Consider the following 103,961-nt stretch of genomic DNA (forward strand, 5'->3'; position numbering starts at 1 on the left):
TTTCGGAACGGTGAACTTAAAGGAGAAATATATATATGAAGCAACCTGAAGAATATGAGAAAAATGGACAAGAACAGAATGTCTGTAAATTAAACAAAAGCATATACGGCTTGAAGCAATCTTCGAGATGCTGCTTTGATACCATTGATCAGTTCTTAAAAAATCCGGTTACGTTCAATCCAATTCTGATCCGTGCCTGTACATTAAAAGAAAGGGAGATAATATCATGCTTTTAGCGTTATACGTCGATGATTTGATTCATGCAAGTAATAAGAAATGCTAGAAGGGGAGAAAGGTATTTTAAAAAAATGCTTAGAAATGAAAGATCTAGGTGAAATTCATTTCTGTCTTGGCATTCAAATTCAACGAGAAAGGGAAAAGAAACAGATGCGACTTCATCAATCAAAGTATTTGACGAATTTATTGAAGAGATTTGGAATGCAAGACTGCAAACCTGTTGCAACTCCCGTTGAGCTAAGAACCAAGTTGTTCAATAATGAAGGAGAGCTAATGAACATAACCAAATATCAAGCATTAATTACTGCCATTTCTTGACATTTTACTAACAAAATCCCATGACAGCTGTACAACATCTACATATCACAGACCAACATACACAGGACTTCTGATGAAGTATTTTAGTTTTACACCACTTTCATAAAAAACCGGACTTATACGCACACTAATCGACAAAGCATATAAACTTAAAAATACGAACAATGGCTTTCAACGATACATAAAACGAGGCATAAAAAACATCACATCCACTCTTTTACGAAACTCTTTCCCACTTTTTGTCCAAAATACTAGAGATAATATAAACAACAAAACTAAAAAGCAGTTGGCTTGCATAGGGTTAAATTATGGCACATGCTGTTCAATCTTACAAAGCTTGGGGCAATTTGGCGAGACCGTACAAGAACGCTAGGCATCCAAATCGCAGGTTATTTTGTTGTTTTTCTGTTTTTAAACGCCATTATCTTACAATCCTCATCAATTGTGCATAATTGCGAGCTTAAATTAAGATTGATTGATAAAGGTTTTACCAAAGCACAAGATGCGAAAAACCAGTAATTTTTTGTGAAATACTACACCCGAACAGCTTGAGACTCGTTTAGAGCGACATATCTTTTGTCAGCACAGAGTTTATCAGTTTGATATGTTTATACTTGAATGAAAAACGATGGCATATTGTAAAGAGATCATTTCATTTCTTCTTCTCCAGTCCTTACTTATTAATTTCTCCTTGTGCAACATCATAAAACGAAAAGCACCAGAAGGAAAACTTTACGTATTTTCAAAAAGAGAAGGATGTGTGTCCGTACAAAGTGAAAGACCTTGTAAATTAAACTGGAAATTGAATCCATACATCGCCAAAGTTTACACACAAAAGAACAAGATCGTTTCACATGCACTCAATTACTACGCTCAACTTGGCATTTCATATTTGTGCAGAAATGCTGTTAAAAAAGCCTTATGTTCACAATGGACCCCAAGATGTTCAGAAAGCGATTACAGTCGAGATTATGGTGATGTTACAAGGCTGTGTAACAAAGCTTACTCTCGTTGTCCTTCAGATCTTGTAAATGATTTGAAGAACCGAAAATTCTGCAAGATTCTTAAAAAAGGCAGACATTCAAACGATCAGTGTGTTGCGAATACTGCACCCATCAGTGGTGCTTGTCCGCAGCCAAAGTATAAGGTACGTCAACATAATTATATATTAAAATAAATGATTTCTGATCAACCCTTAAATTTTTGATAGGATATTTTGATATAATAAAAAGTATTGTCATGAGTTATTTATATTAGAAGTCCCATATATGAAGTCTCATGTTGATTAATAAAGGCTCTGAAATACATTTGTCTTAAAAAAGAAAAATCCTCGATCATCTCAAATGTTGAATTAATCTTGTGCTCTTCTAATCGAATCGTAATTTTTGACTGTAAGTAAATTATCCGGACGCACGCTCAATTAGGTTGATGGAAACCGTATGTTCAGTGAATTATTATGATTTCTATTACGTTAACCTTCATATCATGTTCTATTATATGCAGTGAGTCAGTAACACGTCATCAATGCTAACTCCCTTTTCTCATGATTTGTTCGAAATTTACAGGGCACCGGAACGGTTATAAAAATGCACGGGGGTGCGTAAAAGGACAGTCAAAAATATAGAAAAAGGGCATTGAAATTTGTCTGGACAATAATTTTGTATTATATAATTCTTTCCTCCAAACAAACTTACATACACTTCACTTGTCCTTTACTTACGATTTTGGATGTAAATTTCTGCTGATAAAGCTCAAAACAATGCTGGCTTTCTTTTGAACATCAATGACTGAAATGTCGCTCGCGAGATCGTCATTGCCAAGCATTTACAATTTATCCATATATTTTTTACCCTCTTGAAAAAATTCACAGTTTCGACAGCAGCATTCATGTCAATGTATGAATTTGTAAAAGATTTCCATTTGAACCAGTCAAGCCAGCCCGCTTATCAGTCGGTTATTCCAGGTCAATTAAAATTCTACTGATCTGGTTACCAACGAGATATTCATTGGATTAGTCATTAGTTTTCAATAATAAATAAAGCTGGATTTTTATCACGAAGTAATAAAGCAGAATAAATAATGAATTTTTAATTAATATGAATAGGTAATTTTTGAATTTCAAACATCAGTCGCGCGACGGATTTGACATACTCTAGATCCGCCCCTTCCTTTCTTTATGGTTTGTACGAAATATACAGGGTGCCGGAACGGTTATAAAATTGCACGGGGGGTGCTTAAAAGGACAGTCAAAATTATAGGAAGAGGGCATTGAAATTTGTCTGGACAATTTTTTTGTATTATATAATTGTTTCCTCCAATTAAACTTACGTTACACTTTAATTACGAAGCAGGTAACTTTCTAAAAATTAAAAATTCAAAATTTCTATAGATCAGATCACAAATTTGAATGAAAGTAGCTGGTGTGATTTTACCTAGATTACAAAAGTTGTAAGCTCTTTATTGCCTTCACTAAAATCCGTCACATTCAGTTGTAGAAGTATAAACACGTCGATTGACACCACAAGAATTCCGAGCAAACACATGGTAGTTTCCAATTTCAGCGTAATAGATCCTTGAATACTTAGGGTTAGTTAAAGTAGGTTGGGTTTCAAGTTAACCATGCTGATTACTCGAGTTGAAGCGACTTAAATCTGCCGGAGTTTCTTTCGTGCAAGTCATAATCACCCACGCAGCCACTTTAACTTTTTGCCAATGAAAACAATTTGTGTTCACATCACTCGCATGTGATTCCTTTTAGATCATCACATTGGCGTTAAGTAGCTCATTCAATTTCCAGCTTTTTCGTACTAACGGCTCACTGATTTTTGTGCGTACTTTATCTCACATTGTGAATGTACGCTTTGTGAACGTACTTGGTCAGAACTAAACGATTGTGTACATTTTCTATAAGCTCGAACACAACGAATCCTCTGTACAGTGGCGGATCCAAAGTACCTCAAAATAAATCATATCTCCTCAATTTTAAATTCAAATTACATTCAGAAAAACACTATTGGTTTTTAATTTCTAAAGAATATAGTTTTGCCTATGAATTTACCTCTAAGGTGTTTAGAAACGTAAATATTCGCCAAAATGCGACTTAGTAGTTTATTTTGAGGTACTCTAAATCCCAGTCACTGCCTTTGTGCTCATAGTTTTTGTGCTTGATCTAACTCATGCAGTTCAAATTATTAACCACGAGCATGTATAAAACTATCAAAGGTAATACTATCAGAATTGAGAAATTCGAGATGCACTACGGAAGATGAAGTGAATCATGCAAATACGCTAAAAATGCATGACATTTTCTAATAAGGAAAGAAACAGTTGTTTTGTTTATATGTATCGAAAGTGCAAGGAGAACCATGTCTAAGTCTAGTTAAACAAATTTAAGGTCTTTGCGGAAAAAAGAAATTTTGAAATTGGGTCGTAATTTTGATGAAAAAAAACCGGCATATGCATAAAAGTAGAACAAATTAACCAACCATTAGCGTCAATCCTGTATTAACTTTTGAGGGGGGAAGCATATTCATACATTCTGCTATGCCTGGCTAATTTCTTTTTGAAACAATTTCTGGTCCCCGCACCAGAAATATTGCAGGATTGACTCCAATGAAACCAACAGTAAATCATGCATATTAAATTTTCTAAATGATGATTAAATCATGTAGTAAATTCGCGCAAGATTCAGATCTTTAGTCAGTTTAATGGATTGAAAAAAATTCCTTGTCTATCTAATGTAGTGGCTGTTTATATAAATTCAATTAAATTTTAAAGGTGTTTGATTTTCTTTCAAGGAATCCATTTGCCATTTGGCATGGCCAACAATGGTAAAAGTAGCTCAGTGTTAGAAATAAATTCAGTTGTAAGCCTTAATTGTAAAATATTCTGAAAATATATACAATCCTGCTGTTTCATTTGACCTAAGGGGCATTAAAATTTAGTGTGACATGTGTTCTGAAATGCACGCATTAAATTTAAGTTCAAAGTTGCAATTGATGACAAAATTCAGACAGCCAAAAAATGAAAAATTAGATATCAGATAACAAAATAGATTTTGAACAGCTTTCTCCAGTCTTGTGTTGTTACTCTGTATGGTTTTCTACTGTTGAAAAAAAGGTACATACTGGAAAAGTCAAACACTAAGTGCTTTTGCCGAAAATGCAACAGATATTTATGAGAAAGTTTAAAATGAGAGAAAAAGATTTACATGTTATTGTTACAAAATTATGAGAATATGCAGTAAAGGTCAATGGGGTGATTGATTTGCCGTACGACAATATATTACTAGATAACAATTCACATTCTTCAAAACGGATAAACTGTTTCAGGCCGCATTTCGTTCCCATGAGTAATCTAGTGCATTTAAATAATTCGTAATGTTTTGTTGCACGCTTGACTAGCGGAACCCGATTCCCATTTTAATGATCTTCTACCCACTGAAAGCATTCGCAAAAAACACTTCTTTAGCTAGAGTAAACGCTTGCCTAGGGTCTTGTTTTATTTCTAATTTCCGTCATTTTACTTAGAAATCACGGATAGCGTTAGTGAACAAAAAGAGTAAAACATTGATAATATTTCAACAAAAAATGACTATGTCTTTAGATAAAATTGGACAGTAGGTGAAGCAGCCATAGCCGACAATTTGCCTCTGTTTAGGTTGTTATGATACATCGGTCACGATCCCATCTCATAAATAGTTCAGTTGATGATAAAGACTTAGATGATATCTAAACTCAACATTTAAAATTTGTCTTCATTATTTACGAAGGATATCCATAATCATATTTTAAATTTACTTCCAGATGACGTCGTGGCTCCTTGAAGAATATCAAACAACTTCTGTAAGACTCCAGCCAGCTTTGAGACGTCTTCGTAATCAGCGATACCGTGATGGTAGAAGGATTTATTCAGATTCATGTGTGTCACAAATAACTGAAATTGATTGTTCAGCAATTTATTGCTCAGCAAATGAAACTGAGCTCTTGTAAAAATGGATAGAGATGATTGTCATCAGGTTATCAGTGACTGGTAAGTTATGAAAACTATTTTTGTACGTTTGTCATGCATTAACGAAATTTTCCATCCATTATCATTCGAAGTTCGATCTACTCAGTATACATATCATATAGCATTAATTGTTTCAGGAAATCTGGGACTTGTTGACTGGGAAACGTTACAAGATGTTAAATAAATTTTTATGCTGCTTACAACAACAATTTTTGATTATGATTAACGTAATTATGTTGTGCATAAAAAACTGTATTGCGTTATTCACGGCTCGTTGTACACGCATATTGCCATATAGTATTGCACACTTTATTTAAATGATATCTTTTGCAGTGTCGACGAACCATTCAGAAGATTGTCAAAATCGACTAGTGCTTGGAATGTTTTGAATACTTTGAGAAATCAACTTAAAACGAATTGTGACACTTTTGCTGCGCCCTCGTCCGACTTGAGACCTGAGCCTCCACGGAGTTACAAGAAATCACCTACAAAAAAAAGTGAAGATAAACCAAAACCAAGTGCTACAAGAAACACACCAACAAGTACTGGAAACAGAGAGCACAAAGCCATTGGAATCTTGCCCATCATCTTTTTTGCACTTATGAATATGCTTTTAATTGCTTGAGCTTGAGATGAATCAAACGTTTTTTATATTTATATATAATCCGAAAAACTTCACATATAGTTGATGCAGTATAGTAATACTTGGTGTTAGATTGAATTATATTTGCAAGATTTTATAATTTTTACAGTTATTAGCTATTTTGCAAGATTCTTCTTTTTGATGATTGGTTTTGTTGTTTTCACCTCTTAAATGCACTTATAATAACAAAAATAAGAGTAAGAATATTGATGTCTCTTTGTGCCGAGTGAAAATGTGTGTCCGTAAAAAGTATAAATCCTTGTACATTAAATTGGACATTGAATGAATACGTAGCAAAAGTTTATGAACAACAAGATGCGAATCACATCAATCTTTATGCTTAGTTATAAACATTTTTTCATACAGTTTAAAAGGTAAAGTACTTCAGTATTTATGAAGAAGTATATAAAACTGCTAAAAACAGCTTGAGAGCAGGGGCGGATCTAGGATTTTTCAAACATCAGTCATAAAACGTCGTAGGCGCTCCACACCTGGGGGGGTCTGAGGCATTCACCCCTGAGAAATTTTGAATTTCAGAGCCTTAAAAATGTCATTTTCAGCGTTTTAGAACAATCAAAAATGTATTTTGTGTAAAATCGTTTTTGCGTAAAAACAACACATTTTGCTTACGTTAACTAGCGCTACTTATACTAGGGCATAGACCCCCCTAGAGACCCCATTCAAACCTCTATGTAATGAGTTAAGTTAGAAATTTGGTACTACAAGTGACAGTTCATAGATATAGAAAAGCTCAGACTTCAAACCATGCAAGTTTATTGTAACCCTTTACCCATCTCCACATCAGTATTAGCAAATTCACCTTTTGAGGAAAAACTCAAAATTTTTTCTGCCAAAGATTAAGCAAAATTATCAGAGTGAAAATTTGCAGATAAGGACAGCTGAATGCCATAAATGTTTATTAGGCATTTCACTTGACTATTATCTTCTTCAAGGTGTGCTATATAGCAATCACTAGTAGCATTGTATTTGCAAATACAAACAGAATGTAACCAACATGTCTTTAATTATATAATTACATGAATGTTAAAATTGGTTCATGTGTCATGCTTACTGGTTATGATAAATATCTTTTCATATGATCAAAGCTCGTTTAAATGTAAATCTGAAATAATTTAGTTTAAAAATTATAATGATCATCAGAAAAATTACCTAGTGATCATGAAAAATACTTTGCTGTTTTGCCAAATTTCAAGGTTTATCTGCATACATAGGAAGACATTTTTACTTTATAGAAAATGCTTTTCATACATCAATAGCCCTTTGGAATTTATGGCAAACAATCTGGTATGAGCCGTAGATTAACACACCATTATATCTCTACATGAGTTGTTCAGTTAGAAAAGGGGACAATATGTGACATTGGACAACATTTCATGTATGTGAAATACTAAGGTTTAATACCATTCCAGTCAAATTGTCAAAATAAAAAGCTTCATGGATCAGAAGACTCAAAATCACAGGTTATAGTAAACAGCTTCTCATGTAATCAATTATAGTTTTCTCAAATCTTAAACAATATGTAGAATAACTGTCTAATGATTGAATGATCAATGATCATAAACTGAAAAGCCCCAAACATTTGTTTATGATAAAGTAAATAATAGTATGGCGCTTTATGGCTACAGATTTTTTGTCCATTGAAATATATTTGCAGGAATGTAGGATTTCGCTGCCATATAACGGTCACGATTCCCCAAGAACTAAAGAAATCATAGCTAAAAGTCCTTCGGCAACAACAATTTTAGAAGCATCAATCTGCTTACCATACGCCATATTAACATAAATCGCATCACACACTCGCATAAATTGACTTTGATATATTACATTCATGCATACACTACAGTTGTCCTTTACTTACGATTTTGGATGCAAATTTCTGCTGATAAAACTCAAAACAATGTTGGCTTCCTTTTGAACATCAATGACTGAAATGTCGCTCGCGAGATCGTCTTTGCCAAGCATTTACAATTCATCCACAAATTTTTCGTCGTCTTGAAAAAATTCCCAGTTTGGAAAGCAGCATTCATGTCAATATATGAATTTGTAAAAGATTTCCATAAATTCCATCTGATTGGAGTTTAGTTTCTATCATGCTTTAGAAAACTACTATGAAAAGATGAAACATTCAATTCAGACAGTGAGCTTGACTATGTTAGTTCAGTTGGCTATCAGTCAAAATCGGTCAAACCAATCACAGTAAGACAAAAATTCAAATGAACCAATTGTAAGATAGCAAGTGGACTCCCTTATAGGTCCGGCCACCCCGCTTATCGGTCGAGATTATTCCAGATAGTCCACTGATCTGGCTATTGACCAATGACTTAAGCGTTTTTAGCGTTCAAAGACTCCTTTATCCGTCGAACCAGTCAAGCCACCCCGCTTATCAGTCGGTTATTCCAGGTCAATTAAAATTCAACTGATCTGGTTACCAACGAGATATTCATTGGATTAGTCATTAGTTTTCAATAATAAATAAAGCTGGATTTTTATCACGAAGTAAATGCGATAATAAAGTAAGAATAATTAATGAATTTTTAATTAATATGAATAGGTAATTTTTGAATTTCAAACATCAGTCGCGCGACGGATTTGACATACTCTAGATCCGCCCCTGCTTGAGAGATATAGCAATAACTTTAGTCAAGGACACGTATAAGTGTTTGCATGCACTTCATTTACCGAAATAAATCTCAACTATTTTTGGGTAAAATGAACATGATAAACATCATGGTATATGTGCCAATTCTTCGATTCGGGACAAGAGTAACTTCAGAAAAAAACGAAATAACCTTTCTGAAGTGTTTAACATGTCTAAAAGGTTTACATTTAGGGATGGTCACAGAAGAGAAAATTTGCATAAAATCAATAATTACCAAGAAAACTACCATATATGCACAATCTCTAATCAAATGAAATTTTGTATGAATTGACAAATATTCTTAAATTTTAAGATTTTCAGGAAAAATAAAATGAGATTAAAGAGAAGACTGTCTATAAAATTAGGAGCCCCGGAGCCCTAGAACCTGCTCATAACCCTGGGCATTTGCCAAAAACACCCGGAACCTCGGTAAAAATTATGATGACGCAATAAAATATATGCAATTACTTTCCCGTCCAATGAGCAGAAAACAAGTAATTAGGGTTTTTAAAACCTTTCAGTTGGTGGGAAGTAGATTTTGATTAACTTGCCGATGCACCTTTACATATACTGTGAAACAAAGTAAGGCTGCTTCCAGTGTTCTTTTAGTGCATGATGTTTAACATTGAAAATAAACATTGTCATTGGGACAATACGATTATTTTTGTGACCTAAATATGGTTGAAATGAATTCTTAATTCATGATTAGCGTTAGCTAGTTAAGTGTTCTTTTTTGTCCTGTGTGGTTGTTCTTTGAAAATATGAAAATTTGATCTCTGCCAAGATTGTTTTTTAATTTATGTAACATCAACCTTTGACCAGACATAGTGCATGGTGATTTTTAAGATTATAAATTATATTTACTTGTTTCCATTGAGTTATGTAGCTTAACACTTGTGAAAGTTTGGCAGAAACAAGAAATTGCGTGCAAGCACAAACACGACGCAAAAGTGTTTCCGAGCAATTTCAAGTTTCTCCAATACATTTAAAAGTGTTTATAAAACAAGTAAATATGTTTTCTATTTTGCGTATAAAATAACCTTTTAAAAATAAAACACAAGTTTATTGATTTTAATCGTAGTATTGCTGCCCATCGAAACGACGATGGCTGTCTGCAAAAGTCCATTTAGTTCACTGACTTCCACAAGCGCGCTCGTGACTTAACATGCCAATGCGGCTTGCGCAGGTCCTGTTGCAGTGTTGGCAACGAAATTCTCCCGAGTCTGCGACAGTGGAGGCGTTCCTGGTAGCGTGACGTCTTGATCGTTTTACAGCGTTGCTCCGCCGCTGATTTTAATCAACATGTTGATTATATTCTCGCCATTAAGATTTCCAGGCAAACCATGTTAAAACATTATTTTAATGTCACTGTAGGCATTAGGTTAAGAAATACTTTTACGTTTTCCCATCATTAATTGATACAAAATTTCTATTATCTTACTATAAATATTGTATTGAATTTAAAACTTAAACATTGAGGTCAGGGTTAGTTTTGTTAATGTGGAGTGCTTCTTTGATTTTTAGGAGAATGAGTTGTCGGCAGTGTCGATGATTTTGAAGCAAGAGGGTGAATAGTTGGTTTTACATGAGTGATATTTAAGAAGGAGTCGGTAGATATGAGAGTTTTGTCTGATGTGGTATGTTCCCTTATTCTGGTGGATAAATAGCGCGAAGTTTTGCTAATGTATCCGGAATTACATCCCGCGCAATTGAATTCATATACAACCATTGATTTAATTGCATCAGGGATTGGGTTTTAGAATGAAAAAGGTTTTGATTTTGAATGATGTGAAAATCAGTTGAATGTCAATATCTGTACAGAAGCGTTTCATAATGTTTGTAGGTTTGCGCTGTGTGTGTCGTGAGTAATGTCCGATGTATGGTAGTTTAAAGTATAAAGTTGTTATTTTGGAATGGTCATTCAGTATGAGTGCCATTAGTAGAGAGCTAAGATACTTAGCTAAATTATAATTGTATGCGTTAATTGATGAAACTATCGGTCGTAATGGAGGCGATTGCTGGTTCTCGTTTCTTGTGGAGTTTCTGCAAGCCATAGAAACGTGAGGGTTGAGAACCTCTGGAGAAGATTTCATTGTAAACTTCTGTTGTTGATCGAGTCTTTCTTTAGAAGCTTCCTTAACAGTAGTTGCAGTTTGGCTTCACATGATAGTGTGACGTCTTCTTTGAGTGGGGTAAACTTTGCTGTATTGTTAATGATTTCAAGGCAGGAGTTACGATACATTTGACGATCCATGATAACAACGCCGTTGTCTTTGTCCGGTTTAAGAATGATAATGTTTGGAATAATGCGAATGTTTTTAAGGATGCGATGTTTTTCGAAGTCAGCTGGTGTCGGATGATAAGATGAGATGTACGAGTGAGCGATGTGTGCCAGCACTGTTTTAGATGCGTCTAGTCTTCTTGATTGCGAATACTGTGTTTTATAGTTTGGTGGTTTTTTCGTATGTTGCCAGAATGTCGGCTGAATTGAATTGTAGAAGTTTAATGCTGAACCCAAGGCCATTTTTCAGGGGTTCTAGTTCTTCGTCCTTTCATTGGTGTGATAATATATTGGTTATCGTTTCGTTGTGTGAGAATGGTAGAGTTCTGTGTTAAGATATGAACATCGAACGAAAAGTCAAACAGCATAGCATTGCATGCATAATTAAGTAGATATGACACATGTCAGATTAAGTGATATTCTGAACTTGTTATCATAATATCGTTATTCGCCGATATTTAACTTGTTATTTGTTTCACAATAAAATCATAAATATTTCACGTGCAATCCGAATGTTATTGCCAAATCACGAATAATTTAACATATTGTTCTTGTGAGATTACTTTTTCCGATGTGTGGTAATTGTCTTTTGTAGGTATTTGGCTTTGTTTTTTTTATATAGCATAATTAACAAAATACCTAGAAAAGACAATTACCACACATCGGAAAAAACTAAGTAATCTTACGAGGAACAGAACTTTACCATTCACACACAACGAGACGATAACCAATCTATCATCACACCAATTAAAAGACGAAGAACTAGAACTCGTGAAAAATGGACTTGAGTTCAGCGTTAAACCACCACGACTCGACTCAACCGACATTCTGGCAACATACGAAAAATCCAACAAAGTATAAAACACAACATTCGCAATCAAGAAGACTACACGCATCTAAAACAGAGCTAGCACACATCGCTCCCTCAAACATCTCATCTTATCACCCGACACAAGCTGACTTCAAAAAACATCCTTTCCTTAAAAACATTCGCAACAATCCAAACATTATCATTCTAGAATCGGACAAAGACAATGGCGTTGTTATCATGGATCGTCAAATGTATCGTAACTCTTGCCTTAAAATCATTAACAATACAACATAGTTTACCCCACTCAAAGAAGACGTCACACTATCATGTGAAGCCAAACTGCAACGACAGTTAAGGAAGCTTCTAAAGAAAGACTTGATCAACAACAAAGTTTACAATGAAATCTTCTCCAGAGGTTCTCAACCCTCATGCTTCTATGGCTTGCCGAAACTCCACAAGAAACTAGAAGCAGAACAATCGCCTACACTACCACCGATAGTTTCATCAATTAACGCATACAATTATAATTTAGCTAAGTATCTTAGTTCTCTACTAACACCACTCATACCAGATGACCACTCCATTAATGATTCTTTCACTTTCATCGACGACTTCTCATCTTTCAACTCATCAACTTCTTGTCACAAATTCTTCATCTCCTACGACGTTGGAAGCTTATTTACTGACATACCACTTACTGAAGCCATCAACCTAGCAATTGACGTAATATTCACTCACAATCCCAGGTTCAGTATAAACCGGACAGACCTCACACAACTGTTTTTAATAGTAACAGCACAGACAAATTTTCTATTTAATGGAAATTTTATGACCAGACGGACGGTGTTGCGATGGGCTCTCCCTTAGCACTCATACTTGCTAACATTTTCATAGGCTCACTTGAACGAAACTTGCTAATTATTTATAACGACACTAAACCACGTTTTTACCGCAGAAACGCTGACGATATTTTTTGTGTTTTTACTAACGAAACTGGGGCCATGAAGTTTTATAATTGCATTAACTCACAGCACGCAAACATTAGATTTTCATTTCAAACTGAACAACAAGATCAACTGTCATTTCTTGATATTTTACTAACAAAATCCCATGACAGCTGTACAACATCTACATATCACAGACCAACGTCACAGGACTTCTGACGAACTATTTTAGTTTCACACCAATTTCATACAAAACCGGACTTATAAGCATTCTAATCGACAGAGCATACAAACTTAACAATACGAACAATGGCTTTCAACGAAACAAAAAAAACATCACATCCACTTTTTACGAGACTCTTTCCCACTACACTTTATTAACAGAGCCTTTAAAGGAATATCTTGACAACAAACAAAGCAACAACCTTAAAATTAGACACCAAAACTCCTGACACGACGATCACGACCAACACAAATGAAATTTCCAAAATAACAACTCTATACTTCAAACTACTATACATCGGACATTACTCACGACACACACAGAGCAGATTTACAAAAATTATGAAACGCTTCTGTACAGATATTGACATTCGATTAATTTCACATCATTCGAAATCAAAAACCTTTTCTCATTCAAAAACCCAATCCCAGATGCAATTAAATCAATAATGGTATATGAATTCAATGGCGCGGGATGTAATTCTCGATACATTAGCAAAACGTCGCGCCATTTCTCCACCAGAATTACACATACCACAACAGACAAATACTCTCATATCGACCGACTCCTTCTTAATTCTCACTCATTTAAAACCAACTATTCGCTCTCTTGCTTCAAAATCATCGACACTGCCGACACCTGATTCTCCTTTGAAATCAAAGAAGCACTCCACATTAACAAAACTAACCTTGACCTCAATGTTCAAGTTTTCAAATTCAATACAATATTTAGTTTATAATACGCTCGGACGCTCCCCATTAATTTATCTTATTTCCTTTTTATTGTCGTAATTTATGCATCATATTACTTTTGTATAAACCTTGTATTATTTATTATTTCACTTATACTGAAGATGGCATCATGAGATGTCGAAACATGTCTATTTTAAACATGGCGTAACATGTCGTTCGCAAACGCTAGGCGTCCAAATCGCAGAGTATTTTGTTTTTTTCGTTTTTAAACGTCATTTTGTTACTTCCTCATCAATTGTGAGTACAAAAATAAGAATAATTGACGAAGGTTTTAACAAAGCACAAGATGTAAAAAACCATTAATTTTTTGTGAAATACTACACCCGACCAGCTTAAGACCCAATTAGAGCGACATGTCTTTTGTCAACATAGAGTTTATCAGTTTGATATGTTTATACTTAAATGAAAAACAATGGCAAACTGTAAAGAGATCATTTCATTTCTTCTTCTCCAGTCGTTACTTATTAATTCCTACTTGTGCAACATCGTGAAACGAAAAGCACCAGAAGGAAAACTTTACGTATTTTCAAAAAGAGAAGGATGTGTGTTTGTACAAAGTGAAAGTCCTTGTACATTAAACTGGAAATTGAATCCATACATCGCCAAACTTTACACACAGAAGAACAAGGTCGTTTCACATGCACTCAATCTCTATACTCAACTTGGCATTTCATCTTTGTGCAGAGATGCTGTTAAAGAAGCCTTATGTTCACAATGGACCCCAAGATGTTCCGAAATCAATTACAGTCGAGATTATGGTGATGTTACAAGGCTGTGTAACAACGTTTACTCTCGTTGTCCATCAAATCTTGTAAATGAGTTTAAGAACCAAAAATTCTGCAAGACTCTTAAAAAGGGCAGACATTCAAACGATCAGTGTGTTGCGAATACTGCACCCATCAGTGGTGCTTGTCCGCAGCCAAAGTATAAGGTACGTCAACACAAATATATATTAAAAATAAACGATTTGCTGATCAACCCTTAAATTTTGATAGGATATTTCGATATAATAAAAGTATTCTTATGAGTTATTTATATTATAAGTCCCATACATGAAGTCTCATGTTGATAAATAAAGCCTCTTAAATATATTTGATTTAAAACAGAAAAATCATCGATCATCTGAAGTATTGCATTAATCTTGTCGTAATTTTTTACTGTAAGTAAATTATCTGGACGCGCCCTCAATTAGGCTGATGGAAACCGTATGTTCAGTAAATTATTATGATTTCTATTACGTTAACCTTTTTTTACTTCATATCGTGTTCTGTTATATGCAGTGAGTCAGTAACACGTCATCAATGCCAACTCCCTTTCTTTATGGTTTGTATGAAAAATTCAGGGCGCCAGAACTATCTTAAAAGGGCACATGGGGTGCTTAAAAGGAAAGTCAAAAATATAGAAAAAGGGCGTTGAAATTTGTCTGGACAATTTCTTTGTATTATATAATTAATTCCTGTAAACAAACTTAGGTTACAATTTAATTATGAAGCAGACAACTTTCTAGAAATTAGAAATTCAAAATTTCTATTGATCAGATCACAAATTTGAATGAAAGTAACTGGTGTGATTTTACCTAGACTACAAGAGTTTTAAGCTTTTTATTGCCTTCAATAAAATCCGTCACATTCAGTTGTAGAAATATAAACGCGTTGATTGACACCACAAGAATTCCGAGCAAACACACGGTAGTTTCCAATTTCAGCGTAATAGATCCTTGAATACTTAGGGTTAGTTAAAGTAGGTTGGGTGTCAAGTTAACCATGTTGATTACTCGAGTTAAAGCGACTTAAGTTCTGTCGGAGTTTTTTTCGCGCAAGTCATAATCACACACGCAGCCACTTTAACTTTTTGCCAACGAAAACAATTCGTGCTCACATCACTCGCATGTTATTCCTTTTAGATCATCACATTGGCGTTAAGTAGCTCATTCAATTTCAAGCTTTTTCGTACTAACGGCTCACTGATTTTTTGTACGTACTTTATCTCCCATTGTGAATGAACGCTTTGTGAACGTACTTGGTCAGAACTAAACGATCGTGTACATTTTCCATGAGCTCGAATACAACGAATCCTCTGTACAGTAGCGGATCGAAGACACCTCAGAATAAATCATATCTCCTCAATTTTAAATTCAAATTACATTCAGAAAAACACTATTGGTTTTTAATTTCTAAAGAATATAGTTTTACCTGTGAATTTACCTCTACGGTGTTTAGAAATTTAAATATTCGCCAAAATGCGACTCAGTAATTTATTTTGAGGTACTCTAAATCCCAGTCACTGCCTCTGTACTCATAGTTTTTGTACTTGATCTAGCTCATGTATTTTAAAATATTAACCACGTGCAAGTATAAAACTATCAAAGGTAATACTATCAGAATTGAGCTATTCGTGATGCACTACGGAAGATGAAGTGAATCATGCATATAAGCTAAACATGCATGACATTTTCTAATAAGAAAAGAAACAGTTGTTTTGCTTATATGTATCAACAATGCAAGAAGAATCAAGTCTAAGTCTAGTTAAACTAATTTAATGTCTTCTCAGAAAAAAGAAATTTGGAAATTGGCTCGTAATTCATATGAAAAAAACCGGTATAAAAGTAGAACAAATTAACCAACCATTGGCGTCAATCCTGTATTAATTTTTTTTTGGGAGGGGGGGCATATTCATACATTCTGCTGTGCCAGGCTAATTTCTTCTTAAAACAATTTCTGGTCCCCGCACTTAATTATTGCAGGGTTGACGCCAATGAAACCAGCAGTAATTCATGCATATTAAATTTCCTAAATGATGATTAAATCATGTAGTAAATTGATGCAAGATTCAGATCTTTCGTCAGTTTAATGGATTGAAAAGAATTCCATGTTCATCTAATGCAGTTGCTGCGTATATAAATCCAATTAACTTTTAAAAGTGTTTGATTTTCTTTCAAGGCATCCATTTGTCATTTGGCATGGCCAATAATGGTAGAAGTAGCTCATTGTTAGAAATTAGTTCAGTTATAAGCCTTAATTGTAAGATATTCTGAAAATATATACAATCTTGCTATTTCATTTGACCTAAGGGGCATTAAAATTCAGGGTGACATGTGTTCTGAAATGTTCGCATTAAATTTAAGTTCAAATTTGAAAATTGATGACAAAATTCAGACAGCCAAAAATAAAAAATTAGGTATCAGATAACAAAATAGATTTTGAACAGCTTTCTCCAGTCTTGTGTTTTTTCTCTGTATGGTTTTCTACTGTTGAAAAAACGTACATACTGGAAAAGTCACACACTAAGTGCTTCCACCGAAAATGCAACAGATATTTATGAGAAAGTTTAAAATGAGAGAAAAATATTTACATGTTATTGTTGCGAAAATTATGAGAATATCTGCAGTAAAGGTCAATAGGGTATTTGATTTGGCGTACGACAATATATTACTGTAGATAAAATTGTAGATAAAATTGGACAGTAGGTGAAGCAGCCATAGCAGACCAGTCCCCCTATTTAGGCAGTTATGGTACATCGTCCACGATCCCATCTCATAAATAGAGCAGTTGATGATAAAGACTTAGATGATATCCAAACTCAAGATTTAAAAATTTGTCTACATTATTTACGAATAATCATATTTTAAATTTACTTTCAGATGACATCGTGGCTCCTTGAGGAATATCGAAAAACTTCTGTAAGAATCCAGCCAACTTTGAGACGTCTTCGTAATCTACGATACGGTGATGGTGGAAGGATTTTTTCAGATTCATGTGTGTCACAAATGACTGAAATCGATTGTGCAGCAATTTATTGCTCAGCAAATGAAACTGAGCTCTTGGTAAAAATGGATAGTAATGATTGTCATCAGGTTGTCAGTGACTGGTAAGTTATGAAAATTTTTTTTACACGTTTGTCATGTATGAACGAATTTTTCCATCCATTATCATTCGAAGTTCGATCTACTCAGTACACATATCATTAATTGTTTCACGAAATCTGGGACTTGCTGACCGGGAAATGTTACAAGATGTTAAATAAGTTTTTATGCTGCTTACAACACTAATTTTTGATTATGATTAACGTAATTATGTTGTGCATAAAAAACTGTATTGCATTATTCACGGCTCGTTATACACGCATAGTGCCATATAGTACTGCACACTTTATTTAATTGTTATCTTTTGCAGTATCGACGAACCATTCAGAAGATTGTCAAAATCGACTAGTGCTTGGAATGTTTTGAATACTTTGAGAAATCAACTTAAAACAAATTGTGACACTTTTGCTGCGCCCTCATCCGACTTGAGACCTGAGCCTCCACGGATTTACAAGAAATCACCTACAAAAAAAAGTGCTGGAAACAGAGAGCACAAAGCCATTGGAATCCTCCCTTCGTCTTTTTGCACTTATGAAAATGCTTTTAATTGCTTGAACTCGAGATGAACCAAACTTTTTTTATATTCGTATATAATCCAAAAAACTTCACATATAGTTGATGCAGTATAGTAATACTTGGTGTTAGGCTGAAGTATACTTGCATGATTTTTAATTTTACAGTTATTAGCTATTTTGCAAGGTTCTTCTTCATGATGATTGTATTTGTTGTTTTCACGTCTTAAATGAACTTATAATAACAAACATAAGAGTAAGAATATTGATGTCTTCTTCTGCCAAGTGAAAATATGTGTCTGTAAAAGGTACAAATCCTTGTACATTGAACTGGACATTGAATGAAAACGTAGCAAAAGTTTATGAACAACAAGATGCGAACCATCTCAATCTTTATGCTTAGTTATAAACAATTTTTCATACAGTTTAAAAGGTAAAGTACTTCAGTATTTATGAAGAAGTATATAAAACTGCTAAAAACAGCTTGAGAGATATAGCAATAACTTTAGTCAAGGACACGTATAAGTGTTTGCATGCACTTCATTTACTGAAATAAATCTCAACTATTTTTGGGTAAAATGAACATGATAAACATCATGGTATATGTGCCAATTCTTCGATTCGGGACAAGAATAACTTCAGAAAAAATAGAAATAATCTTTCTGAAGTGTTTAACATGTCTAAAAGGTTTACTTTTAGGAATGGTCATAGAAGAGAAAATTTGCATAAAATCAATAATTACCAAGAGAATTACCATATATGCACATTCTCTAATCAAATGAAATTTTGTATGAATTGACAAATATTCTTAAATTTTCAGATTTTCAGGAAAAATAATAAGAGATGAAAAAGAAGACTGTCTTCGAATAATAAGAAGAATACAAAATTTCTATTATCTTTCTAAAATATTGTATTGAATTTATAAACTTGAGATTGAGGTCAGAGTTAGTTTTGTTAATGCAGAGTGCTTCTTTGATTTTAAGGGAGAATGAGGTGTCGGCAGTGTCAATGATTTTGAAGCAGAAGGGTGAATAGTTGGTTTTACATGAGTGAGATTTAGGAAGGAGTCGGTAGATATGAGAGTTTTTGTCTGTTGTGGTATGTTCCCTAATTCTGCTGGATAAATGGCGCGATGTTTCGCAAATGTATCGGGCATTACATCCCGCGCAATATACCACCATTAATTTAATTGCATCAGGGATTGCGTTTTAGAATGAGAAAAGTTTTTTTATTTTGAATGATGTGAAAATTTGTCGAAGAATGGGCAACTCTCGAGAATGTGCAACCCTCGACCTTCGGTCTCGCGCTTGCACTGATCTGCTCTAGGTTCTCCAAAAGGTCTCCGAGGATTGCGAAAGCATGTGCAAAAACACAGTAAACATCTTTTATTTATTCCAAAAATTGACCTCCGTCCCAATGTCTTCGGAACACGAAAAATAATCACAATCACAACTTTGAGTTCTTAAACAATTTTTTGTTGTTACTCCTAAAAGTATCTCGCTTCTCTCGCTTGTCTCGCCCCCTCTCACTTCCGTTCTCTGCTCTCTCTTCTTCCGTTCCACCCATGTTTTCTACATTGTTCCTTATCGTCCCCAACGTACCTGAATGTAGAATTGAAACCCAACACAACTTTAACATAATTTGTAACACCCTCCCCCACATGTGACTACGAATGAGTCACATGTTATATCACTTTGTCTCGAAGTTTATTTCATTCCTGTTCCATTAGCGCCTGATTTAACGCGTCCGCAACCACAGCAGCTTGTCATCTTGGTCTGAATTCTTTGGCGTTCACTCGCAACTCCTTTTGATGGTTGCTGACGTCGCATTGTAATTCTAAAGGATAGATCAGTTGGATTGGTCTCTTAAGAAATATTTTTCCACACTGAAGTTTGAAACCTCTCACAACTCGACTTTATACTTAATCGGACCGGCGAAATCGACACCAATGACTTTACACGGTGTGGTTCCTTTTGTTCGAGTTTTCGGTAAAGGAGCAGGTACTGGAGCTTGATACGGTTTGGTCGTGAATCTCTTGCATCTGTAGCATCTCTTCTTTTGCCTTTTGACTAGTCGACGAAGCCGAGGAACCCAATACCTTTCAGGATCTTTGCCATTGTAAGTATAACTCCCCCATGGAGTGTTTCCAAGTGTGCATTTCCCACTAACTTCACTGTGAATAGAGCGTCATCAGGCAAGTAAATAGGGAACTCTCCTTGTATCCGACCGTGACATCTTAAAATCTTGTCATCGTCGGAATGTACATTTAACTGAATCAGATCAGTTTGAGACTTTGGGTTTTCTGCGACTCCAGCTTGTACCATTTTTATCCATGACATGTGTTGCTCTTCCACTTTTTCAGATGTCAGTGGCCCGTGCCTTATATTATCTCTGTTTTGTCGAGCATTATCAATAAATCGTTTCACCCACGCCCCAATACGAATCGCCTTTCGCAATGAATGTCTTCAAGAACATCACTTAGTATTGCAAAGTTTGACCGCTGGATAGCCGTGCTCAAAACTACTCTCGTTGCCTTTGCTTCACTTTGGGAGTCAATCGACGGTTTGATTGTAAAATCTGGTGGCCAGAGACTACGCTCTGATAGCCAGGCAGGACCTTTCATCCACATCTCGGTCAGTTTGCCACCTCTGCTTCCGAGGTCGGCCGAATTGTCGGTTGTTGGCTTATGGTGCCACACGATCTTATTAGCAGCTCGAATTTTTTGCCACTCTATGGGACACGAATTGTTTATAATCACCCTCTCCTTTAATCCAATATAAAGCTACAGTACTATCTGACCAGCATTGTTTCCTGTGTGGAATGTGCCTCAGTGCATTGCTAGCATTCGAGACCAAATTTGCGGCCATATCACTTGCAACCAGCTCTAACCTCGGGATAGTCTTCCTCTCTTGGCAAGTCTTGATTTCGCTGCCAGTAATTCCTGAGTAACTCTAGATGGTTTAGCGACCGTGTAGACGACTGCGCACAAACCTTCACCACTGGCATCCCCAAATCCATGAATCTCTAAGCTACAGGGTTCTTGGAATGAAAGAACAGATAAGGTGTTTTCCCACTTTTCCCAGCTCTGCTTCAATTTACCAATCAATTCCGCGTCCCAAGGTAATTTCAGATCACACACCTCTCGATAGATTTATTTGTTTTGCAAAAGCAGAGGGGATGCAATTCCCATTGGATCATAAATCTTCGCCAGTCGACTTAAAATGTTGCGCTTTGTTGGCAATTTCCCACAATGTTCTATTTGTACACTTAACGTATCTTTCTCTTTATTCCACGTTGTACCCAGGATCTTCGTCTCAGTTGGCTGCACCCCAAATTGTTGTTTGGCCTCTGTTTGCTCTTCATGATTTTTGTTAACACTGCCTTCATCCAACTCCTTTGCATTTGATGCCCACTTATGAAGGATAAAGGTTGCGTCACCCAGATTATCGATAGCTTTCAATTTCTTTTTTCGTGCTTCATCCACAGTGCATCCTCCTGAAATGATGTCATCAACGTACAGACACCTTCTTAGAGCCTTGAATGCGTCTGTATCTTTGCTTTTCTAGTGATCGAAATGGGTTTCGAGAACTCCCCCAAGTAGGATTGGAAGAGAAACCGATCCAAACAATACTCTCGTGAACCGTAGTACTTCTACATCAGCCTGTGGATTTGGCCGCCAGTGAAATCTTAAAGAATCCCGTTCACTTTCGCGTACACGAATTTGGAGAAATGCGTTTTGAATATCCCCAGTGATTGCAACAGGGAAACTTCGCGCTCTTACCAGCACTTCCCACAGCTTTCTATTTAGCGTAGTTCCCGCGTACAGGCATTCGTTTAAAGAAGGACTTTCTGGTGAAGCTTTTGCTGATGCATCGTACACCATTCTCAGTTTAGTGGACTGCACTGACTCGCGTACGACTTCTTTGTGAGGTATGTAGAATTCATTACCTTTTGCTACGTTAGTTGCTGGTTCAAGTATGCCATTGTGCTTTTGGTCATGGATTACTGCGTTGTAATCTTCAGTCAATTTCTTTCGCTGTAATCGTCGCTCTAAAGATTCCAACAATCTGATGCTTCCTGTTTTGTTCGATGGGAGAAGTGGATGATTTTCGCGCCATGGAAGACCGGTCTCATACCAGCTCTCCGGGATCGCGTTAATTGCTGTTTGAATTTGTTATACACCATTGATTGGTCGTGTTCAGCAGTGTCTGCTAGGCGCAGCACATCCAACCTGCAGAGATCTTCATAATCCTTCTGCGAAATTTAGGTAAGCGACATCCTTTTACTGTTTGGTTCCACGTCAGGGCTCAAGGCAAACTATCCGAGTTTTGTTTTTCTGCAATTGGTTGCCCCTCAGTTCCCACTAGTGGATTCGTGCGAGTTTTTTTCCGTGCATATTCCCCGCTTCCCAAACGATATGGACAGGTAATTGAGCTTTCTGATCATTATCAACAAATTTTGCATTCTTCAGGTGTTCAAACTCTCTTTGTAAGTTTTCATAGGTGGATTGTCCACTGTGAGTAGCTCTTCTTTCTCCATCTTGATCAACTTCACCTTCATTGAATAATCACTGTCTATTGCTTCAACTTCCCCTTCATAGATTTCCAGTCTTGTTGTTTTTGATGTTAAAAGCATGTGAACTTTAGTAGTTTGTGTCTCAATTGGTTTCATCCTCAGCATAGATGCAAGTCTACCAGATATGTATGACCTTCCAGCCCCTGAGTCGATCAATGCACGACATGTAATTCCATTTATATTGACAACAAGAACTGGGAAAATTCCTTCACCAGTAGATCCATCTGTAGTCAACACAGTCTGACCTGTTTTTAGTGGTTCTTCTTGATTGGTGACATCACATATGCTCGTATGGTGTCGTTTGAGGCAATTTCTGCATGATGACTTGCTGGGGCAAGCGTTAGCATGATGCTGTCCTGCTGTACAGTTGAAACAAAGTTTCTTCTTGACTAAAATTGCTCTTCTCTCCTTGACAGTACTGATACTTTACATTCCCCCGACTTATGATTTCCCTCACAGTAGACGCACACTCCCTTTTCTTTGGTATGAAAGACTTTCTAGATTTCCATCCAGGTGTGTCTGACTCTTTCTCACAGACTGGATTTCGCCTGGTCCACTGTCTGACTACTTCAGTAAGCTTGGAAAAGTCCCAACTTTCCCATTGTGGATCATATCTAACAAGGTGGGGACCTTACGGCTGGGAGTTTTTCTAGAGTCATGGAAACATTTCCTTGGACATCTTTCAGTTTACCCAGCGTTTCCAAAGCTGGACACTGTGATTTAACTTCTCACTAAATTCGGCAATCTTTCTCGGCTTTGCTCCGGAGATATGAGGAAAGCCCATGATCTCTTTTATAATATATTAATTCTAACACGGTTTTAATATGCACATGAAAAAACATGTGACTTTGACGAGATTTGAACTCGCATGACCTCTTTTATGTAAGCTTTTATAATTTCCGAATTCTTCCCATACTGATCTTTTAAAATTGACTTCGCTCTATTGTATCCTTCGGTGGTAAACGGTAATGATTCTACTCGTCGCTTAACCTTGGGCTCAAGGACACTACATAGATATGTGAATTTGTTGATGGCAGCTATATTTGACTTGTCCACCGTCTCCGTAAATTGCCCCCAAAATCTGGGCCAATCCATGTATTCCTCCTCAAATTTCGTAATATTTATTTTTGTTAATCTCACCGACATACCTTCATCACTTATTTTTGAGTCCCCGGACTTTTATTTTTGAATTTTTGCATTTACTTGAGCCTTTGTTTCTTGATGCTTTACTTCAAATTTAAGTTGCTCCTCGCGAGCGTGATTTTCCTCTTCTAATTTCCTATAGTTCAGCCAGTGATGTAGCTTGTTTATTTCGTCTTCGGCTTCGCTTATTTTTGTTTCGATTTCCACATTCCAATCGCTGATTTCTTCAAGGTCGTCTTCTTTTTCGATTTTCGCTGCTTCTACAGCTCTTTTAAAATTGTCAGCTTCGTTTATAGTTGTCTTGAGTGCGTTCAGTTGTCGTTCGATAGTTTCTCGCTTTCCCGAATCTAATATTTTAGCTGTTCTTTGAGCAGATAACTTTAGTTGAGTTAATTTTATATTGAGTTTTGCTTCGTCGTTTGTCATGTTTGTATGGCACGCGTAATATCTCGTACGAAATTTTCACAATTTATCACAATAACAATCCTTCGTCGGTAGATGCCACGTATTCCGAAAATTGACCTCCGTCCCAATGTCTTGGGAGCACGAAGAATATTCACAATCACAACTTTGGTTTCTTAAACAATTCTTTATTCTTACTACTAAAAGTATCTCGCTTCTCTCGCTTCTCTCGCTTCTCTCGCCCCCTCTCACTTCCGTTCTCTGCTCTCTCTACTTCCGTTCTACCCATGTTTTCTATATTGTTCCTTATCGTCCCCAACGTACCCGAATATACAATTGAAACCATTGAGCTCTATAAGACCTGGAGGGGAAAAGGGGCCTGGACCCCCTGGTCAAAAACATAGCGGTAATGGCGAATTTTGGTTCTTAAAACTTCCACTTTGAGAAAAATTTTAACATTCGCTCCCTCCCGAATCCGGATCTCTATTACTGCTTATATTAATGACAACCAGCGAAAACAACCACGATACCGTAAGCATAAAATATTGAAAATAATGCTTCAATATTTTAGACACACACATTTAAATGAGGTAAATCTACTGTAAAATAACGTATATTTTACGAGCCCGCGTCTTTCCGCTGACTTTGACAACCAAAATCCGCCATGTTTTTGACCACGCGGCCGCGCGCTAATAATTTATAGTAATTTTGTTGACGTTTCCCCCTCCAGGTCTTATAGAACTCAATAATTGAAACCCAACACAACATTAACATAATTTGCAACATATTTCTTAAATGAATAATGATCCAAATGTATTAATTACCGGCTGAAGCACTAGGCGGGACGTCAACCGGTTGTTGTCTTTCACTTATGATGAAAATAATGTAAATAATCGGTTTACAATAGTTTTATATTCGTGTTCCAAGTTGCATTATTTTCTCTGCAACAAATATTTTACGCCAGTCGTTACATGGTCGTTATATTTTATTTTCTGTTAATGCTGGAGCTACGTGCGATAAATTATCAAACAAAAATGGTGACTGCACATAAGACAATTTTTTATCGACGACCATTTTGTCAATGTTTATTGGTAAACATCAATTTCAATCTTGCCATTTCTCGCGTCTCATTGTCCAGAAGCGGTTTGTCGTGTCACGTTTTTCAGTCAGGACAATTGAACTAAAGTACATGGAAAACTATGTGAAGAAAACAATTGAAGCCAAATCTTAAACCCAGACATGCAAGATTACACCCAGACACGCGTGTTTAGTGTTTCGAGATTCTCTAGCGGAGTTCCACGTGTTTTAGTTCAATGGTCGAGACACAATAATCATTTATTCATGTAATTCGTATATTTACTAAAGTTGACATGTGTCAAAACGGTAATGAAAATGTGCAAAATATTGCAAGAAATGAGAAAGTATGTTGTGCCATTCTACATACTAAAAAACATTTTCCGAACTTCTCCAAACGCGACCTAGAAATCTGTTAAATTTTTTTATTTAATCGATTTATGTAAGTACTAAATCAGATTATATAGCAAACGTTACTTCCGGCTAAATGTCGCGCCTTTATTGGCTCAGAAACATTTTTGCCGGTCCATTACTTTCCCCTAATCAACCACGGTACAAAACGCGTAATTTTACAGTCAAATGTAAACAAACTTCGTAAAACAAACCGCAAAACGCAAAATAAGAAACAAAAAACCATTTACGAATGTTATTCGATGGTAAAACACTTGGAAAACAGTTTAACTATCCAGCCGATACAATTTAAAACGATTTATTTTCTTATGGACTAAGACTAGAAAAGTGAAATAGCAAGGACGAGAAAGAAAGCAAGTTTCATTCCATGTCAAATACTAAGCCCTTAATGTCCGAGAGCGAGGTCTTTACGGAAAAATGACGGACCGAGGTCTTTTTGTACAGACCGAGAACGTAGGGCGAGATTTGTACAAAAAGACCTCTGTCCTGCAAATAAATCATTTTAAATTGTATCGTCTGCATAGTTTAACTGTTTTCCAAGTGTTTTACCATCGAATCACATTCGTAAATGGTTTTTTGTTTCGTTTATTTTGCGTTTTGCTGTTGCATTGCCAAGTTTGTTTACATTTGACAGTAAAACTACGCGTTTTGGACGGTGGTCGATTACGGGAAATTAATGGACTGGCAAAAATGTTTCTGAACCAATCAAAGTGCGCCATTTAGCCGGAAGTGAAGCTTGCCATATAATAATCCATTTTTAACTTTTCATATTGTAAGATAGTTGTTCATATAATGATCGGAAATTGTCCTTCTAAAATGTGTTTCATCTTCGTTTGCTGGATATTCGTGGCATCTGTCTGTACCAACGCAATTAATTTCTTGGCCAACATGTACAAACACCATAAGAGGAGGCATGACTGTAATAGGGTCATTCTTATAGGTTATTCTAAGATTCAATCCGCTCAAAGCTCCGTTGACATGTTCTGCAATTTTATAGTTACCAACCCTAGGCGAGCCAAAGGTTATTAAATCGACACGATGTCCAGCATTGACCAAATCAACGGCTGCAAGAGTCGCCATTGCCCCACCAAGTGAATGACCGGTGACTAAAACTCTAGCGTCAGAATGTCCGTTAGATAAAGCGCTTACTTTCTCAAGCATTTGGCCTTTCAATGCGTTATAAGTCTGAAATAATCCAATGTGTACTTCGCAATCTTCGCAACCCGAGTATCTTTCTTTAAAGAGCTTGACATTTCTATACCAGTCAGTAAGGTCTTTAGAACCTTGAAAAGATACAACGATTTTATTTCCATCGTACTTGACAAAGCCTTTCACCCTCTCGCCGTCTTTCAACCTTATTTCAGTAGGATTTACTTCTTAGTAGGCCTCTTTTGCATATATTGCGGCGTTTCGAATCGCTGCCAGTTTCTCGGGTGGTAAAGGACGAGTGTTCGTCTTGTGTATGACAGGTCTAGTTGTGGAACAAAGTTTGCCAGTTGGGCACGTTCGACAAAATATATTTCCTCTTTTGTCTTGATACGATCCTTCATGACACTTTACGGGAGATTTACTCTTCCAAAGACAAGAATGACCAACTGGACAAACTTTGCATTTTGATTGTCCAGTTTGAAGATTGTATTCTCCAAACTTACACGATTTGCAAGATGTTTGACCTGTTAGGTATTGATATTTTCCTTTGCCACATTTTACAAAATGTGATGCATTATTTATCAAAGGACAGTAATGACCAACTGGTGCATTACAACCTGAAGACTGATAAGCTTGCACAAAAGAAGTTATACTTAGAAAAATTATGAAAATCGTCATCTTTTTATTTTTGAATCAAATCAGAGACGCATGCATATCAATTGGCATTTATATACTCAGCATAAAGCTAGAGTAATTGCTCTATTGACTGGAACGGAGTGAAACAGGTACCAGTTAGTTCCGGTCGCGGTCAATAATATCTAGGAAAAAGTTTTAGTCACGCTGTTTGTTTGATTGAGAGCCGTAGCAAATTTTTCCTGTATCTTTAATGTCATGATTTTAGATAAGTACATTCATAGTAGAATAAGAATGTTAAATAAGGAACATTGTTTATTAAAAATAAAAATAAAGATAAAATGATAAACTTATTAAGTTCATCAACTTAGTCAAGTTCATAAAATTAGTTTCATTTTTTCAAGCACAATGAACATTGTAAATATCATTCTATGAAAATAGAAAATGTTTGCGTTAATGCAATTAAGTGCTTTGAAAATCTCAGAAACCAACAACTGTACTTTGTTAACGACAAAACAATCACAAGCATCTGGAATACGTATATTTTATTTCTAAAAATTACAAAAGATTTCATTTTCATACAGTTTTCATGTTCATTATCCCATTCTAGTAAATCTTAAGTCAATATCTTAAGATATTTTGTAAATCATGAAACAAAGATGCAGTTTAATTATAAAAATCGACCTGTGACCAAAGCAATGTACAAGAAAGCGAAATTATATTGCTCTAGTAATTAAACTCGACTCAAAAGTTTGTCTATTAAGTTTCTATATATATTTGTCTCGCTGAGCATAGCCTTATCTAAGAAATTGGAAAATTTAAAGATGTCCAGAAAACTAACGTTTTATCGTACCTTCTCAAAAATGGGTTTACGTCTAAGTATTTTTGCATCGTTTGGCTTATCTAAAATTAAAATTACTCTTGAAAAGCTGAAGAACGATTTGTAAATGACTAAATTTTAACCGCTTGCGCAAAGAAAACAAGAGGTTAAATGTCCATTAAACTTAAAGATGTGAAAATTTAAGCTGTGTTATGCACGGTACCAAATTTACTAGTTTTGACTTAAATTCACCAAGCAAAGTGTCTAAATTGATGTTTTTTACAGTTTGTTCATTGTGGCAAATTTTTACTTAGAAGCACTGATTACGTACTTTAGTGATTATTTTAATGACGTAACCTACAAAAACCTAAGTTTGAAAGTAATCAGTCATGCATGTAATCCGTCATGTTTTAATGACGTAACCTACAAAAACCTAAGTTTGAATGTAATCAGTCATGCATGTAACCAGAAACATGAGAGAATCTCGAAACACTTCACACTTCACACGCGTTGTCTGGTATAAAATTTGCGTGTCTGGAATAAAATCTTGTCTTCTAAAAATTGTTAGACTTTTTTATAACAGGTAGCGTACTGTTATGCATGGTAGCGTCTCTTGCTATGATCAATAAGGCCTGTTTCAAACGTCACATTTTGGATGAGCCGAATGCATTTAAGACAAAAGATAATAAGGATTTTATCTCATTATCTCTTATTTTAAATGAATTCGGCGTACGTAAAATGCGACGTTTGAATTTGGCCTAAGAGGATAGACGCACGGAATTGATGGTTATGAAAATTTCTTGTTTTTTAATTACAAAATTTGTAGCTCAACCAGGCTGCAAATTTGTTCCCGTTATGTAAATTTTTATTACCAACATAATTGATTTCTATAAAAATCTATTGTTTTTACAGTATAACTAAACATTAAACAATTTACATAGCACACGACCAAACCTGCGGGCTGGCTACTCAACAGGCAAAAACAGTTAAATATTTTCCTGATCTGCCAACTCCTACACGGTTTTGCTTTCCATATAGTTTACCTGACATTTGATGACCGTTCTTTCCCCTTGACGCAGGTCCCAAAACCCCTGTAATGCTAAAGGATCTCCTGTAAAACTGAGTTAGGTGTTAAGTATGCTTGGGCTTCGTACTGCTTAATAAATGCAAATGTTTATGATTTTTTTTTAAAAAAATTATCTTGTTGTAAGTCAGATGTACAAGCATTTGATGCGTAACTAACTAAGGATGTGATCGATAAGTTTCCCTTCGATCTCAGCCGGATTAATTATAGGAATAGTATTTCTTCATGTTTGACAGTGTCACGGTGTTGAAGACTTTTCAGGTATTCTTTAACCTCATAAGTTTTGATTTCTTGCGATAGGCTTCACATACTCATTTGAACATTTTCAAATAGGTTTGGCGACCAATTAGATTCCGTTTTGCTTTAGCTATGTTTTCATGCTATACATGCACGTGTCTACAAGATCTTAGATATTGAAACTAGTCTTGAACTAAAAGTCTCGCAACAACTTTAAATATTAAAATATAAGATGGCCGACAAGCAACTTCAAGAGCGTTAAAATATAACTAAAAATTAATGTAGATTATACCTCTTACCGAATGAAATGCCACAACGTGGTTCACCAACACACTCTGAAGATACTCCAAAAACTCCTTCAACTATCTTTTTTTGTGTTCACCATACACAATTACGACTCACTGTCAACGACCAATATTTTTCAGCTCCTTCTATAACAATTTCCATCAGGCTTTATTTAAAAAGCGTGACTGCATTGAATTTTACACATTTATTTAATAATAACATGATAACATGTTGCCAGTTCAACCTAAAAACACTATCAAAAGCTCTTTGTCCGATGACTTGTTTATACTATATCATGTGCATAATACGTCACATAGACTAATAACTAACCCTTATGACGCAATTAAAATGTATCATAACACAATTTTCATACATCTACTACATTAATCTATTCTTCATTTTCTTATATTGTAAGATAATTTTTCATAAAATGGTCGGCAATATTTTGTCTGACATGTGTTACATCTTGGTTTGCGCGATATTCGTGGCATTTGTCTTATTTGTCTTTACCAACACAATAAATTTCTTGGCCGACATGTAGATAATTCATATTAGGGAGAATGACAGTAAGAATGTATCCTTATACGTCACTCTGAGATTGCATCCCTCGAAAAGATCGTTGACGTGTTTTTTAAATCCTTGGTCAACAACACTGGGTTATTAAGGCAGGACATTCTGTTGATTTAATAACTGGCCAAAGGTTATCAAATCAACAGAATATCTTGCCTTTTTCAAATCGACTGCTGCCAAATTCGCAATTGTTCCACCAAGTGAATGACTTGTCACCAAATTCTAGAGCGAGGATGTTCATCAGATAAAGCGCTTACTTTTTAAAGCGTTGCCCCTCTCAGTGCACTATGAGACTGAAAGAATCCAATGTGTATTTGGCAATTTTGACAACCAGAATAGCTTTGTTTCAAGAGCTTGAGATTTTTATACCAGTCATGTAGCAGCGTCATAAGAACCAACTCGGCAAAATGCTTTTTCTTTTTGTTCTTAAAGACCTTTACGACACTTTACAGTTAATTTATTCTTCCAAAAACAAGAGTGACAAACTGGACAGACATTGCATTTTGATTTTCCACTTTGAATATTATATTCTCTTTCCTTATACCACGTGCAAGATCTCTTGCCTCATTCGTCTTGATATTTTTATTTGCCACATTTTACAAAATATGTTGGATTATTTATCGAAGGACAAAAATGACCTTCACACGCAAAAGGTTGATTAGCCTGCACAAAAGACGATATGCTTCGAAAAGTTATAAAACCGTCATCTTTTTACTTTTGAATCAAGTCATGCAGATTCTCGTGCATGTCATTGGCATTATTTGCTCTACATAAAGCTATAGTAGCTAATTCATTGCTTTCTAGACTGAAACGAAATCAATCGGTACCAGTTCGTTCCGGTCATAATCAACATCATCAACGAAAATAATTGGTAACGCTGTAATTTTTCGAGCACAAGATTGTAATTGTCATTATATGAAAGTAAGAATTATTGTCTGAATTGTTGCAACTGAGTGCTTTGAAACTCTCAGAAATTAACAATTAGCTTATAAACAATCGAACAATCCTAAACAATCTCAAATAAATATAGTTATTTGTATCAAATCCAGAATTCATTTTTCCCCCTTTCATTCAAAGCAAAAACGAATTCAACTTTTCGTTTTCGCTTTTTGGTGTTTGACAAAACTTGAAAATTGAAATTAATTGTTGGTTTTTTGTTTCTCAAGTTGTCGTTCATAAACACACGCTGAAATACTACACCACACATGTCTTTACTTTTCACACAACGTTCATCCATGGGGAGTCAGCGTAAAATTAAGGTTTTGTGTATAGAAATAACAAATCAGCAGCAACACAAATTATTATTACGGAAAAGGATATTTCGTTAAGAAATTTCTGTGAAATGGAAACAACACAGTGCGTGACCTCTCAGATTTTCTGAAAGAACATCATTATCCTTTAGTGTTAAAGGATTTATTGCTTGCACTTCCGAACGTTTTTACCCACCGGATTTATATTTGTTAAAGATTATGTACATTTATTAAAGATTATCTACATTTATCAAAGATAAATGGTCTCGGTCGACAAAATGCTACGTATAAATAATAATTTGATTGGCTGCTGATTTGTTGTCTCTTTACACAAAACCTTAACTTTACGCTTACTCCCACCTGTGGTGTTATATCAAGTTTCGTCAAACAACAAAAAAAACAAAAAACAGATGTTGAATTCGATTTTTGATTTGAATAAAAAACGAAAAACTTTTTGGTTTGATTTCTTCAATATGATTATTTAATTTCAGCAAAAAACGTTTAGCGGTCCGGAATGGTACACGCATTAGAAACGATATTCAAAGTCATGATTTAAAAAAATTATCTACATTATTTACATTCGCAACACTCCAAACATTATCATTCTCAAACCGGACAAAGGCAATGGAGTTGTAATCATGGATCGTCAAATGTATCGTAAATCCTGTCTTAAAATCATTAACAATACAGCAAAATTTACCCCACTCAAAGAAGACGTCACACTATCACATGAAGCCAAACTGCAACGACTGTTAAGGAAACTTCTAAAGAAAGACTCGATCAACAACAAAGTTTACAATGAAATCTTCTCCAGAGGTTCTCAACCCTCACGCTTCTATGGCTTACCGAAACTTCACAAGAAACGAAAACCAGAACAATCGCTTCGACTACGACCGATAGCCTCAACTCCTTTTCACAAATTCTTCATCTCCTACGACGTTGGAAGCTTATTTACTAACATACCACTTACGGAAGCCATCAACCTGGCAATTGACCTAATATTCACTCACAACCCCAGGTTCAGTATAAACAGGACAGACCTCACACAGCTGTTTTTAATAGCAACAGCACTGACGCATTTTTTATTTAATAGAAAATTTTATGACCAGACGGACGGTGTTGCGATGGGCTCTCCCTTAGCACCCATATTTGCTAACATTTTCATGGGCTAACAGGAACGAAGCTTGCTAAACATTTACAGCGACACTAAACCACTTTTTTACCGCAGATACGTTGACGATATTTTTTGTGTTTTTACTAACGAAACTGGGGCCATGAAGTTTTATAATTACATTAACTCACAGCACGCAAACATTAGATTTTCACTTGAAACTGAACAACAAGATCAACTGCTATTTCTTGACATTTACTAACAAAATCCCATGACAGCTGTACAACATCTACATATCACAGTCCAACATACACAGGACTTCTGATGAAGTATTTTAGTTTCACACCACTTTCATAAGAAACCGGACTTATACGCACACCAATCGACAGAGCATATAAACTAAACAATTCGAACAATAGCTTTCAACGAGACATAAAAAACATCACATCCACTATTTACGAAACTCTTTCCCAATACAATTTATTAACAGAACCGTAAAACGATATCTCGACAACGAACAAAGCAACAACCTCAAACTAGACACCGAAACTCCTGACACGACAATCACGACCAACACAAATGAAAATTCCAAAATAACAACTCATCATACATAGGACATTACTCACGACACACACAGAGCAGACTTAAGAAAATTATGTATAAAACGCTTCCGTACAGATATTAACATTCGACTAATTTTCACATCATTCAAAATCAAAAACCTTTTCTCATTCAAAAACCCAATCCCTGATGTAATCAAATCAATGGTGGTATATGAATTCAATTGCGTGAGATGTAATTTCCGACACATTGGCGAAACTTCGCGCCATTTATCCACCAGAATCAGGGTACATACCACAACAGACAAAAACTCTCATATCTACCGCCGCCTTTATAAATCTCACTCATGTAAAACCAACTATTCAACCTCTTTCTTCAAAATCATCGACACTGCCGACACTTCATTCTCCCTTAAAATCAAAGAAGCACTCCACATTTACAAAACTAACCCTGACCATAGAACAGAGAATGTATAGAAGGGCAACTCGCAGGTGAAACGCGTGGCATATTTTCTGTGCGCATGCGTTAGGTCCGCCATTACTCTGGCCAGTAACTTGACGCTGGCGTACTATAAAATAATATTGGAAAAGTGCAATTTTGGGATAATAGTCGCCTAAAACGCAAACTGTTTTGGAAGATCATGGAATTTTGTGGCAAAACGTGAAAGAAATAAGGTGAGAGACCATTATTTAATTGCTGGCAAGTCCGTAAAGGTTTTTTATTGGTAAAAATTACATGTTTCAATGTAGGGTGTTTATTTTACTGCTGTAGAGTTGTCAGCATGTTAGGTGAATAGAAGTCCACAAGTAAAATCTCTTGCGTTTTCGTCCAATCTGAATTATAAATTTCAAACTTTTGAGGTGTTATTATAAATGTGCTATTTAAAACACAAACTTGTCAGAGTTTTACTTGTACCAACGCTGTAATATTTCAGGTTGCAACTTGCCAACTTGCTAAACTATAAATCAAGTTAATCAACCAGCTAACCAAGTAATCCAATAATGATTCATGATGCTTGTGTGAGAATTATAATTGATAATAATTTGCAACATTCAGTTTCAAACCATGGAGTGTTTGTTTATCATTTTAAGCATGAGTGAATATGTTAATATGTTAATAGTTGGGCATTTTTAATACCAAATGTAGTTTTAGTGAGGTATACACTCTGTTTGCCTTATTTATAAATTTTGCCTTGCTGTGATTTGTGCTCTATTAAATTTATTACCAATAGTTATGATTGATTTTCTGATATTTTTTTCTAGTTGTTATTTTGGCATTCAGTTCTCAAGTGAGGATTATGTTGCAAGTGTCTTGTGTTATGTAGTTTTAGTATGTTGGATTAGATTTTAGTGGCTACTTGTTGCAGTAGCATGTTAAACTTTGTTTATTTAATTATATTACGTTTTTATTATGATTGGGTGGTTTTTGTAAGGGTGCTCTATTAAACATGATCACAATTTCTTCAGCTTAATTGTTTAGTATACCAATATTTATAGATAAATTAGCATTTCTTCTGCACCCCCATCTAGCTTAAGCTAGGAGGGCTGTACACCCCTCTCTTATATCCATCTCTGAATAAAGTTGTCATTAAATTTTTTAAATGTAAATATGTGCACTGAATTGCTGTATTTTATTCTGTACAATCTATTGCATGAAATGCACACATTCTAAATTTAAATTGTTTTGTGTTAAAGATTTTAATGCACCTTGTAAATCGTTAATGACAAAGACATGTTTTTAGCCTTGTAACCATTAAGAAAATATAATATTTATTATATTGCCATTATTTTGTACATATGTTTCACTCAGAAATGTCTTTATCAAAATAAGTTTCCAATGTTATTCAATTCTCAAATCGCCCAAAGCATTGTATATTGGGTTTGCTGTGGATCTTTCTCAGGTGTGCGTCTCTACTGCAACTTTTTGATTCGAGATTATAAAGTTGTACATTTTCCATTTTTGGTACTATTCGTCGCCAGGGAGGCAATAGTGATAACCCCACTCCAACCCAATTTATGCAAGCATTTAGAAAGCTTTTCTTCAGTTCCCTTCTAACCTGTTTATCTGGAAATTGTGACAACGACCTTGATTCTATGCTGGTTGAGTATTTCAAAAATGTTGCAAAGAATAAAGTCAGCCAGAAGAAATCGGTTCAAGTCTTTCCACTTCCGCACCACAAATTTTAGCAATTGATCCTACTAACTACAAGGAGCCAAATGTTGTTACTAACATAATGAGGGAAAATGCCATTGCATATGTGTCTGGTTTTCTTCTAATGAAGAGTTTCAAACTCCACTCTTGTCTGAAATGCACCAATGCTCTTTCATCTACAGAACTGGAAGATAGCAGAAAGTTATTCTGCCACTTTAAAGCATTCGATGAAAAGAAATCTGATTTAGGAGGACTACAATCACCATCTTCTCCTTATCTGGAATACATCATCAAACTTGAAGACACATTTATTAAGACGTTTTTTGTCTACGCAAAGAGCGAAGGTGTTGGTCGAAGTATATTAGACACCGTCAAGTCCATACCAAAGGAATTTGATTGCTGTACGGAATTCCCATTTGAGTTCTTGCAGAAACTTTTTGTAAGAATACGCATTTATTACGCCATAAAATTTGCGAACCTCATATTCGCAACAACTAAAAAGAAAGACAGGAAGTATATTAAAGTCACACACCTTTGAGGGCTTTGTGCATATAATTTTTTGTCCTTTATAAAACTAAATTGAAAACAAAAGCTTTTTATATCACAATAATATATTTAACATGTAATACATCCAAGTTCATTTAAGTCTTCAGGACTTGTGAACCTCAGAACCTGTTCAAGCTTTCCGACTGAATTTCGCTATAAATATATTAAATAAATGCATTTGTTACATGATATATACAAAATACTTGCCTTTTATTTCAATTTCTTTCAAAAGATGCCAAAACAGCCAACAGCTCAAAAAATCTACATTTTAACCCACTTTACGGCTTCCACTCCATATATTTTCATAGTAAATGTTGTACACTTTACTGGCCAGAGTAATGGCGGCCGTCAAATTTCCGGTATGGGCGAAACAAACTGCGCGCCACACTTACATCAAAGGTTACCGACGAGAGTCGCCCTTCTATATATTCTCTAGTCTTTGCCCTGACCTCAATGTTCAAGTCTTCAAATTCAATACAATATTTAGTTTATAACGCTCTCGTACGCTCCCCATTAATTTATCTTATTTCCGTTTTATTGTTGTAATTTATAAATCATATTACTTTTATATAAATCTTGTATTATTTATTATTTCACTTATACTGAAGATGGCATCATGAGATGTCAAAACATGTCTATTTTAAACATGTCGTAACATGTCGCACGCGAACGCATGGCGTCCAAATCGCAGGTTATTTTGTTGTTTTTTTGTTTTTAAACGCCATTTTCTTACAATCCTCATCAATTGTGCATGATTGTGAGCTTTAAAAATAAGAATTGATGAAGGTTTTAACCAAGAACAAGATGCGAAAACCCATAAACTTCTAGTGAAATACGTCACCGCACAGCTTGAGTCCCACTAAGAGCGACATATCTTTTGTGTACATATAGTTTGTCAGTTCGATATGTTTATACTTGAATGAAAAATGATGGCATATTGTAAAGAGATCATTTCATTTCTTCTTCTCCAGTCGTTACTTATTAATTCCCACTTGTGCAACATCGTGAAACGAAAAGCACCAGAAGGAAAACTTTACGTATTTTCAAAAAGAGAAGGATGTGTGTTCGTACAAAGTGAAAGCCCTTGTACATTAAACTGGAAATTGAATCCATACATCGCCAAACTTTACACACAGAAGAACAAGGTCGTTTCACATGCACTCAATCTCTATACTCAACTTGGCATTTCATCTTTGTGCAGAAATGCTGTTAAAGAAGCCTTATGTTCACAATGGACCCCAAGATGTTCAGAAAGCGATTACAGTCGAGATTACGGTGATGTTGCAAGGCTGTGTAACAACGTTTACTCTCGCTGTCCATCGGATCTTGTAAATGAGTTTAAGAGGCAAAAATTCTGCAAGACTCTTAAAAAGGGCAGACATTCAAACGATCAGTGTGTTGCGAATACTGCACCCATCAGTGGTGCTTGTCCGCAGCCAAAGTATAAGGTACGTCAACACAAATATATATTAAAAATAAACGATTTGCTGATCAACCCTTACATTTTTGATAGGATATTTCGATATAATAAAAAGTATTCTTATGAGTTATTTATATTATAAGTCCCATACATGAAGTATATCAATATTTTCACAAAAAATGAGTTGAAATGCTGCAGCTAGGGCATCCGGTGCGTGGGAGCAGAAATATGTATTGGCGGCGGCTTGTATTGACGTCATATCGTCAATTGCTCCTCAAAGCTTTATGTAAAGTTATTGCACAGTCATAATAAACTTGCGTCAAAATGCTTCTCCTAATCACAAAATGTTTCTTTTCGAAACGTCAGAATTTTTTATTCGTTGGTATATACACAAGCAACTTTTATAGCTTACATGCAAGTATTGAGCTGGTTATTTGTATTCTGTTTTAATAGAACGGTTTCACATCCATAAAGGCCATTATCGCACAGTTTCCGCACTACATATAGAACTGGAATGTCGATTAATATTATTTTTTAACAAATACGAAGGTTTCTTTGTGTGGAAACTGTGCGTAATGCCGTTTGCTTGTCCTCCGAATTCAACCTTAACAACAGTTTCCACTGATGTGAAACCAATATATTGCCCTTAATAAACATTGAATAATAATAAACATGGTTGTGTAACTCATTACGGTTAGAAAATAATCCTACATAAAACCATTGTAAAAATAGCCTTTCGTGCATAGAATTAAGGTGTGGTTTCCTAATAATTGTACATAATTTCCCTTTTTTAAGTCACATTTGGGACGAAAATTTATTTCCTACGCACGAAACCATTGGCATAAATAGAAATAAAATTAGAGACTACGCAGTAGAGTTGTTATTTGATAAGAAAAGTCGTACTTCTTTCTTAATAAAAATTTTATAACTAAGAATCAGAGTGCAGATCAATTTGGACGAACTAAACGAATGTGATAGCCCAGGGCATAATGCCAAGTAAGGTACTTATACAATGATGGCTGACTCTGGAAAGATAGTAACTTTTAATGTTGTGCAAAGTACTGAAGTCAGTTCTTCTAATGCTATGGAGAAAGAAGCATTTGAAAGATGTCTGTCTGAAGTTGAAAAGCTAGTTCCTGTTAAGCGAATAACAACAGATAGACATGTTTCGATTGCCAGTGCTATGAAAAACAAACACCCTCATATTGATCACCAATATGATGTGTGGCATTTGTCTAAATCTGTCACAAAAAAGCTAACAAAGAAGGCTAACATTAAGGGAAATGATGACTTTACCCATTGGATTAAGTCCATTTCTAATCATCTTTGGTGGTGCTCTGCAAGTTGTAACAAGAATGCAGAAGAATTGGTGGAAAAATGGAAGTCTGTCCTTAACCACATTTCCAACAAGCATTTCTGGAAGGGGAACACATATTTTCATCAATGTTGACACCAACAATTAACAGAAAAAGAAACAAAGCAGAAGAAGTGTTTATCTCCTACTTCACAAGCATATATCGCTGCAGAGAAGGTGATATGTGACAAGAGGCTTCTAAAAGACCTGCGGAAGCTATCTGAGTTTTGTCACACAGGAGAGTTGGAGGTTAAACATTCCCTTTTACTGAAATATTGCCCAAAGCGAGAGCATTTTTCATTTCCTGGGATTGTAGCCCGCACTCAGTTAGCAGCATTAGATCACAACAACAATATTAAACGTTATAAAGCAGTCATTAAGTCAGGGACAAACAAAGGGCAAGGCCGTTACAAAATGAATTTTGCTAAAACAAGAAGCAATGGGTTGTAAAAGCAATGAAAGAAAAGAAAGAGTACCAGTACATTGATAAACTACTTGCGGAGGTTGTGAATGCATGCAAAACTGAGGAGATTGAACTTGTACATCATGGCGAGAATGTTCCAAAGAACATTTCTAAATCATGTCCACCCAGGAAAGAAGTACTTGTAAAGGAACATCAGTCTAGATTTGCATAAAATGTCAGTGGTGATGTTAGCTATGGCAATAGGTTTTGCCATACCCATATAATATGACGTTGAATCAGTGAAGACAACTTTTGTACTACTTATAAAATATTCATTCTTAAATATTAACATAGCAAAACCTTTTGCTATAGCTAGTTTCACCACTTCATTACACAAACTATTCATGTAATTAATTATAGTTATATTATAACCAGTGTAATAGCCAAGCCACATTTATAATCATTTCTTTGTAAATCTGTTTTTTTTGTAATAAATTAATAATAATAAATGTGCATAGCATGACCTATAAATGAGCTGGCTATGCCACTTTAATATTGACATACAAAGTAATTGTAACGGGTATACCTATATCATAATAAAATACTTCATTCATCAACATAGTGAAAGCCTTCAAATTGAAATTCCTCTGCAAGGCCAGGTGGAGGAAATGTTTCTCTAATGTGAGTAACTGCACATGATGGCAAGATGACTCTCACTTCTCTACCCAAGACACCCCAGCACCATCTTGCCAACTGTCTATATGCAATATGGCGGTACAGTTTGTCTTCGGGCCCATCATATGCTACCTCATATTGCTGCTTGTACTGGTACCAAGCTGTTTGTAAAACCCACCTGTTAAGACAAACAGGCTCAAAACCAGGATGTTGTGTAATGCACAAAGGGACTTCGGTGGTCTCATTCATTTCTACTGCCTCTAAATTTTTGTCACAAATATTGGAAATCTCTTTGCAGCATAAACATTCCTCGTTATTATCCATTATTTGGCAGTTACCACATTGTCACCTGAATATGTTAAAAGAAAGGATCTTGAAAAGTAAATGTCAAAACTTCAATAAAAATTGTATCTTACAATAAAAACTTTAAAATCTAAAGTATTATGTGTGTGTGGACGTGGTCAACTTCAAAAACTGAAAACGTACTTTTGAGATAGAAACAATTGTCTAGAATAATATAACATTTTACTACCCACCATTCAAGATTATCGCGCCGAGATTCATCGTCAATATACAAAAATTCCTGTTCTTCGTTATCCTCAAACTGGTGAGCTTCTTCGTGTTCATCAGCCGGCCATTCGGGCTCAAACTGATATGGCCGAATATTGTTTGTTGGATTGTCTTCCATTTCAATATCGATTGGTGAATTAGGCCGAGGTTCTTCCAAAAAAGCCATTATAAGCGATTGTTTTGTTTTTGTGCTAGGCTGTGCGTTATTATTTTACTTTGTTGTAAACTCAACTCCAAATCGGTTTGACGATATGACGTCAAAATAATTTCCGCTGACGCTTTCTGTGCCCACGCTGCTAAGCCTCAAAACAGCTCAAATAGCGCACTTGAAGACGCGATTTTGTCAAAAATAAAATAGCTGATGTAAAAATTTCAAAATATAGTAACCTTTGCATAAAAATGGAACTTTTAAGACCAACATTATTTTTGGGTGCAGTTCCCCTTTAACCTTCTTTACTTCATATCATGTTCTATTATATGCAGTGAGTCAGTAACACGTCATCAATGCCAATTCCTTTTTTATAGTTTGTACGAAAATTACAGGGCGCCGGAACGGTTATAAAAATGCACGGGGGGTGCGTAAAAGGATAGTCAAAAATATAGAAAAATGGCATTGAAATTTGTCTGGACAATTTTTTGTATTATATAATTGTTTCCTCCAAACGAACTTACATACACTTCACTTGTCCTTTACTTACGATTTTGGATGTAAATTTCTGCTGATAAAACTCAAAACAATGTTGGCTTTCTTTTAAACATCAATGACTAAAATGTCGCTCGTGAGATCGTCTTTGCCAAGCATTTACAATTCATTCATAAATTTTTCACCCTCTTAAAAAAATTCACAGTTTGGACAGCAGCATTCATGTCAATATATGAATTTGTAAAAGATTTCAATGAAATTCCATCTGATTGTAGTTTAGTTTTTATCATGCTTATAAAAATTACTATGACACGATCAAACATTCAATTCAGACAGTGAGCTTGACTATGTTAGTTCAGTTGGCTATCAGTCGAAATCCGTCAAACCAATTACAATAAAACAAAAATTCAAATGAACCAATTGTAAGATAGCAATTGGACTCCCTTATACGTCCGGCCACCCCTCTTATCGGTCGAGACCATTCCAGACGGTCCACTGATCTGGCCATTGACCAATAAAATAAGCGTTTTTAGCGTTCATAGACTCCTTTATCAGTTGAACCAGTCAAGCCACCCCGCTTATCAGTCGGTTATTCCAGGTCAATTAAAATTCAACTGATCTGGTTACCAACGAGATATTCATTGCATTAGTCATTAGTTTTCAATAATAAATAAAGCTGAATTTTTATCACGAAGTAAATGCGATATTAAAGTAAGAATAATTAATGAATTTTTAATTAATATGAATAGGTAATTTTTGATTTTCGAACATCAGTCGCGCGACGGATTTGACCTACTCTAGATCCGCCCTTGCCTTTCTTTATGGTTTGTACAAAATATACAGGGTGCCGGAATGGTTATAAAATTGCACGGGAGGTGCTTAAAAGGACAGTCAAAATTATAGGAAGAGGGCATTGAATTTTGTCTGGACAATTTTTTTGTATTATATAATTGTTTCCTCCAATTAAACTTACGTTACAATTTAATTATGAAGCAGGCATTTTTCTAGAAATTAAAAATTCAAAATTTCTATAGATCAGATCACAAATTTGAATGAAAGTAACTGGTGTGATTTTACCTAGATTACAAGAGTTTTAAGCTCTTTATTGCCTTCACTAAAATCCGTCACATTCAGGGGTAGAAGTATAAACGCGTCGATTAGCACCACAAGAAATCTGAGCAAACACACGGTAGTTTCCAATTTCAGCGTAATAGATCATTGAATACTTAGGGTTAGTTAAAGTAGGTTGGGTTTCAAGTTAACCATGCTGATTACTCGAGTTAAGCGACTTAAGTTCTGCCGGAGTTTTTTTCGCGCAAGTCATAATCACACACGCAGCCACTTTAACTTTTTGCCAACAAAAACAATTTGTGTTCACATCACTCACATGTGATTCCTTTTAGATCATCACATTGGCTTTAAGTAGCTCATTCAATTTCCAGCTTTTTCGTACTAACGGCTCACTGATTTTTTGTACGTACTTTATCTCACATTGTGAATGTACGCTTTGTGAACGTACTTGGTCAGAACCAGGGACGCCGGAACTGGGGGAGGGCAAAAGTGCCCTACAGGTTGAAAATTTATTGTTTTTAATCCAAGATAAAGACTACTTAACCGTTGTGGTATATTGCATATTTTTAGCTTAGCAATAAAATTGTCGTAACTATGTTAGTTTTCCTTTAACATTTAATTGTTTTAAGTACGTTTTGTAAGTTCTTTGTTTGTTTAGTTCTTCTTTTTTGTTGCAACGCGTGAGAACTTGAAACGCAATGAAAGAGTGAGTACTGCTAATGACGTAAAGGAAAGCTCGACTTATGTAATTACCGATAGTGTAAATAACATGTAAATAATTAACTCTAATAGATAGCGTAATAATACTCCAGTGATGTACTTGCAGCTTGTTTGGCTTGTAAAATAAAAGCTTCAAAACGAAGAGTGTTAGTGAACCAGCTGAGGAGCGGATTCCTCGACAACCGTGAAACGTCATTTTTAAATGTAAACAACTAAAAATCACAATACCTTTGCAAATTCCTTTCATTATTATTAAATCCAAAAAAGTAACAGGAACATGACGTATAGTAAAGATATTTTTAATGGTAAACATCTGCTGGCATAAATGGCTCAGTCACCTAAGCACTGATGATTTTGAGAGGGATATTTATTGCATCTTATCGCTTTTTCTGCAATGCCAAGAGCAGAAAGATGTATAAAAGATTCAGCAAAAGCATTAGCGAAAGCAGCGGCTAAACCAGGTCAATCTAAGATAACATCGCTGTTTGCAAAAGGAAACACAGACCATGATTTTGATTCTGCTTCAACAAGCGGAATTCACGCTGTAATAACTGTCAATACTGAAAAAGCCTCAGACTGTGAATCACAAAAATGGTCCAAACCGAAAAGTCTGATTGGTGAAACAGAAAAGATATGCATGAAAGCGACATGGGTAAAACATGAGAAAGACTTAACAAGTGAAGACAAGGCAAGTAGTGTGAAGCATGGTCAATATTTCCAAGGTCAGTGGTTACGAAATTATGAGTGGCTAGTGTACAATCGAGAAAAAAATAAGCTTTTTGCGAAATTTGTTCTACTCACTCTAAGATAAAGGGAATGTTTTGCAGTTATGAAGTTGGATTTGATAACTGGATATTTCAGCTGAGTACGCTCTATTTTCAATAAGACATGTCCTGCAACGTCTTCATAAGATGAGAAGCGAAGAAGAGTTTGAGCGTACACTTGATGACGCTAAGAAAGTTTTTTGTGTTATAATGTCGTTTCCACTGGAATTTAGTGAAAATTTTGGCACTGGCACTAGACTAAGAAAAGTTCCAAGATGAATGAATAATGAAGAAATGTTAATAACAGAAAGCCTCACGTCACAGATGCCTCAGTTTACAACAGTGCGAATATAACACCAATGCGAAGCACGTACTACCAAGCCATTGATGCAATCATCTCAGGTCTAGGATCGCGATTTGAACAAGATGATCTTTTCCAGATCAAATGTATCGAGAAACTGTTACTTAACTCTATGAAAGAAAGAGGAGTATCTTTAGATGGATTAAGCAATTCTTTGATTGATAAAGATGTTCTAAGAAAGCAGCTTGATGATTTTCCCACCATTCTTGAGCTTTACAACGCGGATCAGAAGAAAAAAATAACAGAAGTCACGTGTATTTCAACAATAGCAGAGATATTCAATGCCATGCAGTTAGCAAAGAAAAGGTGCTCAGAGATCCACAAACTAATTATACTATACTACACATTGCCACTCTTATTTGCCTTGTGCGAACGCACATTCAGCGTAATTCGTTGTCTCAAAACATGGCTGCGGTCAAACAATGAAGGAAATCATCTGAATGATATCATGTTCTCCAACATTCAGAAGCAACACATGGATATGGGGGAAATAGATGTAATTGCCAAAGACTTTTCACAGAGAAATGAAAGAAGAATTAGATACTTTGGAAAATACAATACATGAGTGATGACAAATTGTAAATTAGTGACATGGCATCGTTTGATAGTTATATATCGTTAATATTCATCGACAACACTGCGGACATGTGCTTCTGTACAGTGTATTGCATGTAGCACATCTCTTTGCTGTTTATCACTATGAGATTATTTTTAGTATATTTCACCAATGTGCCCTTCCACAAAGGCTTGCCCCTCCTGCCCTTTTGCCGTTCCGGCGTCCCTGGTCAGAACTAAACGATCGTGTACATTTTCTATGAGCTCGAATACAACGAATCCTCTGAACAGTAGCGGATCGAAGATACCTCAGAATAAATCATATCTCCTCAATTTTAAATTCAAATTACATTCAGAAAAACACTATTGGTTTTTCATTTTTAAAGAATATAGTTTTACCTGTGAATTTACCTCTAAAGTGTCTAGAAATGTAAATATTCGCCAAAATGCGACTCAGTAATTTATTTTGAGGTACTCTATAGTGTTTGTACTTGATCTAGCTCATGCATTTCAAATTATTAACCACGTGCATGTATAAAACTATCAAAGGTAATACTATCAGAATTGAGCAATTCGTGATGCACTACGGAAGATGAAGTGAATCATGCATATAAGCTAAACATGCATGACATGTTCTAATGAGGAAAGGAAAAGTTGTTTTGCTTATATGTATCGAAAATGCAAGAAAAATCAAGTCTAAGTCTAGTTAAACAAATTTAATGTCTTCTCAGAAAAAAGAAATTTGGAAATTGGCTCGTAATTCATATGAAAAAAAACGGTATAAAAGTAGAACAAATTAACCAACCATTGGCGTCAATCCTGTATTAATTTTAGGGGGGAGCATATTCATACATTCTGCTATGCCTGGCTAATTTCTTCTTAAAACAATTTCTGGTCCCCGCACTTAATTATTGCAGGATTGACGCCAATGAAACCAGCAGTAATTCTTGCATATTAAATTTCCTAAATGATGATTAAATCATGTAGTAAATTGATGCAAGATTCAGATCTTTCGTCAGTTTAATGGATTGAAAAGAGTTCCATGTTCATCTAATGCAGTGGCTGCGTATATAAATCCAATTAACTTTTAAAAGTGTTTGATTTTCTTTCAAGGCATCCATTTGCCATTTGGCATGGCCAATAATGGTAGAAGTAGCTCATTGTTAGAAATAAGTTCAGTTATAAGCCTTAATTGTAAGATATTCTGAAAATATATACAATCTTGCTGTTTCATTTGACCTAAGGGGCATTAAAATTCAGTGTGACATGTGTTCTGAAATGTTCGCATTAAATTTAAGTTCAAATTTGAAAATTGATGACAAAATTCAGACAGCCAAAAATAAAAAATTAGGTATCAAATAACAAAACAGATTTTGAACAGCTTTCTCCAGTCTTGTGTCTTTTCTCTGTATGATTTTCTACTGTTGAAAAAACGTACATATTGGAAAAGTCACACACTATGTGCTTCTGCCGAAAATGCAACAGATATTTATGAGAAAGTTTAAAATGAGAGAAAAAGATTTACATGTTATTGTTACAAAAATTAGGAGAATATCTGCCGTAAAGGTCAATGGGGTATTTAATTTGCCATACGACAATATATTACTAGATAACAATTCACATTCTTCAAAACGGATAAACTGCTTCAGGCAGCATTTCGTTCCCATGAGTAATCTAGTGCATTTAAATAATTCGTAATGTTTTGTTGCACGCTTGACTAGCGAAACCCCATTCCCATTTTTATAATCTTCGGCCCACAGAAAGCATTCGCAAAAAACACTTCTTTACCTATAGTAAACGCTTGCCAAGGGTCTTGTTTTATTTCTAATTTACGTCATTTTACTTAGAAATCACGGATAGCGTTAGTGAACAAAAAGAGTAAAACATTGATAATTTTTCAACAAAAAATGACTATGTCTTTAGATAAAATTGGGCAGTAGGTGAAGCAGCCATAGCCGACAATTCGCCTCTGTTTAGGTTGTTATGATACATCGGTCACGATCCTATCTCATAAATAGATCAGTTGATGATAAAGACTTAGATGATATCTAAACTCAATATTTAAGAATTTGTCTAAATTATTTACGAAGGATATCCATAATCATACTTTAAATTTACTTCCAGATGACATCGTGGCTCCTTGAAGAATATCAAAAAACTTCTGTAAGAATCCAGCCAGCTTTGAGACGTCTTCGTAATCTACGATACGGTGATGGTGGAAGGATTTTTTCAGATTCATGTGTGTCACAAATGACTGAAATTGATTGTGCAGCAATTTATTGCTCAGCAAATGAAACTGAGCTCTTGGTAAAAATGGATAGTAATGATTGTCATCAGGTTGTCAGTGACTGGTATGTTATGAAAATTTTTTTTACACGTTTGTCATGTATTAACGAAATTTTCCATCCATTATCATTCGAAGTTCAATCTACTCAGTATACATATCATATAGCATTATTTGTTTCACGAAATCTGGGATTCCCTGACTTGGAAAAGTTACAAGTTGTTAAATAAATTTTTATGCTGCTTACAACAACAATTTTTGATTATGATTAACGTAATTATGTTGTGCATAAAAAACTGTATTGCATTATTCACGGCTCGTTATCCATGCATAGTGCCTTATAGTATTGCACACTTTATTTAAATGTTATCTCTTGTAGTATCGACGAACCATTCAGAAGATTGCCACAGTCGTCGAGTATTTGGAATGTTTTGAATACTATGAGAAATCAACTTAAAACGAATTGTGACACTTATGCTGCGCCCTCATCCGACTTGCGATCTGAGCCTGCACGCATTAATAGTGGAAACAGACAACACGGAGCCAATGGAATGCTGCCCATTGTCTTTTTTGCACTTTTAAATGTGATTTTAATTGCATGAGATTCAGTTAAATTAAACATATTATTATATTCATTTGTATTCAGAAAAACTTCACACATAGTTTGATTCAATATAGCAACACTTAGTGTCAGTCTCAATACTACTTGCATGATTTTTTTAAATTTTATAGTTGGTGGATACTTTGTATGATTCTTTATGATTACTCGTTTTTACGTATTATGCATTGGAATGCATTGATAATAATATAAATACTAGTAAGAATTTTGATGTTAAATTGTTAAATTGTTGAACTAAAAGGGAAACTTTACGTATTTTCAACGAGTGAGAATAATGCTTGTCAGTACGAAGTGCAAATCTTTGTACATTGGGCTTGAAATCGTATGTATACATTGCCAAAGTTTCACAAACAACAAGATTTGATTCACATGCGATCAATCTTTATGCCTAAATATAAGAATTATTTCAAGTAGTTCAACAGGCAATGCAATTCAGTATTTATAGGAACTAATATAAAACTGCTATCAATGTGAGACCTGCTCATTCAAGAGTAAAAGTCGAGCATGAAGTCAAAATTATAAAAATCAAGCAAATGATAAAAAAAATATGATGAAAGGTATCAAAACGAGTTTATTTACAGTTACATTAAGACCCTCCTTAAATATCAAGAAAAAATTTTTTCGTACATTTATGGGCAAGACACAATGTTGTGACAGTTCCGTAGCAACTACACAAAGGGAAATGACCATGTTTCCATGAAAAGCACAGGCCTTTCAGTCCTCCAAATAAGGCTCAATCACGTGTAGAACACTCATTTCTTTTGACTTCGTTGCAACACATCTTTTTTGTACTTGTTTCACTTTGATTTTTATATACATTTGAAAATTTTCAAGTACTTCACAAATGTCAATTAAAATAACTTTAACCTATAAGGTATTTCTTAGAAGCTAAATTCTGTGTTTTGCTAAATTCCAAAACAGGCGATGTCTTTTCCCTTGCTATCAAGGAAATTGAACTATTTGAAGAAATTTTAGGAAATTTGCCTCCTAGGTCGTCTTGAAAACTTTGAAACTGCCCGATATCTTTTGTTTCATCCGCAAGTCGGCCTTATTGTCCTTTGATTTTCAAATCCTTTCGAAAATCTTTAGCAAATCATAATACAGGTTTCATTTAAAGAGCTTCATGTCTTTCATTTGCAAAAAGATCACTGTTTAAAGTTAACAGTTGCATCTATCTCATTTTTTGTGCCTTTACTGCATTGGATACATATTTATTTTGAACACACACGTTTATTTTACCTTCTCTGCTCACTCATGTTTCTGATAAAGAAAAATTTATGAAGAAAAATTTTATTTCATCAAAATTTAATTGTCTCAAATTCGGTGAAAAATGCACATTCATACTCTGTAATAGATCATCGGGGCTATTTTATTTGAAAACAAAAGACATCAACAATTTGCAACGTTAGAGTAGTTCAGTTTCGTGTTAGCACCCTTGAAACAAGACCTGAGCGCAAGTCAAAAATATGGAACATTTCACTAACGCGAACCATTTCTCCCTTCTTCTACAGACGTTTTTTATCGATGTCTACTTGCGCAAAAATCGTGAAACAAAAATTGCCCGAAGGAAAACTTTACGTATTTTCAAAAAGAGAAGAATGTGTGTCCTTACAAAGTTGAACATTGAACTGGAAATTGAATACATATATCGCTAAAATTTACATACACACAGTAGAGCAAGATCATTTCAAGTGATCTCAAACTTTATGCTCAACTTAGCATTTCATCTACATGCTAAAATGCTGTAAAAGAAGCTTTATGTTCACAAGTGACAACATGTTCAGAAAGAGATTACAGTCGAGATTATGGCGATTCCACAAAGCTGTGTAACAATGTTTGCTCTCGTTGTCCTTCAAATTTTGTTAATAGTTTGAAAACAAACAACTTCTACACGAATAATAAATAAGACAAACATTCATACTGTCAATGTAATGCAAGTACTGAAAATTTTTGTGGTTCTTGTTCACAGCAAATGTTCAAAGTACGCATGCGTGCAATATGATATGTAATGCTCATAAGATAATTTATGTCAAGATCCGGTAAATGTATGATATTTTTATATATTTTTAAAATAAGTACGAAGAGCGTAAACGTGGTATATCCTGAATTGACAATGGAAAAAACTGACGTTTCCGATCACTTGCAAAGCTTGCATTTTTATGACATCCTAACTTGCTTAGTCTTAAATACTGTCATTGAAGACTACTACAGATGTGGATTATGGCATTTCGTTAGTTACAATATTACAATATTGTTGCTAAAGGATAATTTTCATCAAAACGTCTTTGCAAAAAGTTCTCAAAAGTACATCTTGCAAGTTCTTTGTTCATGTGTGAATCCAGTCTGAACACAGAGATCAATAATACGGATGTAAGCAATCGTAAAGAAGGTATTAATAAATTGTTACAGCAAAGCAAATGGATTAGCTAGCAGTGACGCACAGAGGCGTAACTAGAACGTGGGGTGTATATACCGCCTGTAATGCCATCATTATTATTGAATCTTAAATTTATTCATGTCATATATAACAGAATGTCATGAAAAGACTCACTGAAGGAAAACACTACACAAGGTTTAGCAATGCATAAATGTAAGTTCACACTTGACAGTATTTTATCTACGATGAGTCGACTCATCGATGTGAACAGTATATTAACTAATTATATCGTTCTAAAACATAGCCTCGTTCAGTCTTCATAGTACCGTGCACTTATGGGTGTTAAATAAGTGTTTGCTAATGCCTTATTTCAGTTTTGACGAACCGTTCCGAAGATTGTCACAATCGTACGGAAGAGATTTGAATATTGTAAGAAAATCAAATTCAATTGTCTTGTGACATTTACTCCAACTCGTCGTCAATTGAAAACTTAGAGTATGAAAACATTGGAATTCTGTTCGTGACTTTTTTTCGTGCTTGTCGGTTGTCGAAACATCAGTCAACAACAACAAAAACAGTCCTTCTCAGGACAATAGCAACCTGGACGATCCACATTTACAAACATGTAACGATACTCCCGGGTTTAAAGCATTTACTTTACACGGATTTACATTAAGTTTACACACTCTTGCATGTCATTTTTAGCTATTTAGAAGAACTTTGCTCGTGATTTTATAAAAATGTTGCTACACTTGGATTTGTTTTACATCCTAAACATCCAAATGTTTCAATTAATAATGTTTTATCTGAAGAATATAGTTTTCTGTAATTTTCACGTAGTATTAACCAAAACAAAAAAACTAGTGTTATCAGTATTTGCGGACCGTTTCCTCGTTATAATCAAAACAGTGTTTCTCACTTGTTTTTTTATGCTCGTAGCCTCGTATAGCTATACGAGAAAATTGCGTCACACACTCAGAGCCAACAAACCGAGATAACTTGAATTTGTTTGGGGAGGAGGGTTTTAAAATCTCAAGATATAAATTTGTTGATCGTGTAAAGCACATATCCTACTTTCAAAACATTGTAGCGATTTACTATACATAATATAGAGTTTGGGCTGTGACCTTTAGACATACATTTATTCTGTTGTCATTGAGGTAGACCACCTGTTTAACTTAGATGCTAAATACTAAAAATGAGTATGAGGTTCTGAAAATAATCCCGATGATCTATTCTGGCAAATTGAAGTTGATGAGGACAACTTTGAGCGTGAGATTTTCGAGACTGAATTTGTCCATTTTTGTTTCTCTGAACATCGGCATGATCTTACGGAATCTCAAATTACGTTGGTGATGAAGAATGTGTTGCAAATGGCGATACTTTGCAAGTTTCGCAGCCCATATATGATTTTTGCAAGAACTTGAGATTATTTTCCAGTCTTCAAAGTTGGCAGAACCCTGAAACCATACAACACTCATATTTTCTTTGTACTTGACAAATCTTCTAACACTTCTATCTCCTGCGTCCAATAATCTTGAATCAGCAGGCCTTGCTACTACGTACGCCTGTTGTGCATATTTTGCAGGTGTGGGAATCGCCAACAACTTGTCGGGTATTTTATTACGTGAGCTCTTATATTTGTTTTACAAGTTCTACTTCTATCATCTGAATAAAGTAACAGCAATTGCTCTGTAGCCTGGAACGAAGACTAACTGGTAGCGATACAAAAATTTGCCTAGCAAACAAATTAAAGCAAACTTGTTTTACAGACATTATCACAATTACTTGCAAGTAAGCATTTTATCTTATGCAGGGAGGCAACTCAAATAAGTTAAAAACATGACAAGCCAAAAGCTGAGTAGATTTAATTAGATGACTCAATCGTAAAATATGGAATATAGTGCACAATTACAGGCGTTTAATTTTTCTCGTCATTTCATCTATATTTATCATGAGGTTCACTAGAAACGATTGGCTTGTTAAAAGTAATTGGGTTTTTTCAATTCAAAAAAGAGCAATATATTCAATAATGGAAATTGAATTTAACGAGTTATACGTTATTATTCCAACAAGAGTTATATGACTAGTCAAACCCTTCACTTTATAATACAGTGGCACAAATGATGTTAGAGACCTTGAATGGGATCTCAGTAGTCAGACACAGTGCAAAATCCATGTAGAGAATACCTCTAACAGAAACAAATGTCACAACGCAGTTCACCAACATCTTCAAAGATACTCGAAAATGCTTCAACTATCTTTTTTATGTTCACCATGAACAATTACGACTCACTGTGAACGACCAATATTTTTTAGTTACCTCTAAAACAATTTCCATCGGGCTTCATTTAAAAAGCGCGACTGCATTGCATTTTATACATTTATTTAATAGCTAATACCATGATAACATGTTGCCAGTTCAACCTAATCACACTATCACAAACTTTTTGTCTGATGACTTGTTTATACTATATCATGTGCATAATACGTCACATAAACTAATAACTAATCCTTATGAAATGTATCATAACATTATTTCCTACACCTACTACATCGATCCATTTTTCATTTTCTTATATTGTAAGATAGTTGTCCATAAAGTGATCAGCAATATTCGCTCTAAAATGTGTTACATCTTGATTTGCGGGATATTGGTGGCATTTGTCTTTACCAACACAATGAATTTCTTGACCAACATGTAGATAATTCATAATAGGGGGGATGACTGTAACAACGTCTTTCTTATACGTCACTCTGAGATTGCATCCCTCCAAAAGATCGTTGACGTGTGCTTTAAATTGTTTGTTACCAACCCTAGGTGAGCCAAAGGTTATTAAATGGACCAAATCTCCTGCCTTGTTCAAATCAACTGCTGCCAAAGTTGCAATAGCTCCTCCAAGTGAATGACCTGTCACCAAAACTCTAGAGCGGGGATGTTGGTCAGATAAAGCTGTTACTTTTTGAAGCATTGCCCTTTTTAGTGAATTGTAAGACTGAAAGAATCCAATGTGTACTTCGCAATTTCGGCAGCCTGGATAGCTTTGTTTGAGAAACTTGAGATTCCTATACCAGTCAGTAGCGTCATTAGAACCCTGAAAAGATACAACAATTTGATTTCCTTCGTACTTGACAAAGCCTTTCACCCTCTCGCCGTCTTTCAACCTTGAATCAGGAGGATTTACTTCTTTGTAAGCTTCTTTTGCAAATTTTGCGGCCCTCCGAATCGCCGCCAGTTTTTCGGCTGGTAATGGGCTAGTGTTCTTTTTGTGTATGACAGGTCCAGTTGTGGAACAAAATTTGCCAGTTGGACAGACTCGGCAAAACGTTTTTCCTTTTTGCTCTTGATAATGACCTTTACGACACTTTACAGGTAATTTATTTTTCCGAAGACAAGAATGACCAACTGGGCAAACTTTGCATTTTGATCTTCCACTTTGAATATTGTATTCACCATCCTTACACGATTTGCAAGATGTTTGACCTGTTAGGTCTTGATATTTTCCTTTGCCACATTTTACAAAATGTGATGGATTATTTATCGAAGAGCAAAAATGACCAACTGGTGCATCACAAGCTGAAGAATCATAAGCCTGCACAAAAAAAGTTATGCTTAGAAAAATTATGAAACTTGTCATCTTTCAACTTTTGAGTCTGGTCAGACACTCATGCATATCATTGGCATTTATATCCTCTGCTTAAAGCTACAGTAATTGCTCTACAGACTGGAACGGAGTCAAACTGGTACCAGCTCGTTCCGGTCATTGTCAATAGTACAAAATGTGTTGGATTGTTTATGGAAGGACAAAAATGACGAGCGGGTACTTCACATGCGAGAGACTGATAAGCCTGCTCTAGAGAAGTTATGCTCAGAAAAATTATCAAAACCGTCATCCCTTTACTTTTGATTCAAGTCATACAGATACTCGTGTATGTTATTGGCATTTATATACGCTGCATAAAAATAAAGTCGCTAATTAATTGCTTTCTAGACTGGAACGAAATCAAACCGGTGCCATTTCGTTCCGGTCTTGGTCAATACAAGAGTATCAAGAAAAAAGTTTAGTCATGCTGTTTGTTTATAAGCCGTAGCAAAATTTTTCAGCTAAATATATGACGTCATGATTTTGAATAAATACCCGCATAATAATATATAAGACTGATAAGCATGCACAAAAAAGGTTATGCCTGAGAAAAATATGAAAACTGTCATCTATTTGCTTTTGAATCAAGTCAGACACTTATATATAGCAAATAGCATTTTGATGCTCTGCATAAAGTAAGAGTATATCCTCAATCGACTCAAACCGATACCAGTTCGTTCCGGCCATAATCAACCACCTCTAGGAAAGTATTTGATCACGCGCTGTCAAATAACAAACATTGATTGTCAATTCATATCAACGAGTAAAAATAAAGGTAGAAATGATTAACTTTATAAGGTTCACCAGCGGCAAGTTTAAAGTTACTTTTAACCTTTTCATTACAAGATTGTAAATGTCATTATATGAAAGTAAGACTGACTGTCTGAATTGATGCAACCGAGTGCTCTGACACTCTCGGAGATTAACAATTAGCTTATAAACAATCGAACAATCATAAGTAATCTCAAATAAATGTAATTTACTTATAATATTATACAAAAAGCAAATTTGAAAAATCAAATCTAAAATTCTTTTTTCTTTTTTCATTCAAAGCAAAAATCGAATTCAACTATTGTTTTCCGTTTGTTGATGTTTGTCAAAACTTGAAAATTAGATTAATTGTCGTTTTTTGTTCCTTCATAAACACACGCTGAAATACGACACCAAACTTGTCTTTACTTTTCTCACAATATTAATCCATGGGGAGTAAGCGTAAAATTAAGGTTTTGTGTAAAGAAATAACAAATCAGCAGCAAGTCAAATTATTATTATGGAAAAGGATATTTTGTCGAGGAATTTCTGTCGAATAGAAATAACCAAGTGCGTGACCTCTGAGATTTTCTGAAAGAACACCATTATCCTATAGTGTTGAAGGATTTTTTGCTCGCATTTTCGAGTGTTTTTACTTTTTACCCACCGAAAGCATGGCATAAAAAATGCCTCGCTCGACGTAGTGTTTGCATGAACATGCCTTAGCTGCAAAAGATATGAAATTTTGATGTTGAAAGTTTTTTCCACGAAAACGGTTGGCAGTTTTACTCAACCGGTACCGTTATTTGTCAAATGGATCTACATTTATTAAAGATCATCTACATTTATTAAAATTATCTACATTTATTAAAGATTGTCTGCATTTCTTAAAGATTATCTATATTTATTAAAGATTATCTACATTTATTAAAGATTATCTACATTTATTAAAGATAATCTACATTTATTAAAGATTATCTACATTTATTAAAGATTATCTACATTTATTAAAGATTATCTGCATTTATTAAAGATTATCTACATTTCTTAAAGATCATCTAAATTTCTTATAGATTACCTAGCGTGGTATGATACATGGTAAAACCCGCTGCTTCACTTGCTTTTGTTTCAAATGGCGGTGAAACCTTATTAAGCAGCACTCAATTCCCATTGATACAAAAATGCAATTTTCGCTTACAATTTTCATTTGAGAACTACTCGAATCATTTATGATTGTTATGAAATAAACTACATATGAAAGCAAAAGAGCTACGCTTTTTTTGCTATGACAAAAAAAACGTAAAACATAATACCAATTGCACGAAACACGACGCCCGGCATTGACCAAATCAACTCATTTTTAGAAAAAGTACTTGAAAGTGGAGTGAAAGACAAAAACGTCCAGTTTGGAGAAGTTGTTTACTTTTGTGCAACAGTTTTTGTAATATAGAGGTAGCTAGATGAAGTTGACTAAAATAAAATAAACTCTAAAATGTCCCGAAATAGCTACAAAGCCCTCGGTTCACTCTTGGCAGAGAATATGTATGATTTTGATATCAAAACACGCCCAAAATGATGTTTGCAGATTTGATGTAGTTTCTTAGTATGGAGGTATTTTTAATTACTCTTCACAATTCATTGCAACAGCGCTAGCTCCAGTTTTCTCATTAGCTACTTCCGCCGAGCGTAGGTCAGATCCTATCGTAAATCTTATATAGCGAGACAAAGTTATAAGCCCGAAAGTCCACGTCTAAGCAGTGTTGAATCTTTGTCAAAATAGAATCACAGATGCGCCGAGAGTAAAATTTTATGATCTTTTGGTTTCTATAAATAAGTGTATACACGTTGTGTGTATACAAAACTGAACAGTTAACAAAATGTTGCTTAAGTGATTAGTTCGCAATGCTGAACTAGGTGGTTGAACTTTCAACAGTTCATCTGACAAAACGTCTTTGTTTATTAACAACCATTTTAAGAGTGAGAAGCACTTTTGACATAGCTTGAGCACAAAAATGGCAAAGCTAAAATGCTGTTCAAGCTTAAAAAGTTTGGGGTAATTTGGCCGAACTGTACACAAACGCTAGGCATTTAAAATAAAGGGGTTATTCTTGTTTTTTCGTTTTTAAATACCATTTTATTATAATCGTCGTCAATTATGCATAAAAATGTGAGTTTAAAGTTAACAATAATTGATGAGAGTTTTAAAAAAGCACAAGATGCAAACAGCTTGACACTTGCGCAGATGAAACGCGACATATCTTTTGTCCACACTGAGTTTGTCAGTTTGACATGTTTATATTTTATTGAAAAATGATGGCATATTGTAAAGAGATCATTTTATTTTTTCTTTTAGAGTCGTTGCTTATAAATATTTACTTGTGCAACATCGTGAAACGAAAAGCGCCCGAAGGAAAACTTTACGTTTATTGGAAAAGAGAAGGATGTGTTTCCCTACAAAGTGCAAGTCCTTGTACATTGAACTGGAAATTGAATGCATACATCACCAAAGACTACCCACAGAGTAACAAACATGTTTCATATACACTAAAACTCTATGACCAATATGGCGTTTTACCTTGGTGCATATAGATGCTATTAAAGAATTTTTATGTTCACAAATCACCCCAAGATGTTCAGAAAGCGACTACAGTCGAGATTATGGCAATATAGCAAGCCTGTGTAACAACTTTTACTCTCGTTGGCCTTCAAATCTCGTAGATAGTTTCAAGTAAATGGACGTATTCAAAAATTTCAAAGCAGGCAGACATTCAAACGGTCAATTCGTTGCAATAGTGCACGCTTTAGTGGTGTTTGTCCGCAGCCAAAGTTCAACGTCAACACAAATATATACGAAGCAATTCGCTGATCACCGGCAAATTGTTGATAGCATGCATAATTTAATATAAAATAAGCATTCTCCAAAGATATTTATAATATAAGGGCTATACATGAAGTCTCGTGTTGCTAAATAAAGGCTCTAAGACACGTTTGGTTTAAAATAGGAAAATCATCGTCCATCTTAAATGTTGAATTGATCTTGTGCACATCCAGTCAAATTGTAATTTTTGACCGTAACTAAAACTCTGGATGTCCGCTCAATTATCTTGATGGGAAAGTTACGTTCAGTGAAATTATCATGATATTTATTTCGTTAACCGTCCTTTCTTTATATCGTATATTTGTACGAAGTGAGTCAGTGACACGTCATCAATGGCAACTCCCTTTATGTACGCTCTATACGAAATGAACGGTTTTAAAGGCGGTGCGATCGCAAGAAGACGGCTGAAATATAGCAAAAACCATTGCGATTTGCCTGGGCGATTTTTTATATTGTTTTATTGTTTCCCGCCAACAAAGTTACATTACAATATATAAAATCAGGCAAAAATATGAAGCATGCAACTGTCTAGAAAATAGAAATTCCAAATCAGAGAGCAAATTTGAAGGAAAATGACTGGATGGATTTAACCTCTTTACTGGATTTTTGAGCTTTTTATTGCTATCTCATTTGGTTAACAAGGTACAAACGCGTCCATTAGCTAAAAATGAATTCTCAGCAAACACACGGTAGTTTCCAATTTCAGAGTAAAAGATTCTTCAATACTTAGAGTTATTTAATGTAAGTTGGGTTTCAAGTTAAGACTTGAGGTCTGTCAATGTTTTTTTCGTGCAAGTCATAATATGATGCGTTTTACGCATCCACATGCAAGGATTGGTCGTCCAATCCTGTTGAAATTAGTTGCTCGACTTTCTTGCATTAAAGCGAGTAAAATGCCAATATCAGCTATGTGTAGTATTTGCACTTTACAATTAAACCCAAGAACGTGACAAGGCGGTATATTTTAATTTGAAAAACAAGCAAGCTTGTGTAGAATCTTTATTCCCAGTCATTGCTGTCCGAATCTTCTCCTTCATATATGGGCATAGAAAGCGCATGTTTATATGAGAGCCATGATGGATTGACTCCAAAAACGTGAGATGAATGAGACCTCGGATTTCTATAGGCATTTTTCATTTGTTTGTACGGAACCGCTGGACTTTTTTTTGTCTCGGGCCGCCTGGTCGGGATCATATTGTCACGAAATTAACTTTCAATGATAAGTTTCTGTGTAAAGAATAATGCATCCCATTTTTTTCTAACTGTCTCTCTTTTTTTCTCCATAAAAACGTGTGATTTTATACATTTTCTATACGTAATTGTCATTTGTTGGTATGGAACCGCTGGACGTTTTTGTCTCGGGCCGCTTAGTCCAGATCGATTTTTTTAACCGTGATCTTGGTCAACACGGGACATTTTTTGGTCATATTTTTCAATATTCAGATACAAAACCTGTCAAAATCAATTGGATGTAAATAGTTGTAGCAACGTTTTATCAAAATCACAACAGCTTTGCGAACAAAACGATGGATGGCAGTTAAACCATCTGTAATGTCTTGTTCAAGTCAAATACAATGCAACAAACACGCCATTCTAAATGCGAGATTGGTATGGTCGGAATTTCCTAGCTCACACGATAAAGTACGGATGCCGGCTAACAACAATGGCTGTGGCAAATCAAGGCTGAGGGGACATGAAATAATGGTTTCTTATTCTCAGTTACTTCAGTTGTGTACCATTTTATTGTTCGGCAAATAAAACCAAGATCCTAGTAGAAATCAATAGTAACTAGCTACTGCATATAAAATAGTCAATGCTTCGTAAGTTCACTAAGTTGTGTCAATGTATTGTTGAACATTTGTTGTTATGTATGCATGGAACGTTACTCTTCAGTAAATACGGCTTTTAATGCCATCATTATAATTGAATCTTAAATTTGTTCATGTCATATATAACAGGATGTCATGAAAGGTCTCACTGAAGGAAAAAACTACATAAAGTTTTGCAATACATGAATAAAAGTTCACACTTGACAGTATTTTATCTACGATGAGTCGACTCATCGATGTGAACGGTATATTAACTAATTATATCGTTCTAAAACATAGCCTCGTTCAGTCTTCCTAGTACCGTGCACTTATGGGTGTTAAATAAGTGTTTGCTAGTGGCTTATTTCAGTTTTGACGAACCGTTCCGATGATTGTCACAATCAATCGGAAAGAAATTGATTATTGTAAGAAAATCATCTTTGATTGTCTTGTTACAATCACTTGACCACGTCAAGTGAAAACTTGGAGTATGAAAATATTGAAATTCTGTTCGTGATCTTTTTTTCGTGCTTTTCAATGTAGCTCGTTTTAATGGCTTGCATTTTTGCGTCGCAAAGATTTACATTAATTTTATACACTCTTGCATGTCATTGGTAGCTGTTTGAAAGAATTTTGCTTGTGTTGCTACACTTGGATTTGTTTCATATCCTAACCATCCAAATGTTTAAATTATTAATATTCTATCTGAAGAATATAGTTTTCTGTAATTTTCACATAATATTAACCAAAACAAAAAAACTAGTGTTATCAGTATTTGCGGACCGTTTCCTCGTTATAATCAAAACAGTGTTTCTCACTTGTTTTTTTATGCTCGTAGCCTTGTATAGCTATACGAGAAAATTGCGTCACACATTCAGAGCCAGCAAACCGAGATAACTTGAATATGTTTTTGGAGGGGGGTGTTAAAATCTCTAATTATAAGGCCCCACTTACACTATACCTGATAGCTATCGTAGCAGGTTGAATATTCATTATGTTAAAAGGCAGTGAAATTGTTCAACGTCAGAAACGCAATCAAATGGATTAAATCTATCAGCTTAATAAGCTCTAAATCTATAGAGTTACTCCTTTAAAGTAAATGAAGATGTCGTGATGAGCGAATCCGGTATTGTGTAAACGCAGCCTAAATTTAATTGTTCGTGTAAAGCACATATTCTGCTTTCAAAAGAATGTAGAAATTTACTACACAGAATATACCGTGTTGGCTGTGAATTGTAGACATGCATTTATATTTTGTTGTCATTAAGGTAGACCACTTGTTTAACTTAGATGCTAATTAAATACTGAAAATGAGTATGAGATTAAGAAAAATACGCACGATGATCTATTTTGGCAATTGAAGGTTAACGAAGACATCTTTGAGCGTGAGATTTTTCAGTCTGAATCTGTCCGTTTTTTTCTATGAACATCGGCATTATCTTACGTTATCTCACATTACGATAGTTTCACTTCTTTGAGAGCTTCAGCATGTATGACTATAAGCGCGCACTTTATGTGACAGGTTCATTACAAATATTTATTTTTGTATTCTAAAAGTTCACTCTCATTGAGTGCAAACAGCGAAACTCCGATTCCAATAATCAATGGCAAAATAATTTCTCCATCGATGACAAGGAGTCATTTCTCCACCTGTTTTATAAGAGCTCTAGCTTAATATTGAACATAATGAGGAATCCAAGGTGTTTGATCCCAGTAAAATCGCGTGTATAATTTCCGTCAATTTCTAATGAGAAATATACGACGTTAACTTTCAATGATAAGTTTCTGTGTAAAGAATAATGCATTCCATTTTTTTCTATCTGTCTCTCTTTTTTCTCTCCATAACAACGTTTGATAAAATACTTCAAATGAAGCAATCACTTGAGTAAAAATGTCGTCTTCGAATAGTTATGAGGTGGTTTTTAAGCCTCTCTCAGTGCTTAAGAAAGTGAGTATAGCTTTTAGAATGCAATTGTATAGCTACTTATTTTGTCTGTGTCTGTGTTTATAAATGACAGGATCATAAAAATCTTTGTTTCTCAATGCAGATTACAATACTATTAAAGCAGAACCTTATGAGGGCGCAGCGGTATCATATAGACATAAATTTAAACAAAGCAACTATCCCCAATCTTATCAAGGGCGCAAACATTAAAAATTCATCCTGAGACCTTGAGATTTATTGAAGTGGTTGGGATTGTTTCGAAATTTTTGTTTTAAAAAGAAATTTTATGGATTTCTTTTATTTTGGCAAATTTCAGGAATAATTTTCTTTTGGAAGATTGATTCACCAAGAAACGATTTTGCCACAATTTATGAACATACAACTTGTAACCAAAACCAGTTAATTTTAACTCAATAGCTCAACTGGTAGAGCGGTGTGACAAATAGATGTGACCAAAATGTATAGAATCACAAAATATAATGGAAATTTTGTAGAAATTTGGCACACTAATTTAAATTGTAACACTATAAATGTTTGTCGTGATTTTCTGCGAACCAATTCAAAACCTTCAAATTAAAGAAAACAAAACACGCACAAAATGATTTGCAAGAACAATTAAGTCTTTGTGCACCCGATAAAATCAAGCTTAAAATCCTTTTCAAAGTGTTTGAAAATGGGTTCCGCATAGAGTCAGATGAGTTTTAATTGATTTTTTAAATATCATAATAATCTGGAAGATCTTTAAAATAAATTAAATTAATATGAATAACATACCCAGATTTAAGCCATTTGGACCTGTTTTTAAATCTGTTAATTCTGCGGTTTGTGTCATCGCAAACATACGCTTTTGTGCAGTATTATTTGGGTTGTCATCGTAAACCACAATTATCAATCATTTAAGCAATTTAATTTTTTACTAAAGTTACCATAGCTACATATGTCAGATTATAAAGCTTTTATGTATTACACTTAAAGTTAGAACATCGTAAGAAAAAAACTCAGGATTCTGCCATTTTCCATTGGGTAATTTGATATGCAAAAATTTGCAAATATGTACTATTTACTTTTTTTTTATATTGCAAGATAGTTATTCATAAAATGATCTGGAATGTTTGTTCTTACTTTTCGAAAATCTTCATAAGGGGGTAATTCTTGGCATTTGTTGCGCGGACCAGTGCAATGAATTTCTTGCCCGACATGCCAGTATTCAATAGATTTTCCAGGACTGACCGTAAAAATGTCGTTCCTGTACGTCACTCTTAGATTTCGTCCCTGCACTTTTTTGTTGACATGTTCAGCAAATTTTTTGTTACCAACCCTGGGTGAACCAAAGGTTATTGAATTGACACGATATCCAGCATTGACCATATCAACTGCTGCCAAAGTCGCCATTGCCCTACCAAGTGAATGACCTGTGACTAAAACCTTCTTGGTGCGATTGAGAAGGGACAAATCCTTCACTTTCATAAACATCTGGCATTTCAGAGGAAAATAAGACTCATAAAATCCAGTGTGTACTTTGCAATTTTGCGCTTGGCAGCTCCCAAATGATCTTTTCTTTATTTTGATATCCTTAAGCCAGTCTTTAATGCTTTTACTACCCTGAAAAGATACAACAATTACACAACTGTTGTATTTGACAAAGCCTTTCATCTCATTTCGGTTCATCAATCGCCACTTAGAAGGCTGAAATTGGTAGGTTGCATTTGCATGTATTGCAGCATTACGAATTGCTGACAGTTTGTTGTGTGAATTTATAGCCCGAGTGTTCCTCTTTGGTAATACAGGACCAGTTGGGGAGCAAACTCTTCTAATTGGGCAGGTTTGACAATATGTTTTTCCTCTTTTCTCTTGATACTGCCCACCACGACATTTTAAAGGCAATTTATCCTCCAGTAACAAGAATGACCAACACGACAAACATTACATTTTGATTGTCCAGTTCCAATGTTGTATTCTCCATCCTTACACGATTTGCAAGATGTTTGACCTGTTTTGTCTTGATATTTTCTTTTGCCACATTTTAAAAGTTGTGTTGGATTATTCATGGAAGGACAGTAATAACCAACAGGTGCATTACAAGATGAAGACTGATAAGCCTGCACGAAAAATATCATGCTTAACAAAAGTATTAAAACCGTCATCTTTTTACTTCGGAATCAAGTAAGACGCTCCAAAATTTCTACCTTTTGCATAAAGTAACAAAAGTTGCTCTATTTATATTCTCTGAACTTTGGCATTATCTTAGGTAAGCTCACATTACGTTAGTCTAATTACTATGTAATTTTTAGCAATGGCTTCAGCATAGGTCTAACGGAACTTGTTAAGGAACAGGATGTTTAGAAATATTTTTCCTGTACTCTTAAAGCTCACTCACACTCACTGAAATAGAAAAACTCATAAATGACAAAGTCTTTTCTCCATCGATGACTAGACTTTTGGTATATGCTGTCTTTGAATAGTCATGAGGTGATCTTTAAGCTACACTCAGTGATTGGGAATGTGAAATGATTTTTAGAATGCGGCTGTCTGTTTACTTAACCTTTTTAATTTCTCTTTATTTTACTTTCTAACTTCCTTATCATATAATCCATTTGACACCGCCTCCTTTAGTAGTAATTTTACACCTTTTGTAAATATAATATCTTGTCTTAACATCCTTTTTGTTAATTGTCTGAAGATATCTTGAGTAAAGACGAAACATTACAATAAATTCAATTTTACAAGTTTCGGTCTATTTCTATGGCTGTAATCAAAACTTTATGCTGAGCATTAATTTTTATTCATAGCTTACTTTTGATTTTTACAAAATGTGAGCTGGCAACACTGTTTCTACTTTAGCTTACGTCATACTTAAGAATTAATTATCTGGTAGCCAAGACACTAATACCATATCTAATACACAAAGATAGAATGTGGTTGAGATTGGAGGACGGGGAAAAGTTATAGTTGATGAGAATAAAGTAGTATATTGCTGAAAAACTACAAAATAGCAGCTCAAATGTTTGTGGATCAAGAAATATGTTTAAATGGTGACGAAGTGGTCTAGAAATTAAATCGCTCTACTTCATTCAACATTTTTATTTATTATTGGTTCAGTATTAGAAACCATAGAGTCCTTAAGTGTGACGTCACGTTACCATGGAGCTAAAAATGCAGTTCTAAACAAAATATCTTATGCGAGCGCTTTGGACACGCTTCCTTTGTTTTGAATGTCTAAAGCTTTGATTATCCAGTGTAATCCCACAAAAGACAATAAAAAAAAACAGGAATGGTTAAAAGGTAATCCAAGGGATCAACTTTTGTTTAAGAAGTGTAAAGGACGCGGGTCAAACGGGCAAAATGGTTTACTGTTTTGCTCCTACATGTGGCCATTCGTCGGATGGCAACACTTGCAAGTTCTTTGCTTTTCCAAGCGCTACAATGCTGAACGACGAGTACAAGAGATGGATTAGACTCATAAGGTATGAACTGATATTCAAAAAGAATTCCTTATTCGGTGAAAATTTGATGAATTACGTGATTTTAAGTGAGATTTACGGACTCTATTCAGGTGAAGAGTTGACATCAGGACATGAGGGAGAATCATCGAATACTGAATGATAGAAGCTTCAGCTAGTTGTCTTTGTAACGGTCGCTTTGTATTTTCCGTAGCGAAAACCTTAAATCTTAGTGCTTTGGAAGGTATAATCCATCAATTTTGAGGATCAAATTTTTATCACTTTAATGAAAGTACGACAGAACTACACACAGCTTCACCTAGCCCAATTGTTTCATTGTAATGTGGCCACAATTTCTAACATTGTTATAGCATTCACTCATGTTTTGCATGAAATTTTGTTTGACGACCTAATGACGTCGATTCCATCCCAGAAACAAAAAAACAAGATCTCTGCACCCTCCTTTTTCAGGCAATTTGAATCCTGTCTGCACAAATATTGAGGTTGCTGCACCGGGATTGATGAGTCAGCAAAATGCAACCTATTTATCATACAGAGGAATGAATTCCTTTAAGGTAATAATTGGTGTTGCACCAAATGGAGTCATTGCTAATGTCAGTCGGCTGTATCCAGGTTCTATTTCAGACAAGGCCATTGTGCAACAGTCTGGACTCCTTAATCACTTGACAGCTGGAGACATGATTCTGGCAGACAAGGGTTTCCTTATCCAGGATGTTGTACCACATGGTGTCTGTGTCAATATTCCACCCTTTCTGAATAATGGACTTTCACAGAGAGTGAGGTCAAGAAAACAAAAGCCATAGCTAAAGCACGGAGTCATGTTGAAAAAGCCAATGCTAGGCTGAAAGACTTCAAAATTTTAGGCTGCATTCCTTCGTATTTGCGCTGCTATGCTGACATTTTGTTTCAGTTATGCGCAGCACTTGTAAATTTGCAATTTCCTCTCATCAAAGAGGAATGCGAAGATATGGTTTTTGAGTAGTTTTATGCTTGAAGACTACATTGGACAGTTTTTTAATTATTATTGTTCAAATAGAAATAAAATAAGTTGTATACTGAGGCTTACTTAGAAGAAAATACAGCTAGAGGGGTGGGGAGAGCATTCTAATATAACAGTAAAGGGATGATTTTACCTCCTAGGGATTACAATATTTATCATCTGGTACAGCCTTCTTCATTGTCATGTTGATCGAGGGAATGGCTGACAACAATGTACAATGGATAACATTAGCAATAATTTTTAACCTCTCTTGGGATTAATCTGCCTGTCAGCAAAACGCAAACAAGGCAAGTCATCCATTGTTACAAGGTTTAAGATTCCCCATTCGTAATGTCATGAAACATGGTCACATGTTTGAATTTTTCTCACCAGTATAATAGTGATTTGATTATTATAGGCTTGTTGCTACATTTCAGATTCGAAATATTTGGATTTCGGGTAAATTTTTGTAAAGAAACATATTCAATGTATATTAGTCTATAGCTTTTAAACCCAAAACCTGAATATTGCCTGAATATTTACTAATGACGATTAATAAGCCCTTAACAACCGAGCTCGAGGTGTTTACGGAGAAATATCAGACACAGGTGTCTTTGTACAGACCAAGCCCGTAGAGAGAGGTTTGTACATAAAGACAGAGGTCCGATATTTCTCAGTAACGACCGAGAAAGAGAGGTTATTAAAAGGTTTATTATAAGGCATTATTTGACCTGAAACGAAGCATGCTTTCTTTCTCGTCTTTGCTGTTTTGTACAAGTTGACTTTCACTTTTCTAGTTCTTGTCAGAAAAAAGAAATCGTTTCAAATTGTATCGTCTGGATAGTTAAACTGTTTTCCAAGTGTTTTTCTTTCAACTCACATTCGCAAATGGTTTTGATTCGCTGTCTTCTTGCGTTATGCTGTTTGCATTACGATGTTTGTTTACAATTCACTGTAAAATTATGCGTTTTGGACGGTGGTCAATTACGGGAATGGACCGGCAAAAATGTTTCTGAGCCAATCAGAGCGCGCATTTTGCTTGAAGTGACGCTTGCCATATAATAATGCCACATAAACTTCACTCGTAATTTGCTTTTTACACGACGTTGACTTTTGGCATTTTAATGGCGAGTATAAAACGCGAGTATAAAGCACTGAACATTAGCATCGACATAAGCCCAAGCGTAAGCAAGCGTAAGCATATAAAACGAGTATAAAGCACTGAACATTGGCATCGCATAAGCCCAAGCGTAAGCAAGCGTAAGCATATAAAATGAGTATAAAGCACTGAACATTGGCATCGACATAAGCCCAAGCGTAAGCAAGCGTAAGCATATAAAACGAGTATAAAGCACTGAACATTGGCATCGCATAAGCCCAAGCGTAAGCATATAAAATGAGTATAAAGCACTGAACATTGGCATCGACATGAGCCCAAGCGTAAGCAAACGTAAGCATATAAAACGAGTATAAAGCACTGAACATTGGCATCGACATGAGCCCAAGCGTAAGCATATAAAACAAGTATAAAGCACTGAACATTGGCACCGACATAAACCCAAGCGTAAGCAATACCAATCATTGAACTGAACGATGAACAAAAGAAAATTGCGGTCTTCTTAAGTCTCACGAGAGTAAAAATCTAAACGTATCTCGCTCATACTTATTTCAGTAGTGTATATAAATCATTTTTAAATATAGCTACGTTGATCACATTATATTCGTTAAAGTTATATAAACAACATAGTTTGGTATTTTAAACGGCTTCAACCTTTGTCATTTCAATGTCCTTAAGTTTAGTTGCACGTCTAATTTGCCACAAGAGCAAGAAGGGAAACTTCGAGGACTGGAAAACAGTGTTTTTCTCCAAGAATTTTGATTGCTATTAGCGTACTTAACTATTTTATTACATTATGGAGAGCGTAGTGTTTTACCCCTCCCCCATGGTGCAAAAACGAAGGCAATGAAATTGGTAACCAGATGGGTGATTCTAAATGTTTTCCATCGTCAAATCTTGGAACATGGAGAGGACTGTCATCGAAACACGAGGAAACGATCAGTTCCACAATAGAATTCGGCCAGCTGTCTTCCCATTGGTGTTGGGTCGGAAAAAGCCATTTGTTCCTTGGCAACCACGCCACCAAACATGAAATCTGCCCTATCATAAGAAAATGAAAAGTCCGAGTTGCCACTGGTCGAAAAAGTCCGATGGCTTTTTAGCGGGGATTGGGTACTAATAACTAAAAATATCGTTTTAAATTCAATCAATTGAATCAAACAAGGAGAATCTGCATATCAATCATTGATACATGCTAGAGGTAGAATTGAAACCTTTGTCTTTCTCAGTTTGACATTATTTTTGTTTTATAAAAAAATAAAAGACGTTTTTCGAGTTTGCACTGGCTTATGCAAACCTCGGAGACATTTGTGAGAGCACTCGACCTTAGGTCTAGGGCTTGCACTGATTTGCTCTCGGGTTCTACTAAAGATCTCCTTGGTTTGCATAAGCCTGTGGTGCAAACACAATAAACATCTTTTATTTTTTTATTGTACAGTACAATAATATTAAAGTTAGCCTTACTACAAGCATTTATTCCTCAGATTTTATTGTCCTCCCATTACTCTATTAATATGTAGCTACCTGACACAATCCAGTAGTCTCGTAGCAACCCTCTTCCTTCTATATTGTTTAAACACCCATATTCTACTGATTCCACAGATAGCGCGAGTCGGTTCGGAGCTGAAGAAGAGAAATACTTCAATGAATAAGCTGACGTAGAAAAAATATTCGAAAAGCAACAGCAACTACAACACATTCAACACTTCTTCAACAAAGTAATATGCGCTTAAACAACATACGTCCGTGTACAAAACCAAAGAGCCTGAGTACGAGCTCTTACGTCGTTGAAAAATCTATGAACAAAACAGCTCACCTACAGCACCAAGCAGTCATATCTGAACTTTTTGCCTCTCTCTCTTCATATGGGTAAGGCAGAAGGGAAAAAGCCTTGAAAAACAAGTTCAAAGAACAGTTTAGTAATGCATTAAATACATATAATTGTCACCGATTTATCAGACGTCGAAAAAGATGAATTTTTCGCGTAAAAAATAAGACCACCTCTTCAATATGAACGGCTACAACACATCCGACGACTTTCTTGCCTGCGACAAATAGATAGGTCTGGAAAAAATCACGGCATAATTAACAGCATAAATTATTGAACAATACTCATATACTATAAATAAATTATTGAATGAGTACTCTGAGCAAACATGGTATTCTTTTAGTGAATTGAAAACAAATAACAAATATTGCACGCTAAGAAAAAATACCACGTTTATCCTCATAAACATGTAAGAATGCCATTTACAGCAGTTCTTAGTTTATTACGCTTAAAAATATTTAGTCACTGTCATTACTGTCGCTCTAAAGTCTGACGTTTGCACTTATCGCGTGCTATCAATCTCTCTCCCCAGTCCCTGTCAGCATAAGTGTAACCCCCCCCCCCCACCATTACTAAAAGCCTTCAACCAATAAACATTATCTAATACGTATATATATTATGTTCCTTACTTTAGCATCCTTCATTCTTGATGAGGCTTCTGAAGAAAATCCCAACTCGTTGTCGACTACAGCATGAATACTTGTTGCCTATATGAAGTAACAACATAATCTTAAACTGGACATGCATTCATAGATTTATTAGGAAATTTCAGTGGAGTGATAAATAAGGACCATGTAAAATTTCTTGTTTTGAGGAGTCTGAAATGATTCATAAATTCACTTACAACTTGTTCTGCCCTCTTAACACACACATTTTCAATGATTGCAAGTTAAGGTGCAAATATTGCTGGGCTATAGTTTCCTATCACATAATTCTCTGTGGTATCTCAGAAGCATACAGACATCTTATTAGGCAAGCAGGAGCTTCATGTATATTAATGCACAAATAAGTACAGAAATGTGTAAAAGCATTGGCAACAGCTGATGACTATTTCATCAAGAAAACTTAAGACAAAATAAGTAGCTAAGAGACTAAAGTACACCATTGACATTGGTGACAAACACAACATAGACATTAACGACAAACACACCATAGACATTAATGAAAACACACCATAGACATTGGTGACAAACACACCATAGACATTAATGACAAACACACCATAGACATTAATGACAAACACACCATAGACATTAATGACAAAAACACCATTGACATTGGTGACAAACACACCATAGACATTAATGACAAACACACCATAGACATTAATGACAAACACACCATAGACATTAGTGACAAACACACCATAGACATTAATGACAAACACACCATAGACATTGGTGACAAACACACCATAGACATTAATGACAAACACAACATAGACATTAATGACAAACACACCATAGACATTGGTGACAAACACACCATAGATATTGGTGAAGAACCTTTTTCAAATGTGAAGGTGGATCATTTGGTGAAACAACAAGAACTCGTCCATCATCATAATGTTCCAAAAAATGTTCATTTTTCCATCCCTTAAAATACAGAAGACAAATTAATAAGGTTGGAAATACCTATGGCCTTCATTTTTTAACAAAATTGTCTAATTTTTTTCCCCAACTTCTTTGTTCACTGCAATTTAAACGCGAGACAAAAACTTATCAACACTTAAAATAATTTTTGGACTAAGATAAACAAAGTTTGTAAAACACAAACAAGACTTACATTGAATCGAAGGGCGCTGACAACAGTGTCATGAAACTTGCCATGATAAGCTTCATCTTCAGGTTGACTATTTGTGTATATCATGCCACATGTAGCACATGTTGTATGACCAAAATTTCTTTGCCCTAAATCCTAGAAATATATGGCGTTGCATTCATTATTTTAGATTAGGGAACTGCACTAATAAGGTTAATGTTGGAAGAGACCTATTAAAGACACTAGACTGGAGTAACGACACAAGTCTCAACATCAGATCACTTTTGATGAAGACACAAGACTGGAGTATATAAGAACTCAAGTTTCAACATCAGATTACTCCTGATGAAGACACTAGATGGGAGTATATAAGAACTCAAGTTTCAACATCAGATCATTTTTGATGAAGACACAAGACTGGAGTATATAAGGACTCCAGTTTCAACATCAGATCACTTCTTATGAAGACACTAGGAGTATATAAAAATTCAAGTCTCAACAGCAGATCACTTTTGATAAAGAGACTAGACGAGGGTATGCAAGGACTAAAGCTTCAACATCAGATCACTCCTGATGAAGCACCAAATGGCAGAGAGGATTACAGATTAAGACCAAAAATCAAACATTAAAAATGCAGTTTGAGTGAAATCCTTATATTTCTCACCAAAAACATTTGTTGTTTCCTGTTGGAATTGTGTGGCTCAGTAGGTGACAAATTTCGTCTAAAAAGACAAAGAAATACACACACATGCCATACATCACGGCTATTTAAAATTTTCAAGAAGAAAAAAACAATCAAGAATGATGGCAACACAGTACTTAAGCAAAACAAGGACAGTATAAGATCAAAATTGGCAGGGGGTGAGTAATATTCATAAATGCATATTCTACTGTACTAGAGGAGCCCTCCCAATTACCAATCTTCTGCTTTTGTACAGCGGTGCAAACATTACACCCACCTATAGATCAAACACATTTCACCTTCATTTAAGAAAATGTATTACATCTTGTGATCAGTGTAACCTGACCTCATACAAGTAGACCCAAAGCACTCATGATATTACAAACCACATGCTTTGATCAAACATGCTTGATCTTATGAACAATCTGTATCTAACAATCAAGTATAAACATAATAACAATGGCTACATTGGCACATGAAACAATTCCATCAAACTACCAAACAGAATACTGCTTCTTCATCATCAATCATTTTTCAGTACCTTCTATGTATTCTTGACATCTTTTTTTGACCCGATTCATTTGACATTCTGGTCTTCTGAGGCCCCAGCGGCGGAAAATAATTTGTGATACAACCTTGTCTTTTCATAATTTCACATTAACGCAGGCTATTCACTCGGTAAGTTTATATTATTTTAGTCAGAGCTGATGAATCAATGGCTAATCAAACCATGAAAATCGGAAACGCGACAACCATTCGAAAGTGCACCTTTGGAAATGCTATTCGGTTTCAGCACGCTGTTGCTGGACTTGACAGAGAACTGCTACTACTTAAGTCTTAAAATAAATGCAAACCACGATCGCAATCGATAGAATGGCAGGCGACTTCTAAATCATATTTTTTATCTTTTGTATTTAATAAATTCGAATCAAACCGTCGTCATCTTGCTTTTAAAAATTACTTACAAATGCTGTTAGATCAAATGATACGATAACATGATTGTTTATTATTACCACTGACCTGTATAGGAATTACCTGGACGGGAAACCTCATCAAAATTATTATAGATTATTAACTCTGATATGTATATTAGACTGGATAACGCATCTCGCGAAAATTGAAGCCGGAAGATCGATCATTTATTGGCTTCATGGGGGGTATCGGTCCCACTTTACTATACTTTTGTATTACAAAATCACAGTTTTGTAGCTTTATTTAATAGACGCAGTGTTTTGGGAGATATACCCAAAGGCCAAGAAATGACAAAGAAACGTCAATATTTATATCTACAATAAATTATGTTATGACAAATGCTATCCTTGGCCCCAAATGTGGACACTGTTTTTTCCAAACAAAACGAAATGTCGAGGGAAAACCGGTGGATCCGGTAAAAACCCTCAATTAAAAAATGATCAAAATTTAGTAAAATTTTCTTAATTTTGTAGTTTTAAGAACTTATATTTTTGTTATCTTCAATGATCCCGATGATCTACTTAAACATGCAGCGTATTCAGATCGTACAGCGTTAAATTTTCAGAACGACAAAAAAGCGGCTGACTACCATATTGGCACAGCAAATATTTTGTGTTCGAACAAAGAAACGAAAACTTTGTAGAGAACAAAAAATGAAACAGCGCAGAGTGTTAACAAAAATTTTAATAAGTAGACGAAAAATGAAAACTATTAGAAGCACATACATATATCATATGAAAAAATTATTCAAAAATTACGACCTGAACATTCACCTGTCAATAACAATGCAGATGGAAAGACCAAAGTGACGTCATAACATGCATAAAAATCATTTTTGATGTATACTAGACTTCATTCGATTCAAAATTTCTCTGTTGCTTCATTGAGACCTTTATTAATAGCTGGCTTTTACTCGTGTGTTTTGTCAGAAAACTTAACAATTGTGAAAATTTCGTTTACGAAATTTTTGAAATGTTGATTTGAAAATGCGATTATACTGATTAACATTATGTATAGCGAAAATTGCAGGTGTGAATCTTTCAATAAGGACGCATTTTTCTTGGTGGTTCTCTTCGACTTGGTCGTTCATTCATTGTCCGGATGGTAGACCTACAGACATACCTATACTCTATAAAAACACGGCATAAATGTCAGCATAATGAATAAACAAAAACAGAAATTAAATATATTGAAAAGAATTAAACTTTAATACCTAGTTCAAGCGTTGTCTTGGTCAGTCTGATCCAGACGATATAGACCGTCTCTTCCTTTCTTTCATCGCGCAGTTTTTACGTGTATATCATTAAAATTTATTGCAACATTTTTATCATAGAAATTCAGTGAACCCCACTTGCAGCATTGCAATTTTCCTCATAAACGTTTAATAAAATTAATAAAAAGTAGCTAGTGTTTTTCATGACTATGGCTCAAATTAAAAAAATAGACCAGCTGGATCCTCAACTATATCTCATGCAGTTACTCATATAAATTAATTTTCACACTTATCTACTCAACTTACAAACGACAAGACATGGATCGTGTTTTTTCCACTCGCTTGTTTTCCATCGTCGTAGAATATAGACCGTTTTTATAGTCTACTCACTCCAATGTTAATGTTCATGCATACAATTTGCAATGCATTCTAATGGTAACTTCAAGCGAAGGAAAAGAGAGCACTTCAATATCCCAGTTAAATCATCAGTCAAAGAATGCTCAATGCAGAATTGATCTTCTGTGAGTATCAGCTGACCACCTTTTAGTGGGATCATATAACAATGGGGCCCACCATCATTATATGAACAAACAACTGACATCAACAAAGAAACCAAACTACAAATAAACATTCTTGGCCATGAATCACCATGGCACATGGGTAATAAAGAATTATTTAGAGTAACTGAAGTGAACGACACAGGTGGTAAAGGGCCTTTCACAACTTCATACATGTGGAATCTACAATATAAGAAAATAAGAATCAGCTATATAAAGAGAATGAAAAAATTACTATATATTTTCTGTTTGACTGTCCAAATGGTAGAACATTCACCAAAATTGCACAAATAGATTTAGTCAGTTAAGTTTGAAAATTGAGCCATCAATTGATCAATCCATCAAAAACTTTGAAATGATCAAAGGCTTAAAAATCTGGTCAAAGATTTTTACAGTGAAAGCTTTTGTATTACAAGATCTACAAATATGACTAGTTGATTATTCCTTTAAACTCATATTTAGATCGTCGTAAGAAGACAGAATTTACTATTTTTTCTACAACATTAAAGTGACAAATTTTACGTTTTTAACATTTCTTTAGTTGATGTCATAACTCAAATTTTTTATTGTGATTGGCTCCTTAGGAGTTAGGAGCATGGCACCATTCACAAAGACAATAAATAATCTTTAATGCATTGATTGATAAAAATAAATTCATTAGATTTTAAAGATTTTTTTGCGTTTTAATGTCGTTATGCAAAGTATCGATGCAGGATGTTGTAGGTTAAGATTCATGAGAGGATAATGAATGTATAAACTAGACTTTAATTTTTTCCAAATATTCATTGAAACTTGCAGTCATATCTTGCTCTTGCTTGAGGTTACGAGATGAATAAGGCGTTCTGTTTGTACTGAGTTCTGTTTGACTAGCTACATGGTGCGCTGAAGACAGATGAAAAAATGTAGTGTATTTATCATTGCATATATTCAGTAATGACTAGTGCGACATAGGAATGAAAAACAAAAATCAGTAGCATCAATAAAAAGCCATTGAGATTTTCAGAAGAACAATATAAAGATAAATCAAGAAGCAAATAATCATTTATCGTCAACATAATCACTTACATTAAGTTTCCAGCCGTGGGATTTATTTTTATACATGATAGCGAGCAAACATAAGTGTGTAAGCTGCAACTATATTGTTCCATGTTTTCATAAAGTTTCTTCAAAGTCATAGATTCCAATTCAGGTTCTGTTGCATTTACAGATGTTGGCGGTCTTGATTTTTTATCAACGCGTTCAAATACATCTGCATTCAAATGAGACGTCTTTTGGTAACTTATCATCGATGACAACTGAAGGGAACAACTTTATTTTGCTTTGTTCAATCACAAATCTTTATACTTGTCGTCTATGTGCATAGTCTTGCTCCATCTCATGTGAACAATTCCACGACGCTTCATGGTTTATATGTGGCAACACTTGAAGTGAATAGTATTTTTATGCATGGTGTTAAGCATGTCGTTATATGTATTTGTTCCACATGATTGTTTAACATTCATTGTTGGCAATTGAACTAATTACCAGATATCTATCAAATCTAATTTTGAAAAATAAAATGTATTAATGCAAAACAAAAAAACCATGCTCCTTCTACAGGAATATACGTAAAATGCAAATGACAATCGACCATTTTCTCTGTGATATTACGCAAATCATTAATTGACTAAATTCATTCAGCCTATTAAATAAAGCAAATATCATCGTTTTGAGCATTAAGACGTTGGTGACGTCAGCCAAAAAGCCATTAAACCTTCTCCTAACTTTAAAGCACGCCGCACACTGTCAAACTTGTTGCGCGCACTTGTTATTCGTGACAAGTTGGATCGACGAAAATTCCGTGTGTGCGGGAAAGTTTTCAACCACATTTGTCATTCGAGACAGATGAGCCAAAAATCAAACGTGTTTGATATTTTTTGTTATGAATGACAAAAAATCCTTGTGAGTGTGGAGCCAACAACAAGTACGCTTTAGATGACAAAAATGCGCACGCACGCAACTGGCAAAACAAAATGGCTGATTTGTTGAACATCTTGAAAAGGATAATTGACGACGATTTTTCTTTCGATGAAAAAGTAATGCTACTGTTTTTGTTGCTACGACCATGCCTCAGGCAATTGATGGAATCAAATCTTGTAAAATGTCAGAGCTACAAAATAAAGTTGATTGTTTTGTATGAATTTTCTATCGTTTATAAGAGCGATACAATATACTGGAATACTTGTATTTACTTTTACTGTTATTGAGTCATAAATCATGAAAAAATGCTAAAATCTAGGAAAACCCCAGAAATAAAATGAAAAAAATAAAATAGAATGAAAAATTAAAAAATCCTCTGTAAATGGCAGCTTCAAAGTCTAACTGCCACGTTGCATTGAAATTTTGCGCAAACCTGAACATTTTCAAAGACTCGAATTTATGAAAAAAATCGGCTTTTGAATTCCCATTTTCAATTTCCTGTGAAATTGGAAATAGAAAACGAAAATGGAGCATTGAATTCTGTTCTTGTGATTGATCACATCGTCAAAAACGTTTAAAAAGAAAAATAAATTTTAAGATCGAAATTTCGATAACCGACTTTAAAGGAAAAAAAATTGAAATATATTGATTCAAATACCGTTTCCTGATTTTTAACGAAAACGGTTGGCACTTGGATACACGCACTGGAAAACGTATTTTTAGCTACGAATTGTTTGCTCTTATGCCAATGTAAATTAAAGCAAATGTTTTCGCAATATTTAATGTTTTTCACAAATAAAAATTAAATTGATATAATCATATAATTGAAGTATCAAGAAAGGAATATTTTACAACGACTAACGTTTGTAGTGTACTAATTTTTGTAAAAGTAAACAAACCCTACAGATCATATGTGACGTACATGTTTTTTTAGTGTTGTGTTTGAACTTTAAATTTCTATCTAAAAATCCTAAATGCACTATTGGAGGTTTTCCCTTCCTGGTATCTCTAACGTTTTTAGTCTTTTTCTTGAATTAAAAAGTTTCAGCATTGTAAAAAGAAATATACTGATTTTTTCACAAGTGAAAACTTTACTATCCAATGAATTATGGATAACGCTATGCATGCTTTGTGCAAACAGCTCCCGGAGCAACGAGTTTCTCAGTAATTGTCCATTCATCAGTTATTCATGCCTGCAACCTTTTTGCAGTATGGCTTTATAACACCACTACAAGTTAAAAGATTCCAAAATGATGGTTCCATCTGCCATAATTCATGAATAAAATAGCAGTTATATATATATCTTGGCGGGTTGTTCTCTGTCCAAGTCAAAATATCTGTCGTCAAAACAAAGCAGAAATTATCTTAATCTTTACCATTGCTGTTACTTCTTCAAACTCTTCAGGTAGCTTGTGTATTAAAGTTCTTCGGCCGGGTATGTTTGGCTTGTATCTAATGTTTATTGCAAATGAAAACTTTTTTAAATCCCTTATTAGTCATGGTAGAGTTCGGTGTTATATCAGTTGCAATCATTTTCAGCGAGGTATTATCGAGACATTTTTGGGGCGGACTGTGTGCTTCGTACTTCGTAAGCATACTTCTGTTGCGAGTATTCATCGAAAAGTTGTTTGTGTTTTACCACTTCGACTGCTCTTTTTCGCTTTTTAATTTTCCTTCATTTGGTCTCAGTGATGCGTGCTCTCACGTATGATTTTGCTTCAGATGCAGAAATATGAAGTCATTAAAGTTGTCATAATATAAACGTTTTTGACTAGTTAGCTATAAAAACATGTTTGCAATTTTCATATTCCACTCCGAAATTCCAATTGCATTTTTACAGTTCTTGCCACTTTTTTAGCTATTTCAAAATTCACCCGATTAAGTTTTATAAGACAAAAAATTATACAGCGACATTTTGAGCATATTTTTGAGTGAATTCGATGAAAAGTTGCGAAATCATTCACTGATAGAAGTTTGTGTAAAATTATGCAGCATTTTAAAGCACACACATGCACATGCGCAGAAAGGCTGACACTTTCACGTAGCGAGTTATTTTGGACAATCTCTATGGGCAGCAATCATCTATCGAATTTGATTTGTTTTCAAATCAAGAAATACGGCTGTTTACATTCAGTAAAGTTCCATCAGTATTACTTTTCGTTTGATAACATTAACATATAGTAGCTGTCATAAAAACTCCGATATCTAGATAAGGACAAGAAAGTATTCTAGTCTACTACTACTATAGGATATCATGTGATACACAGTGCTCCACTTTTTGTAAAATATATTTTTGCATTTACTTCACATAATTGACATCATAATTTTGTCGCCCTTTCTAAACCATCATATGACAAAACATCAAATGAAGTCACGATTCTGTCATGTGATTCTTTCATCCTAATGCAGATTTCACGTTTTTATATTTTACAATACTCTGATGAAGAATGATCGGTAGCACTTATTCTAAAATGTGAAGCATCTTCATTAAGAGGGTATTCTTCGCATTTGCCTTTATCAGTGCAATGGACTTCTTGCCCAACATGTAGATATCCTATAAATCCTAGAGGTATGACTGTAACAAAGTCTCTTTTGTTCGTTACTCTGAGATTCAATCCGTTCAAAGCTCCGTTGACATGCTCTGAAAATTTGTTGTTACCAACCCGAGGTGAGCCAAAGGTTATTAAATCAACAGAATGTCCAGCATCGACCAAATCGACTGCGGCAAAAGTCGCCACTGCACCACCAAGTGAATGACCTGTGACTAAAACTCTAGCGTCAGAATGTTCGTCAGATAAAGCGCTTACTTTCTCAAGCATTTGGTCTTTCATTGCGTTATAAGTCTGAAAAAATCCAATGTGTACTTCACAATCTTCGCAGCCGGAATAATCCTCTTTGGCGAATTTGACATTTCTATACCAGTCATTAATGTCGTTAGAACCCTGAAAAGATACAACAATTTTATTGTCGTCGTACTTGACAAAGCCTTTTGTTCTATCGCCATCCTTCAATCTCGAATCAGCAGGATTTATTACTTCGTCGTAGGCTTGTTTTGCATAGGTCATGGCATTGCGTATTTTCTCAAGTCTGTCGGCTGCTAATGGGCTAGTGTCCTTTTTGTGTATTACAGGTCCAGTTGAAGAACAAAATTTGCTAATTGGGCAGGTTCGACAAAATTTTTTCCCTCTTTTGTCTTGATACGATCCTTTACGGCACTTTGCAGGTGATTTATTCTTATGAAGACAAGAATGACCAACAGGACAAACTTTGCATTTTGATTGACCAGTTTGAATATTATATTCACCATCCTTGCAAGATTTGCAAGATGTTTGACCTTTTTCGTCTTGATATCTTCCTTTGCCACATTTTACAATATATGTTTCATCACTTTTTGAAGAACAAAAATGACCAACGGGTGCTTCACAAGTTGAAGATTGATAAGTCTGCACGAAAAACATTGTGCTTAACAAAAGTAAGAGAAGCTTCATCTTTTTACTTCGGATTTAAGTAAGACGTTCCAAATGAATATGTTTTTGAATTTATATCCTCTTCATGAAGTAGCTAAAAACAATCGCTCTTATATAGACCTGAACGAAGCAAATGTGTGAAACAAACGGGTACCAGTTGGTTTCGGTTTTTGACTTCTTTATTAAAAATATTTTGGTCACACAACTGTGCTTGAGGGCCGGAGCTAATTTTTTTCTGGTACCTGTGACATTATGATTTTTTTTTTGCAACTTCGAATGGCATACTTACACATAAGTACCTTGATTAAAGCGATGTGAAAAGTTAAGTACAGGCTTTAATATCAAACATTATAACGTCTCTTAAAAGCCACCATAAATGCAAAAACGATTAACTTTATTGCACACGCAATGATAAAGTTCAACAACAATCTTTCCATGTAGCATCTTTGACTATGACATATTTCAATTTCATTTTCCATGCAAGATCAACAACGCTGTAATGTTGTGTTAATGTTAACTAATGGTTGGATAAATGTATTGTTATAGAAGTGCAACTGTAAACCTAGAATAAAAGTAGAAAATCGGACAATTTTACAAAGTATAAAAACTGGTAAAGTTTTCCCCCTCCTGCATAAAGTAACAGCAAATGCTCTATGGACTGGAATGATTTAAGTCTAACCGGTGTCACAGGAATATGCCCTGCCCCCCTCAAAAAATTGCCGCCCCGGGCCAAATTAGTCTGTTCGTGTATACTGAAGCCGTTATTTAAAGACGAGGGAACGCCGAGGGATCTTGTGTTTGTGAATCAACGTTTGAGTGAAATCTGTGCGTCATTTAATCCTTTGCGCTTTTGTGTTTGCGAATTGTTTGTCATGGTCATTTGTTTTATTACTTCCTGTTCTTTGTTTAGACGCGTGAAAAATACTAGTTACTTGTTACGCGTGATAAGGCATGATGTTATGATGATGTAATGCTTGGGTAATGCTTATTCTGACTTGTCTTATAAAATTCCACCTGATTTATAGATCTGAATAGATTGTACTATCTTAAGTCATTTGCGATCTTGTTTTAAAACTGAAAAGTTTCACCGTTTTTCAAAATGAAATTAAAAGTTTGTAAGGGAGACAAATCTCCGAAGAGGGGGACATTTTCCAATGAAGAATGGCCCGAGGAAGACAAATTTTTGGGGAGGGGGATTTCCTGCCACACCGGTACCAGTTCATTACGGTCATCGATTAATTTTATCATATAAGTTTATATTATCTTGTAAAGTCTTTCAAATATCAAAGAATTTTAGAAGAAATTATATCCTCCATACTTCCCTAATTTGATTTGTAATTAATCAGTTCTGAAAGGCTGTGTGTGGACAAAGCAGATTTCATGTTTTTCACATGGGTAGTGCTAAAAATTTTAGGGGGGTTGAGCTGGTAAGGAAGGTACTTCAAACAAAGTAAGGGTCTAGAATTTAGAGCAGTTGGGTGGTGTAACCACCGAAGGTAGTGTAGACAGTTGAAACATTGCCCAGAAACCGTACTAAGGTTTATTTCGCTGAAAATAAAGAAGTTTAAAATAGTTTCATGAAGGGGTGAGCAATTTATTTAAGGGAGGAGTGGGTAAAATCTGATGTTTGGGGTTTGGCACCATCCCATGAAAATCCGTCCATGGGAAAAAGTGCTGGACCCTGAAAAGAGTGCTATGTAGTCATTAGGGAAAAGATGAGACAGTGAAACAAATTCTTGTTGAACAAGTCTGCATGAGGTGACCTAGACTACAACTGCAGTGATCAGGGAGACAGGTAGAAAACTGGTAAGGGTCGCTGAAACAGCTTATACGAATGTTGAAACCTAATAAAATTACTGTATACAATGTTTTATGATTTCTAATCGTTATTAAGATTGCTGCTTGGATTGGGTGAAAATTAGCAACTAGATTACATTCAACCGTTGTCCGTTCAGTTATAGATACACTGGTATGGCCACAAGCAGACACTTATTGTTCTTATCACAAATGACATCATACCCTTATATCTACAACAGAGCAGACAACGTTAAATGCAATCTATTTGTTTTACGTAAAAAAAAAACAAAAAAAATCCCTTACTTAAATGGCAAAAAAGTTGCTTTTGTTTTCAACATCATTAAATTATGTAAATTTCTGTGTATAATTATTCCCAGTAGTTTAATATTAGTGTAGCTGTCCTGTATTCGTTGGTATATCTGACCTATTTTCTAACATTGGCGTAACTTCCCTGTATTTATGGTTAATGTAACTTCCCTGTATTTACGGTTAATATAACTGCATTGTGTTTGGTGTGCCCACACTTACCAATATTTGATCCAAGAAATTGGTCTAATAGATGCAGAGTAATGTATTTCCTGAACAGACTGAACAGAGTTATGGAATAAAACAGTCCAATATAACGCATTGATTAAGTTCTATTTCTGCTTGTTTAGGTTGATCTGCATTCTTCTGTCTCGAAAAAAACTACATTCTTCTGTCTCAAAAAGCAAAGCTTTCTCGAACTTAGCATTGTGGTGTGAATAATTCAAACAACCTTAACATCTTTAACATGTCTCTTATCTAACATATGTCCAAGATAATACAAAAATCCCAATTTTGTTTGTGTGCAGCTGCACAAATGAGCAGTGTGTCATGATGAATATTCAATTTTATTAAAAATATTTTATGAATTTGCTCTTTGTGAAATAATGAAATTAATAATTTATGATTGTGCAATAATATTTTTGTGTGGAGTAGACAAAAAATAGATTGTTAGCAAGAACTCATTGCTTAGTTATTTAAGTCTCATTGGTATACTATCAACTCGTTGAGATATTGGTAACTCATTTGTATGTTCCAGAAAACTAGCCATAAAGTAATGAAGAATTAATAGTTACAGATTTTTCAATGTCATATACTCTGTATACATGTCTATATCGGTAACAGTAACCAATGTTTAGCACAGGGCCTCTTGGACATCCCTTTATTTCTCCAAATCCCATTTTGCCCGTTTTAAGCAATACATTACTTCAGATAAGTTTGACGATGGAAAAGATCAGGGGATAAATAAAAATGGCGGTGATTATGGAGATGAGTATCCTGATTTGATGCCTATTCCTTTCAGCTACGCTGTGGTAAATTCAAGAGTTCAGAATGAATTTGACGTTTTTCAGATGCATGGAATAAAAAGAGGGTTTGCTTCAGTTGTCAAGGTAACTTTTCATTACATACATCGTTTAAATAGACGGAAATTTGGTCATGTGAAGGAAATTTTGTACCTTAATTGGAAATGAGTTTTCCATCATCAATATAAAAGCGGCACAAGGATGGAATGATTGTAGCTCCTTATTTCTACTGTTATTGGTATGTGAATTATAAAATAATGGTAAAAATGTTGAAAAACTCCAAAAATAAAATAAATAAAATTATACAAAATGAAAAATTAAAACAGCCTCTATTAGTAGCAGCTGCAGATCGTGACTAAAAAACCACGCGATTACATACGAGTACATACGAGTGACATACGAGTACATACAAGTACATACGAGTGACATACGAGTACATACGACTGACATACGAGTACATACGAGTACATCGAGTGACATACGACTATATACTGGTCACAAATGAGAAATAGCACAATTTCTTCAATAATACATTGATAATTGCATTCACTTTTGCTTGTAGTTGTCTGGACTCAGAGGCAACCATTTGATAAATTTAATTGCTGAAAAGGTATTTTATTTGCACATTCATTTGTATGTTTCAGTTAAATTAGGTGTCTGTTGTGCGCTACGTTTTAATCTATTAAACGGTTTAAATGTGTCAACGGTAGTCTTGCGCTGTAGTTGCCATAAAGTAAACTCCCGTACAAAAAATATTGAGCAGTTATTCTGAGAACTGTTAGGCATGGTACACACTTTGTAATCTTTTATTAATATATCAATAAGTTAAAAATCTTGGACAAAAATAGCAATTAGATGTACCTGTAATATAGTTAATTGTTGTGGATTTACTCCTCAAATGTTGCATTTATTTTATTTATTCTACCAAAGAAATATGAGGTAGTATAGTAAGGAATGAATCAGATTGCACATCAGCTCACATCCAGCCTCTTTTTAGAGTGTTTAAGATACTGATTTTGCTGTTAAAAGACTGAATTACATCAGCTAGAACTTTAAAAACATTAAAAGTAGGCTGAAATTGTACACATAATATGACACATATACGTATTACAGTGCAACTCTCATTTAATTCAAATATATATAATGTACATTTATTTCATATAGCACGTTTTCAAAGCATTATTTATACCTTGTATATTTAATCGCTTTCATAAATATGTATTTCCTAGGTGAAAGTGTGTCAAAAAGCGCTCAAATACTGGCAAGTCGCATCGACAAAATACGTATAACAAATTCAACTGAAACATACAAATGAATGTAGTATGAAAGTAAAATACCTTTTCAGCATTTAAATCCATTAAATGGTCGCCCCAGAGTCCAGACAAATACAAGGAAAAGTGAACGCAAATATCAATGTATTATTGAAGAAATTGTGTTATTTCTCATTTATGACCAGTATAGAGTCGTAAGTCATTCGTATGTACTCATATGTCAGTCGTATGTACTTGTATGTATTCGTATGTACTCGTGTGGTGTTTTAGTCACAATCACAGCTGCAATGTTGCGTTGAAATTTTGTGAAAACCTGAAAAACTGTTAAAGACTCAAATTTTTAAATTTGAATAATTCTCAAATTTATTTAAGTTCCAATCCTTTCAAAAAATAACTAAAACTACATTCATTTCCTGTGAAATTGAAAATAGAAACGGAAGTAGAGCATTGAATTCTGTTCTTGTGATTGATCGCATCGACAAAAACAAAAATTTAAACTGACTTCAAAAGCAGTTTTAATTCTTCTTTTTGAAAAAAAAACAAGGATAAGATGGTCAGAATTTCGATAACCGACTTTAAAGAAGCAAAAATTGAAATATGCTGATTCAATATCCTTTGTCCAATTTTTGCCGAAAACGGTTTGCAGTTACACGCATTGGAAAATAACTTTAGATACACGCATTGGAAAATAACTTTTTTCGTAGTGCAAAGTATATTAAAGCAAATTGTGTAGCAAACAATCGGAGTCAAGGAAAAGAATGTCTTACACAGACAAACGTTTGTAATTTATGAATTTTTGTAGAAGAAAACAAACCCTTTGTAAATTACATTTTCCCCCCGCCATGTTTCTCACTCGAGTATTTCTCAAAGATCACACGTGACGTACATGTTATTTTTAGTAATGTGTTAACTTCAATTCTAAATGTGCATTGGGAGGTTTTTTCCTTACTGGTACCACTATCTTTTTAATTTTTTGGGTGGGACTTGACTGTATATTCTGCTCAGCTTTAACTACTGCAATTTGAATACATATGAAGTTCGAGAAGCGTGATTTATCGAGCAGAGAAGCGACAACACATTGCAATGGCAGCAATAGAGTGATTTAGCCAACACGACGTTTCGTCTAAGGGCCTGTTTATATGGAGCCGAGTTACCCGGCTGAGTGAGTTACTCGCCAAGCCAGGTAACTCCGCCCTTATATAAAATGAATGCATTTCTTGGTGAATCGTTTATATGACACATCTGAGTAACTGTGCAAGCGAGTTACCCGGCTAGGCGGGATGAATTTTTCCATATAAACGCATTTGCCGGGTAACTCGGCGAGGCGAGAAAATTGGCTCTGTTGGTACGCATGCGTACTAAGCCTTGTTGTTGTTGTCCGTCCATCGCAAGCGATGATGACCTTGACAAGTTAACTCAAGTACTAGAAGACTGGGTACGATGAGTTCTAAGGTGGCTAATGAGCCCAATCTTGGCACGGAATATTCTCGAACACGAAGGGCAAACCAGAGATGCATCTGATGTTGAAGCACTGGCTGCTCTTGATTTCCGCAGCTCACGTTTCTGTTTGGCTTCCACAGTCCGCCTTTCTTCTGATGCTTGACAGCCCTTGTACTTGCATTATTATAATACAAAAACATACACATGTCATAATTTTCAATTTTGTATTCACCCATTCCATTTTTGCTGCGAAACTGTGAGGCTTTTTAAAATCTCGCGTCTTTACTCGAAGTTAGCATAGCCAAACTTCAAGACAAATGAACGGAATACTAGCCGAGTTATCCGGTGCCATATAAACAGATCACTTTATCTAACCCGGTTGAGCGAGTAACTCGCTTAGCCGGGTAACTCGGCTCCATATAAACAGGCGCTAAGACGTCACCAAATTTTTGTTAGGAATCTGGGTCTAGGACGCCACCACGTCTTAACGTATTTATGATTTAGCAAACCTTTTGTGTAGGACTTCGTCAAACGATAGTATGAAACAAGTTTCATTCATTTCGGCATTTTTCCTGCTGGATCGCGTCTTCCGATCATTTTAAACTAGTTTTTTGGTATCAAAAATATACTGCAGTATAGTCATTTCAATAAAATTATAATTAAAAACAAAATCATCGAAATACGGTTTGTAACTAAAATTGCTTTGACTCCGAGGAAACCCCCGAATTTAGAGCAGACCTCGCGTGGTTTATTTGTTTGTTTGTTTTTTCGATTTTGGAAAAAAAATATCTGCAATTTTTTCTCAAATGAATATATGTAGGCCTATATAATCTTTTAACATGCAAATATCAAGGATATTTCCTTATTTTTGACTAAAAATTATGTTTGTTTCAGCCGTCGTCGTTACGATGTCAAATTGTATGTTTCACGTTGTCGTCGAGATAGATTGAAGCGGAAGTAAAAGGCGCATGTCACGCCACTTTCACGGCGTCTTATACGAAACGTTGTGTTTGTTAAATCACTCTAATATTTACAGAATGTCGTGTGAAAAATATCTCTGATAAAAGACACTGCACTGCATCAAAATATGACGAAACTTGGTCAAAATGCTATAGTGTTATCAATAATCATAAAAATCTACAAGAATCGACGAATGTTTGTGAGACTCGACAGACAAAAAGCATAGAAGACAGCAAAATATTGCTGAAATCATGTTTTGGTTGGAGGACTGGGGTAGATAAAATATAGTCCATCGTATGTCAGCAAAACTAGCTATGTGCAAAAACTGTGTCAGCATAAACTATCGTATGTTTACATAAACTGGCTTTCAAATAATGCATGATTAGAGTGAGTTTTAGGTAGTATTTTTCATCTTATTTGATTTTTTTTTTGAAAATATGAAAACTCAATCTATGCCAAGAATATTTGTTGATTTATGCAAAATTGACATTTAACCGGATATAGTGCATGGTAAGTTTCTCAGTAATTGACACTACCATTTCAGGGGAGAGATCTCAATTTCAGAACTTTTGTTCAGATTGAGGAAATGGCATGTACGTCATTCTCATTATGGTTATTTTAGGCAAAAACAGTTGAGATTTATGAACGCTTCAAAAACTTCTTAATCTTTGCGATTGCTCTTACTTCTTCAAAGTTTTTTGGTAGTTTCTTCACTTTTGTGTGAAGGTTCTTGGGCTAGTTAGCTACAGCAAAACAACAAATTTGTTGAATCTCTAATCAGTCGCGAATGATTTTAGTTGCATATCATATATGCAATCATTTCAGTAAGGAAGATATTATCGAGACTTTTCTGGTGTGGACTGTTTGCTTCGTACTTCTATTGTCAATATTCCTCAAAAAGTCGTTTGTGTTTCACCTCCACGATTCTTCTTGTTTGCACTTTCATCTTCCTTCGTTTCGTCTCAGTGATGCGTTCTCTGATAGATGATTATGCTTCAGGTGCAGAAATATGAAGTCATAAAGTGGTCATTATATAATTTTCTGACTAGTTATAAAAAACATGTTTGCAGTTTTAATATTCCATCCGAATTTCCAATTGAATTTTTCACAGTTCTTGCCATAGTATTGTTTCAAGATCCATCAGATCAAGTATATTATAAGAGAAAGAATGAAAGAGCGACAATTTTGAGCACATTTTCGAGAGAATTTGATGAAAGGTCGCAAAATTAGTAGCTATTCACCGATAGAAGTTTGTGTGAAATGGTCACTTGCATCAATGGTAAAGACCAGAGGCTGGTTGCACGAACTTGGATAGCGTCATGCATTGAATAGTAAAATTTTCAAACTTGTAAAAAATTGTTTATATTTTCGTTGCGACAAAGAAATTTTTCTCATCTTAGATGCTTATTTGCTATCCAGTACATAGCGCTATCGAGCCAGCGCCCCCAGCGTTTTATTGCACACACGTACTCGTAGAAATACGGACGCTTTCGTTCTTTTGTGGAAACAAGCTGCCGATAAAACTGTTTATCTATGTCGGTAAGTGTGCAATTTTTGTCAAATGTTTTTTTTTTGTCAGGCTTTGTGCAGAAATTCGTAGCTATATATAGATGATTGTTAATAATCAACAGCAGTATAGTTGTTGGAAGCAATAAAGCATCGTTTGAACTGTGTCAGAGAGTTATATATTTTGGTATAGGCAATGATCAATCATTCAAGCATTTTAATATTACCGTAAATAACAAACTATAATCAAACTCAACTTTTACTCAAGGTTCTGACGTATAATTCTTTCATCTTAATCCATTTAAGATGACTTCATTTTTTTATATTGTAAAATAATTATTCATAGAATGATCCTTAAAAGATTTCAGTTTTCTATCATTATGACTGGGATCTTGATTTGGAAGAAATTCCTCGCATTGGCCATGACCAAAGCAATGAATTTCTTGCCCCACATGCCTATATCCAATAATTTTTGGAGGAAGGTCCGTTACAGGGTCTCCCTTGTATGTCACTCTAAGATCCAATCCTTTTACAGTAGTATCGATATATTGTGCAAATTCTTTGTTACCAACTCTAGGTGAGCCAAAGGTTATTAAATCAACAGTATGTTTAGCATTGACCAAATCAACTGCTGCTAAAGTCGCAATTGCTCCTCCAAGTGAATGACCGGTGACAATGATTTTAGAGCCGGGATGCTTGTCAGATAAAGCTTTAACTTTTTCAAACATTTGTGTTTCCAGGAGGTTATAATACTGAAAGAATCCAGAGTGTACTTTGCAATTCGGGCAGCCCAGATATGTCTTTTTTAGGATCTTCAAATCCCTCCACCAGTCAATCTTGTATTTAGAACCCTGAAAAGATACAACAATTTCATTTCCTTTGTACTTTACAAAGCCTTTTATCCTAGTCTTATCCATCAATTTTGATTCATCAGGATTTAACTCTTTGTAGGCCTCGCGTGAATACTTCGCAGCTCTGCGAATTACCGGCAGTTTGTCGGGTATTATTCCCCGGGTGTCCTTTTTAAGAGTTACAATTCCGGTTGTAGAACAAACTTTACCAATTGGGCAGGCTTCACAAAATGTTTTTCCTTTTTGATCTTGATACTGTCCATCACGACAGTTTACTGGTGATTTGTCGTTCCAAAGACAAGAATGACCAATTGGACAAATGTTGCATTTTGACTGACCAATTTGAATATTGTACTCTCCAACCTTACACGATTTACAAAATGTTTGACCTGTTTCGTCTTGATATTTTCCTTTGCCACACTTTAAGAAATATGTCGAATTATCTATGGAAGGACAATATTGACCAACGGGCGCATAGCAAGCTGGAGACTGATAAGACTGCTTGAAAAATATCATGATAAACAGCAGTATGAAAAACTTCATCTTTTTTCTTGGGAATCAAGAAAAGACTTGAGAAATGTATATTTCTTGAAATTTATATCATCTGCATAAAGTTGCAACAAGATTGCTCTTATATAGAGTGGAACGAGATCAAACTGGTACCAGTTCGTTTCGGTGTTTGATTTTCTAGTGGAAATATTTTGTTCACACTATTGTGTTTGAGAGTCGTAGCTAATTTTTTTGGTACCCATGACGTCATGATTAGATCGGAATCGCTACTTAGACACGAGTACTTCAAAGTAATGCAAAATATTAAATGTAAAAAGTTAATATCAAGCATTTATATCATTTTAAATTTGAAAGTACATGCGAAAATTAATGAATAATTTTATTGTACACTCAATGATAAACTTCACTAATAATTTTTCAATATACTACGTACTTCATTCATTTTCATGGTCAATGTCTGTTGCTCATTTTCAATGCTAGATAATAATAATAATAATAGTAACATCTTTTTATACAGGTTTGTTTGGTCTGAAAAAGAAATATTTTGCTATCAATCAAGGACCTGTGTTAACTAAAAATAAAAATAAATATAATATGAAATATTTACAGAAAAAAAAAACAGAGAGAAAACGCGATCGGATGTAAAGCAAAAATAAAAGCGCAAATATATATATGTTTTCAAACATAACAAATGTCTTCTTTCGCTGCCATTTTCCTAGAACTATTACAAAAAGGACGAAAAATGTGAAATATTTTCACCCTCTGCATAAACCGGTACCAGTTCGTTTCGGTCTTTGACTTGGTAAAAATATTTTGTTCTTTTCATACGATTGTGTTTTAGAGCCGGAGCTAATTTTTATCTAGGACCTTTGCGTACGTCATGATTTCAAAAATACAACTGCAAGTTATACATAGACATAAGAACAAACGCTATCAATGCATCTCTCTGAAAGCCAACATAAAAATGATTAACTGGAGTCTATATGCAATGATTAAGTTCACCTACAATAAATTCCAAGTTATTTTTAATGTTTTGACTGCCCCATGATTGTATTTCATTCAAGTTTATCACGACAATAGTAATGCATCACAACCGGAAGTCTATAAACATTGCGCTTAACTAAAGTATGAAAACTGCCATCTTAACTTCGGAATCGAGTAAGAAACCCCATGTATATTTTTTTGAATTTACATTATATGACTAAAGAAACATCAATCGCTCTACAGACTTGAATAAAGTTAAACCGGTACCAGTAATGAACCACAATTCGTTTCGGTCATGGAATAATTTTATCATTATCTTTCATCTTACACAAATCTTTCAAATATGAAACAATTTTTAAAGAAAATATTTTTTCCAAGCCTCGAGAATCGTTTTGTATCATTGCGTATGCAAAGTGTTGCGTCAAAATAGAGCAATCAGGTAAAAACACTTAACAGGTAGTTATGTGAATAATTTCTGTAATTTCTATAATTGCTTTTACCCTGCAGCTGGAAATTATTACTGTTGGTCAAATAACAAATTGATAAAATATCGGCACGAGGAAGAGAAGAGAAAAAGCAAAAGTTGAGCTGTAAGAGTTAACACTTGGATCACGGAACTACGAAAAAAGCTAGAGTGTTGGTAGACATTGTGCGAACGGAAAAATACAGAGATCTTGCGGGTTCAGGCGAGAAAGAGAGGAGATGAAGAACTTATCTTGGATGAAGAGCAACTCAAAAATTTTCAAGAGGTGGAGAAGTTAAAGATCAAAGGAATCTTTTTACACGAAAGATTAAAGATCAAAGGAACCTTTTTTCATGAGAGATTAAAGATCAAAGGAACTTTTTACATGAGAGATTAAAGATCAAAGGAACAGAAGTGATGGAGAACTTAACTTGAATGAAGAGTTATTTCAGAAATTGAAGAGGTCGTTTTAAATGTAGTATATAAGTGCTTATGCCATACAAGTAAGATGTGCAATTGAAAAGCAAAATTTGTGGTGAGCTAAATATAGGATTACAGAGTATCCTTAGAACAAAGAGGGCAGTGATTTGTGCTGACTTCAACATAATGCTAACTGTGACCTCATAGTGCTGATGGTTACATTAGACTGGCAGTGACCGCAGTTATAGATAATGCATTACCCATGACGTTCATTGTCTTATGACTTTTGATAAACACAATTAACATAAAGTAACAAGCTCATCGGTCTTAATACAAACACTACCCGTGATAGACGGATAGTTCGTGAAACCTTTGGCAAAAAGAATGGAAATGGTTACAGTGAATACCTTTATTGGAGAAGCAGGAACATAAAGTGAGCAAAAAGAAGAGTGGAATAAACACACATGCAGGTAGATAACATTTTATTTAAATGATGTAATCTAAAAGATCGGCTGTGACAATTAAGAGATTGCAAAGTGATGGCAAACGAGAGTGTAATTGAACTGTCCTAAATCGTGATGTAAGGAGAAAGTGATGGAAACTGAAAAAAAGAATGCTATGTAGTCATGAAAAAAAACTTGACGCAAGATATGTATGTTTAACAAGATGTGCTCGAGATAACCATTGCGTTCTTTACAGTGAATGTGATCAGAGAGACAGGAAGAAAACTTCTAAGAATCGCTAAAACAGTTTATCTTATTTTTTTAACCCAATGAAGTTATTGTGTATAATGCTTGATGATTTCCATTAGTTATTAAAATTTTCGCTCAACATTGGGATCACAGAGATAACACCACCATCGTACATGAGATGACTGTGCAGGAAAATCTTTGATAAAATTTAAAACAATCAATTGCAGGATATTGTAATGTTACTTGTGCATAGACAATTTAATGAATCACCTTAATGCTTACGTACAGCTATTTAAACAGTACTCTATAAATCTTGTTTTTTCGTACTCGCCCATTTTATGATAAACAAAACCAAGATTAATGTATGTTGTCGCAATATTAACATGTTCAGGTCTAAATCTTTTTTTTTTTGAATTTCTATCGCTCCTTCATACAAATCATTTGCTTTTTTGTTTTCTCCCATTTCACTAAACTAAACCCAAATTGTTGTACGACTCAGCAATATTGGATTTCTATTTCTTGTTCATAAAAAATTAGCTTTTTCATAGTTTCCCATTTTTCTGTAAACTGAACCTTGATTATTATATTGCCTCAGTATTAACATGTTCATGTACTAATGCTTTCGTTTTAATATTCACACTCCAGTCATAGAAATCTTTTGCTTTTTCATACTCTCCCATATCTCTGTAAACTAAACCTGGTTGTTTTACGTTGCTGCAATATTAACATGGTCAGTCCAAATGCTTTTTTTAAATGTCTATCACTCACTCATGCGAATATTGCTTTTTTCTGCACTCTCATTTTACTGCAAACTAAACCCAGACTTTTGTACGTTGTCGCAATTTCAACATGGTCCTGTCCAAATGCTTTTAATTCAATTTCTATATCTCGTTCATTAAAATCTTTTGCTTTTTCGTACTCTCCTATATTTATGTAAACTAAACCCAGATTTTTGTACGTTGTTGCAATATTAACATGATCAGCTCGAAATGCTTTTGTTTGAACTTTCATTGCTCGTTCACAAAAGTCTTTTGCTTTTTCGTCCTATCCTATATCGCTGTATACCAAACCTAGATTTTTGTACGTTATCGTAATGTTAACATGGTCTGGTCCAAATAATTTTGTTTGAATTTCCATCGCTCGTTCATACAAACCGTTTTCTGTTTCGTACTCACCCATATCACTGTAAACCACACCCAGATTGCTGTACGTGAACTCAATATTGACATAGTCAGGTCCAGCATGTTTTGTTTGATTTTATCGCTCGTTTATACAAATCTTTTGCTTTTTCATACTCTATCATTTTCGTGTAAACAACACCCAAATTGTCGTAAATTGCTGCAATATTGACATGGTCAGGCCCAATTTCAATGGCTTCTTCACACAAATTTTTTGCTTCTTCGTATTCTCCATTCTTCGAAAGCAATACAGCTAGCTTGTTGTACGCTTTTGAAACATTACTATATAAGATTAACACCTAACTCTTTACTCTGAATTTCTGTCATGTCTTTAAAAACTTTAATTGCAAGTTTATAGTTGCAAAATCTTTCTAATACAGCTGCAAAATAATTGGCAATTTTCAAATTTTTTCAACAAGTTTTTGTTCTGATGATTTGACATCAATCAACTTTTTTAGAAAATGTTGAAATGACGAATTTGTTATGAATTTAGTTAGATGGGGAATTATTTCGATCTGATCATCAATTACAGTCTCCATCTACATGTCAAAAAGGGATTTAGATGAACATCTATTGTTTTGTTAATTAGAATTTATAGACGGCTACTACTAGAACATTTATAACGTAAAGTTTCAGTTGTAAATGTATATGTAAGATGTTAACGAGGGTAGCGCGCAGCTGAAAACAACACAATGGACACTTTAGGTGTTCTGCGTTTAGGCATTTGTGTGGCTGTTAGAAAAATTGTTAAACACCCTCTTTATTGATATACCGTAGTACTTCATTGCTATTCCAACATGCACCCAAGAATTTGTGCAGTCTATTTACAATTGAACACAATGACTACTTAGCTCGCTGTACAGCAGAAATATTTATGAAGCAGAGTTTTTTTGTAATTTAGCCTTTAAAATTCTCAAAATCTTCTTTTGAGCATTTTTATGCACTAAAAACGACTTGGTCGCCCTCTACAATTGATTACAAAATAACCAAGAGACATTTTGCAAGTAATCACTTCCAGTAAAAGCGACCAGATCAAGTCACAAATGCTGATTTAACGTGGAGGCTATCCTTGGGCGCTGGAAGGGTTGAGCCTGCTCCCCATGCTGATGGGAAAGGGGGCGGGAGACCGGATAGCCAACCAAATGAAAACGCCCCCACCTGAACGGCATACTGCAATCATGATCTGCTGGGGATTGGCTTTCCCCTCAAGGCTATTGGGAGCCGTCACCAGGATGGCCCCTTACGCGAAGAATGCCGCTATCCCCTTCGCCATCGGTGCGCTTGGCTCGCTGGGGGACAACGTCGTTAATAGTATCGTCGGCGCGGGTATTCTTAACGGCAACATGTCTCACCCCTCCGACGACTACCACGTGGAATATGTGCCATCCCGCGAGCAGACGACGGGCGGTGCTGAAAAAAGATTGAGGGCTGGAAAGACTCGCAAGACGACGGGAACGGTTCGAAGAGCACGCGCAGCGCCAAGGACGACAACAAGACGGAAGACGGGGGCGTCGAAGCGCGCAACGCCTAGAAGAACTGCAGGGACACGACGGAAGGCCACGGGGTGAGCGAAGAGTAGCAGTTTGGATGAAGTCAAGAGCATGCTCCTGGATGCTTCAAAGACCACGGGCAAGAGAGCAGCGAATCGTGCAAAATCGAGAGCCATTTCTAGGTTGAAATCGTCAGCCACAAGTTTGGCACCCAATGTCCTTGCTTCGGCGCCCGAGGCGGCTTCACGTTTCCATCAGCCCATCAGCAACAGCGTCTCTCACGCCTTACGGGCCGTGTCCTCGACCCCGACGAGCGCCCACATCGGCCAGTCGTTCAACATTTAGAGCGGTGCATATCTTTCCGAAATGGATTTTCGGCTGTTGTTCCCCGGGTCACTCGTCCCGACGCCATCATAGGCGCCCGCGCCTCCTGCTCTTCCAAGTGTTATCGCACGCGATACTAGCACTGGTGGGGGAAAATACCCCGTTATCCCAGTGCTTGAATTTCACAAAAAAGAATGGTTTGACAATCTTCTGCCTTCACTCAGAATGTTTTGCTCTTGGGTCAGAGCAATATGGGCAAGAGTTTCTTCATGAAACGGCTCCTTGTTCACGTTCGTCCGAAAAGGCTGTACGTCATTTCGAACACCTCCGCTGATCAATATACCCAACCTAACACGGTCTTGAAGCATTATTCCGGCATGCCTGAATCGATCGAGGATACGAGTATAGAACCGGAGTCCTACGTCATCATCGACGACATCCACGTCATGAATCTCAAATGCGGAACGCAGAGGGGGATGCCTCTATAAGTTCTTTACAATATATAGCCATCATCTGAAATTGAACGTCTTCTTCCTCTCCCAGAGCTTCGACAACATAAAGGACATGAAGGGTAACACAAACTTTGTCTATCTCTTCCGATTCACGGATAAGTCGAACGTGAAGCGGCTTCTTAATTCGCTCTTCGGCGGCACGAGCAATAAACCGACTATCATCTTCAAACTGTAGGAGAAACTCTTGACCCGCTGCGAGCGCCCGATCCTCGCTATGGACTGCACCAATCAGCGATTTGTCTATTATTGCGACGAAAAATCTATTGCGGTTGACTTTTAGTGAAAGCTTTGCTTTCTCCGTCATTACCAGAAAAAATCTGAGCAAGAATTAGAGAAAGAAGTTCAGGAGGGATATCACCAGATTTTTTCGCCTATGTTTGAAGAAAATGGAATATATTCGCGTGCGCAGCTGGTACAATTGTTTACGGAAAACCCTCAAGGATTTGAAGCAGATCTCAGGGAGCCTCAGGCGGATCAGGATGATGCGTCTTGCTATCGTGGCTGACTATCGCGTGCTTGTGAACATCGTAAACCAATATTTCTTCAGCAGGTATCCCTTTGAGGTGGTCGCTAACGCCGTAGTCGACTTCGGTCATCCCCAGTTTCGCCTTGCGAGGCAGAAGTTGCAGGAGATCAAACAGCATGCTCTTGCGGTCCCGGAGTCAGGGCAGAAGTTCGGTGATTTGACGGCCTTGCTTGAGAACTACTCCAAAACACCCGAGAGCAAAATTAAAAATTATGATCGTCATTTTATGCCTGGAGGCGTCAGAGGTAAGATGACTTGCGACGCCGCCTTTATTAATGCGCTCCTCATTAACAGGAGCCGTATCACTAGCAAGTGTATTGATATATTGAACGCTCGAGGCCTTGTTTGTATGTTTTATGGACATGGCATTTTGGACGACCACTTGGGATAAGACGGCGTCTGCTTCGGTGATCAGTGATTGGAGGAGCAGGTTGCTCGTTTGCAGGATGATGTGGTGCAAAACAAAACAAAAATTGGGAATGAGGATACTAAGGGCACTCTCTCTCATACTGTCGCGCAGCTGAAGGTAAACAAGCTCGACCTCCATGGCCTGGATGACCGTTTGGGTGGTTTACCGAAAATTTGCTACTGCTACGCTGCCTGATCTCCTACGACGGGACATTGTGGTGGCGCGGTTTTGGGAGGGTGCAAATCTGAAGAATGGCAACATACAGATTCAAAATCTATGGATTGAGCGGGCTGAAAACGAGTGGTATCATGAGCGAGAGGCTTGGTGTTGGAACTTCCATTTCTTCTGGCGGGGTGAAGGCACCTCTCTTCTCACTCGCTATACCACGGTCCCGCGGGAAGTCTCGTACAACCGGGGAACGTACGGATACAATTGGAGACGTACCTATAGGATGTATTGTCTTGAGTTCCCCTGATACATATCATCAGCATGGCGTTAGATATGTGTATGACCCAAGCAGTCGAGATTTGGCTCCAAGCAAGGAAACCTCCTGTGACGAATTTCAAGCGCTTCCGCTGCCAATACGATGCCGAGCGAGATCCACCTAGCTCGATCTCTGTATGGGAATACGCTTTTGACCGCCCCACCCGTACGCAGCTGGAGACCGTTCTCACCCAAGCTCAGGCCGCCAAGCGAATTGAGTATCGTCGTTCCGATTGCGCTGTGAGGAGAGTAGGACATCCTCCTACGCGTATTTCTCTGCAGGCGGAGAGGGGGGCTGACAGATGGTCTCCGCTTGGCCCGGTTCTCAGCTCGAGTCGAGTGCTTCGCATGGGGATCGCGGCTGCTGTATACGATGTTGCGACAGTGCGGCTGAACGTGAACGATGTCGAGAAGACAACTTTCGAAGTGCACAAGCCACGTGGGCAGGTTTTAGCCTTCACAGGTTTCGACTTTGCATTTGAGGTTGACGCGGGTGCTGTTATTGGCTTTTCTTCAACAGACGCTACCGTTGGTTTTATAGTGACATTGCTATTGGAACAGTATGACCTCGTGTTAGCCCTCCGCGCCCCCTTCTTCACCTCCGGTGTCGACGGCGCCTCTCTATCATACGCTGCCTACTGCGAGCGATGCCAGAAATACGTACCGATTACAGAAGATTTCAGAGGTTGAAGCTCGCTTGCACGCGGAAATGGAAGCCCACCAAACGCTCTACAAAAAGTACAAAAGAGCAGTGAACGGGTTAGACGGCGCGGGCAATGCCCTGTCTGCTATCACTGTGGGTAGTGCTGTTAGCGGCGTGACCGTACTCAGTACCGTCGTCTTAATTCTTGTCGGGATCGCGCTCGAAGGCCTAGCAGCTGTTTGCGGCACGGCCACTTTCACTGGTCGGGTTGTGAGACGCAGATTGGAGAAGAAAGCTGAAAAACACGATCGCATTCGGACGTCCGTTGAGACCGTGCTCCGAACAATCTCGCTGATCACGAGCCGAGCGCTTCGAGATGGGAACTGCAGCGAAAGTGAGTACCAGCTCGTTTTGGACGAAGCAGAGTGCTTCGCTTCGTTGAAAGACTAAATTAGAAGCCAGACAAAGAGAGCTCTCCGCGAACAGACGCGAGAGATAGAAGCACAGCTGGGCGCTGCACGTGCGAGCAGGCGTGAGGAGGGTATTCAGCTCGAGCGGATGGACGCTCTGAAAAAAATCCAGCGTCAAGTGGCGGATGGCGATTCACGCTAGACATAAACTTTTTGTGCCATTGACAGTGTTGCATCATCTTGGTGTGACAGTTTTCATCACCCGACCCACGCCGGGGGCTACAGATCGAAGCTGTGATCATAACAAATCACAGCGGTGAACATCTCTTTTATTTGCTAGGGAAAACCAGTAGTTGAATAACACTGTGTGTATGAAATAGTGTCAGTGGTATGGAGTGTTTGGCATGTCAAACTGGCTCTATGAGCGTCACGAATCTAGCCGAGCATTTCAATGGTCGGCGGCATAATCGTTCGTTGTTGGCTGCCAAAGCTATGAAATTCGTGCCGCCTGTGTGACAAGAGCGGCGGAGATGTGGAATGGCTATGTAAGCATCTTGAGTCGCCTGGGCACCGAGAAAAGCTAGTTGAGGAGGTGATGAGATCTAGGGGTGGCCTCACCGCTCCTTCCGGCTGCTCCCAAGGAACTGCAACGGCAAGTTATCTTGCGAGGAAGCGAGTAGATGCCCACCTCTGCATTTTGGACTGGGTTCTCGAGGGGAACTCTCTCGACGAGTACTAACTATCACATCAGAACTAATAGACCCCCGACGGCCGGCCACGCGGGCGCGGGGGGTGGGCCGGCCGTCTTTGGCTCTTGCCGTTGTCCTGGGTTTGGCCTTCGCTGACTTGTGATTTTTGTGCCGATATGTGCTTACTATGTGCTTAGACTTGTGTATACTGGGTCTCAAGGTGTGAGTTGCACCAGAACCGGTGCGATTTTTTGTAGGGACCTATGTATAAACAGTTTTTCGTACTGTTTAAACGAACTAGGTCTTGGGCGCTCAGATTTATGTTTGCAGCCTCCCAGACTGGGGTTGCGCAAGAACCGGCAGTCTCTATACTACTTATGGTGAGCAGATTGATGCTTCTAAAATTGTTGTTGCCGAAGGACTTTTAGCGATGATTTCTTTAGTGCTTGGGGAATCTTCGCCGTTATATGGCAGCGAAATCCTACATTCCTTCAAATGTATTTCAATGGACAAAAAATCTGTAGCCATAAGGTGCCATACTATTATTTACTTTATCATAAACAAATGTTTGGGGCTTTTCAGTTTATGATCATTGATCATTCAATCATTGGACAGTTTTACTACACATTGTTTAAGATTCGAGAAAACCAATTTTGATTACATGAGAAATAATTACTATATCTGTGATTATGAGACTTTTTATCCATGAAGCTTTTTATTTTGACAATTTGACTGGAATGGTTTTAAACCAGAGTATTTCACATAAATGAGATGTTGTCCCATGTCACATATTGTCTCCTTTTCTAACTGAACACCTCATGTAGAGATGTCAATGTGTGTTGATCTACGGCTCATACCAGATTGTTTGCCATAAATTCTAAAGGGCTATTGATGTATGAAAAGCATTTTCTATAAAATTAAAATGTGTTCCTAGGTATGCAGATAAACCTTGAAATTTGGCAAAACAGTGAAGTATTTTTCATGATCACTAGGTAATTTTTCTAATGATCATTTATTATAATTTCTAAACAAAGTTATTTCAGATTTACATTTAAACTAGTTTTGATTTTACGAAAGATATTTAGCTTGACCAGTAAGCATGACACATGAAACAATTTTAACATTCATGTAATTGTATGATTAAAGGCATGTTGGTTACATTCTGTTTATATAGGCAAATACAATGCTACTGGTAATTGCTAGTAGTCTAACTGATAATAGTCTAGTGAAACGCCTAATAAAAATCAATAACATCAAGCTGTCTTTAATTGCAAGTTTCAACCTTTGGCAGAAAAATATTTTGAGTTTTTTCTCCATAGGTAAATTTCCTAGCACTGATGTGGAGATGGGTAAAGGGCTACAATAAACTTGCATGGTTTGAAGACTGAGGTTTTCTACATCTGTGAACTGTCCCTTGTAGTACCTCATTTCTTGTTAAGATATGCTCTCATATTCTTCCTGTAATTGTAAATAATTAAGTCAAGTGTAACTAACTAAATGATTATTTTATGAGATACTTATGTGCAATAATCACAATTTTTTTTATAGTTTCTAATAGCTTTCCGTTGATTGTAAATTAACCATATTTAGTAAAGAAACAAATACATCCATACGTAATATCTTGTATAAATAGAAGTAGTTTAACCATTGTACGATAGATCGTAGACAACAGACATTGACGTTGAACATTAAATGTGATCATAACAGTTATCTGTAATATCTCTTTTTGTTATTGTAAGTCAATATATACTAAAGAAGGGAGATGGCTACATCACAAAACCTAACATTTCTAAATTAATTCCTTATATAGAGGTGTGAATATGGGTCTCTAGGGTGGTCTATGCCTAACAACTTGGTAGAAATTTTTAAAGACTATATCTTTTTTAGAATAGCATTATTGTTAAGGAAATTTTACTTTTCTAGACATGCTAATGAGCCTTATATTTGGCATGGTAATGAGCCTAAATATTTGGGAAAACACTCAAGTATTGTTCACTTCAGTTGTTTTTTTTAAAAAAACATAAGCAAAATTTGTTGTTTTTACGCAAAAACGATGCCCATAAAATACAGTTTGTATTGCTCTAAAACGCTGAAAGTGGCATTTCCAAGGCTCTGAAATTCAGGAAAGAATGCCTCGGACTTCCCCCAGGTGCGAAACGCCTCCGGCTTTTCATGACGTTGCATTAGGTAAAATCCTAAATTCACCCCTGATGTAATGGGAAGTGCTTGGTTTATATAGTATGCTCAAAATGCTATGTGGTAAAACAGATACGCACTCGCTGCTGCGTCGTCTTGAGAGCACTTTTTGCAAGCAAATTATACCGTAAAAATCCAGGAAATTGCGTTTCCAACGATCAAAAAATGAAAATTTTCCTAGAGAGCCTACCCCCGGACCCCTTAGAGGGTTCGCACCTTTGGCGCTCAAAGTGCATCAGTCACGAAAATTGTCGGATCCACACATGGAGCCGTTACTATGCATCAGCAGAAGAAACGAATGAGATTCCTCTTTGTGCCAATAGTACGCGGCACATTTCTCAGCCACAAGAAAACCTGTCAATGAAAGCTAATCCAATAAGTGTCCAGCAATCTGAACGTAATGAACCGGAAGAGCGTATGTAGTATATCCTCCAAAATACAGCTCCGGAGTACGCCTTCTTAGAGGACTTGCATACTTGAGTGTTTATGATTCCTGAACACAAACTTTTTTCCTTATAAAATAAACAACAAACTGTATAGATTTATTTATGATACCTTAAGCAAGAAACATGAACATATACATATTAAGTATAAAAAGAGGGGAGATGTGATGATATGTGATGCAGATGATATAAATTCAATAACACGTAAACAAAACGTGTAATTCTTAAGTCAAAACATACCATTAAGCCCTTAATAAACAATCATGAGGTCTTTACAGAGAAAAATCGGACTGAAGTTTTTTTGTGCAGACCGAGCCCATTGGTCAAGGTTTGACTGGTTTGTACAAAAAGAAAGAGGTCTGATATTTCTCAGTAAAGACCGAGAAAGCGAGGTTATTAAAAGGTTTATTATATGGCATTATTTGACCTGAAACAAGCTGGCTTTCTTTCTCGTCTTTGCTGTGACTTAAAATTTTACTATATTTTTATATAGTATTATTTATATAGTATTTATATGGTATTACTGTATTTTTACTATATTTACATATTTTTACTAAATATGACTTAAAAATTTTACTACTTAAATTATAGTTTCATTTAACAGAACTTTGAAAATGACAGTGTATTTTCTAAAACAGTTTGTGCTTACCTCTTTTCATTCTCGAAGTATTGAAGTTTTTGTAATGTCCGATCTATACAACTTTCACATGAATTGAGAAAGAAATTTATAAACTATTTTGTTAGGCAAGAAGGAAGTGTTTCATGGCAATGTAAGCACATTACCAGTGTGGGTGAGCAGTTTCCATCATCGGAGGCAATCTAGAAGGGGGAAAGAACAGGAAAAGACCAACCTTGCATTCTTATTGTAAAATCAATTTAAAATTTTCATGTCTCAAAAAAACGCAATAAGAGTTCTCAAAACATACATCTAATAGTATTCTTGGTTGTTTGGCAGAAGAACAGTTACGTACAACTGTGTGTATGTTAGAGGGAGGGTAACCATGAGATACAAGCGAAAATTCAATTTTTGAAGAACAGGTTTCTATAGCATTTCGTGCAGTAGCTTTTTGTTGGGGACTCAGACGTCTCAACCAGGGTGCTAAACTAAGGCAAAATAATAATTCCTCATCCATTTCAGGTGCAGATAAAGTGTGTTTTTGTTGAGCTAACACTGGTAATGATCTGCCAAATTTCCTCATAACTTTCTTTATCTCATTATCTGCATCACTCAAACGTATTTTATTAGATTTCTTTGCTCCCACCCGATTAGATCCTCTTTCAAACTACTTTCTCTTCATATTCTTTGTTTGCAATCACGTGATTTATTGCTTCAAAATGTTTTTACCATTGAGTTCTATAATAACTGGAGCGGCTATCTCAAGCGCGGCCTTAGATATCTGATGACGCCATAAAAATGGCGGATTTCGTCCTTTGCCTCTGAGATTTACCGAGATTGATCGCTTTTCCGAAAATTTCACAATTTCCCACTCCCTCCTGAGGAAAGAGCGAAGAAAATGTATGTGTGTATTTGGGATTCGGCAAGCAATTTTTTGATGAAAATCACGATAAAAACCTAGAATTTGTAACAGCGAGTCAACCTAGCTTTCCAGTTATCGGCTCCTACGAGGATGTATTTATAACTATCGACGAAAGAGCTATATGTCGGCTACACATCTATGCATGCAGATATGCGTCGTTTTCTTACCAGCGTCAAACTTGTTTGATCGATTAAACTCTTTAGTCTATACCAGGGGTCTCCAAACTTTACAGCCAGAGGGCCACATGAACTTTCATCCAGCATGTTGAGGGCCGAAGAATATAAAAAATTTCCACGTTATCCTTCAGCTTTTTAAATTTCGCAATGTGCTTGAAACGAAAGTAGGAAGTTGGGAGAAAAATTAACGTAAGCCACTCTTGCTAGTTGGCTTGCGACATAACGTGAACTTTCTGCACAAAGTTTATTTTGTTTAATAATATTATTATTTTTTCTTAAGTGCCTCTGCGGGCCGGATTGAGAGGCTCAACGGGCCGCATCTGGCCCGCGGGCCGTAGTTTGGAGACCCCTGGTCTATACAAAAAAGTATATCATATCGAGATAATTAACTTTCTTTCCCTCTACTGTACCTGGATGATTGTAAAATACACGAAGTACTTATTAGCCTATGTTGGTATTATTAATTGAAAAACTATGATAGAGCTTGTTAATTTTCTTTTTTTTTGTATGAAGGTCTGTTGGTATTTTTGTCTTTGTACGCAAGCAGATATGGTACTTCTGGGTTGGTGGAAATTGTTGACACTTTACAAAACAGGTTAGAGGTCTTAGAAACTTTATTATGCACTAATATACATTCACTTTTGATGAAGACACACATTGGAACTGTGAAGCGCGAGGGAGATGCGTTAATGTTCACTTTCTCGTCAGTTTTTGCCATAACTAAAGATTGCTGAAAAATTGTCATAAATGAAGGAAGTAAGAAACGTGTATCTTATGAGCTGATAGAATGTGTGATTCGTGTCTTGTCGAACGCAAAAATCTTGCTTAACTAAACGAAATCGCTTCTCAAGAAAAGTTGACTTAACTTGACTCCATCAGTAAACTGTATTTACTCTATATAAACTGGAACGCTTACTCTAATGCTAGTTTAAAGCCAGTTATGATGTATTTCTATCTGAGTTTTTAGGTTGATTATCAAATTTTGTATTGTTAACTTTTCATTGCAATTTGCGCTACTGTATTTTATGTATATTGGTGTTGATTTTCTAAAATAATTTTATGGAACTTTTAAAAACTCAGAAAAACAAGCTTCGTACTGGCTTCAAGGATGGCGGCGTAGTTAGAGTTTCAGTTTGATATTCACTTCAGTTCACTTCACTTCATGCGTGATACTTTCTCTCGTACGACTCCCTAACGACTTCGGCTGATGACAAAGTTGAACTAAGTTGTTTAAGCTCATTTTTTGTGTTCTCTTTTTCTATGTCCTTTGTCTATGCCCTATTAGTTACACTAAGCACTTGTTAAAGTAATGGAATGTTTCTTGTAAACCATACTGTCTTATAATATTAAAGTGCAAACATTGGTGGCTCCTTTTAAACTTCTACCAAATTTTCCTTTATCATTTTTAACTGACAATAGTTATTTTGTTCAATGATCTTCCTGACTTTTAATTGGTTGGGCAAAACTAGATGTAATGGGAAGTTCTTAGCTATATATAGTATGCTCAAAATGCTATGTGGTAAAACAGATACGCACTCGCTGCTGCGTGGTCTTGCGAGCATTTTTTGCAAGCAAATTATACCGTAAAAATCCAGGAAATCGCGTTTCCAACGATCAAAAAATTAAAATTT

At 35.6% G+C, this 103,961-nt stretch overlaps 7 protein-coding genes, 2 long non-coding RNA genes and 1 pseudogene across 12 annotated transcripts; 7 read left to right on the forward strand and 3 right to left on the reverse strand.

The window, feature by feature from the left end:
* The first annotated feature begins 1,140 nt into the window (after positions 1–1,140).
* Positions 1,141–18,774, forward strand: LOC124450935. 2 transcript variants are annotated; one of them, XR_006950265.1, is made up of 4 exons: positions 1,141–1,702; positions 5,361–5,586; positions 5,899–6,582; positions 18,686–18,774. XR_006950265.1 is itself a non-coding variant. In XM_047001586.1 (3 exons), the coding sequence occupies exons 1-2, from the start codon at positions 1,184–1,186 to the stop codon at positions 5,544–5,546; spliced, it is 705 nt and encodes a 234-aa protein (XP_046857542.1). In that variant the 5' UTR covers positions 1,141–1,183; the 3' UTR covers positions 5,547–5,586; positions 5,899–6,629. The 2 variants fall into 2 exon arrangements, 1 of the variants encoding a protein (XP_046857542.1); XM_047001586.1 differs by lacking the exon at positions 18,686–18,774 and having other exon boundaries at positions 5,899–6,629.
* On the forward strand, positions 14,265–18,512 carry LOC124450926. The gene is made up of 3 exons (XM_047001577.1): positions 14,265–14,809; positions 17,519–17,745; positions 18,051–18,512. Exons 1-3 carry the CDS (start codon positions 14,291–14,293, stop codon positions 18,304–18,306), a joined length of 1,002 nt encoding a protein of 333 aa, XP_046857533.1. The 5' UTR covers positions 14,265–14,290; the 3' UTR covers positions 18,307–18,512.
* An 18,360-nt stretch (positions 18,775–37,134) lies between the features above and the next one.
* On the forward strand, positions 37,135–47,898 carry LOC124450932. The gene is made up of 3 exons (XM_047001581.1): positions 37,135–37,702; positions 46,915–47,141; positions 47,454–47,898. The coding sequence occupies exons 1-3, from the start codon at positions 37,181–37,183 to the stop codon at positions 47,674–47,676; spliced, it is 972 nt and encodes a 323-aa protein (XP_046857537.1). The 5' UTR covers positions 37,135–37,180; the 3' UTR covers positions 47,677–47,898.
* LOC124450930 lies at positions 38,555–39,990 on the forward strand (annotated as a pseudogene).
* A 16,377-nt stretch (positions 47,899–64,275) lies between the features above and the next one.
* LOC124450936 lies at positions 64,276–65,721 on the forward strand. The gene is given in 3 exon segments (XM_047001587.1): positions 64,276–64,779; positions 65,007–65,318; positions 65,321–65,721. Coding segments are annotated over 3 exon segments (615 nt in total). The 5' UTR covers positions 64,276–64,694; the 3' UTR covers positions 65,539–65,721.
* Positions 65,722–67,188: 1,467 nt separating this feature from the next.
* LOC124450934 (N-acetyltransferase ESCO1-like) lies at positions 67,189–71,925 on the reverse strand. 2 transcript variants are annotated; one of them, XM_047001584.1, is made up of 9 exons: positions 71,465–71,925; positions 70,906–70,963; positions 70,266–70,397; positions 69,986–70,075; positions 69,110–69,187; positions 68,654–68,716; positions 68,469–68,542; positions 68,177–68,275; positions 67,189–67,688 (listed from the first exon to the last, which is right to left on the reverse strand). In XM_047001584.1, the coding sequence occupies exons 1-9, from the start codon at positions 71,569–71,571 to the stop codon at positions 67,592–67,594; spliced, it is 798 nt and encodes a 265-aa protein (XP_046857540.1). In that variant the 5' UTR covers positions 71,572–71,925; the 3' UTR covers positions 67,189–67,591. The 2 variants fall into 2 exon arrangements, with proteins under 2 accessions (XP_046857540.1, XP_046857539.1); XM_047001583.1 differs by having other exon boundaries at positions 67,189–67,693.
* Positions 68,273–69,326, forward strand: LOC124450941. Its single transcript, XR_006950270.1, has 2 exons — positions 68,273–68,370; positions 69,115–69,326. It is a non-coding gene; the product is annotated as an uncharacterized LOC124450941 (long non-coding RNA).
* A 6,119-nt stretch (positions 71,926–78,044) lies between the features above and the next one.
* Positions 78,045–79,082, reverse strand: LOC124452012 (probable feruloyl esterase A). Its single transcript, XM_047002607.1, has one exon. It carries the CDS (start codon positions 79,080–79,082, stop codon positions 78,045–78,047), a length of 1,038 nt encoding a protein of 345 aa, XP_046858563.1.
* Positions 79,083–87,549: 8,467 nt separating this feature from the next.
* LOC124450806 (lipase-like) lies at positions 87,550–88,832 on the reverse strand. 2 transcript variants are annotated; one of them, XM_047001457.1, is made up of 2 exons: positions 88,454–88,832; positions 87,550–88,244 (listed from the first exon to the last, which is right to left on the reverse strand). In XM_047001457.1, exons 1-2 carry the CDS (start codon positions 88,505–88,507, stop codon positions 87,714–87,716), a joined length of 585 nt encoding a protein of 194 aa, XP_046857413.1. In that variant the 5' UTR covers positions 88,508–88,832; the 3' UTR covers positions 87,550–87,713. The 2 variants fall into 2 exon arrangements, with proteins under 2 accessions (XP_046857413.1, XP_046857412.1); XM_047001456.1 differs by having other exon boundaries at positions 88,380–88,832.
* Positions 88,833–90,032: 1,200 nt separating this feature from the next.
* LOC124451083 lies at positions 90,033–91,674 on the forward strand. The gene is made up of 2 exons (XR_006950335.1): positions 90,033–90,177; positions 90,246–91,674. It is a non-coding gene; the product is annotated as an uncharacterized LOC124451083 (long non-coding RNA).
* Positions 91,675–103,961: the final 12,287 nt, after the last annotated feature.

This window comes from Xenia sp. Carnegie-2017, unplaced genomic scaffold (assembly GCF_021976095.1).
Source record: "Xenia sp. Carnegie-2017 unplaced genomic scaffold, XeniaSp_v1 HiC_scaffold_24, whole genome shotgun sequence".
In the NCBI taxonomy this organism is placed as follows: Eukaryota; Metazoa; Cnidaria; class Anthozoa; order Malacalcyonacea; family Xeniidae; genus Xenia; species Xenia sp. Carnegie-2017.

What these genes read in the sequence shown, in the direction of transcription:
- LOC124450934 (XM_047001583.1), bottom strand. Translation starts at nt 71,571, where the DNA reads ATGAAAAGACAAGGTTGTATCACAAATTATTTTCCGCCGCTGGGGCCT. An exon ending in CAAGAATGAAGGATGCTAAA is followed by an intron (nt 68,717 to 69,109) that starts GTAAGGAACATA and finishes GATTTTTTCCAG; the next exon opens with ACCTATCTATTTGTCGCAGG. An exon ending in AGACTACTGGATTGTGTCAG is followed by an intron (nt 67,694 to 68,176) that starts GTAGCTACATAT and finishes TTCTTATGATAG; the next exon opens with GGCAGATTTCATGTTTGGTG.
- LOC124450806 (XM_047001456.1), bottom strand. Translation starts at nt 88,787, where the DNA reads ATGAAGTTTTTCATACTGCTGTTTATCATGATATTTTTCAAGCAGTCT. An exon ending in TAATACCCGACAAACTGCCG is followed by an intron (nt 88,245 to 88,379) that starts GTAATTCGCAGA and finishes GTATCTTTTCAG; the next exon opens with GGTTCTAAATACAAGATTGA.
- LOC124452012 (XM_047002607.1), bottom strand. Translation starts at nt 79,082, where the DNA reads ATGTTTTTCGTGCAGACTTATCAATCTTCAACTTGTGAAGCACCCGTT.
- LOC124450932 (XM_047001581.1), top strand. Translation starts at nt 37,181, where the DNA reads ATGATGGCATATTGTAAAGAGATCATTTCATTTCTTCTTCTCCAGTCG. An exon ending in GTCCGCAGCCAAAGTATAAG is followed by an intron (nt 37,703 to 46,914) that starts GTACGTCAACAC and finishes ATTTACTTCCAG; the next exon opens with ATGACATCGTGGCTCCTTGA. An exon ending in CATCAGGTTGTCAGTGACTG is followed by an intron (nt 47,142 to 47,453) that starts GTATGTTATGAA and finishes TATCTCTTGTAG; the next exon opens with TATCGACGAACCATTCAGAA.
- LOC124450926 (XM_047001577.1), top strand. Translation starts at nt 14,291, where the DNA reads ATGGCAAACTGTAAAGAGATCATTTCATTTCTTCTTCTCCAGTCGTTA. An exon ending in GTCCGCAGCCAAAGTATAAG is followed by an intron (nt 14,810 to 17,518) that starts GTACGTCAACAC and finishes ATTTACTTTCAG; the next exon opens with ATGACATCGTGGCTCCTTGA. An exon ending in CATCAGGTTGTCAGTGACTG is followed by an intron (nt 17,746 to 18,050) that starts GTAAGTTATGAA and finishes TATCTTTTGCAG; the next exon opens with TATCGACGAACCATTCAGAA.
- LOC124450935 (XM_047001586.1), top strand. Translation starts at nt 1,184, where the DNA reads ATGGCATATTGTAAAGAGATCATTTCATTTCTTCTTCTCCAGTCCTTA. An exon ending in GTCCGCAGCCAAAGTATAAG is followed by an intron (nt 1,703 to 5,360) that starts GTACGTCAACAT and finishes ATTTACTTCCAG; the next exon opens with ATGACGTCGTGGCTCCTTGA.